The sequence below is a fragment of the Balaenoptera musculus genome, chromosome 7 (genome assembly GCF_009873245.2).
Source record: "Balaenoptera musculus isolate JJ_BM4_2016_0621 chromosome 7, mBalMus1.pri.v3, whole genome shotgun sequence".
Classification (NCBI taxonomy): domain Eukaryota; kingdom Metazoa; phylum Chordata; class Mammalia; order Artiodactyla; family Balaenopteridae; genus Balaenoptera; species Balaenoptera musculus.
Window position 1 is genome coordinate 26,755,251 of NC_045791.1, and position 144,179 is coordinate 26,899,429.

At 35.4% G+C, this 144,179-nt stretch overlaps 1 protein-coding gene across 2 annotated transcripts; it reads left to right on the forward strand.

The window, feature by feature from the left end:
• Window positions 1-1,676: 1,676 nt before the first annotated feature.
• On the forward strand, window positions 1,677-102,991 carry KYNU (kynureninase). Of its 2 annotated transcripts, XM_036859023.1 has the most exons (15): window positions 1,677-1,853; window positions 7,586-7,711; window positions 8,334-8,515; window positions 25,694-25,814; window positions 33,661-33,743; window positions 43,131-43,192; window positions 44,757-44,828; window positions 46,031-46,105; window positions 48,893-49,039; window positions 68,352-68,450; window positions 69,239-69,312; window positions 92,409-92,461; window positions 94,327-94,412; window positions 100,035-100,265; window positions 101,857-102,991. In XM_036859023.1, the coding sequence occupies exons 2-15, from the start codon at window positions 7,665-7,667 to the stop codon at window positions 102,010-102,012; spliced, it is 1,488 nt and encodes a 495-aa protein (XP_036714918.1). In that variant the 5' UTR covers window positions 1,677-1,853; window positions 7,586-7,664; the 3' UTR covers window positions 102,013-102,991. The 2 variants fall into 2 exon arrangements, with proteins under 2 accessions (XP_036714918.1, XP_036714919.1); XM_036859024.1 differs by lacking the exon at window positions 7,586-7,711 and having other exon boundaries at window positions 1,678-1,853.
• Window positions 102,992-144,179: the final 41,188 nt, after the last annotated feature.

Here is a 144,179-nt window from a genome sequence, read left to right on the forward strand (position 1 = left end):
TATAAAGATTTTATAATGGAAAACCATTATATCCCCAGGAACAAAGAATATTCTTAATACTTCTTAAAAAATGAATGAAGGTAACAAATTTAAAAAGACATATACAAAATATAAGAACTAGAATGACAGCTTAGACCTCCAAGCAAGTTCTTTAAAAGTGGCTATGTTAAACAATAGCTTTTAAGACAATATTTATATGGCATGGGCTTTAACATTATCAAAAGACTTTAGAATAAGTAGTGTGAAAGCAAGACACTTTATCTCTACTTCTATATGTATCTATATCTGTCTCCTGTAGTTAAAGGAGTATAATTCTCCTACCAAAAATGACACAGACTTCACCCTCAGGCTCACTTCCTGGATGTTAGAACTGGACAAATTGTCTAACACTCTTACAGCATAAGGAATAAGCAAAATAGAAAAAAAAAAAACCACAAAATTTGAGATACTCTGGATTCAAAGTTTTATTCTTCCAACTTAATAAAATTAAGACACTCTATAGTATTATTGTAATGATAAGATTCATGAGATGAAATACATTTTCTTTCCACTGTTCAATTACTTGTATGAAAGTGACTTCATGTCTTTTATCCCCATCTCTCATACACTGGAGGGTAATGTTTTTGGTCTGGTTAACTAAAAAAAAAAAGGGACGTGTTACTTATTAACTTATGTGTCTTGGTACACTGGCTCTCTATGTGCATTGTTTTATATCTCAGTAATCTTGACGCAAAGGTACTTTTATGTCTCCATCTGATAGATGGCATATGAGCCTCAGCACAGGTGAGGTAAATTGTCCAGAGTTACACAGCAAACATATGGTAGAGATGATTGAATCAAATAATGCTGTACCTGGTATGGTGTGGGGCTCAACAAGGGGTAGATGTACAAGTGAGTTAATTATTCAGGCCCAGTCTCTATCTTTGGTCTTCATTCTGAAACATTTTGCTCTTGGTTTTTGATACCTAAAAGGATATTCACTAAAAGACCCAAGCTCCGGAATAAGCGTAAAGAGATAATGAAGGTAGAACAATAGATAGCCCGCAGGCTTAAAGGAATAATTTCCATTTATGAAGTTTCCTAGGCTAGTTTCCACTTGATCTTCAAACTCTAACTCTTTCTTCCTTGATTGTTTTGTTAACTGTCTAGGTTTATGATTTAGGACTTCTAAAAATCCACCTATTGGGCAATAAAGTATATTCTAGAATTGAGGGCCAATATTAAACTTTCGACTAAAATGTTAATTCATTAAATATCAAACTCTACCTTCAGACTGGAAACTCACAATGCTTTTGACAGTGGGGTACTGCCTCAAAATCTAAGTTTTCCTTATCTCCCAGAGTTGGGAAAGAACTCTTCTCTAGTCCTTAGTGTATTCCATAGCCCAAAGCAAGGAAGGAATGCACATTTGGGGATTTAGTTCCTGGACAAACTCATTGGTTCAGTTCACACAAAAATGAGGATAATCTATTTACTCTATAGGATTATTATAGGATATAGCTCACATTCTCAAAGGTCTTAGTTGGAGGACAAAGAAGTGTTTACCTAAGTGTAAAGGGCAGAGCTCCTTAGGGAGCTGCCCTAAGCAGAGCCCCTAGTGTTTGAAATAGAAAGGAGGAGCAGCATTTTGTTTAGATGTTTGTCAGTGATTGGAGATTGACAATCAGCATACACAGAGTGGGAAGAACTAAAGTTGGCTCACAGAGTCCCCGAAGGGTGGAGTCTGAGCAGAAGCGCTTTCAATTTTTCACCCAGAAGTCTGGCCTATAAACCTGTAACGAACTCTTGAGAAGTTTTTTTTGTTGTTGAAGGAGAAACACTGGGAGCTGTGGACCCCACTGGAATCCTAGCCGGTAAGCCCTGAGACACTGATATATATACTCTGTACACAAATATACATTCAGTGATTTTCTAAAGGGATATTCTCTCTGCTAGAATTCTTGTCATAATGCTTTAGAGGTTTCTTCTGCCAGTTTCTTCTCTTTTTCTCCTCCAAATTATTTTCATAAAAACGGTGCAACACCCTAAAAGTGTTCTCACCTTTAAAACTGCGAGTTAAATGAAGAGATTTTTACCAATATAGTAAAAAAAGAATTGATGTCAATAGTATACTGCAATTCATCTACTGAAAGATAGTTATAGTTGAATAAGTTAATCTTGGTACTTGAGTTTAAATGGTAAGATTTGATCAAAATTCAGATTATTAAATAAGCTTTAGGTCCTTTGTTTTCTGGTAACTCTAGTTGTCTTTGGTGCTGTTAGTCATATTCAGTTTTTGTTTAGAGAAGTGAAAATGTCTATTTCTTGAGTAAGGTTTCTTCCCCTTTCACTCTGTGAAATGTTTGCCTAAGAATGGAAGGTTGATACACATTTTTTCTATATAGCTAAAAGAGTTTCTTTTTTCTTTCCTGCTTTTACTTTGAGGACGGAGGGGTGTTTTTTAGGTAGTAATATTGCAGCAAATGCATTGAACTTATTAATGTGAAACTCAGCATATAATTCATATAAGCTTAGATATGAAGTATGCAGCTATGTCAGTGATGTCACTCATTCCTCAAACAATGATATATTTAAAGAACACTGTTCTATGCACATATATTAAGTAATACTTTCTTTCTCAATGAAAAGCTACACACTTTCTTCATAATTTGCTTTACCAGGTTCTAATCTTTGGACTCAAGTGAATAATTTGCTCATTTCAGGCATGAAACCTGAAACTGTGTAAAGATTAACTACTGGGTACTCATTGTCATTTACTTAACTATTTAACCTTAGACCTGTGGGCAACTAGGAGATCCTGAATTCCATAATTCCATAAAAAAGTTTTTATGACTATAAGAGTTTCAGCTTTAAAGTTTTAGCTGTCTAAATAAAATTGAAAACACAATTTACGAAATTTCAAAAGCTAAATTGACAGTAAAATGGCAATTTCCATCACAAGGTATTAATATGAAAATATATTATGAGACTATCTTTTATCTCTTTAGAAAGGAATTTACTTAAATAATTTTATTTGATCCTAACGATGATCTTCTGAAGTAGAATTTAAGATAGTTTTATATAACATTGCAGCAGAGAAATGTTAGGTGACTCGCCTAAGACCATATGTGTACATGTCCACTTTTAAAATAAAATTAACACTAAATACATGAAGTATAAAATTCAGAATTTTTTAAAACTTGGGTTGAATTTCTTTATTCCAACATCAGAGCATGTCAATTTACCTGCAAATGGTAAACCTAAACAAGGCATAAAATTACAGTTTATTAAGCACTAATTGTCTTAGTGGCAGGGTGAGTGCAGAATTTAGCAGGAATTGTTATGAGTTAATAAACTGGTTTCTTGGAGTGAGGGCACTGTGTTGTCATGGGCACTAAGGATTTTATTTACTTCTGTCGGGAGCTGTGCCTGTTGGCAGGGTGGCACCCAGTTTGCTCTTCTGGAAAGACTATTTCACCAGCAGGTATCTTACTGTCAGTGCAGGTGAGGTTTTGACACCTGGGCTATGACAGGCCCAGAAGTAGGACCAGCACTTTAACCTTTGCCTGGCTGGGACTGAAAGGATTAAAAAGAGTAGATGGAGTTATAGCCTGTGGTGCTTTGCAGACTGAGTACAGGGCTGAAAAAAGAAATAAAGGGAGAGAAAGGGAATGAACCAAAGAAACATTGAAAGGAAAATCAGGAAACAAGATTGAAAGAAAAAGAAGTGAGAGGTTCAAGTCTTGGGTCAGGAATTCTTCTCTGCACATTCCACCCACATGCCCTGTCAAAGACAAGCACAATTTGACTCAGCTCCTCAGGCAAGTGCAGTGCCAAATTGTGAGCTCTATTATCCTTCTCTTTCATTTTTGTTTCTACTCTATTGATTCCAGAGTTTGGTCTCAAAATAGGGGAAAATGACTCTGATCCCTCAGAATTGTTACAGGGATTAAATAAGAAATAAATATGAAGAGGCTAATGAGTTAATACAAATATTTTTTTAAATGAAGTTGAATTTTATTGCTAATACGATGGTAGAAAATTAATTTGTGTATTGATTTAGATAACCCAGTTAGAGTTTAGAGTCAACCCTGATGAACTCTGAAAGTGCTGACTCTCCAAAGGAAGTCTCAAATATAAGGCAAGCTCTCTTGATTCTGAATACCATTGAAAATGTTCCTTTAATTATTTCCTCTGTGGTTGGAATGAGGAGGGTATTCCTCTAGTAACAGTCATTAATCCTGTCAAATAATTCACCAAGCTATTTTGTGAATCTTATTCAGTTGCCATTTGGGGGGGAACACTCTATCTGAAAGGCACTGCTCAGGAATGGGTTGGCTACAAAGATAAATTAAACAAGATTCAGGCGCCCAGGTAGATTACAGTTCAATAGCAACTCAATCAAGCTACCATAAGTAATGGGTTTATAGTAAAGACACACTTGATAGACAGAAAAACAGCTCATGGGATTCTTGGAACAGTCAAGCAGGCAGCCTCCCAGGCCTTGCACATAGTTTATTGCACAAAAAGATTCAATGACCCTCCTGACCGGCTTGTCTTGTCACCTTTTCAGGAGGCATAGCTGTTTTATCTCTTGCCATCATGTAATTAAGTGATTCTTACTTGCTGTTGGAATCATTTCATGTTTTAACAATCAGTGGTTTGGTCTGAGTCCGAAAAATGAGTCACTCATGACAATACTCCTTCTAGACCCTACCATTTTATTGCTCCTCTCTTTGACTCTTTTAAATTTTTGCTTCTGTTTCTAACTGAATAAATAGCTATATCTCACAGCTCAGATTCTTGGAAGAATTGGATTATATGTTCAGCTAAACACCATCATGACTGTTGGGCTAGAGCTTTTACAGCAAGGCATTCACAGACCACTGACAAAACAGTGCATTGTCTTTAGTGGGTCGAGTGTCCAGCAAAGGTCTGGTCTACTTACTGTGACCAGGCAATTGATAATGTCAAGCAGTGGAGACACATTCATTGCTATTTAAAAGGCAGGTTCCTTCATCAGAAAACTATAGGTAGAGACCCAGATAAAATCAAGTTGTAGGCATGGCAAGCATGTTTGGTTTTTCCCATACACATATGTATCTAAATAATTATAGTACCTAGCAGAATATATTATCATAAGAGGTGTGCTCATAAGTGTTATAGGTGTCCAGAAGAAAAGACTACTTTTAGCTCAGATAACATGACAAGCCTCATGAAAAACAACAGTATTTGAGCTAGGGCTTGAAGGGTGACTAGGATCTGAATATGTAAAAGGGAAAGTATAACATTTTAGGCAAAGGGACAGAAAAATCACAGAGATAGGAAATTTCATGAAGCGGACAAATAATTTAGTTTGGTCAGGTATTAAAAGAACCATCAACATCAATATCAAAAGCTTTGACATTGGTACAAAAGCATGAATCGGAGCAACTGGAAACTATTAACTAAAAAGAAGCTAAAAAACATACTCAGATAAAGCTCAGTAACCTTATCTGGGAATATAAAGAATGGCTCATCAGGGGAGACAATTGGCAATTGAGAAAGGAAGAGGTCAAATAAACAAGCAGGAGAATTTAAGTTCAGAATACAGGAAGTATGTCTATTGTAAAACACTCAGATATACAACTCTTAATTGCTTAACACTGTGTGTGTTGGTTGCGGGGGGGGGGGGGGGGGGGGGGGGGGGGGGGGGAGGAGAGAGCGGAGTGAGGGGTAGAAGAAAGATGACTGAACTGAGATTCTAGAACCTCATCTCTGTTAGTTTCAGTTGGTCCCTAAGAGTTCTAGACTTTATGTACAGTCTATGAGTTGAAAAATATCAAACTTCTACCTTGTGATGCAATTTTCTCATGAGCTACAGACTCAAACATTCAATCCCCAGCTTGATACTTCTACCTGGATGTTTAATACTCACCTCAAACTTAACATGTCCTAAACAGAACTCTGATTTTCCTCCTCAAAATTTTTCTTTCCTAGATATTTATTTTACCACTTTGAACATATTTGCTCATATCCCAAAGCTAAAAGTCACTCCCTTTCTTCTTCTCACCAGAGATAATTTATCTACTTTTTTCTCCAAAATATGTCATAAATCCACACATTTCTACTTTTCCCCTCACCGTATTTAGTCTACTATCATTTTTTCCCTGAACTACTAAAGTAGCCTTAATTTGCCTCTCTTTTTTTCACTCTTATAATTCATCAGAGAAAGCAGAAAAAATGACTTTTATTTAATGTAAAGTAACATCATATCACTCTCCTACTCAAGACCCTCCAGTGATTTCCCATTAAAGAGAAAAATAGCCAAACTCCCTTCTGGCTTTCAACGTTCTTTATGATAAACTTTTGCCTCTGCTTCTCTTACCTTATAGTCTTCCCTTCTCCTTGATTCGATGACTGCATTAGTTGAACAGCCCAAACCCATCTCCACCTCAGGACCTTTGCACTTTCTGTCATCTTCCTCCAGGTCCAGATCTTCACATGCCTAACTTTATAACATGATTCAGAAATGCTCCTATATCCCTGCCTCAGAGAGATGCACTTGACCCACCCCTCTAAGGTAGCAGTTCCATGCCCCAATGACTCTATCCCATTCTCTGCTCTCTCTACTCATAGCTCTTGAAACTATCTGAAGTTACATTATTTTATTTAATTATGTTTCCCTTCTTCCACTAAAAAGTGAACTCAACAAAAGTCACTATTTATATACTCTCTTAGATACTGCTGTTCTACCAGTGTTTGGAGCTACACTGCAGTTGCTCAATAAATATTTGTTGAAAGAGTAAATAAATGGAAGACTGTATATGTGGTGTCGACAATAGTACAAGTATGTAAGTAAAACTAGCCTGAGCAAATTTCTTGACACCCACCAGTCTCTGTTCCCAGAGAGTGTTCCAACGGGTTCTTAGATGTGTGTGTTAAATTAGATGCCCACCCCTCAGGCCGGAGTTTTAATATAAGCAGGTGAGCCTCCTTGACTGTAAGTCTAAGCACAATTGGCTGCCTCTGAGCCGGCCCCTGGGACAGGTGAGTCTGAGCACGTAAGCTCATTAAGAGCTATTACTCAGGTCCCTACTCTTTTGTGAGTCTTGGGACTCCAGCCCTATTGACTTTCCAAATTTTCTGTTTTGGGGGCTTGTCTCTTAAATGCATGTCTTAAAACTTGAGGTATCTGATGTGGGGTTTGAACCCTTTGCTTCTCAGGGAGAAGCTCCAGGTTTTGATTCCCTCCAGATTGTGGGTCACCACATGGGCAAGAGGGTGTTAAGCCCAGATTGTGTCCTAGCCTCTTCTACTCACTTCAGTGTGGTTTTCTCCTCGTTCTCCTGATGTGTAGTTGACGCTCAGCCAGCCTTTAGGTTTTTTCAGAGGAAACTGCTTCACATGTAGTTGTAGACTCAGTGTGTCTGCGGGGTCAAGTGAGTTCAGTATCTTCCTGCGCTGCCATCTTAAACAGGAAGCCTCTCCTATTCTTGCTCAATTTCAAAAAACTAAAACTTTGGGACATAAATACAAATATAAAAAATAAATACAAAATAAATATAAATATAAATCTCCATTGTCATTTATCCCTTTCCGAAATTTAAGTTTTCTTTCCAAAAAGGTGGGAAGTGTTAGAATGATGACTAAAGGAAGCAGGAAGTGCTTTCAAGAAACACCACAGGGTCCTGCTTTGTTCAAAGATGCTCTGTATGACTGTGAAAGAGAAGTTTCTCATTAGCAGCAGCAGGTAGATCTTTTTGGTCTTCATATGGCAAAAATTACTAACATTATTTAAGGTGTTTAAATACTTTTTCATCGATATTGTTTTTATTCACAATAAAGAATTTGTTAAGGTTCTATTGTATATATGTTCATATTTTTAAAACTATGATCCAAGAATCATTGGGGATGGGAGAGTGGAGGTGGGCTAGGGAGAAGGAGGATAAGCTAGGTGGGGCACTGCTCTTCTATACTTTTCACAAAAGCATCTTTACTGTTACCTCCTAGTAAGACACCTAAAGGAAAAAGTGCTGACATTATATATGTTTGAATGTCATTAATTTGGACCACTTCTCAGAAAATAAAAATGGAAAGAGCTAACACTTATTGAGAGCTTACTTTGTCTTGAGCACCATTACCTAATTCAGTCCTTTCAGCATCCCTAAGTTACTATTATTTTCATTATTATGTGCATGAGAAAAAGTCAGGCATGGGGTTTAATGCTGATTGTTAATTATATTATTCGTGAGGTTGGGAAGATGAGAAGCTTAGTTAAAACAAAAGGTGTTTTACCTAAAAGCTAATTTTCTACCAAAAAAAAAAATGATGGTGGCTAGATTATTTTTAATTTTTTTCAAATTAATTTTTAGAGGAGAACTTATAATGGAACCTTCATCTCTTGAGTTACCAGCTGACACAGTCCGACGCATCGCATCTGAACTTAGATGTCACCCAACAGATGAGAGGGTTGCCCTCCGCCTCGATGAGGAAGATAAGCTGAGGCACTTCAGGGAGTGTTTTTATATTCCCAAAATGCAGGATCTGCCTCCAAGTAAGAATACTGGAAAGGGTTTTACTTTTCTTAATCAATTTATTAACATATTTGCTACTGCATGTGTTCATCATAAATCTTTGAAAATCACTGTTCTGTTACATAATAGAGCCATTGCAATTGTGTCTGCAAAACAGCAGGCACCTGGTGGTATTAAATCAACCTGTCAGCCTACCTTAGTCTCAGATTCTATATGTTTCCTCTCCTCTTCTGAAGAAAATACTTACAGGGTTCTTATATTGTCATCTAGTTCTCTGAACAATAGAGTTACTGATTGAAAATTATAGCAGATGCATTTACTTGTTCTCTTAAGCACTCAGAGCTCAAAAAAATTCTTTTTCAATACAGTATTAGAATACCTTTTGTTTTGTGGCACCTAGTTCATGATAACATATTTGTCTAAGAGAGAATATTATTTTGGGACTTGGATGTATTAGGAAGGATGTTACATAAGTAGCCATCTTTGTGTGTTGTGGCATGTATGACTTACAAAAAATAATTAAATAAATAAAATCAATGCCTAAGAAATGCATATTGCATTTCAAAAAATTAATACAGTAAACTGACTTTGTTCTTGTTTTGGAGGATGTTCTGTTTCAAAAAAAATAGGTAGCACAGGTAAAAAAAAGAAACAATTTTTCATATTTGGCTTAGCTCCATTTTCCATCGATGAAAAAGTTTACAAGTTGAATAGAACTGATCCACCAAAATGGGTTTCACATACTTAATAATTCAGTCTAATTTCCTTTTTTCTTCAGATTAACTGTGGCAGGTACAATTTTGGATACTCATAATCCAAGAGCGTTAGCTAATAGGATTTTAAGATGAGATTGGGTCACATAACTGTCATATTTGGCTTATATTTTATTATGTAACACAGGATGGCACCTTGTAAAATTATGCAAGTGTAAAATAAAAGGAAGCCTTGTATCCAATTTAAAGTTGTTTACTATCCATTGAGGAAGACATTGATGAGACCAGATAAAATGGGGTTATAAGTGAAGTGATGTGGGATCACAGGAAAAAATTTTCTATGTCTTTCTGGAATCTAAAATGCAAGGGCATTTTGATTTGAAACTTAAGGGATAAAAAGAAATACTAACGTGTGAAATATGATGAAATTAAATCTAGGAATTTTCTATCAGTGATGGGAAGGAAGGGGCCTCGTAACATACAGAACACAGTGTGGAAGTCCTCAAAAATTCCCAGGACCCACTTAAGACAAGTTAGCTCTGGTGACCCTGCCCCTATGCGTTCTCCAGCCTCTGGGCTGCCTGGGGCTTTGATGAGCCCCTAGTTCAGGCGTGACAGCAGAACCCTGGAGTGCCACAGAGTTTAAGATTGCCTTCTCGGCACACAACAAAACTATAAATCGGGAATCAAGGCTCTAGAACTTTATGCCATTTATTGAAAGCTGTAATTTCCCCATGATTTAAAAAAATTTATTTTATTCCTTTTCATGAGTGATAAGAAAAACAGACACAACAAAGTAAGCAAATAAATACACTAACAAGACCTTTCTAGTGAGGGCAGAAGATAGTATCAGAGAGAAGGAAGAACTGAGGAGAGAAAATGGCCAGTGGTACATTGTAGCTGCAGCCTGGGCTGAGATTTCTTGGGAAATAATGCTAACTAATGGCCACATCTAGACACCCATCTATGAACAATGGCTACTTCCTCAACACTGGAGGTGATACATTAGGGAGTTTTGATTTCTTTGTCTGTCTTTCTTTTCTTAAGATGTCTTTCTTCTATGTACTACCATTAGGGATTTGACGTAGGACCCAACTCTGGATTTTCAGGTATAAAACCTATTGAAATAAATGGGTACACAGAAAGTTAAAATGCTATTTTGAATTTATCACTTTTTCTGTTACTGAACTTAAGCCTCATTAACTAACATAACTCTCATCCTCATGTTGAGTCACTTACATTCAACAAATATTTATTAGTTACCTTTATACATTCCCCCTCATGCCTTGAAACTTACTTTCTAATCCAACTCTCCCATTCCCAGCTCAATGGATTTGTAGTATAAACAACTAACAAAACTCACAGGGTATGTCCTGGGAGGCACTGTGGTCTGATTTTAATACCAGATCAACACAGGACTCTTCTACTAAGCTTTGAGATAATTTAATCAGAACCCAGATAAAGATAGTAATGTACATATAATCACTTCGTTATACTTAAGAGTTGACTCTAGTATCCTGATTATAGGTATCACATTTGTAATAGAAAATAACTTAAAAATCACAACCTTGGTTAAGTTATTGCTGATTCTTAAAGAAATATAAGGGGAAAGAAGATGAATTGATTCAATAAAAATTTAAACAATTCATTTGTTAAAAAAATACAGTTTTGAATGATACAAAAATTTACTTCATTAACCCCAGGAGTTTTTCTAAATTAGTTATTGTCAAAGTGTGTGGTCTCCTGACCAGCACATGAGGATCACCAGGGAATTTACCAGAACTATCAATTTCTTGGGTACCACCCCAGAATTACTAAATCAGAGACTCTGAGGAGAGCCCAGTCATCTGTACTTGGTCTCTTCGGACGGTGTCATAGATAGTTGGATTAATTAACTTCTATTCTCATTATTCTCACTCTAGGAGTTCCTTACTCTCTGAAGGTTCATCCTTTCAACAAATATTTATTAAGCACTTAATCTGTTCAAAACATTATTCTCAAAACAGTTTATCAGTGAACTAAAGAGCAAAGTTGTCACTTTCCTGAACTTTTATTCAAGTATGAGGAGACAGATAATAAACAAAATTACAAACAATGTAACGTGTACTCTATCTGGTAGTGTGCTAAGTGTTATAAGGGCCGGGAGGGTGGGAGGAGTGTCATTTTACTCAGGGTGGTCTTCGAAGGAAACACTGATGAGATGACACCTGAGCAGAGATAAGAATAAAGTGTGAAAGTGAGCCTTAAGGATACAGAGGTGAAGACAAGCCTGGTGGCTCTTTAAGTTTGCCCTGCCAACTGTCTTTAGTAAGTTAAATTTAAGCTATCCAAACAAGATCTACTATTATTCTGACTCCGTGATATTTAGCCTTGGTTAGATAAAGCTGACATAGAAAACTATCATGCTTGAGTTTGTATCCAGGGATTCTATATAACATAACAGAGCCTCTTCAGTTCAACTACTGTTAGTCTCAGAAGACAGTGACAAGTATGAGGTATCAGTAAACGAAATAAAGGAAAGTGTGCTTTTCAACATAAACTGGAATCCTTTATTTAATGATAGCTAATGCTGTGTTAAATAAAGGCTTTATCCAGCTATAAAAGACATCTATTTATGACTGTGATTTTAATAATGACTTAAATAATATCCATAAGAAAAACAATGGAGTATCTCTTACTTAAAAGCTAAATTTTCTAGACATTTTGAACTTCTCATGGCAGTTGTGTTCTGTAATTTAACGGACTTATTTGTATCCTTCTCTTTTCTTTTGTATTACTCTATCTGCTCCCTGAGAGTAGGGACTGTCTGATTTCTCTATGTCTGAGTGGGTGTCATCTAGGCAGACCCTAGTGGGGGAGGCAGCCAATAAGATCTTATCCCTCAGAGAGAAGAGCATGTGCAAAGACTCAAGCAAGAGAAAGCAAAGCTACAGACATGATCAAAAGATACTATGTAAATAGGTGGGTGTGGGTAAACAGTAAATAGTATATATACAATAGGGTAAATAGGATAAGAGGGTAATCGCTATAATAGCGTAAATAGAAAATAGGTGGGTGTGGGTAACTGGCAATAAACTAAATAATTCGAAAAAAAATTTTAACTATTAATACTTTGTAGTGTTTGGAATTTATGCTGAGTTTATACATACATAGCTGTGAAAAATGAGCTTGTGAGAACAAAATAGTATATTCATGTTATGGATATCATTTCATCAACAGTGTAGAATCATACTGAAAAGGGTGAAAATAGAATTAAAGAAATGATTTAGAATATCTTTGCAGAAATCCAAAAGGGATTGTGAAAATCGAAGTAAATGCATTGGAGGGGAAAAAAGGGAAGAGACTCAAGAAATGTTTGGAAGACTCATTGAATAAGCCTGAATCATTAGCCACTGAATAAACTATTAAGTAGGAGAAACATGTTTATTTAAAGAGAACCCAGGTTTGTTTTTTTTTCTTGTTGCTCTGCCCTTTGCGGCCTTCACCTCAGAGTCCAAGAAGTTGGTAACTGTGTTTCAAGCAGTAGAAGCAGGTAGGGTCAAAGAAGAGTGTGTGTGTGCTCTCCCTTGAAGAAGGTTCCCAGGAGTAGGCTTATTACATATCCACCTGCACACCATGCCATGACCCCATCTCTCTGCAAGGAAGACTGAGTGTAAAATATCATTTTTATGCTTGCGTTACCAAACCAGGTACATCTGCAGCAAGACAAACACTGAGATGCTGAGATTTGCAGCAAGAAAAGGGTTATTCATAAGGCAGTCAAGCAAGGAGACAGGAAAACAAATCTCAAATCCTCCTCCCTGGAGGTGAAGGGCTTTAGATATTTATGGGATAAAGAAGCAGGGTAGTCTGGGGCATGGGGGTCATGGAGAAAGGTGACTGGAGATAAGAAAAAGGTGAGGTAATTGTTATTCTGTGGCAGCTATATGCTTCTTCATGGGACACATGTTCACAAAATGGTGACCTCAGATGTTCTGAGGGTCGACTTTTTGGCCCTCTGACGTCAAAAGCTCACCATCAGATGCTGGCGCATGCCCAGTGGTCAGTGGTCTCAACCAGTCTTAACTGGTTTGAGCTCAAACTGGACTGAGTTGACTCCAAGTTCCTGAAAAAATGACTTGGGCAAACATCTTATTGTTTAGGTTACATGCTGCTTAGAGGATATGCAAATGTTTGTAAAAAACAATAACAGCCAGCTTAATCAGTGAAGGCAGATTGCAGCTTATTATTCATTAACCAAGTTATCACTTAATGGATCTAACTGATGACTACCCTCAGTTTCACTTGGAAGCCACATGCTTTTGTTTTGCTTTGTTTTGTTTTATTTTGTTTTGAATAAGAAGATTAGTCCCAGACCTTCTGAAATAACTACATAAGGAATTAGTTGGACAAATTTTAATAACATGCCTATACCTACATCTCACACCAGACCAATTTTTTTTGGCCGCAGCACGCAGCTTGCAGGATCTTAGTTCCCCAACTAGGGACTGAACCCATGCCCCCTGCAGTGGAAACGTGGAGTCTTAACCACTGGACCACTGGGAATTCCCCAGACGAATTAAATTGTAATCTCTGAGTCAAGCCCAGGTACCATATTTTTTTAAAGCTCCTGATGTGATGGACTAGTACATAAATTCAAATGAAATATATAAAGATCATGAGGATATATATATTATTTTTTAAAATTAACATTCATGAATAGATTATCATAACTAGTTTAAAAAGTATTATACCCACATATTTATAATTTTAAGATGATTGTTTATCTCTCTCAAAAACAGAAGACTATCTGGTACTGGTATCTAACAACATATTTGCAATTAGGATCATGTTTGGCCAACTTTGATAATACTAGTTGGATGCTCCAAACACACTGAGTGCTCTTTTTGTGGAAAGCATTAGAGTAGGAAATTTATATATGTTGAAGACATAAAACTCTACTCAAAGACTCTAAAATACTTACAACTCAAAATTTAAAATAGCTTCATTAGCATGCCAATAATTAATATATTAAGGGGGCACGTTTCCTTTCAGTTACCTGAACCTAGTGAAATGTAGCAGAATTTAAATCACTCCAAAAGCACCTGACCTGAGAGGGCTACTCATTGGGTTATTTTAACTACAGCAGAAAGGGTCTAGAAATATACTGTAAGAGTTGGCAGGCAGTGGTAATGGATAGGATCAAAAGACATCAGCAGAAGTATGCATTCACTACTTTAGGCAACTGGATGTGGGAAGTCTCCAATGAGGAGGGATTGCTAAAGAAAAAAGTACTAAAGCGTAACCCATAAAGGAAAGATCTACTAATATAAAGGCACTAAAGCCAGATTACAGTTTTCTTATCTTTATTTTCTCACTTCATTGAAGGAATTAAAAGCAGCAGCAGTGAGGAACAAGAAGAACAAACTACAATAGACATATTCCTCTGTTCCAAACTATAATTTTCTGAATTAGATCAACCCTGAGCTGGGGATGGGGAAAACCTTTGAATCTGAAGTGATGTTGAAATTTTTATTCATATTTAAGAAGCAAAAATGAAACTGGTTTCTGGGTTAGATTTAAAAACATATAAATGAACTAAAAGAATAAGCAAATAAGGTCCAGAGTGATGGACATTTTTGATGCACTGAAATTACTAAGAAGCAAACAAATGAGTTTCCAGAATCATGAACCCTAGAGCAATCATAGCACAACCTTTGTCAAGAGATGAGACTTCCAGACAAATGAGGTGAGGCCTGTTTGTAGAAAGCTGAAACTCTTCAGTTCTTAGACCATTTAAAGTCAAGTGAACCTTTAAGGAGGATGTTATAGGTTGAATTGTGTCCCCTAAAAATTTAAATGTCCTAACCACTAGTACCACAGAAAGTAACCTTATTTGGAGATGGAGTGTGTACATGTAATCAGATTAAAATGAACTCAATAAGATGGGTCTTAATACAATATGACTTATAAAAAGGGGATATCTGGAGACCAATGGGGAGATATGCAAGAGGACTACTGAGAAATTATAAAAGCTTATGCCCAAATCGACATCTCCTACTTCAAAGAAAAGTAATATGAATGCATCATTTCTAAAATACATATTCTGGCAGAACACTAAATCCTCAATATTCTAAAAAATTGTAAACAGACAGAAAATATCCTGAAGAACAAGAATGACTGGTTTAGGTCAAACCTGACTAGACTTTGGAAGAAAGAATAAATGCAATGAATGTTTTCAGAAAGGGAACTCTCCCCAGGCCATGAACATGGAAATATTAAACAAGCTGCCCAATAGACCCCACAAGATGTCGAAGTTGTGTAACAGTCAGACCACTGGCATTGAATGAATAGGAAATAAGTTCTAACCTGGAGCCCATCCATTCTCATGGATTTATTCCAGAAGACTCTAGACTCGGACTCAAGCTATAGGAAGCAGGAGATAATTATCAGCAATGATCAGTGTGACAGTCAAGAACTGACATGACAATTGACAATTTAAAGATGGGAACCAATGAGTCATGACTGACCCTGAGGTCCAGCAAATAATGGACATCCTAGCCAAGGAGCTTCTCTTGGCACAAATGCAGAACAACTCCAGACACTCAGGGAACACACAAAGAATATATAAAGTATCATGTCATCTACAAATAGTGACAATTTTCTCTCTTCCTTTCTAATTTGATTGTGATTTCTTTCTTTTTCATGTCAGATTGCTGTGGCTAGAATTTTCAATACTATGTTTAATAGAAGTGGTGAGAATGGACATCCTTTTCTTGTTCCTGAATTTAGAGGAAAGGCTTTCAGCTTCTCATTATTGAGTATGAGGTTGGCCATGGGTCTGTCGTAAATGGACTTTACTATGTTGAGATATGGTCCTCTATATCCACTTTGACGAGAGTTTTTATTATGAACGGATATTGAATTTTGTCAAAAGTTTTTGCTGTGTCTACTGAGATGATCAGGTGATTTTTATCCTTCCTGTTGTTAATGTGTTGCATCACACTAATTGATTTGTAAGTGCTGAACCATCCCTGTGACCATGGAATAAATCCAACTTGGTCATGGTATATGATCCTTTTTATATATTGTTGGATTCAGTTTGCTAATATTTTGTTGAGGGCTTTTGCATCTATAGTCACCAAAGATATTGGCCTATAATTTTCTTTCTTTGTAGTGGTTTTGTTTAGTTTTTATCTCGGGGTAATTGTGGCCTCATAGAATGAATTTGGGGGTGTTCATTTTTTTGAAATAGTTTGAGAAGGATAGGTATTAGTTCTTCTTTATATGTTTGATAGAATTCCCTTGTGAAGCCATCTGGTCCTGGACTTTTGTTTGCTGGGAGTTTTTGTTTGTTTGTTTTGTTTTTTATTACAAACTCAATTTCACTGATAGTGATTGGTCTCTTCAAGTTGTCTATTTATTCTTGAGTCAGTCTTGGCAGGTTGTATGTTTCTAGAAATTAGTCCATTTCTTCTAGGTTGTCCAATTTGTTGGCATATAACTGTTCATACTCTTCTCATGAGTTTTTGTATCTCTGCGGTACTGGTTGTTATATATCCTCTTTAATTTCTTATTTTGTTTATTTGGGTCTTCTCTCTTTTCTTCTTGGTAAGCCTGGCTAAAGGTTTATCAATTTTGTTTATCTTTTCAAAGAACAAGCTCTAGGTTTCATTGATCTTCTCTATTGTTTTTTTTGATCTGTATTTTATTTATTTCCTCTCTGATCTTTATTATTTCCTTTCTTTTGCTGACTTTGGGCTTTATTCTTCTTTTTCTAATTATTTTAGGTGGTAGTTTAGGTTATTTGAGATTTTTCTTATTTCTTGAAGAAGGCCTGTATCACTATAAACTTCCCACTTAGAACTGCTTTTGCTGCAACCCATAGAAGTTCTCACTCATAATTTTTTTTTGTATTTTATTTTTTTATACAGCAGGTTCTTATTAGTCATCCATTTTATACCCATCAGTGTATACATGTCAATCCCAATCACCCAATTCATCACACCACCACCCCCACCCACCGCTGCTTTCCCCCCTTGGTGTCCAAACGTTTGTTCTCTATATCTGTGTCTCTATTTCTGCCCTGCGACCTGGTTCATCTGTACCATTTTTCTAGGTTCCACATATATGCGTTAATTTTACAATATTTGTTTTTTTCTTTCTGACTTACTTCACTCTGTATGACAGTCTCTAGATTCATCCACATCTCTACAAATAACCCAATTTCGTTCCTTTTTATGGCTGAATAATATTCCGTTGCATATATGTACCACATCTTTATCCATTCATCCGTCAATGGGCATTTAGGTTGCTTCCATGACCTGGCTATTGTAAATAGTGCAGCAATGAACATTGGGGTGTATGTGTCTTTTTGAATTATGGTTTTCTCTGGGTATATGCCCAGTAGTGGGATTTCTGGGTCATATGGTAGTTCTATTTTTAGTTTTTTAAGAAGCCTCCATACTGTTCTCCATAGTGGCTGTATCAATTTACATTCCCGCCAACAGTGCAAGAGGATTCCCTTTTCTCCACACCCTCTCCAGCATTTGTTGTTTGTAGATTTTCTGATGATGCCCATTCTGACTCGTGTGAGGTGATACCTCATAGTAGTTTTGATTTGCATTTCTCTAATAATTAGTGATGCTGAGCAGCCTTTCATGTACTTCTTGGTCATCTGTATGTCCTCTTTGGAGAAATGTCTATTTAGGTCTTCTGCCCATTTTTGGATTGGGTTGTTTGTTTTTTTAATATTGAGCTTCATGAGCTGTTTATATATTTTGGAGATTAATCCTTTGTCCGTTGATTCGTTTGCAAATATTTTCTCCCATTCTGAGGGTTGTCTTTTCATCTTGTTTGTAGTTTGCTTTGCAAAAGCTTTTAAGTTTCATTAGGTCCCATTTGTTTATTTTTGTTTTTATTTCCATTACTGTAGGAGATGGATCAAAAAAGATCTTGCTGTGATTTATGTCAGAGAATGCCTTCCTATGTTTTCCTCTAGGGTTTTATAGTGTCCGGTCTTACATTTAGGTCTTTAATCCATTTTGAGTTTATTTTTGTGTATGGTGTTAGGGAGTGTTCTAATTTCATTCTTTTACATGTTGCTGTCCAGTTTTCCAAGCACCACTTATTGAAGAGACTGTCTTTTCTCCATTGTACATCCTTGCTTCCTTTATCATAGATTAGTTGACCATAGATGTGTGGGTTTATCTCTGGGTTTTCTATCCTGTTCCATTGATCTATATTTCTGTCTTTGTGGAGTACCATATTGTCTTGATTACTGTAGCTTTGTAGTATAGTCTTAAGTCAGGTAGTCTGATTCCTCCAGCTCCACTGTTTTCCCTCAAGACTGCTTTGGCTACTCGGGGTCTTCTGTGTCTCCATACAAATTTTAAGATTTTTTGTTCTAGTTCTCTAAAAAATGCCATTGGTAATTTGATAGGGATTGCACTGAATCTGTAGATTGCTTTGGGTAGTATAGTCATTTTCACAATACTGATTCTTCCAATCCAAGAATGTGGAATATCTCTCCAACTGTTAGTATCATCCTTAATTTCTTTCAACAGTGTCTTATACTTTTCTGCATACAGGTCTTTTGTCTCCTTAGGTAGGTTTATTCCTAGGTATTTTATTCTTTTTGTGGCAATGGTAAATGGGAGTGTTTCCATAATTTCTCTTTCAGATTTTTCATCATTAGTGTATAGGAATGCAAGAGATTTCTGTGCATTAATTTTGTATCCTGCAACTTTACCAAATTCATTGATTAGCTCTGGTAGTTTTCTGGTGGCATCTTTAGGATTCTCTATGTATAGTATCCTGTCATCTGCAAACAGTGACAGTTTTACTTCTTCTTTTCCAATTTGTATTCCTTTTATTTCTTTTTCTTCTCTGATTGCCGTGGCTGGGACTTCCAAAACTATGTTGAATAATAGTGGTGAGAGTGGACATCCTTGCCTTGTTCCTGATCTTAGAGGAAATGCTTTCAGTTTTTCACCATTGAGAATGATGCTTGCTGTGGGTTTGTTATATATGGCCTTTATTATGTTGAGGTAGGTTCTCTCTATGCCCACTTTCTGGAGAGTTTTTATCATAAATGGGTGTTGAATTTTGTCAAAAGCTTTGTCTGCATCTATTGAGATGATCATATGGTTTTCTTCTTCAATTTGTTAATATAGTGTATCACATTGATTGATTTGCATATATTGAAGAATACTTGCATCCCTGGGATAACTCCCGTTTGATCATGGTGTATGATCCTTTTAATGTGTTGCTGGATTCTGTTTGCTAGTATTTTGTTGAGGATTTTTCCATCTATATTCATCAGTGATATTGGTTTGTAATTTCCATTTTTGTAGTACCTTTTTCTGGTTTTGGTATCAGGGAGATGGTGGCCTCATAGAATGAGTTTGGGAATGTTCCTTCCTCTGCAATTTTTTGGAAGAGTTTGAGAAGGATGGGTGTTAGCTCTTCTCTAAATGTTTGATAGAATTCACCTGTGAAGCCATCTGGTCCTGGACTTTTGTTTGTTGGAAGATTTTTAATCACAGTTTCAATTTCATTACTTGTGATTGGTCTGTTCATATCTTCTATTTCTTCCTGGTTCATTCTTGGAAGGTTATACCTTTCTAAGAATTTGTTCATTTCTTCCAGGTTGCCCATTTTATTGGCATAGAGCTGCTTGTAGTAATCTCTTATAATCCTTTGGATTTCTGCAGTGTCAGTTGTGATTTCTCCTTTTTCATTTCTAATTTTATTGATTTGAGTCTTCTCCCTCTTTTTCTTGATGAGTCTGGCTAATGGTTTATCAATTTTGTTTATCTTCTCAAAGAACCAGCTTTTAGTTTTACTGATCTTTGCTATTGTTTTCGTTGTTTCTATTTCATTTATTTCTGCTCTAACCTTTATGATTTCTTTCCTTCTGCTAACTTTGGGTTTTGTTTGTTCTTTTTCCTCTAGTTCCTTTAGGTGTAATGTTAGATTGTTTATTTGGGATTTTTCTTGTTTCTTGAGGTAGGCTTGCATAGCTATAAACTTCCCTCTTAGAAATGCTTTGGCCACATCTCACAGGTTTTGGATCCTCGTGTTTTCATTGTCATTTGTCTCTAGGTATTTTTTGATTTCCTCTTTGATTTCTTCAGTGATCTCTTGGTTATTTAGTAACGTATTGTTTAGCCTACATGTGTTTGTGTTTTTAACGTTTTTTTCCCTGTAATTCATTTCTAATCTCATAGCATTGTGGTCAGAAAAGATGCTTGATATGATTTCAATTTTCTTAAATTTACTGTGGCTTGATTTGTGACCCAAGAGGTGATCTATCCTGGAGAATGTTCCATGCACACTTGAGAAGAAAGTGTATCTGCTGTTTCTGGATGGAATGTCCTATAAATATCAGTTAAATCTATCTGGTCTATTGTGTCATTTAAAGCTTGTGTTTCCTTATTAATTTTCTGTTTGGATGATCTGTCCATTGGTGTAAGTGAGGTGTTAAAGTCCCCCCCCCCATTATTGTGTTACTGTAGATTTACTCTTTTATAGCTGTTAGCAGTTGCCTTATGTATTGAGGTGCTCCTATGTTGGGTGCATATATATTTATAATTGTTATATCTTGTTCTTGGAGTGATCCCTTGATCATTATGTACTGTCCTTCCTTGTCTCTTGTAACGTTCTTTATTTTAAACTCTATTTTTCTGATATGAGTATTGCTACTCCAGCTTTCTTTTGATTTCCATTTGCATGGAGTATCTTTTTCCATCCCTTCACTTTCAGTCTGAATGTGTCCCTAGGTCTGAAGTGGGTCTCTTGTAGACAGCATATATATGGGTCTTGTTTTTGTATCCATTCAGCAAGCCTGTGTCTTTTGGTTGGAACATTTAATCCATTCACATTTAAGGTAGTTATCGATATGTATGTTCTTATTACCACTTTCTTAATTGTTTCGGGTTTGTTTTTGTAGGTCCTTTTCTTCTCTTGTGTTTCCCATTTAGAGAAGTTCCTTTAGCATTTGTTGTAGAGCTGGTTTGGTGGTGCTGAATTCTCTTAGCTTTTGATTGTCTGTAAAGCTTTTGATTTCTCTATCGAATTTGAATGAGATCCTTGCCAGGTAGAGTAATCTTGGTTGTAGGTTCTTCCCTTTCATCACTTTAAGTATATCATGCCACTCCCTTCTGGCTTGTAGACTTTCTGCTGAGAAATCAGCTGTTAACCTTATGGGAGTTCCCTTGTATGTTATTTGTCATTTTTCCCTTGTTGTTTTCAATAATGTTTCTTTGTCTTTAATTTTTGCCAAGTTGATTACTATGTGTCTTGGCATGTTTCTACTTGGGTTTATCCTGTATGGGACTCTCTGCGTTTCCCGGACTTGGGTGGCTATTTCCTTTCCCATTTTAGGGAAGTTTTCGTCTATAATCTCTTCAAATATTTTCTCGGGTCCTTTCTCTCTCTCTTCTCCTTCTGGGACCCCTCTAATGTGAATGTTGTTGCGTTTAATGTTGTCCCAGAGGTCTCTTAGGCTGTCTTCATTTCTTTTCATTCTTTTTTTTTTGGTCTGTTCCGCAGCAGTGAATTCCACCATTCTGTCTTCCAGGTCACTTATCTGTTCTTCTGCCTCTGTTATTCTGCTATTGATTCCTTCTAGTGTAGTTTTCATTTAAGTTATTGTGTTGTTCATCTCTGTTTGTTTGTTCTTTAATTTTTCTAGGTCTTTGTTAAACATTTCTTGCATCTTCTGGATCTTTGCCTCCATTCTTTTTCCGAGGTCCTGGATCATCTTCACTCTCGTTATTCTGAATTCTTTTTCTGGAAGGTTGCCTATCTCCACTTCATTTAGTTTTTTTTCTGCGGTTTTATCTTGTTCCTTCATCTGGTACATAGCCCTCTGCCTTTTCATCTTGTCTATCTTTCTGTGAATGTGGTTTTTGTTCCACAGGGTGCAGGATTGTATTCCTTCTTGATTCTGCTCTCTGCCCTCTGGTGGATGAGGCTATCTTAGAGGCTTGTGCAAGTTTCTTGATGGGAGGGACTGATGGTGGGTAGAGCTGGTTGTTGCTTTGGTGGGCAGAGCTCAGTAAAACTTTAATCCACTTGTCTGCTGATGGGTGGGGCTGAGTTCCCTCCCTGTTGGTTGTTTGGCCTGAGGCGACCCAACACTGGAGCCTATCCAGGCTCTTTGGTGGGGCTAATGGAAGACTCTGGGAGGGCTCACACCAAGGATTACTTTCCAGACCTTCTGCTGCCAGTGTCCTTGTCCTCATGGCAACACACAGCCACCCCCTGCCTCTGCAGGGGACCCTCCAACACTAGCAGGTAGGTCTAGTTCAGTCTCCTATGTGGTCACTGCTCCTTCCCCTGGGTCCCGTTGAGCACACTTTGTGTGTGCCCTCCAAGAGTGGAGTCTCTGTTTCCCCCAGTCCTGTCAAAGTCCTGCAATCAAATCCCACTAGCCTTCAAAGTCTGATTCTCTAGGAATTCCTCCTTCTGTTGCCAGACCCCCAGATTGGGAAGCCTGACATGGGGCTCAGAACCTTCACTCCAGTGGGTGGACTTCTGTGGTATAAGTGTTCTCCAGTTTGTGAGTCACCCACCCAGCAGTTATGGGATTTGATTTTATCGTGATTGTGCCCCTCCTACTGTCTCATTTTGGCTTCTCCTTTGGTTTGGATGTGGGATATCTTTTTTGGTGAGTTCCCATGTCTTCTTGTCGATGACTGTTCAGCAGTTAGTTGTGATTCTGGTGTTCTTGTAAGAGGGAGTGATAGCACGTCCTTCTACTCTGCCATCTTGAACCAATCCCTATAATTTCTTCAAATACATTTTTGATCCCCTTCTCTCTCTGTCTTCTAAAATCCCTATAATGTGAATATTGGAATGCTTAATGTTATCCTAGATATCTCTTAAATTGCTTTCACATTTTAAAAAATTTACTTTTCTTTCTGCTGTTCTGACTGGGTGATTTCCATTAGTGTATCTTTCAGATCACTTTTGCATTCTTCTGTATCACTTAGTCTGTTATTCATTCCTTCTAATGTGTTTATTTTAGCTACTGAATTATTTATTTTTGATTGGGTCTTTTTTATATTTTCTAGTTCCTTGTTAAAATATCAGTGTTTAGATCAATTATTTTTTTCTAATTCAGTTAACATTTTTATTATCAATGTTTTGAATTCTTTGGTAAATTGTTTATTTATGTTTTATTACTTTTTTCAATGGCTTTCTCTTGTTCTTTCAATTGTGGGTAGTTCTTCTGAATTTTCAGTTCACTTAACTTTGCCTCTATGAATTTACATGAAACAGTTACCTATTGTGGTCTTGAAGGGATGTTCTTAGGTGGGAGCATCTCTCTGCAGACTGTGTGTGCCCAATGCTTTTGGTGGGAGAACTGGATTTGATATGGATACTAGTCACATCTTCTCCCAGGGTGTGCTGGAAGCTTATGATGTGAGCATCTTATGACTTGGTTAGGTGAAGGTCAGAAAGTTCTTCCTACACTAGCCATTTCTCACATTCCTTCAGCTTAAAACATCCAATATGCCAAGGTGCCATATTTTTTTTAAATACTTTTACAAAAAATTAGTTTATTTATTTTTGGCTGCATTGGGTCTTCGTTGCTGCGCGCAGGCTTTCTCTAGTTGCATTGAGCAGGGGCTACTCTTCATTGTGGTGCGCAGGCTTCTCATTGTGGTGGCTTCTCTTGTTGCAGAGCATGGGCTCTAGGTGCACGGGCTTCAGTAGTTGTGGCACACAGGCTCACTAGTTGTGGCTTGTGGGCTCTAGAGCACAGGCTCAGTAGTTGTGGCACACGGGCTTAATTACTCTGCGGCATGTGGGATCTTCCTGGACCAGGGTCCATGTCCCCTGCATTGGCAGGCAGATTCTTAACCCCTGTGCCACCAGGGAAGTCCAAGGCGCCATATTTTGAGGTAGGCATGTCCTGAACCCCATGACTGCCAAGAGTACCAATTTTTAATATGAAATTTTCTTAACATTCTTCAGAGAAGAGAAGCCTAGGCCCCCACAGCTTAAATTCCTGTTTGTCTTTCATGTTGTAAAGATCTGATGGCATTAGGTTGGAGAGTGGTGTGTTATCTCTTCATTCTTGTGGGTAATTACCAAAGCACTTTCTTGATACTCTATTCTACCTCTTTACATAATGCCAACTGAATGCTCACATGGTGCCATTTGATATGCTTTGAGACAAAAAAAAAACCAAAAAACAAAACAAAACTCAACCAAGTAAAAGGAAAATATTTGAAGATGGGGAACCACACTTTGGGGAGGCATGAGATGAGATAATTCAGTTTACAATTCTGCTTTTTTTTCACACCAAACACCTTTTAAAAATGACTTTCTAAGTAAAAGTAACCCAATACTTATTTATCTGTAAAAGTGTCACCAATGAAAGAACAAGACAAAAAAAAATGGGAGCAGAGATCTGGGTGGTTGCCTCTTCTTCCTGGGTTGTTGATAGGGCTGACAAACACAGAACATGTTTAGTCTTTAAACTACTTATTTGAATGCTTAATTGAAATTTGAGCCATGGTACACCAATTAAAACCTCTGGATTCTAAATAAAATCCTTCAATATTTGTTCTCTAGATCGATGAAGAACTGTTAATTAATCCAATTTAAATGTGTGAACAGTATTTACACCTCTTTGATTGGGTCTGACTTAAGAAATGCCAATGAAAAAGTGACACAGGATCTATAAAAGTAGGTTGAATTAGATGGTATGCTTTTAAAAAGCCTGCAAAGATTTAAGTAGTCTAAATAAAGACAAGTATACTACCAAATGATTCAAATTTCAGTAAGAAGCTTAATCTTTCTTCCCATAGAATTAAGATAAAACTTAGTAGAACACAATTATAAACTTGTGCATTTCTAGAAAATACTTTAAGCATATAGATTGGTTTGCTAATGAAATTGCATTTATTGCAATCAAGGAAGAATTATAAAACAAATCACTAAAGTTCTGATTTATTTGAATAAAAAGTAGATATAGAGAACAATCTTTACCTACATAGGTATTAATATTATATGCATACAAAGAGAACAAAAATCTATAAATTCAATATATCTACTTCAGATATATAAATAATCATTTAGATTTTTTTAATTTGCCTGATCTATAACACCAGGATTATTACTTGTGTAAATTCTAGTAACCTTCTGCTATGACTAGATAGGCTGATATAAGTTTTGTAAAAATTCTGGTTTTAACTCTTTTCTATTGGCTATTTATGATTGGGAGTAGCTGTTAATCTAGATTTCCTCGTGGAGCATAATAAATATGACAGATCAACAAAAGCATCTATCTGTTTAAACTGTATTTTAAAATATAAATGTAAAAGATTATTTTTCAGAGAATCTGATGTTATCCTTGGGAGGAATTGTAAGATATGTATCATCTTTCTTGGAGTTAATTACATTCATTGTTTGTAGTGGATTAACAATGCCAAATGGAAGAATGTTAATTAGTTGAAGAAGCATTTTTTTCCTTTTCTTCTATTTCAGTTGATTTATCTTTAGTGAATAAGGATGAAGAAGCCATCTATTTCTTGGGAAATTCTCTTGGGCTTCAACCAAAAACGGTTAAAACATATCTGGAAGAAGAACTAGATAAGTGGGCCAAAATGTAAGTATTATTTCAAAAGCTATCAATCATTCAACATCTCATATAAGAATTTTAAAAATCACGCCAGGTTGTCTAATATTTGGAAAGGTGTATAGTAGAATCTTAGAATTTTAGAGCAGAGGGAACCTGAGGGATTGTGTCATTCAATACTGGATGAAGTAACTGAGGATCAGTAAATAAGGTATTATGGCAAGTTAGTGGCAGAATCAATAGTAAAACTTTTGAAATATTTAAAAATTTAAGTTCCTCCCTTGAATTGACACATCTACATCATATGCAATTATTTTATTTTATTTTCTAAATGGTTAACAAGGCAGTTAATATTTAGGATTCAATTCAGTGTTTTCATGATTAGTTCTTGGCTAAACTCTACCACACTAATTTTTATAAATAAGAAAATAAGAATTGTTGAGGTGGGGACAGGAGGTTGAGTGGAACAGAAGGTGCTTCCCTCCCCAAACTGAACATGTTTATTGAGAAGATGCTCCATTTGGGCTTAGCTAACCATGCAGGAATCTTAAATTAGGATTCATTTTTTTTCTCCTTCTTTTATGTTCTGCTTTTACTCTTCTGCTTATGAAACCCTTCATACTCTCTGCTTACCTCAGTGCTTACCCTCTTTAATATCAACCTTCTCAACCACTGATTAGCCCTCACTGAATGTCTATTGCATTAATAATCAGTGCTCTACAATACGCAGTTTAGAGGTATCTACTTTCATTAATTTCATATTCTTAGCTATATTGTAAATCCCTTAAGGAAAATAACCTAATCTTATGTACTTCTTATCCTTCCCCAGTGATTACTGATAAAGCTGAAACTGAAAATATTTTTAACTATTTAAACATTTTATATTTAAAATATTAAAAATAGTATAACTATTTTAAAAATATTTTTTGACTCAGAATCTGAAAAATAGATATGAAGGGGAAGCTAAACCTGAAGGACAGCAAAAAAAAAAAAAAAAAATTCAGGAAGATGAAACCAAACCAGATAAGAATTCTGAGCAAGATATTTGGTTCTTATAGAAACTCAGAATGTCTTTTCCAGCTTTCTATATTCTTCAGGCCAGTGGTCTTTTACATTGGGACCAAAACCTCTTCTATAAAGTTTAGTTTACACTGACTATGCCAATGATTACTACCATGGCTATTAGATAACACTGCAAAGTTTCTTAATTTAAGTGGTTAAGAATGTAAGTTCACAACTCAATGCAAGAATAATAGAGTTTTATATAGTTTATTAGGCCTATTATAACTTTATCTGCATAACATTTATGCATAAATTGAAAAATAAATATCACCACACTTGGAAGCATTTTGCACTAGCAGGCTTTAGTATTTAAAAAATGAGGGTCATAGTTAATAAAAATGGTTAATATTCATTTTTGGCCTTAACGTAAAAGATAGCAAAGAATTAGATTGAATTTGAACTTTGGAGAGTGTCCTTGACTCTTGGATATTCATTCAGCAAGACTGTACATTTTTATCCGTCAGGTATTTTAAAAAGATGCCGCTCTTCTATCCTATTCATATTCTTATGATTATCCTACTTTATTAAAAGACTGGTTGATTATTCTCAAGACTTGTATTCCAGTTATGTTCCAGGAAAGTGCCTCTCTGTCATAATGCCCTTCTATTGTTGTTACCTTTCAATTTTATATTTTACCTTGTGACAACAGAAAATTACATAATCTTAAACCCTTCTACCTATTTTTCATCAGACAGACAATTTAGCAAGGAGGTGCACTGTAATACTTCAAGCAATGTAAACTAAATTTTAAAAAGACTTCTTCTGAGAAAAAGATTAGGGGCTAGTTTGTTTTATTTAGTCTTTTTGCTGTAAACTGTGGTGGCCCAGTCAACATCATAGTCCTGCCAGCCCGATGTCAGTGGTGTTTGAGGTGCATGATCGCAATCCTGTTTTCCCCTATCCCACCCTTTATCTTTCATCTCAAATGGGTTTGTTCATTACTTTTTGCTCCTAAATATTTAGCTTAAAATTCCACTCTGGCCTTTTCCAGCTAAGGTTGTATTGGGAGGAAAACTTTTCCTCTACCCACTTACATTCTAGTGGCTGGGGGCCTGAGAATTAATTGACAACAGACAGATTAGCAGGAGAAAAGTTTATTTCACATGTGTGCAGAAGCACTCTACAAACAGTGATTCACTGATCAGCCAGAGTAAAGGTTTAAAACCAACTTAACAAAAGGGGCGAGTTTTAGGGCTTCAGTAGGAAAGTATGGAAGGTTCTGTTGGGCTTTTCCATCCTGATGATAATGGGCAGTATCTTTCCAGGCTGGAAGCCCCCCAAGAGGAAGATGGAGGGAAAGTAAATTTGTAACTCTTAGTGCTAAGCGTCATTTTTCTCTGACGGTGGGTGGGTCAATGGCAATGGCATTTTCAGGAGGCCTTCCTTAAGTCTAGATAATGTTTCTTTCTTAGGCTGCTGTTTGTCCACGTGCTTTTAGTTTAAAGTAATCTTCATGCCACTCTGGTGGCCTGTTGGTTCCTTCACCTCCCTTTCTGGCTATTGCTTTTGTTTTTGTACTAAATCTCCCCTGCATATATTTGATTTGCCTCTAGATCCAGGGCCTCCCATTACTGTGGTGAGTTTTATCTGATTATCTGTTCCTCTTCATCTCCTCCAACCCCACTTCTGCCCTACTTCTTAGCTGATACCCAAGCCAGGCCAGTGCCTCCCCCTCTTCTAGACCAGTGAGAGATTTTGAGAAGCACTGAGTCAAAGAGAGCTACACAGTCACTAAATACTCTAATGCACATTGAAATTAGTTGCTTAACGGAAAAAAAATAATATTAAAAATTTATAATCTTAACAGTAACATAGAAATTTGAGTGCTCTAAGCAAGATATTACTCTGGGATATTGATATCAAGTCTCTGGCCATCCATGACCTATAATGTAGGACATGCCATTTGGCTCATGGTTTTCATCTTCTTTGTCATCATGTTTTATGGCCTATTGTAGACATACTACCTACTTATCTACAAAATAAACCATCACTGGTCATAATGCCATCCAATCTTATAATTCATATGGCTACCATATTTGATTATTTATACTAAAGAAAAGTCAAGGATACAGGCACACTTAGAAATATATTAGGACCCAAATGATTTCTTCTAAAACTTCAAGTTACTTAAGGCAAAACTATGAAAATAAAATACTTACCTCTGTGTTTTTTATAAATGATTATCATTATTTTCCAAAGTCATTTTCAACTGTATGTGATTTCTAAAGTAGGTTAATAACACTTTACTTTGGAGAATATATTATTTGTTTGGTGAAATGATAATATTTAGATAATTTTAATATTCTGAAATAGAAAACTTTTAGGGTAATTTCACTCTTTGATATATAATAATTAGTTATCAGCAAGAAGCTACCATAAACAATAAGAAACAACAATATCATATGCTTGTTCATTGTGGGTCTGCTAGGATGGATAGGCAATAAACTTAAATAATTTTTGAGAACATTTTAAATTATGTATTTTACCAATGGCCCAGATTATTTAAAGGAGAATAACATGGGTTAATATTCATAGTGGTAAAGTTCGGCTAGAAGGGAAAGATACATCAGTCCTAAAGAGCACATTGTAAGTTGAGAAATGTATACTGTGTCCCTAAGATATAATCACTATATCTTAGGTCTTCTGGGTTGTCTTATCTGCTAGATAAATAAATTTCGTTCTTTTTCATAGGAGCAAAAACTTGCCACATTTGTGTTTTTATAGGGATTCTTCTAAGAACTGAGACATACTAGGTAGAATTATTTAAAGAGAAGAATAGCCCACTGAATTACATATTAGGAACAAAAGGCCTGGTTTGCAGACAGTGACTTAACTTACGTGGCAATGTGTGTACAGAAAAGGTACTGGTAAAGCACATGGGAGAGGTCTGCTCCTGTAGACCTGCAGTGGTTCAATTTATGGGTTTCTTTCTTTAAAAAAAAAAAAAAGTGTATTGTAAGGGAGGAAAGACTGTTCCCCTACTCTCCTAGATCCATTAGCTGGGTCTATGAAATAAACACAACAGGCAGATTAACAAGAGAAAAGGCATAAAAGTACATTTTTAACATTACGTGCATGAGGGCATCACAGGAAAAAAAAAAAAAAAGTGAATATCCAAAAAAGCAATGAGATTTGAGAGCTTATGTATTGTCTTAATAGGGACAGAGGAGGGGTATATAGGCTACTCTGGGGTAAGTAAATGATTTTTAGGAAAGATGAATGGAACTTTAGAAGAATAGATGGGAAGTGTGATAGCTTGTGACAAAGTTTGTCTGGCTGTGGTGCTGACTTCTAGTCTCCTCTCTTTTGACAAGAGTAAATCTTCTCTGGTTGATGAAACTCCTGTGGAGGGAACTTATGACAACTGAGTCCTTTTTGGAGGATATGTCTTCAGGCAGATAAGGGGAGTTCAGAGATATCCTCCCCATGCATTTGCTGTTTTTCAAGTGCATTCCTTTTTATTAATTAATTAATTTTATTTATTTGTTTTTGGCTGTGTTGGGTCTTTGTTGCTGCGCGCGGGCTTCCTCTGGTTGCGGCGAGAGCGGGCTGCTCTTCGTTGCGGTGCGCGGGCTTCTCATTGTGGTGGCTTCTCTTGTTGTGGAACACGGGCTCTAGGCACGCGGGCTTCAGTAGTTGCAGCATCCGAGCTCAACAGTTGTGGCTCGTGGGCTCTAGAGCACAGGCTCAGTAGTTGTGGCACACGGGCTTAATTGCTCCATGGCATATGGGATCTTCCCAGACCAGGGCTTGAACCCATGTCCCCTGCATTGGCAGGCGATTCTCAACCACTGCGCCACCAGGGAAGCCCTCAAGTGCATTCTTTGTGCTTTGTGCAAAATAATCCTTATGCCAAAGAGGCCAGTTTTAGTGTGGCATATTCTGCCACCCTTCAGTATGAATAAGAAAATACGTGGTATGACATGTGACAGAGCTTTTCCTGACATCTCTGTTGGCTAATCAACAATTGCGTCACAGAAAAAAAGTTGTGATATCATTAAGGAAGACTGAGAAGTCTTATTTATTCGCTTATTGTGGGGAGCTTTTAAAAGCAGGGCCACTTTTCATTTTGTAGGATGGTTAAAGCATAGTCGTATTTCAAAGAGGATCCACATTTCTATTAACGTCCTAATTAGATTTTATATTCTGAAATTTAATTTTCTGAGCAAATACTGCTCTGTAGACTTCTCTGAGAACAGCCCACTCAGGCAATGATTGATGCTATGGTAGTGAGTGAATGCTTTCCTATGCTCTCTTTTCCTTTCCAGCATTTGTAAAAGAAGACTGCAGCTACACTGCAACTATTTTAAGCAGTTTTGAATGAGAACAACATCATCTTTCTCTTAACTTGAATATGTACGTTTATGACTGCAGTGTGATCCACATCAGCTCTTTCTAATGACAGGCCACTTTACTTTGAGTTTATTTGGGTAAAACTTTCTAAATACATTTCACTATCTCAGGCTAGGAGACTGACAAAATGAAGAAGATGACTCTGCGTGTGATATTTTAAAGGGAGGAAGATGACAAAAGCATTGCAAGAAGAAAGTATCCTTAAAGATTATTATCATGGTGTCTACCAGAGTGAGAAGTAGGTGGCATCATATTCTGAGATATAAATTCTCTGAGGCAGAACAGAATTTTACTACCTAAATGTAATAAGATGTATTGTGCTATCAGCAAGGCCATGGAGCTCTATATGATTAAAATTAAAAAGTATCCAAGTATCTGCCTTTAAATACTATTTAATGATAATGATTTTTGTCTTTAGTATTTATATTGGAAGTCAAGAAAGAGGCAAGCTGCAGGCTATCTAATAATAATATGAATAATATGCACTAACAGTTGCCCTTCTTTTCCTCCTTAGTTCTTATAGTCTATGTTTATTCTCAAAGGAAGTCTTCTTCCTTCGTCTCAGTTTATATGGTAATTGAAATATTAGTTTAAAAGTTGTGTTTTACACTTCATGATGGTGAAGTGAGTTTTAACATTCGATTTTCATTAGGAAAGAAGACTCAGAAAAGGGGTACCATGTACCAATCTCTTTCACATGTTATTTGTTTTTCATAGCAATCCTTTAAGTTACATATTGTAACCCATTTACTTTTATGAAAGTAGAAAATTAGGCCCTATAAACCTCTAATAAATGTAGCCTCAGGCCCAGTATTGCCCTGGACCTGTCTCATCCCAGGTGATGGAGCCAACTGCTAAATATTCAAGATTTTTGTTGATACCAAATTGGCCACGTGAATGGGGGTAGTCATACCACAAAAAACAGCAAGGGCTAAAAAACAGGGCTCCTCCCTTCCAGTTCCCCACTGCTCCGTGGAGGAGAAAAAATATTTTCCTTTACCCTACTGAGTTTTTACCTGAGAGCTTGTAATAAAAGACTAACAAGATAAGAACAAACAGAAGTGTATTAACATGAATACCTCATGTATACATAGGAAATACCCAGGGAAAAATGAGTAACTCCCAAAAGTGGCTTAGAATTCAAGCTTAAATCCCATGTTAATAGGGTAAGAGGAGGAGAGATGAAGTCCTCTTAGAGGAGAGTAAAGGATTTCTATGAAGGATGGTCCTTGAAGAATAGATAAGAGGCATAGTCTGTGACAAAGTTTGTCTGGGGTGTCACTGACTTCTAATCTCTTCTGTGCTAAGAATCAATTTTCCCTGGTTGATGAAACTCCTGAGGAGGGGATTTATGACAACTGAATTCCTTTTGAAGGATCAGTCTTTAGGCAGATAGGGAAGTTCAGAGAAAGCTTCTCCATGCATTTTCTGTTTTTCAAGTGCCTACAGCTCAAGATGATCAATATACCACCATGCTACATTTTAGTGTGGTGTGTTCTGCTACCCTTCACCTCTGAGAGAAGGTTTACCAGCTCACCACTGCCAGCTTACTTAATTTCAGAGTATGTATTCATCACAATTAGCACTATACATAGAGCACATGCTCATTCTTTTCTTCCAAGTTTACATAGTCTTTGGATTCCAAAAGAATTAAGAACAATCTTAATCAAAGCTTCCTAAGATATGTTTGTAACAGCACACAAAGTCACTCCCTTCTTAATCCTTTGTTTTAATTTCTTCTCCTATATTTTTCAAATATTTTGCCTCCTCATTTGATAGAAACTACTAGAGAGTTGAAGTTCTCTTATGTATTTTGTGTTTTTTCCATTATGCCTACTGGGATACTTACTAGAATAATAAAATTGAGCTAGAATATGATAGATGAAATTGCTAGAAAATAGGTCAAGAAATAGTGTTGGCTTTGATTATTGCCACGTTTTACTATCTACTTAAAATGTTACCATGAGTATAGTCACATTTTATACACTTCTATTTAATTTACAGATTGTAATTATATTTTAAAATTTAATTAATAATCATTTTAATCTCTAGCCTCAAATAACAGTTAATATGTTTTAGTATAGGTACAACTATATGGTATGGTATACAAGTAAGGTATTCAAATAGTCTTGAAATTTTCAAAAGAAAAGAGAAAAAAATAACATCTTAGACTCCAAAATAGAGAAAAATAATGAAATATATGGGTAATCACCCCTACGCTCCCCAACAAAAAGGAAGTCAAAGAAATTTTTTAAAGTGACAAGTTAAAAAGCAGAGTTCTCAAGTATTACTTTTGGTTTTCAAAAAAGCATGCTTTTTATTAAAACACTACGAAGACTCATTCAGAAATGTCCAGTTGCTAATGCTGATATTTGAAAACTCACACACACACACACACTCACACAGATACACACAGACACACACATAAACTAAGATTGTTTATCTCCCTTTTCAATTTCAGGGGAGCCTATGGTCATGATGTAGGGAAACGTCCTTGGATTATAGGAGATGAGACTATTTTAGGACTTATGACTGACATTGTAGGTAAGTATAAAATGAATTTTTTCCAAAAGAATCATAAAGATATAATCATTTAGTTACACACATAGGTTATAAGGTAAAAATTTTATTGAAGAACATCCTGATTTTCTATTTTAATCCATAATACTAAGGCGTAAGCATGCCTTTAATTAAGACTTATTGCTAATGTTATTTTTTCTTATATATCCTAGGACTAGTATTTGCTCACCAATGAGAAACACACATATTTATAATTAAATAAGTTTCATAAAAATCAACTTAAATGAATTTTCTAAGGTTTCATTATATGGTAAAGTAAACATTAACCTTAACATGCTAAAGGTCTAAAACACCAGTATGTTTTGGTTCATTTCAACTTAACTCATGGTGATCTTTTAAAATTAGGCTGAGTGCTGTTGAAAATAATATAGTTGATGCTGTTTTTTGGTATATAATGTATTCCTTAAAGTGAATTCTATCTACTCTTGGTAAAACTATTCAAGATAGTTTTAGATGGTAAATGTGTTAACATTTCAAAAAAAGTTATCTGTTTAATTGGGTTGATTATTCAGCATTGCCTAAAATCCTATATGAAATTTAAGGTATTAAACAAACAAGAAATATAGCTCTGGTGACCAGAGACGAGTGTGCTTCTGGGCCCCATAGTAAGTCTCCTACATAGAGCCTCTTCTTTAAGATCAGGAAATGTAACAAACTTCCCTAAAACATACAAATAAACACAGAGAATCAGGTAAAGTGAGGTGACAGAGGAATATGTTCCAAACAAAGAACAACATGAAACTGAAGAACTAAGCGAAGTGTTGGTAAGTAATCTACTCAATAAAAAAATCAAGGTAGTGATTATAAAAATGCTCAATGAATTAGGAAGAATGGATGAAAACAGTGAGGAGTTAAACAAAGAGTTAGGAAATATAAAGAAGAACCAAACAGACCTGAAGAATACAATAACTGAAATAAAAATACACTAGATGGAATCAACAGTAAATTAGATGATACAGAGGAACATGTCAGTGAACTGGAAGACACAGTAGTGTAAATCACTCCAGCTAAGCAGAGAAAAGAATAAAGAATTGAAAAATAAGGACAGTTTAAGAGACCCCTGGGACAATATCAAGTGTACTATCATTCACATTATAGGGGTCCCAGAAGGAGAAGAGAGAAAGGGGCAGAGAAGTTATTTGAAGTGATAATAGCTGAAAACTTCCCTAACCTGGGAAAGGAAACAGACATCCAGGTCCAGAAATGACAGAGATAAGATCAAACCAAAGAGGTCCACACCAAGACACATTGTAATTAAAATGTCAAAAAATAAAGAGAAAGAGAAAATCTTAAGAGCAGCAAGGGAAAAGCAAGTAATTACATACAAGAGAACTCCCATAAAACAGTCAGCTGACTTTTCAGCAGGAACTCTGCAAGGCCAGAAGGGAGTGGTGTCACATATTTAAAGTGGTGAAGGAAAAAAAAAAAAAAAGCTATGACCAAGAATACTCTACCTGGCAAGACTATCATTCAAATTTGAAGGAGAGATAAAGAGTTTCACAAATAAGCAAAAGCTAGAAAATCTGCTTTACAAGAAATATGAAAGAAACTTCTGTAAGTGGAAAAGCAAAGGCCACCATAGAAATCTCTCTCTCTTTTTTAATGTTCTTATACAGTATTCATTTGCTCTGTAACAATTCACATTTTAAATAGTGCTTCCTGACAACATGCCAGCTGGCTCTTCTTGAAAAGGGGCAATAAGGATAGCAATTCACATTCAAGGTGGTGATATTACCAGACCACACTAGAAGGGTAAGCAGAGATCCTCTGGGGTTGGGGGTGGGGGTGCTGTGGTGGGGAGGATGTTGTCTAGGGTAGAGGGTTTGTAAGGGAAGGAAAGAGGAGAGGTTGGGAGAAGGAACACCCTTGAATTTGCAGAAGTCATTACTCTATCTAAGCAGTGGTTGTTTTGGCTTTGCTGGTAACCCCATGTAGGGAGAAGAGGAAGAAAGGAGCACTTCTTATCTTAGATGTTTGGTTGGGGGGTTGCCTGCGAGGAGAAGGAAGTTTAGGGACACATTTGACAAGAGACCAGCACCCACACCAATCAGGTGAAGCTTACTCAGTCTTCAGCCACCATTTGCATCCTCTGTACTGGCTGCAGGAGGGAGAGGAAACCTCAAGCTTTTGTACTGTGTTTAGCAAGGAGACATTCAAACTTATTATAGTCAAAGCAATCTAAGGCAGTTTGCAAACATACCACAAAGAATTTAGGGGCATTGTTTTTCTAGCTTCTTCTTATGTATTTCTGGGAGTCACCCCAGCATAAATATAGTCTTCTGCCCCAATCAACCCCCCCAAACCAGATCCTCAGTAAACAACTTTGCATTTTACTCCTGCCCAAAGTGGCTGGCTTCCCAGAAAGGCTCAACATGGTAGAGAACCAGGCCTAGATGGCCTGGCCCAGGTTGCAGGACTACTGCCCAAGTTCAGGTATTCAGTCAACTAAAAATTAGTCCTTAGAATTCTCTATTAGACTAAAATCTCACTGGTAAAGGCAGGGAGGACACAGTTCAGTCCATAACATATTCCCTGGTGAAAACAGAGTTAAATAAATGTTTATCCACCTCTACGCTAACTTAGCTTCCAGTATCTAGGCAGGAGACTGGAAAAGTCTTCTCTGCGATATTTGGGCAACCTGAAGGTTCTGACATGGGTTTTCATAGCACGACAAACCCCACCACATGCACAGTGGGGAACACAGCGGGTGCTTAACACACCCCAAACTACCAGACTTTAAGGAAAAGCTGTTTTTAGTTTATGAACTATATGAATGTGTAACCTGTTCCATTCAGCAAGTTAAAAAAAACAAACAAACAAAACACTCCATTGAAGGGTTGCAAGCAAAAGCAACAAGCTCTGTTTGCTGCTAGTTATTATTGAGTAATCATTACACTACACACATTTCTGTTTTATGTGGTTATATTATAGGATCAGAAGATTGGCTTCTAGTTTAAGATAATACATTAAGTACAAACTGAAAATGCTCCCTTCTATTCCAAAAACAGAGAAATGATAGAAAAAAATTTAGATTAACAAACATATAGCAACACTAAAAAAAATTAAATAGAAATTCCTACTGATCAGAAATATAGCAATTGCTGAAGAAAGAAGCAGTTGAAAGCCGGAAGCACAATATCTGGGGGGTAGTGCATGGAGCCCGGAGTGTGTAGGGCCTGAGTCCAGGACTCTCACAAGAAGCCCCAGGGAGAATCTGCAGAGCCCTGGATGCTTGGGGCTCAAACTCAAGGCCAGAACCTTGTCAGCCAGGGTGGGTAAAGGTGAAAACATAGCATCTCCTGCCAAACCAGTCAGGATCTTGGGAGCACAGAGCATTTGATCAGACTGCCAGCATTATCCAGAGGAGTGTATATTCTCATGGAGGGAATTCCCACCTGAACGATACTGGACTACATTTACAGATGTATTAATTAGTTGTTTGACAATGCTTTCATTTATGTTCATTTTTTAGATGCCTATTATATTCATTCAAATGCCTAACATGCAAATTTTTTAAAAAACTGAAAAAAATCCTGCATTAATTTGACCTGAGCATGTATGTTTTCCTTAGATGTGGACTGTTTCTTTCTTTGCTAGATTTGCTTTCAGAACATAAATTGCATTCTAATCCTATTATTTTGTGATTAGTATTTATCATCCTCTAAAGAGGAGTTCAGATGTTTATATACAGGCCAGGGAAGTGGTAAGGCTATCATTTAGTGAGATTTATTTATGAAGCCCATAAAACCTGCAAAAAGATTTCCTTTGATCGTTTAAAAGTTTATAGCTCTATTGCAACTTATTAAATGTGTGTGTGTTTTGTTGCCCAGCAAATACACATATGTCAGAATGATCACTGAAATTTCAAACCAGCCCACCTCTCATTATGATTACTAAGGAAATTAAAAAACAACAACAACAACTAAATATTCAGATTTATTTAGATAAGTAAGAAGATTGAGCTTACTAAAAATGTTTAAAGAATATTTATCAGTTCTAGCTTTAGGGATTTTTGTGTGCCTTTGAAATACCATACAAAGCTGTTAACGTATGGGACAAACTTCATTATGTTTTCTGTGATTTTTGTCCTTGAATGTTGTATAAATTAAATTACAGTCATTTGATCCTAATTACACGGGATATAAAAATAACAATTATGTCTTGAAATGGGCAAAGTCACATTTGTACATATGAAACTCAATAAACAGTATATGTATTGTTTATTTTATATATATATATATATATATATATATATATATATATACAGTATATATATATATTCTCAAAGTTTCAAGCCTTAATATGACAAATGCATTGTCATATTTTATTTGAAATATTGTCAGTGCATTAAACTAAATCTTTAGTTTAATGATTAGTTTATTAAATGTTTATTTTGTTCTCTACAATTTATGTTGTATCAGGAGAAATATTTCTACTTTTTTTTGTTTACAGTATCTGCAAAAGTATATTATGAGCAATATTTTAAAAGCTTGTTTTTGTTTTTAAATTTCAGTAGCTATTATCTATCCCCAAATTTCTTTACTTTTAAAATTGTATATATTAGTCCAAGAAACGGTTCTTAATTTAAGTTGAAAAATGAATGAGTTCACTTTGTTCGATTTAGTAGGAACTGATTCTTTTAGAAGGTATTGTGTGTCTGTTCATGTTTATTTTCTTTTCTGCAAATCCCATGCAGGTTCCCTTTTGCCTTGGTTACTAGTAAGTTCTGAGAAAATTTGGTAGAGTTTGAAGTAGCAAAAACATTTAATAGCTCCTAATTTGTTTCTCATCCGCATATATAGTACTGTTGCAATTTTTAAAAATCATTCTTTCTCACATGTAATACAAGAAACCTAAAATCCTCTTTGGAAGTAGATATTGTATAAATCACAAAATAAATTTTAATATTATGTGGTAACTACAGAAGAGAGCAGCAGAAGTCAAATTGATTTTTGCTACTTGTGGGCTAAATGTGTCATGAACAAACAGACAAGTTGTATAGTTTGGACTATGACTGAATCTTCCAGGTTCTTAAAACCACAACCTGTATTTTGCCATAAAATTTCTCAAAAAGAAGTAACAGGAGTATAATAAAAATTATTATGTGTACAAATTGATAGAGTGGATAGAGAAGCGGAAGAGACAGTGAGCAACCCTATTTATTCATAGACATAGAAAAGAATTTCTATTTCAGATGAGAAGAAAAACCATTAATAAAAAACATTTTATATGGAGCTAACAATTCTGCAAAACATGGAATAACTTTCCCTTATAGTTAATGTCTTATTATCAAGTTGATAGAAATAGAATTGCTGAAGAATATTATTAGTAATATTATTAAGCCTACTTCTCCCTGGGTACCTAAACATCACAAAGGGCTAGATACATACATTTCGGCTTATAAAAATGTTGTAATGTGAACATAAATTTGCTCTATGAAACTTGTGGTTGACCCTCAGAGAAGCAATAATCCCTGGGAGCTCTCTCCAAAGTCATAAATCCTCAACCACACACTAGCCACCTCTAAGGCCATAGGAATTTGCTATTTGAAAAACAGAGTGGAAAGTTCTCGGACTTAGTCTAACTACAAACCTTACAACAAAATCCACAATTAACATTTGCATCTGCTTAATAAAATATACAGAACATGGTATGGCAGTTATGAGATCCATCATTAACCTTCTTATCAAACACTAAGCAGCCTGGAACCCTGTCGACCTCACTTTGCAAAATATTTGAAATTAAATGAAGATTAGAAAGATGCAGAGGGATGTTGGTAATGAACTTGGGCTTCCTATATTTGACTTACAGGGAGTGGATAATGTAGACAACACTTCCAAATGTTACCTTGAACAAAGATTTTAATTAATATTTTTTTCTAAGAGAGGGTAAGATTTTGTCTCCTACTTCCTACCTGTGAGACCTTAAGCGAGTTAGTTCATTTCTGTGCACATCAGTTTCCTCATTGATAAATATGGAAATCAAAGTAGATACCTTATCAAGTTACTGTGAAGATAATACAAGTCACATTAGAAGTGTTGGCACATAATAAGGGCTCAATAAACGTTAGCATGCCAGGCATTGAGATAAGAAGGCAGTACTTGTACATAACTTTCACCTTCTGGTAAACAAAAAGTTATGTTCAATAAATAAGCAAGCAAGAAAGCACTCTCCAGATGAGAACCCTGGCTCACACCCATCTCAGATGAAGTAATTCAAATTTTTACATTTACTGCAGTGAGTTTTATATGATCTTCTAAAATAAAGACTCTTTCAAATCCTGATAAGTTTTCACGAAGTTTTTAAAAAAACCTTGGCCTCCAATAAATTTGCCCCCGATACGTGTAGTTCTTTCTTTTATTTTATTTTTTATTGAATTTTAATCAGATGAATGGATAAAGAAGATGTGGTGTACACATATATAATGGAATATTACTCAGCCATAAAGAAGCATGAAATAATGCCATTTGCAGGGATGTGGATGGACTTAGACCATATTATGCTTAGTGAAAGAAGTCATATAGAGAAAGACAAATACTGTATGATATCACCTATGTGAATCTAAAAAATAATACAAAAGAAGGTATATGCAAAACAGAAACAGTTACGGATGTAGAAAACAAACAAGTGGTTGCCAAATGGGAGAGGGAAGGGGGAGGAGCAAATTAGGGGAGTTACAAACTACTATGTATAAAATAGATAAGCAACAAGGATATATTGTATAGCACAGGGAATTACAGCTCATACTTGTAGTTATTAATGTTTCAACATTATTTCACAAAAAGTTCTTGGGAGAAAGAAAAGGTACAAAGAGAAGCAACTTGAAATAATTTCAGCTTGCTTTAAAAAAAAGATTTTTGTCTTATGGAATGCTGATAATATTGAAATATATTAAAACAACAAATGTTGATTTCCGAAATACATATTGGACCAAAAGAGGTAGGTCAATTAGGTAAATTTCCTTTGGAAAATAGGCTAAAAATCAGTCTGAATGGTGGCCCTTTCATGTTAACAACGCTTGATTCTTTAGTGCCTTTAGGTTATATTTGGAATAAACATTTCTGTTAATGTTCTGCAGCATTAATATTTGCACCATCCTTAGATATACATAGGTACGCACGCACACGTTAAGTACACCGAAACTCTCCTTGACAAAGTTCGTTAGCAGGTGAGGAGGGCATTTTGTGAAGAGCTTAATTGAATTTAAAGTGTGCCAAGGCGGGATAATTTTTGCGGGCAGACAAATTATTCAAGTCAGTGAGGGATTATTTACAAAGAATTGATCCAATGTTAGCATGCCACTGCGAGTGAGGGGAGGAAAGGCCACGTGTATGTCTAGATTAATTCAGCCTAGCACTTGTGGTTCATCACATTCCATGCAAGAAAAATTTTAGGTGATCCAAAATGAACACTATTATTTGAAGGACTAACATTCCTGAGGGATGAATAATTATTTTAATCAGAAGGTAATCATTAAGCAAAAATGGAATGCCTGACCTTGTATAGAAAGTCTCCCTCCCTTCCTGCCTCTTCCATTTCTTTGTTTTCATTTTGTGATAAAATTTATGAACTTTCTCCTCTTTTGTTTTCTTCCCACCACATTCTTTCAAATGCTTTTCTTTCTACTAATTCTGCTTTCTCAGTATGTTTGGGGTGTGGCTCCCCCACGGATACCAAAATAGGAGGATGCTCAAGTCCCTAATATAAAGTGAGTCGTGCCATGAATACAGTCCGTCCTCCATATCCGCAGGTTTCATATCCACAGATAAGGAGGGCCAAATGTATTATTTTTCCTTCCTTTTCTCCTTCCACGCTCCCTGCCAGAATATTTTTTACTAAAATGAATAGTGTTCAGAAAAGATGTGTGTAAAGAGCTAACAGGGAGTTAAGGGTTATATAAGATTGATATAATAGATAATGTTTTGTTTCAGAAATAACAGTAAAAATTCATACCATAATGCAAAGAAACAAACAAAATAAAGCTTGCAGCATTTCTTTCACCATATTTCAAAAAGACTTTTATACCGTAGGAGAAGACATACGCCCCTGTATACAAATTAAGCTTTCTAGTATGTTTGAGACATTTTATTTAGTGCTAGGAATGCAGAATGAGGTTGTCGTTATTGTCCCTTGACTTGAGACACTATTCACCTTACAATGACCAGAGATACATCTCTTAACAGCCACCATTTATTTACCAACCTTGCATTCAAATGGGGAAATCCATCCATCAAATGCAACAAAAAGTTTTTCTTGACTAAATGAAGACACAGGCCTTTCCTTAAATGGCTATGTTGAAATATAAATTCCTAAGTTATACACTTATTTCCAGTGGCCTCCCCTCAAGTGAACTTAACCTAAAATCTATCTATTAATTAGATTAATTATTCTACTTACTATTTTAGTAAAAATGGGACTCTATCAGAAGTATCCCATTGGATACAAAGTGCAAGACTTGTATGATGCATTTTCTCTAACACCTAGTACAGCCTTACAAACATTAAAGCTCACAGCCCATTTCTCTCAGTGATAGTAAAGAGAAATTATTCCTATTAAACAGGTCTAATTGCCTTTAAGAGACATCATAAGAACTAAAAATAGGGAAAGTATTATTATCTTTGTTATTGTGCTCTGAGTTCTTAAGTATTCAATGTATGGTTTGTCTCTGGGTCTGTTTCCAGTGGCAAAACCCTTGTTAACAGGAATTAGATCAGATTATGATTGTGTAGTGGATATCTTAATTTTGTGTGTTTTCTTCATCAGACAATACATATCTATTTTAATTATCTTATATCAGTGTGTATAAATAAACCCCAGAGCTATTTAGCTCTTTGTACTTCGCTCCTAGCTCTTTTGTCTTATGAACTACAGTATTGTATATCTCACTGTAATAACAGTGAATTATGTTTAGCAACATTGCCTTCTTTTATTAAAGGTGCATTTTAATTTGATGTTAGAAACAACCAGCTTTAAAAATGTGACAGCCTTTCATTTCTTTTTAGATTCCTTTTGGAGATACACTTACCACAAAAATGTGCTCTGTGGGAATTTGGCAACCTAGCTGATGATAGGATAAATCATTTTTAGTTTAGCAATTGCTTCACTATTATGTTATTATTATTTACTATGTCAAAAAGGAAATATAATTTTTAGCTAGCTATGTGCATGCATATGAGACCAGCTATCGTTTGATAAAATGAGTCAAGTGGGAAAACTTCCATTTCTTTGTGATGACACATCAAATGTGTCCTTATCTCTAAAAACATTAAGGATGAAGGAGTGATAGTTTGTTTTTCCAGGTAGCCTTAGAACTAATAGAAAAATCTAAATTATGATATATTTATTTTGCAGGAGCCAATGAGAAAGAAATAGCCCTAATGAATGGTTTGACTGTTAATTTACATCTTCTATTGGTAAGCTTCCTTTTCCACCAATGTTTAGTATACACTGTTTACAGAATCTGACATTTTTCAATCTTTAATTCTTGAGCATTTGGAGGTTTACTTATTTAAAAATAAGTTGTGAGGTTGTTTTCATTTCTACCAGGAAATGCTGGACCATGATAGAATGGCTTCCTCGTAACCATGGGAGAGTTGACTCTTGCAAAGAGCTTTAGAATAATGAATAGCTCTTATCTCAGAACATAAGGAATAAGAGTCACAGTGGGTAAAAAGCAAAACTGCTGCACACACACAAAACAATGATGTACGAATGGTAGCAAACAGTGAGCTTTTCAGAAAGACAGTTTTCCAATATGCTGGGCTTTAGCAGAGTGGGACTATGGATTAGTATGATTTTGTAGACTAATTTTGGGGGAGTAGATTAAAAAAGAATTAGAAAATAAAACTAAATTGGAGAAAAAGGACCTAGTACCTTAAATGAGTCACTGTGTTTAGTTGTTTCTTACATCCTAAGAACTTAATAATGTGTATGTCTTAGAATGTCAAATATATTATTGATTTGAAATATGGTACCTATAGTAATTGTTTGATGCTATGAAAAAATTTGTATTTCATTTTTAACTGAGATTCTGAAAACATGTCTACAGGACAAAGATGCACAATTAAGATATTGATATTTTATTTTGATAAAATATAGACATGATTATTAAATATGCCTGAAGGAAAGTACTTGTGGAGTATGTTAACTATGATGGTAAACAGCATAGTTTTCAGTTCAGACACCTCTGGCTTGCCTCCCAGCTAGGCTACTTAATACCTGTTTGACTTTGGACAAGGGTTTTGGCATTTCTAAATCTTAATTTTTTCCTCTGTAAAAATGAGGATGATAATACCTACCTTGTACATATGAAAAATGATAATATGTGAAAATTGCTTTAGCACCCTGGCCAGTGGTCAACATCCAATTAACATTAGTAATCATCCTCACTGTTATTACTGTCAGTCAGTATTGCTTCTCCAGGAACTGTGTGGAGAAATGAAAAGGCCCCACTGAACACACGAGCTACTTCTCCCTGGTGTCTCTAGAAATGCCAAATGTTTCATTAGGGCAAAGGTACTTTTAGTTGGACCTAAAATTATATTTCATAAAATCATAAAACTGTAGAAATCTTATGTACTAGAAACCAAATCTGCAGTGCTACATAAATCAATATAAATAAAATATACACAGAACATGATATTTGTCTCATAATAGAGAAATTGCCATTAAACGCATTGGGAAGTTAATTTTTCAATTAACATTTAAGTAAAGTTTGAGAATGTGTTTTTATCTGATTCACATTTTCTCCCAAATTTGCTTTCCTATTGATAAACATAATGAGCAAGTATCTTCTTCCGTTTTAGAATTTATTGGAAACAAGGCTAATCAGAGAAGGTACCTTTGACAGACATCTAGCTGTGTAATTAATTAATGCCTTTAAAATGCTGGAGATTATAAAATGAAAGTGTGGTATAAAATGAACAAATGTCTAAGTTGTGCATTAACGCGTTTCTCAATAAATCCATTTCATTGCAGTTATCGTTTTTCAAGCCTACGCCCAAACGGTATAAAATTCTCCTAGAAGCTAAAGCCTTCCCTTCAGATCATGTAAGGATTCTTCAAATAATATTTATATTCTTTCTACTCTTCCTAAAGGAGCATATCATTTGCCTGACTTGAATGTTTATTCACGAGTCTTTTCCAAGTAACCTTATAATAAAAAGATCTGTCAAATGCTTTTGATTTATGCATTTCTTTATAGATTGTAGCTTTATTTCTTTTGTTCAAGTAAAACATGTGTTAAAGGAGGAAAGCATTGAATGGGAACATTGATTTATTAGTCTTACTAGACATTGAGCAAACCGCTGGTCTAAATCAAGTGCAGTTATAAATGTTTTATTAATTCTTGTTGCTGTTTTATTTTATGGAATTAAATTGATACATATACCAGTACTTAACCTTTTAGGTACATAAAGTAGGAATATAAACATTTATTTGTCCATTTGTTTTCATAGCATACTAGCATAATTATTGGTGCTTTATAATTAAAAAAATGTATTAAGGACTGAAAGAATTTCTTGTGGTTCAAGAAAAAAAATCATACTACTTTTTCAGGAATCACAGTTGGTAAGAAATATGATTGTTCCAGACACAGACACAGATAAAAGTATATTGCAGTTTTAGTGCTGCATGTCAGTTTTAGTGTTGGAGAAACTTGATTTCTGTCTTTTCTAAGTATTCTAGCCCACACCTTGTAATTTTAAGGCACTTAATTAATGCAAATTAATAACCATGATCTTACTAAAAAGGATCAAACCCCTATCTTGAAAAACTTCAGGGTTCCTAAAATTTCTCGTTCCCATTTATATCTTGGGCTCTCAATGAAGGGAACTTCTTGATGTCCTTTTCTTTTACTAGCTTACTCTTTCTAGGACAAGCCATTTCTGTACTCTCTGTTGGAGCCTAGCAAGTCCCCACTGCTCACTTTGGTTATTTTGTAAACTCTGTTTTGACTTGCATTAGATGATTTAATATCTTATTCTAAAAATCTCTTGTACTCCTAAAGTCTAGATGACCCCTACATTTCCATCCATTTCTAATATTTTGTATTTCAAAGAATGTTCAGACTGTTGAATGTAAATTATGTTAAGCAATTCTTCTCTGATATATTCTGTTTAGTCACTTTTAACCTTGACCTTGAATTTAATATAATAATATGCTTTTATTGGTATTTTATTATTTTTTTCTGAGTTATTTCAATGTAATTCTGTACACTGGACTTGATTTAATAAATCATCTTTCTTTTCCAGTATGCTATTGAGTCACAGCTTCAACTTCATGGACTTAACATTGAGAAAAGTATGCGGCTTATAAAGCCAAGAGAGGTATATGAGAAAGATAAATAAATATTCATCATTCTTCTATTTGGTATTGATTTTTTTTCTTCATTTTCTTCAAAAGTTTATTATCTTCATTACTTTAATGGAAGTTTCAAGAAAGTATAAAAGGCCTATACTCTGTTACTGTTAGGTCATTTTGCTTAAAATAGAGAATTAACTCAGAAGTATATTTATTTTAATTTTTCAAGGGCTATTACAAGCAGACTACTTTCCTATTTATACCACTGGAGTCTGCCATATTCTTCAATGGGATGGGAGGAGATGACAAATTGCATACATCATTTTCAATTTTAAATGCCATTGCCTGTGGGTGCCATTGAAATCATGTTAAAAATTAGTGATACTTGTTGAAATTGAATGATGCCTATCTTTTATGCCCCTCTTAATCTAAGGATCAAATATTTTCCTCTGAGCTTGGCCTGGGGTATAGAAAGGGATGTGGTGTAGCAGAAAAAAACTAGGCTTAGAACCTCGCTATTACTCCCCAGGGAAATCCCAGACCCACCAACATATGGGGTATGTGACTTTCTGATAGTTACTTTATCTCTGAGATTCCTTTATATTTAAACAGACAACAGAGGAAATACCTAGTCAGGCTTGACCATATGTTCAAGGTCTAAAATACTGTGCACTTTACATTAATAAAGATATAAGGCTAAGTTGTACAGGTTTTGACCTATAAACCCAGCATCTTGTGTAATTTTGGCACCAAGAGATCCACACAGAATAAGCTTTAGGTTTCACATATGTACGATGCTCCCAGGCTGTTAAACCAGTGTTTGAACATTTATTTCTTTCAACCCAGAACTAATTTGAGAAATTAAAGGTCTACTCTATTCACTTCTATTTGCCAACATGCAATAAATTAATGGAATAGAAAGTTCTCACAGCTTTGGAACAGTATCTGTTTCATATGTTATACATAAATTGCTTATTTCCAGCAAAACTGAGCATAGCCACTAATATATCACAAGTTTTTACTTTAAAAGTGACAAGTGGGGACTTCCCTGGTGGTCCAGTGGTTTAGAATCTGCTTTCCAATGCAAGGGACGCGGGTTCGCTCCCTGGTCAGGGAACTAGGATCCCCCATGCTGCAGGGCAACTAAGCCCGCCCGCCGCCAACTAGAGAGAAGCCTGCACTCCATAACGATAGATCCTTCATGCCACAACGAGGATCCCGCGTGCCGCAACCAGGACCCGATGCAGCCAAATAAATAAATAAATAAATAAAACGAAATAGGGAACAAACTTACAGTTACCAATGGGGAAAGGCGGGGGGACAGGGCGGAGGAGAGGGATAAATTAGGAGTTTGGGGTTAACACACACACTACTATATATAAGGTAGATAACCAACAAGACCTACTGTATAGCACAGGGAAATATACTCAATATTTAAAAAAATAAAAAAAATAATAAAAGTGTCAAGTGTTGTATAGCTGTATGAGTTAATCATAATTTGGAGACCACTCTTTAGCATTACTGGATTAGAGCACATCAACATGAGAGAGGACCATATCTATCATTGAAAAATATATTTCTTATTTGCTTAATACTGATTCTTTAAAGAAATAAAGTATTAGTATATATAACACTTACTTTTTTTTTGAAATTATGGTAGACAAACTGTATTAGCTTCCTCTAAGGGAAAAAAAGAGTTTGGGGTTATGATATTATTAATTTTACTCTGAATTTTTTCTTAGAATCACTGAAATCCTTCTCTTTATGTATAAAGTATGCATCACTTAATAATTCAAAGATTTCATTGTCAATCCTATTTTTATAGATCATCATTTTGTAAACAAGTCTCAGACTATAAGCAGAAATTAGAGTATTATTATATTTGTGATACATATTATATATGCCTAATGTGGGATACAGTAACTGGCAAATAGTAAGTTACCAAAAATTAAAAATAATTGAAGGAAAATTCATTAATGCCTTAATGAGTTTTCCCCATATATTAATGTAGTTAATGATGCTTTGACTTCATAATCATGTCAGATTTAGCACTGTAGAAAATTCATGAAGGCTTCATAAAGAGATGAGAATTATCAGGATACAAATAGACGATGTGTATCTAGCTGAGTTATTTTCACTCAAGTTGTTTATAAGACCAAATCTAAATTCATTCACAATTTTCAGAAAGTCACTGATCATTATTAGTCTTAGGTGGGGAGTTGTGGGGGAAAAGTAACTTTGATAATATTGAGTTTTATTGATATTTTCTTCATGGTTGGATCTTGATCTTTAGATTGGTGTGGAGGAGATTTTACTCTTAAACTAATAGAAAATATTGGTTAAGTTACACTCAGATGAATGATGTATACGTGCCTTTTTTTTCTGGAAAAAAATGATATTAGATTGATAAGTAAAATACTAATTTCCAAGAAATTTGCCTTGACATTTAATATTTTATGGACATCCTGTACTTTCTGGTATTTTATTTGATGGGAATAAGAAGGAAACAATCTATAAGTATGTAAATAGTAAAGATTAAGTGAAAAACTGAAGAATAAAATCAAGCAGTAGGGTTTTGCAAAGATACTTTATAAACCTCTTTTTTTACTATTTTATTATCATTTCTTAATAACAAAAAGCATACTCAAATACATGCTCTTGCCCAACTTTTGAAGATTATTAATCTGAAAAAAAATTATCTTTGATTTTTCTTATGGTAGGAAAGATCTCAAGGTGAATTTTAGATTGGGAAATGTAAAGGGACAAATTTGTTATTGTGGATATAATGTAACTTGTACCTAACGTGACTTTAGGGGGAAGAAACACTGAGATTAGAGGATATCCTTGAAGTAATTGAGAATGAAGGTGACTCTATTGCAGTGATCCTGTTCAGTGGTCTGCATTTTTATACTGGCCAGCTCTTTAATATGCCTGCCATCACGAAAGCCGGACAAGCAAAGGTATGTACGTCATTTCCTCCTTTGCCCCTTGTCCAGAACCTCACTCTATAGGAGTATTCAACTGCACTTCTAGTAAAATACCTTTGTTTGTGTCTGTGTAAAATTATTTAAAGAGTTTAAAAAAAGAGTAAGATATATATATGTATGATATATGACATATATAATATATTAAATGTATCTTAAAAAATATATATATTTTGCTTTAGGCATCTCTATTTAAACCTCTTTTTGTCACTTCTGTGGTCTTACCTCCTTATTAGCATCTGCTCTCCCAATGTCTACCTCTAATCAGTAGTATAGGTGAGCTTCCTGTAAGTGATGTCATTGGTACAGAGCTGCTCAGTCAGCAGGAAGCAGACAATACTTAGGATAGTAACTATATACTAGGACTGTTAGAAGCTCAACTCTGGTGCTTTGTCATACTATAACTCATTCTATATATAATTCATACTCATTAACCCTATGTACCTGAAAAAGGGGAGATGGAGAATAAAAGTTTATCAGTAGATGGAGTTTTACCCAGTTTACTTTAGGAAGCCATTATACTGCCTATAACGAGCAATTTTCCCTCAATACTACTGAATAACACTTACATAGTTTACTATTGTGAAAGAGTAACTCTTTATATATAAGTGCTTGTAAGAAAGTGTTTTTAGTATTTGTTTGCCTGAAAAAAAAAAAAAAGAAATCAGAGGAACAACATTAAACAGTTACAATTTGTATTTAAAATCTTTAAATAACAGCTTTATGTGATTCAGCAATCAAATCATGTATTTAAAAAGGTGACAACTGATTATACTCTGAACATTAATAAGTTATGGGATTAATATACATGTGATATCTAGTTAATATACTCAGTTATTGAAGCGAATGAATGGAACTAATGAAAAGAAATTTAGCACCGTTATCAGCAGTCTCTAGGAATTTCCAACCAAGACTTCCAACTGGTTTAATGGGTAACTGTGAAAGTGGTGCATTACGAAAGATATAAAGATAATGTCTTCTTAATTTAGATATTAAATGTTAAGCACCAAAATAAAGGGAGGCCAATAAAATATCATATTTTAAAATGTTATGCAAGTAATCAGAAGTCCCTGATTGCCTTAGTATACATGCATGTCTCATTAAACTTCATAGAAATGAGGCAGGATGGTAAAGAAGAAAGATCATGGGTTTTGGAATCACTCAGTCTGAAATTCATATCTTGGCTAGGTCATTTAATTCTTACATGATCTCAAGCAAGCTAGTTATTTGACTTTTCTGAGTTTCTGTTTTCAAAACTGTTAATCTGGGATAACAGGACCCACTTTATAAATGCAGTGTTGATTATGAAGAGTATACAATATCTCTTGGATTGTACACATTCTACTGTTAAATGGTGGTTCCCTCCCGCCTTCCACTGTCCTCAACAAATATGAAGTTATAGAAAGTGGCTTAAATATACATTTTCTTTCATTTCCCATTAAAAAGCAAAATAAACTTGTTTAGTAGATGTTATACGTAATTCTTATTCTTAACTACTTTGCTTACTAAAACCATTTTTAGTATTTTGCACGCTTTCTTTCACGTAAAAAATATGGTAAGTGCCTAGCAGGTAAAACTCTCATTGAGTTTTCAGTCAAAGAAAGGAAGGTAGGAATGAGCAGTTCCATATAAATGTAACTGCAAAGGAGTGATGGATACTATGTGAGTGAAATGGCGATCTAGCAGACTTCAATTTATCCATTATCAAAATTATTTTAACAGACATTTATACTCTTGCTAGACAATCCCCTCCATTCTCAATGGAGATTTAGAAAAATTCTTTATAATGTAGACTTACATAGCTCTCTTGGGTGGTCTATGAAGATAAAGCTGAAGAGAGAGACAAAGAGAAAATTAAAGGTGTCAATCAAGAAGGAGTTGGGAAATTCGAGGGGAAAAAAAGCCATAAAAGAGCCACTGTTAGAAACAGCTAAGTGACATAAAAAAGACAAAAGTTTCCAGAAGTATGGTTGGAACCAAAAATGATGGATTAATAAAAGTCAACAAGAGTAGATTTTGAAGTAGAAACTTCATATGAAAGGGAAGTGGGGATAGGAATTTTGAAAAATATATTAAAGAAATACATGTATACCAAAAAGAGCACAAATCATAAGTGGCTTGATGAGTTATTTTGAACCCTTATAGCCATCACCCACATCAAGAAACTTCTAGAACATTTATAACACTCAGAATCCTCCTTCTCCCAAATACTGCCTATTACCTCCTCTCCAAAGGTGTACCACTCTCCTGACTTCTAACCATATATAAAAAATATATATGTATATAAAATATATATATATAAAATATATACATAAAATATATATAAGCTTTGCCCATCTTTGAACTGTATATGAATGGATTAACATATATTCTTTTGTGTCTTGCTTATTTGCTATTATATTTGTGAGGTTCATCCATATTGTATGTAGCAGTTTTGCCTGTTTTTCTTTTCACTTCAGTATATTATTATAGTGTATGAAATAGTTCACAATTTATTTTTTTCCATTCTAATCAGAATAGATATTTGAGTTTCATTTCCATTTGAGGGCCATTACAAAAAATTCTACTGTGAACATTCTTATAAATTTCTTTGGGTATGCCTTCATACCCATTTCTGTTAAATATATACCTAGAATAAGAATCCTTGGAACATAAAGTATGTATATGTTAAATCCTAATCAACAATGCCAACTTTCCAAAGGTTTGTATCAATTTGTCATATACTCCCACTAGCATGTATGAGTTTCTGTTGCTCTTCATTCTCACCAATAGCAAATCTGATTAGTTTGTAATAATAATTCACTGTAGTTTTAATATGCACTTCTCTGACTATTGATGAGGTTGAGGATCTTTCAAATGTGTACTAGCTGTCTCAGAATCTTCTTTTATGAAATGCTTATTCAAGTGTCTCACCCAATTTTGTATTTGGTTATCTGTCTTTTTGTTGTAAGTGGTATAGAAATTCACTCTGATGGAAAGAGAAAATACAAGATTTCTAGTGATCATCTACAGGGAAAAATAAATTAATTAATAAAAGAACAGTTGGTAGGATGGCTCTGACTCACATAATGAATTTAGAGAATGCTGAGACTTTTTTTAACTGAGGAGAAGCCCTGGGATGGTGACAAGTGTGAGAGGCCAAGGAAAATTAAGCATAAGATCAGGCTAGAGAGCCATATTATAAGGGAAGGCCAGCATGTGAAAAGAGACATCAGTTTGAAGACACACTTTCATATTTTGTCTTAGAAGCCATCTACTTAATTTTATATTATTGGCCAACCTACCATCTTGGAGCTCTGCCTTACTTCTATATTTATATATTTTTCATATACTATTACTTATTTCTACTAATAATTTCTTTTTGTCTACACTCACTGAATGTTCCCCATTGTCCTTTGAATTACTATCCCTAAAGATTTTTAACCACTGCCACGACTCAGCTCTCACTTTCAAGTAAAAGCTACAGGCTACTCACACACTTGACAACTGTTATTTATGAGCATCTGCCTATTACACCTGGAAGTTCTATACGCACCTTGAGATCAGTATGTTCCAGATTTGTCTCCCTCCAGAATATCCCTACTGTTTGTTTCATGCCACCATCCTTAGAGACCTTTAGACTCAACTCTGACATTTTCCTGTTCTTTACCTTTTCAACCAATCACTTCTTAATTCTACCCTCTCAGGGTTAGTCTTTCCTTTAGTATTCCTGAATCACTTATGAAGGTTTTCAGCTGCAAGAAACAAAATCCCAGAGAAAAATTAGCCAAAGATTAGGGATTTATTTTTCTCACCACAGAAGACCTGAGGCAGGAGGCTGCTAGGATGCACTCAGCAACTGAGTAGTGTTTGTGTGACATCTCCAGGGCTTTCTTAGATTTTCTTCAGTCTTTTCATGTCATGGTCACAAGGAGAGTTGTCCCAAATCCAGATATCACAATTCTATTTACAGCAGAGAGAAAGACGAAGGGAGAAGTAGCAGTACAGCTTTATCTGTCCCTTTCATCCAAAGTGCAAAGTCTTTCCCAGAAGAACCTAGCAGTTTCCTGTTTATGATTCATTGCCTTCTGAAGTAGTAGTTTCAAAGAAGCATGAGTAAAGGAGTTTTTAGCTTTTATGGCCCTATAGTAGAGACAGGCTGAGAAGAGGGGTTGGGGTTAACTTACCGACAGTACTTCTTGCATTTCCCAATTACACCCTCGTGGAGCATCACTGTTTCTACTCTGTTTCCCTCTTTCCTCTTCTAGCCCTCTTTAATATTTTTCCTATTTTTCTCCCTTCCTTCCTTCCTCCCTCCCTCCCTCCCTTCTTTTTTTCTTTCTTCTATTTTCTTTTTTGCCTCATTTCACAAAACATTTGAAAAAAATTCGTGGAAAATTGATTAGGCTCCATAATGAAATATAAAGAGAGCGAAATAAAGAGAAAATCTATATCATCTGGTGAAATGAATAGGCTCCCCACAAATTATAATTTCTCAAGTTGAATTATGATAAGAAATAGGTAATTAGAAATTATTGTCAATGGAAACTCTTGGTGTATAAGGTAGACTAAGTCTTGGTAACAATTAAATAGAGCCATAAATGCCTTCACTGTGATAGATGTTTTTTTCTTGCTCATGCAGCACTCAGGGATCAGCTTTCTCCAGTGCAATGATTCAGGTTACCAGTGGTTCAGGGTTGTATCCTATGGCTTTCATACCCTAGAGCTTCTGTCAATATTCAGCCAAAGAAATGGGATAAATGGATTTAAAGGGGAACACTAACATCTTAAAAAATTAGCTTAACAATGAAAAAATTTATTTCCACTTATATTCCCTCGACTAACACATGGTCATTTTTGGGAAATTAAGTATATTTGTGTGCTTAAGAAGAAGTTATAAGCCTTGCCACACCTGGAATTCAGGCATTTTTGGTTGCTGATGGAGTAGGATACTTATTCTGAAATGCAGTATAGCATTTGCATTAATGAAATGTTTAGATAGTAGAGACAGAGCCAGAACTGGCCTTGAACCCACATCTTTCCAGTAGTTTCTAGCATAGTTTAAATGGTTTAATTCATTTACCAATATGACTTCATTTCTCCACTTAACAAATGGGGAAGGTAATAGTGCCTACTTCATTGGTTTGTTCTACTGAGAAACAAGGAACTATTCCTAAAACACTTAGTACTTAGTGCATTGTAAGTAATCAGTAAACGTTATCAATATATAAAAAAATCACATTGGCATATCCAACCTACAAAAAAATAATGAATCCTTAGAAAGTGAAATATTCAGAACTTTAAACTAAAGACTCTCATTAGACACTTCTACTCTAGATTATAAAAGAAAACAATAATCTAAGCAGCATGGTTAGGACTCAATAGACTGGACTGAAAACTTTAAAGTCTGGGTAATGGACTGATAAAAATTTTAATAATCTTATCCCTAAAAAAACTCAGTGCTAACTGCTTGCATTCTACCTTCCCTCTCCAATGCCACATAAAATGGCCTACAGCACTCTGGAATTCATGGTGCCTGGCAGACAGTGGTGCCAAATAAATATTTTTTGAGTGAATGAATGATTGATTCCCTTATTTATCACATCTTTTATACTATATTACTCTACCTTATATGGATGCTGGCATGTTAGTTTTCTTTTAGCCTACTGAAAATTGAAATGCAAATGACAGCCAAAAAGAAGACTGAATTTTGCAAACCTGAGCTTTGCTTTATTAGCTTCTACCTTGTTATGTGCCACTCTCTACTGGGTATGAGTACAAACATCTCTTAGACCTAACTATAAGGTGCTTAAATTATAAATAAATAATAATCACAATTACAGCCCACACAATTTAAAAACAAAATGAATTAATTCTGGATCTAGAACATTAGACGAAAGCAGCAATATGAACAAAGACATCATTATAAAAAAGAAAGACATATTTTAGCTTTAATATCATTTAATAAAAACTGAGATATCTAAATAACACTCATATATAAATGGTCACCTCACTGATCCATCCATTTATCTTCAGGGAAAGTTTAAATTATTGTTAAAAATGTTTTCAGACTTTTGCAGGAGACAAATGATTGATCAAGCCTCAAAATTCAACATCATCTTGGCTGAGCTTCTTCTAGTACTGAAGATTGGGAGTCAAGTCTCATGGACTATTACAACAGAATAATATCAATAATACTTGCATGAGATATTAGGATTTGAGCAATCAATCAGTTAGGAAAAATCAGTACCCGATACTTTTGTATATAACTATAATATAAACTGGCATGTTGTATGAAATTTTTATGCATAATAAATTAACCTTTTCCAAAAAGGTTTAATATTGAGATGTTTAATATTAAGTAATCTTTACTAGAAATCATACTAATACAGCCATTCTTTCATTAAAGTCACTGCCAGTTCACCAAATAGGATCTTATCATTAGCGCATAAAAAGAATCTTGTCTCTATATTCTCTATAGTAGAGCGATACGCATTTGAATTTTTTATACATTCTTTCTATCAGTAAATATTTGAGTAGTAAATTATAATAACGGAATTCTAAATAAGAATGCCTAATTTAGCCTGGAGTGTCAGCCTGACCTTCTTAGGGAAGATGAGACAAGAGCCAATTCTAACATTATGAGTAGGAGTTAACTAGGTAAAATCCCCTCCAGGGCGCGGACAGTATGGTGGGGCCATTCTAGATAGTTTTAAAAAATGATGGAATTACAAGGAAGCAAATATTTCAGTATAATTTGATTGTAGAAAAGATTGTATAATTTGATAGTTAGAAAAGATATAACAAGAAATGAGTTTATAAAGCAGACAGAGGCTGAGTAAAGAAGGGCCCACTAAGCCATATTATACATCTTGAGCTTCTCTTTAGTGACACAGGTAGCCATTAAAAGCTTTTAGACAATGAAAGTACTAGGTTTTGTTTTAATTTTAAAAAGATATTCCCTGCCTACAGGAATGGGTAGGAATTAGATGAGTAGGCAAAAGTAAAGAGTCAGTTGCAGTCTCTATGCAAGAATTTTAAAACTCGCTATCACGATACAGTTCAAAAGATAGGGGTACCAGAGAGCAGATCCATTTCATACTACATGAAATATTTTTCTGATCTCCTAAGAGATTGTTCTTATTTAATCATATCATCCTATTGTTATTAAAGACAGATTTTGTATAACCATCAGAAATGAAGGATCTATACTGAGCTCTTGCTGTCCCACCCAGATTTGGTTCTAGCCACAGAATCCAAGGATTAAAAATATATATATATATATAGAGAGAGAGAGAGAGAGAGATAGAGAACAGAGACAGACAGAAACAGAGACAGAGAGAGAGAAGGGAAAAATGACCTAAAGTTTAGATGGAATGTCCCATTAACTATACGTCATTTACTCTGGGAATAGTGAAGGATTATTCTGTTTAGAAATATAAAGTAAACTATCCTGCTTATCCAAGCAGGAGCCTGGAGTCAATAAGTCAAAATATGTTGGTAAGGATCAGTGCCCAAGAATCTAAAAATTTTGAGCTGTCTCTAAGAAGTTTCCATCAGATGTTTTAATTTAAGCTTTTCATTAAATGGACCATGTGAGAAAGACTGATTAATTCTCAACAGAAGAGAAATTTGCACTCAAGATGTTTTAGAATTACAGATTTGAGAAAAGCAAGACTCCCAGTTGTCAATCAGGATTGTTGCTTTGGCAACCACTCTCATCAAAGCCATGGTGGACAATTATTTCTCCAGATCTAGCCTCATCTAAACCCAGGGTCCCCCAGGTGAAATATTATATTTATGGGTTTTTTTAGATGATATGCATTTTATAAAATACTTAAGTTGTCTTAGACCCAGGCTAAAGCCCATATTTTTCATGCCACTTAACCAACAAAAGGAAGGCTGATTTAAGTCTTTGTTAAGCTGAAAAATGAAAGTGTTCCAACATGAAATGTACACACCCGTTTTAATTTATTCACTAATCACCGTAAGAATGGAAAGGAAAAAGTGTGTCTCATGGCAATCAAGGTAGGTGGAATTTCAAAAGACCCCAGAAAAAAAAATCCCCAATAAAATGTGAGAGATTTCTCTTAATGGCCTTCTTCATGATTCCCTTCTTTAAGAAATGTTTTTTTAAATTAATTTATTTATTTATGGCTGTGCTGGGTCTTCGTTGCTGCATGCGGGCTTTCTCTAGTTGCAGCAAGTGGGGGCTACTCTTCATTGCGGTGCACCGGCTTCTTACTGCGGCGGCTTCTCTTGTGGAGTACGGGCTCTAGGCGCGCGGGCTTCAGTAGTTGTGGCTTGCGGGCTGTAGAGCGCAGGCTCAGTAACTGTGGCGCACGGGCTTAGTTGCTCCGCGGCATGTGGGATCCTCCCAGACCAGGGCTCAAACCCGTGTTCCCTGCATTGACAGGCGGATTCTTAACCACTGCGCCACCAGGGACTTCCCCCCTTCTTTAATCAGTCAAATTATTTATGCAAACAAGATTAGGGATATCAAAGTTGAGTTGAAGAGACAATGTTCATTTTCCTAGCAAATTAACTTAAGTAAGGTGGTAAACAAAGAAGATAACTATCACATTGTCTATAAAAAGTAGCTTTAAGGGAAGAAATTTGAGTGACATCTTCAGAAACTATCCCATAAGCTTCTTTGCAATATTATCAAGTTCAGTATGTAAGTAAACTTAATAATATAAGCAAATTTGGTTGAGAAATTGACCATTTAGATTGGCATAGTAATCACTAGAAAAATATCTTATGGAAGAGTGTACTTTCATTTCCTATCTAAATGGGGCTCTCTTTGATAAACAGTATCATTCTCATGTGATGGATAAATTAAATAGTTGCTTTAATGCCAGTTTATAACAGGATAGGTAGATAAAAGTAGATATGTAAAGGGTTAAAAGTCACCACCCATCCAAAAAGTAACTGCCCATTGTTGGGAAGGTTGTGATTAGGCCCATGTATCTCCTATTTGATCCCTTGCTTCATGTCTTTCCCAATTATGACCGTCATTCTTCTACCATTTGTGGAATAGAGGCAAAACCACTTCAGCCTTTTATGATTGTGCATATACCTAAGTTATCAGTATCGTATTTTCCTCTGCTCTCCTTCACATACTAATAGTTAAACTAAACCAAATGTGTTGAATGTTTTCTGTCCAGATGTCATACTTTCAGTCTCCAGGCCTTTATTCTTAGCTTTCCTTCCTCCTAGAATTCCCACATATGAAGATTCTGTTCCTCCAGCTCAGCTCAACCACTACCTGCTTCACAGGTTATGATCTGTCCACGGGATTTGCTTTGTTTGACCCTCTTTGTATATGCAAACATGGTACATTTAAAATTTTTTTAATCACATGCCAATAATGACATATCAAGTGATTTCATATAAAAACTCCTAGTTTCAAATTACGGGTTTGGCAACACTAGACCATCTTTCCTGTAGGATAACAAGTGGCAAGCCTGAATCATAGCTCTGCCCATTAGATGGGACTTCAGTTCTTCAACACAACTCCTATTTCTACCTACTGACCTCAGCACTGAAGCAGAATGACAGCTGGTGTATATATTTCTGCTTACATAGCAGCATTCTTACAAAAAACGGTAAAGTGGAGTATTTCTTATAGGCCCAACTCATATATTTCTTGACTAACTCCTGTAGAAACATGAGGGGGTGATCCTTGACCTTCATCATAAAATTTTTCTTGCTGCTCTGTGTCAGGCTAAATCTATCTTCCTGCTGTATTTCCATAGCATGATGGAAAATGTATTATTGGTCCTCTTTTGCAGTATCTTCTAATTATTTCTATGCCTATCTTAACAATGAAATTTAGGAAGCTTTTGTCAGTAGTGTATTCAATGACTGATTGAGGGTGGACGCTACAAACTTCACAGGCTTATACTAGTGCTTTACACATACATAGTCATTTATCATTAAATGCATACCTGTTTGGCCAGCGAATGGATAAATGTGTGTTATCAGCAAGAATGGATTAGGCTGATTTTATGGATCACACATTGCATAAAAGACATAACTGTGCTCCCATTTCATTAGAATCAGAAAATTCTGAAGAATTACTTATAATGGTCAATTGCTCTAAAAATCAAAATACTTGTAAAACTTGAGTTCTTTTTCAAACTCCATTTCTACTCTTTGACACACTTAGGGCATGCAGACTGCTCCATTAAGTTATTAAATATTAAATGAACTAAATTAAGCTTGAAAAATTACCTTGAGCTATTTTTCCCATCTTGAGTATCTGAAATAAATCAAACAAACTATATTTTGTGTGAGATCCTTGCCAGCTGGAGAAAGACTCCAGAAGAGAACAGTGTTACTTGATTTGTTTTATTTTTCTTCTTTGGTTTTGTACTTACTTCTGACAATAAATAGAGGAGACAATTGCTGTTTTTTCCTGGTAAAAGAAATAGCTGAAATTTACTCTGGAAAGCACACTCTATTAGATAGTAAGACATTTCTACCTGTAAATTACACAACACTTTAGGGTCTCAAGTTTTTTTTTTTTTTTTTGCTTTTCCTCTCTCTCAAATCCTTTACTCTTTCTCCCCATGTAGCCGTTAGCTCTTAGCTCTGTCTCAAACCTTCTTAACTGATACCTCCTTCCTTAAATTTCACTAGCAAAATGCTCCTAATGCTCCCCACTTTCTATTTCTCATCTCTGGATTTGCCAGTCTCATCAATATTTACGTTTAAAAAGCCAGGCTAAAAGGATGAATATAGTTTCTGCAATAGTGCTTTGTACAAATGTGAATAATACTAGGTGCTGCTGATGACCTACTGTGCTTCAGGCACTTGGCATGTAGTATTTACAATATTCTCAGCTACCCTAATAGGGAGCTTATCCCATGGCTCAGTTGAGGAAACTGAGTCCAAGAGAAGTTAAGCACTTGCTCAAGCTGACTTAGCCAGCCAGTAAAGGTTAGACTTGGAGTCTGGCGCCGATACCATACCTCTCTTTCCACTATATTTTCTCCTTTTATATTTGTAGACTGATTGTGTAATGGCAAAGAGGTCTCAACATTTGGAAAGTCAAAGAAAATATATATAGCCCTCTTTCTTGGTTATTTTTTTCCATGGGAGCCTGAAACCTTTGTCTCTATGGTTGATATAACTGTCTCTTCAGTTTAGAGAATATTGAAAACCACAATTTTTACTTTGCCCCTAGATGTCAAGTATAAAGAACAGAATTATTGCTGAATAAGATTCTATTCAGTGCCAGCATTCAATAGTGGCCCAGCTCAGAACCTCTAACCCACTCCTCCCAACCGCTCTCTTTAAGAGATGCCGCAAGACACTGGTGGGTCTTCTTCTGATGGGTCTCTTAGGTAGTTCTATTGGCAATAGCTCCCACCAATGATGGCCCCATTGTCATTCCTGTTAGCAGCTCTTCAGGGCCTTTAGATGTATTTGCAGGTGCCCTCCCTCTAATTAAGAGCTTACAAATTCCTATATGACTGGGAAGCTAATCTACATGACAATAGGGAGAATTTCAACAGGAAGTCCACTGAACCTTCTAATGGTAGTTGAGTTGCAGAGTACTCTCAAGAAATTTCATTGTTTCACAGGTATATTGACCCCTCACTTAATATCAGTTTCCAGGATTTAAGAGGGGGAAAGAGAGAGAGAGACAGAGAGAGCGAGGGAGACAGAGAGAGAATAGATTAAGAAAAACCCCACTGTGTCTGTCTTTAAAGAATCATATGGGACATAGAGACATATAAATAGAAAACTGCTTTAGACTGTACTGTATTAATGCTTGACAAGGGTAAAAACAAATCCATGAAAGTGTCTTAGAAAATCAATCCAGTCTAATACCACAAAAAACAGAGTTATACATGCTCCAATTCATTTTACCTTACGATTGGGTCAAAACCACATATTGCAAATTGACTCAAGAGGAAGTCAGATAGTGTGGGGAAAAATTCCCACTCAAGTTCGGAAGCTATCATTTTCCTCCAGGCATCTGTTGATAGAACTAGGGGACATAGCTATTAGGACATAGCTAGTATTCCAGACTCTGGTTGCCAGTGTTCCCCATGGGCTACCTGGCCTGCTGTGTAAGTTCCACAGCTAAAACACTTCTGGAATTTAAACGAAGGGCACCTTGAGTTATATATTAATTTCAAAAAACATACAGCTTCCATTTCCTGTGACATAAATAGAGCCCAGAAAGGCCTCCAAAAATGCACTAGGTTGGCCATCTTCAGCACCTGATTAGAGTTCTACCACCCCTTTCAGGACTCCAAGGTTTCCATCCAAAGACAAGCTCCTTAGTTTTCCTGTGTCCATCATCTTCTTCCCAAATTTCCACCCCTTGTCACTTTACTTTTCCAACAGGACACTTCCTTCATATTTTCTTTTGGGTAACTATAGCTACAAGCTACTATATTTTCTGAAAATATGGAAGTATGGCTTGATATAAGTGGGTAATAATATCCTAATACTGTATTAGTCTAATTTGCACAGGTTGACAAATAAATGAATATTTCAGAATGGATTCCACTTTCACTTTTTAGCTTACGCTTGAATCCAAACCAGCGTTTTTAAGTCACGGAATGAAAGCATTCATTCTGATTTCATTTTGATTTCAAGTTAAAGGTACTCATTTTTAATTTAATTAATTCCCTGATATCTATGCACAGCCTTTGTCATGAAAGACTCTTTCTTGATTCAAAACTCTCCCTTATTGGATATCTTATCTTTTTCAAAATTAAGCTCTCTGGAAACTGAGAAGCATAGTCATGGCTCCCCAAATCCCTAGCAATAGCCCACAATGAGAGGCACAGAACAATGTTCACTTTATCAGGGCTTGTTGTCTCCTCTGTATACACATTTTGGCATAAATACCATCAATCAATAGCTCTAGGACAATGGGGGTGCTTTCTTACTCAAATTATTATGTAGGCTAAGGGTTATTTGTGATATCATCCTTCTCTGTACACTTGCATTTTAAAATAATATTTTAATAGAAGATACATTTGAAATTATTAGACCTTAACCTTGGAGTAATTCATCATATGTCTAGGGTAGAATCTTGTCTACCCTCCTAATTTTTCCTGTTTCTGTTCCTGTTTGCTGCTGAACTTAATATGAACATTTAGAATTATCAAGTCACTAGCTTCCTGGATGGAATATTGTATTTTTTTTCTCCTGCAGTACATATGCTGATTACCTATGTTTTTCTGGTATCATATATTATCTATAAGAGCCTCAGGACTAAAATAACTTCTAGTAGCATTCAGGTTCTGCCTTACAGAAAATTTTAAGTTTTGGTTCTAGTTGCCAAGCTACTTGATTTCTAAAATATTCCCTGCAGTTCCACTTGGAAGATTGTGTTTTGTCCCTTTTAACTTGTGAAAGTTCATTCTCATTTTGTATTGCTTTATGTTTTAATAGTGAGGAACAGTTACTCCCATCAAACTATTGGTATAAATAAGTGAAAGCTTAACATAATACTTCAAAAAATAGTAGACAGCTGTATTAAATAATTTGGGGAAGGAAATTGTAATACAAATTACATATTGACTTTAAGTGCAGAGTAAACACAATATAAGAAATAATGCATAGTTCCTGCTTATAACCAGAGTTGGATGAAAAGAAAAAAAAAAAAAAGAGAAGGATATTTGAAGACAATAAATTTTAGGATGAAAGGAAAGACTTTCACAATAAAAATTCACTCTGAAATGATATACTATGTTTACAGAGATGGTAGAGGCCCCTCTTACAGAGATCTTTACTGGGTATTACTTTTTTTTTAAATTTAGTATCTGTGGATTATTTTAAATCATAGCACTCGAATGAATTTTACAAATTTTAGTGCTTCAAGACTATGGCAAGAAACTCTACCATCTTTCATCTGCTTCTTCTTCATTTTCACCCTCCCCAGTACAATTCAACACCTCCCTAACTGTGAGCTTCCTTGGGAAATCCCAGGATCAAAGCTAACTAGCCAACCTGTTGTTATTAATCCACCATTTGTCCATATCATCTATGTAGAGTTGAACAACAACACACACATACACACACACTCCTATCATTTTTTAAAATTTTTGTTCACTGTCCTCAAATTTTCCCATCAGTGTTTCTATTTAAGGTAATATTGTTCAAATTTATAGCAATGTACTCTTCAGTTGTTTCCTGTGACTTTATATCAAAATAGGAGTGATATTTAGAATACATAAAGATCTCTTTAGTATGGTGTGGAAACTGTAGTTCCCATAAACAGCCACGAAAGAAGTCACACACCTATTACTAGTATCCAATTACTAGCCTTGAAGGGACTTGTAGGCCCCTGTAATTTACCCACCATGGTGCTAATGCCACTGCCAAGGGCATCCACTGAAGTCTGGACATGCACCCAGCTGGTATGTATGAATGACCACAGGCTGTGTGACAGGCATCTCTTGCAGGTACCTCCTAAGTAACCTGGGTGCTTACTCAAGTGGCTCAAAGACAAAGGCTACTTACCTATCTTAAGTATTTTATTATTTTAACAATTATTTGAACACACAAATGCATACAAGCTGACTTTCAGTTCTGTGTATAGCTACAAATATCTTATATAATTATCCCTTTTCCCACCAAATTTGCTACTTATTGATGGTCTTCATAATTTACAGGATTCTTTTTTTTTTTTTGGTGAAGAAAGAACAAAGTAATGATATCTGTCCAAAGCCAATCTGTTATAGAATAAATCAATAAAGTTATCAGGACTTTAATGGTACAAGGGATAAAATTAAACTGTACTATTCCATATTTCATTTTAATTAATAAACAAATAATAAACTAAATTTGAGAGACAGTGATCTAGCTCTTTACCTGGAAATCTCAGCACAGACCCTGTGTATTATTCCACTGGTTAGAAAAATTTTTAGTATTGTGCTAGTAAAGATGGCAAAGACAAAAAGTCATGATATTCCTTGTTTTATTGAAAGGGATTTTAAATATATTTTAAACTACTTTTGACTGTCCAAGAAACTTCATTTTAAAAGATGCCAAGCCTGAATAAATGGTTTATGCAATAAAATTGAAACAGAAATAAAGGATATCAAATAATATTTTAACATTTAGCTTCAGTTTACAAAATATTTATTGACAATTTTATGACTTTGTTTTTTTACTTATTTATTCAACAATTGAATTATTTGAGTTCATATTATATAAAAATAGAAGACAGTTTAAGATTGGAAAATTGCTACAAGAGATTTATGCAACCAGGGCTGTAAGATGAGAGAAGTGAGAAGGTTTGGCAAAGGTATCTTCCTATGGAAGTTATCTTGTGATCAAAATCTGAGCTACCCAGGCAAATGAGGAGGGAAAGAATACCCCAGAGACAGAGAACGGTTTATGCAAATAAATGATAGTAGGTGTAGGGCACCCGGGACAGGAAAGCTGGAAAGAACCAGATCATAAAGGTCTTTAAAAGCCATACCAAGGAAAATGAGTTACATTCTGAAGTTAATGGGGAGATCTTTGAAGGGACACAGGAAGTCTTATAACCAAATGTATGATTTAGAAAGTTCATTGGAAGAAGGCAGGCTGGAAGTAGTCCGAATGGTTAGAAGACTACTGCCATAGTTTGGGGACTGACTGTAAAGCCAGGTGACACGGTGGCTGAACACCGCTGCTGCGCTTGTATCAATGAGAGTCTGAGCAATTGTGGGTAATTTTAATAAACATCTGTTGAAAAATATTTGATTTCTAGTGTTAAAATTACATAAAGTATGCACTCAAGGGTGCGGTCTATTTTCACACATTCATATTGTTTTACCTACTCTTATTTGTAAAATAATGAAAATGTTAACTGCATGGCTATACAGAGGTTTTGGAGAACTATTAGTTTTTTCTTTATTTTTAAGATGCTGCCATCTAGTGAAACTTTTGTAAGATCCCTTTGTGATCTCATGCAAGTTTGTATCTTACGGTCATTTCCTAAAAACAGTCACATTTTAATAATTTATGTTCTCTGCCACCCATGGGGAAAGAATTGTACATGCATTAAAACATACTGTAGGAGCCACAAGTGATTATTTTATATCGTGCCACAGATGTGACCACAGGGCTTTTAATAACAGGATATGGCAGGTGAAGTTTCATAGTTTCTTCATTGTGCCACTCTTTATAAATAATTGATAATAAAATAAAAGTGCTGCCTTTTTATTCCTTGAGTTTTCTAAGAAAAGTTGTGTTGTAAAAACTTGTCTAAGAGAAGTTAAGTTGTAAAAATTTCTTCATAAAAAAACACTTTAATTGGAGGTGTTGGTGAGAAAAAAGAGAATTTTAAATTCAGAATTTTTTCCCCCAAATTTAATTTCAATATTAAAAGTGTATCTTAAAATACAAACTAATTGCATATATGTATGTGTCTGTATATATATCTATTGAACCTAGTCTGCAAATCTAAGTTTTGATGACCTCTAAATCTTGATGGAGATTAACTGTATTTCTTTCCTATTGCTCCAAAAATTTGTGTTAGCATGAAGCATCTGTCATATTTTTATGACATGTATTGCTCATTTTTTGTGTTTTAGAAACAAAATACCTGTAAGAACTTTTTCTTTTATGATGTTCTAGCTCTGGCCACATTACAGTGAGTAAGGTTTCTAATTAACTGACTCTCCAATATATTGAGTTTTCTCTATGGAAACCAATGCTATAGGGCAGGTGTCAGCAAATCTTTTCTGTAATGGGCAAAACAGCAAATGTTTCAGACTTTTTCGTTCATATGGTCTCTGTTGCAGTGATTCATTTGTGCTTGCAAAAGCAGCCATAGACAATATCTAAACAAATGAGATTGTTGTGCTCAAATACAACTTTATTCATTAAGAACAGGTCATGGTTTGTATCCCTCTGTTCTGGGGAAAGTACCTGTAATAGCAGTTTGGGGTTATTTATTCTTAAGAGGTGTTAGAACAATAAAAAATTGGTCCCTCTGCAATTATTTACTTCAAAAACTTCAGTCGATAGATGTGTTTCTTCGAAGTTGCAGGAAGTCTACAAGTTTTAAGAATGTGATTATTATGTTTGCTCTTACTAAGCTAACAACAGAAGAACTCAGAGGTAAGACATGTTTGCAAAGTGAACTATCACCCCCGTTTAACGATCAGCATTTTAAAAATTTTATGTCATTAACTGAGACAGAACAGAGTCAGATAGTAAGAGACTGTTAGGGTCTCAAGTCAATGTACAGGAAGAACACAGTATAGAGTCAAAAACAGCATCATTTTTATGGGTCACCTTTGTGTCAACTGATCTAGACAGGACTTGGTTGCAGGGATCCTGCTAATCTCAGCTGAGGTGACTCATGCATCTCTGGCCAACTAAGAGAATGTGGGAGAGTAGAATCCAGGCTGAGCCCAGGGGAGGATGACTCTGATCCACAATTTTTTCATCTTCCATCTGGGCCAGTAGGTTGGCCGAAGCAAGTCCTTCTCATATAGGTGGTAGAGGGCAAGAGAGAGCAAGCCTCATCACTCAAGTGATTAGGAGACTCTCTTTGTATTGTATGTGCTGATGTCCCTTTGCTCAAAACAAGTCACCTGACTGATCCCAGTGGCGGAGAACTGCACCCTGTTCGCAGTGAAGGAACTGAAAAGTTACGTGGCAAAGGACATGGATACAGGAAGGGACGTAGAATGGGAACCACTAAGGCAATTTACTACAGCATGAATATACTTGATCAAATTAAATGACATGATGTGGGATTAAGTGATAAACTGAAAATTTTATTAACTCCTTCAGGTTAACAGGATATACTAAAGCAGCAGTTCTCAAACTTTTTAGTAATGCAAACCTTTTACATTCTTAAAAATCACTGATCACCTCAAAGAGGTTTTAATATTGTTTATATATATGTCTATCTATATTTACTGTATTTGTAATTAAAACAGAATTTTAAAATACATTTACTTATTTATTTTAGGACAAAAGTGGTAAACCCATTACAATTGACATAAATAATATATTGTTAGGGAAGCAAAACTGTAGTTTCTAAAAGAAACAATGAAAGGAATGTTTTATATTTGGCAGATATTTTATATAGAGAGATCTTTACTGTTTGGCTTCATAGATGGCAACTGGTTTTATATATCTTCTGCATTCAATCTCTTGATTTTTTTTTTCCTTTGTGAAGCATAGGAATAAAATTGGACCTTGTACAGATATATATTTAGAAAAAGTAAAAGTAGTTTAATAGCTTTTTCAGTTAATTGTGAATATTCTTTGATACTACACCAGAATTTGACAAGTGAGAACTTCTTGGGAGTTGTGGTATGAAATGTGAAACCAAATCACTGATCTTTCTATGCTTTGCTACATTAAAATCCATTGGCTGATTTTTCATTTTGAATAGATCTTTTATCCATGCATGATATATAACAATAAGCGTTGGTCATTTGGAAAATATTGGTTCATTGTTATGCATATTTTACAAATATTGATATTTACATATTTCAGTATATGTTCTTTTTAAGATTATATATTACTTCTAAACTCATTAGAAATATCTTTAAATACTGGGAAATGGTCATATTCATAAAAGTGGATACAAGTTTTCCAAAATTCTGCTTTATCTTGGTAACTACTTTTTTTCCTTGGCAACAAATCCTGTGAGTTATTTTCCTTAAATTGACAGACTCAATTTTCCAAAATATGTCTGTCAAATACCTAAGTATGACTTACTATTGTTTGTATATAAGTTGCTCTTTCATGCAAAAACGGTTTTCCAGTAAGCTAAAGTGGCTAATTCAGCTTGCAACTCAAATAACTGCATAAGTGCATTACTTTGAGACAACCATCCTACTTCAGGATATGGTCAAATGTCTTATGCATAATTCCCACATTAAACTTAAAAATAGGAAAATTAAGATATTGAGATTTAATATAAATGTATTAGTTTTATACTTTTATCAAGGAGATATATAAGTGAAATTAACTTTTTCATGCTGTAACTGAATGGCTTTGACACACAATGACAGTACAAGCTTCCACTACCTTGATTTGTGCTGAGGTGCCAGCAATTTCACCCATCATTGCTTTTGCATTATCAGTGCAGATGTCAACACAGTGAAGAAGGCAAAGAATGTCTTCTTCATGGTATGAAAATTGTTTTGACCTGAAAGGGTCTTGGGAATGCCTCGGATTTTGTGACTCACTTCGTGAGTCACTGTACCAAAGGATGAACTATATTTATGGTACAGCAGTGTGTCAAAGATTTTCTTAAATATACTGTCTTTACTATTTCAAATCATTAAGCGAATTCAAAATTTATTATGTTCTTCCCCAGGGTTGTTTGGTTGGCTTTGATCTGGCACATGCAGTTGGAAATGTTGAACTCCACTTACATGAGTGGGGAGTTGATTTTGCCTGCTGGTGCTCCTACAAGGTATCAACAAACTAGTTAATATATTTTTATTCTTTTATTCCACATTGACATTAATCTAAATGTAAAACTGGATCAGTGGCCAATTTTAAGTATTTGAATTACTTACCTCCATTTCTTTCATTACTGTATTTTCTGACTTTAGTTAACTGTAGAGTCACATGATAGAATAGTATAGGTTATTAAATTTTGATATTTCCATCCTCTAATAGAATACTATTCCTTCAATTCCCTGGCTGCTCTGTAAAAGTCAGGAGGTTCTGGAAAAAAAGCTCCACACTTAGAACTTAATTCAAATTGATCTGAGTTTTTTGTTGATATGTTGTGAAATTTCTACATAAGTAAAGATAATTCTTATGGAATCAACTTTGTATTGACATTTGAAGACAAGTTAATTGACAGGGAGCATGGAAATAAAACCAATTTTATTTTAATTTAGGTGTTTTAAAAATATAATCTTTTATTATTATTTAAATATCTTGTGACAAAATAACTGAAATGAATGAGCTCTGAAATGAGATAAATGTCACTGGAACTGTTATCTACTAGTTGGGACAAAATTTGTCTAAAAAAGTAATAGCTATTTATTCTCAATTAATAATGCTATGTTTCATTTTTTTTCTTTAAACAAGGTAACTCCAAATTCTGTTTTATTATAAAAGTTCAAATAGTCACACATTCTGATCTTGTCAAAAGTTGGTTTCATAACAAAAAAGTCAAATTATTACATTGTTTATTTTTGTCATACATATTTAGGTAAACCCAAACAGTTTAATTTATTCTCAATCCAGTATTTAAATACAGGAGCAGGAGGTCTTGCTGGTGCCTTTGTCCATGAAAAGCATGCCTATACAATTAAACCTGCGTGAGTACTATCTTTAGATTCTTCTTTGGTGATGAATAAATGAATTTGCATTAATAATGTGCTAAATTTACATAAGCTCTTTAAGATGCTATCCAATAAGAATCTGGACTGATTATAATTATTTTACTACTCTATGAACAATGATATGCTTTATCGGAAATAAATGGTTTCCAAAGAGTTCACTTGGTTGAACAAGAAATTTAATCACAAAAGGGAAGCTTCAAGGCTAAAAATGAGTCCCTGTAATCATGCAGAGCAGATGGTTTAATGCGAAGAGACTACTTAATTTTTTTTCAAAAATTAGACTTTAGAAAATTTCAGGTTTCTCACATTGATGAATAAATCAAAGGCAACTAGAGCTGTGCCTAATAGAGCTTAAAAGTGGTATGTGATTATTAAAATTACATCTACCTTTAAAGCTGGAAACTTATAAGATGGTCTTGTAAGGAGTATCTTCTGTCCTAAAAAATTTTATAATCCATGAAAACTGAAGAAGCTGAACACTGAACAACAGACTGACTACATAAAAAGAAATACTTTTCAATTTTTATATAGCACTCCATTTTTTTAGAGCAAGTATAAATGCAAATGTGATACACCAACAAATTTACACATTTTTATTTGACTGGGGAACTCTTAAGTGTTTCAATTTTTTTTATCTGGTATGGAGATAAAGAAATAATATTCTGTAAAAAAAATCCTTTCAAAGTTGTATCAGAGTGTATGTGATGAGGAGACTGTCTAGACTCCTAATAGGTAATATAATAACATTTGATTAGTTCTCTGAATCTTCTCAGTCACTGGCTGAGTAGTATAATCGTTATAAGAATTGAAACTGAATTAGTAATAAAGCTTGGAGCACCTCACATTTTTGAGATTCTGTGCATATAAATCTTACAAATTTAAGATGAGTTTCTATAGCTCATTTAATTATGTCTAAAATTTCCACAAGATTTTAAAGGTTTAAAATTAAATAGAGCATTTTTTAGGCAAGTATTTTGTTAGGCAGACATCTTCCTTGAGTATATTGTCAGTACATTAGATTTCTCCCCTTGTCCCAAATTCTCTGAAAAGAATATAAAGCGTATATTATATTATAGGAATACCATACATGTTTTAAAAGCTCTCTTTTTCATTTTTAGCTAACCACATTGACAACATTTTACCTAGCGTAAGTGTTTTCCATATAGACAGTATATAAGGTATTGCTTGCCTTTGTGTGAAGACTCACTACCTTGAGCATTTCCAACTCTCCACTTATTTAAATTGCAATAGAGGAATCAGCAAAGGGAAGGGAGGGTGTAGTAAGTAATCTACAAAATTCTAGAGAATGCAAGTGTTAGCAGTTTAACTGATTTTACAGCATCTCTATTGCACTTCAGATTTCTTTCACCGTTATTTGCCCTTCATGGATGAGGAACAGGAGAGGGTGGAGGGGTTGTAGTGTGTTCGCATGTGCCTCATCTTGTAGAATCCCAACATCCTCTAGACCCAGTAAGCAATGGTTAAGTCTATGCTCCCAGGAGAAAGACCATGCAGACAGACCAGATTTACATTCCAGCTTGATCACTCACTTGCCGGTCCATAACCTGAAGAATGTCCTTGACTTCATAGTATTCTAGCCTCTATATAAAGATAACATCAGCATCTACCTCATAGGCAATTACTGTGAGATTAAAATGGGATGATGCATGTAAAGCACTTAGCATAGCCACTGAAGCATGATAGGTGATCCATACATGTAGGCTAAGTATTTTGTTGCCTCAATGTGAAGTTGCATGTTAACTTGTAGAATTTTGCCTAGTAGAGATCATTTCTCTCAAGCAGGAAACATAGCCTTAAAGGTTACGGCTTGTGACCTTTGGGACATTAAACCATTTTGTACCTATTGCCAAGCTCAGACTGACCCTGTAAGTCTCTATTCCTTGAATTCTCTCTCATACTGGCCTCACCATCTTAATTGGCTCCCTTGCTAATTAATGAGTTGATTGAGATCTTTATATGTGTTCATTTTATACTTGTATGAGAGCCATGCTATTAACTTTTTTGAAAATTATACATTATTAACTATTGCTGCATTTTAACTATCTGGCTTTGGAGACTGATGACTCAATTCAGTCTGACTCATGTAGCCCTTCTTACAGGAAAGCCTGTTTGTTGCTGTTTCTTCGTTTGTTTGTTGTTAAAGCTTCTTTTTATGTGATATCAGAGGGACTAATTCCAATGGTACCAACTTCTACCCTATAGTGGAATGTAACTGCTGTTTATGTTGTAAACTTTGTCAAGTAAACTTTGTCGCTTAAAAAAGGGTGACATCTAGTGGCTAAACACATTATTTCAAATAAAGAGTACATATAACTTTTCCTGGTCCATTCGTCCTTTATCAAGTATTTTTTAAGTATATATATTTAAATCATTTTTTATTTTATATCATTTGACCCCATATTTATAGTGCAATGACTGTGTAGTCAAAGCCTTCGATAAAGAGGTAGGACAGGACGAAGGTGGAAGTTAGTGAGGGGCATTCTAGGTGCATGGTTAAACATAATGCATAAATGTTTATCAAGGCTGAGAAGAAGGGCATTATGGGAGCGGCTGGCCTACCTGCTGTAGTGAGTGGATCCCGGAACATGTAATCCTGAATTCTAAAAGTGTAATATTCATTATATAATTTCAAAGTATCTTTTATATGATGTTCCCATTAGCGACTGGTAAATTACATCTGTACCAAGAAATTTCACTTCCTTTTGTTTGAATAGGCATTTTGGCCATTGTTCAAAACTGATGGTGACCTAAGACTTTTTCCAAGAACCTTTGCCAATAAAAAGAATGAGTAGAGGCCAGAGGCAGTCCACTGCATTAAGCATTATAACTCAAGCTATTATTCTCAACTAGAATTTGACCTTTTCCTAGTTTATCATCACTTTTTCTCATTCCAGTGTCATATTCTAAACCTTGTCTGTAGCTAAGAATTATACAAAATTAGAAATGGTTTTGAGTAAATGTCATCTTGTGTCTTTTTCCTTCAGGGTTGACTTCAATTTAGTCTACACAGTTAAATTTTGCTCTGAAATATGAAGGGAAATATTTTAATTATAAGAATTTGACAATCAGAAATATATCACTTTAAAAAAAGTACTTCAATATCTTGAATTTTTCTTTTTAACTTTATAAGTGTTGACCTTTCTGATAGACTTTAGATCAATAGTTAACCTTTTGGTTTTAGGGAATTCAAACATATCTGAGGACCGTAAAAAGATTCTTCTGTTGAGAGCCCATAGACTGCAATTCAAGACACCACCACCCACCTCTTCTTTTTTTTTAGAGAGACTCTAGCATGAAAACAGGAGTGGATTATGTGAGCTATTAAGATTCCTTCTATGGCTTACTTTTTCACCCTGTCCAGTGAAATAACACATACAAGAAAACTGCTGTTCCTCACTTTCCATGCTGGTATAAAAAACCTCCAAATGGTCTCATATAGTAAATCTCTTGAAATGCTAGTTTCCCCTACAATTTTTTTTTTTTTTAAGTTTTCTGAGTGGCCAAGAATGGGGCCTACTGATAATTTTTTTTAAATGCCGGAATTTCAAATCATGCCAACACATTTCCATAAACAGCTAGAGGTATTTGATTGAAGACTTTAAGTAGAGATAACATTTTTAAGGCTTTATTGAGAAATTGACTCATCTCCTTTATTATAATAAGTCATTTGCAGGTTAAAAAGAATCAATAGAAGAGGCTGGCTGACATCAGTGCATGGTTAAGGCATATTTTAGAACTCAGAAATGTAGGTTATTATTATTATTAGGGAACTTAAAAAAAGAGGAACAATATAGGAAAACAACATTGTTTCCTATAAAACAATATAGGGAAGTCTAAGAAAGGATAATAATAAGCATCAAGAAAATTTAGAAAAAAAGACAAAAAATTATAAGCATGTACCATGCTTGCTTGACCCAACTGTATTAATGTTATATGGAGAGATCATCTAATGCACATTTGTTCTGGGGAGTGCTGACTTGATATATGTGATTCTACATACTTCTCCAGGCAATACTGGAGAATGCCATAGCCCAAAACTCATCTATAATTTAAACTTTGTTTTGGTTTCTGTGATTCTTTCTGACTTACTACTTATCACATCCTTGTCTACTACCTGCATAAGGTCTTGTTGTTAAATGCTGAGAGAAAAAGGAAGTGTAGGTGTGTGAATTCACAAGACTCCAAATGCTTTCAAATGGAACAGGCCAGTATCAATAGATTTCTCAGTGAGAGTTTCCACAGAATCCCTAGTTGATCTATGACCTAGACCTCCCAGGGCATCTGTTCTACCTATTTAGCATGTTTCTGGAGTTAGATGTTCAGTATGAATTAACATGGATGACTTCTCAGCCACAACTTCCCGCCCTATAAGACAGCCATATTAAATGTACTTGGCCATCCCCTTTGTCCTTAATGTGTACCTCCCACAGCCCTAATCTTCCAGTGTACCACTTTCTCTTGCTTCTGCTCCAATGTATGTGATTACTCTTCTATATTTTATAAGGTTTTCTCTTTCACTTTTTCATTGATTCTCTCAATGCCTCAACCCTTGGTCCTCTTGCCCAGGAGTTTCTCATCCACAGTCATTATGTCAACAACAGACATTTGTAGAAGACACCAATTTGCATTTCCAGCTTTACCACTTGCTTACTTTCTAGCCCTTACTTTCATCTGATTGCAAACTGCAAGAGTTCCTGATTACCAAAGCATTATTCCAGTCCCCAAAGATATATGACAATGTAGGAAAGCAAAAACTGTCATAGTAGGAAATTTTCACTAATGAACTACCCACTTATAAAATTAGCCTTTTCTAAACACCCTTTCCCAATTAGTATTAGCATTTATCTCTATGTTATTATAAAAAAGTTTGGACTCTTGCTGATTATAGAATGTTATAAGCATAACACAATAAAAACTTAATGCAAATGAATTGTAAAGTAAAATTTTTCAAGAGATTCAGGATTTCATGATGCAAGTGATACTGAAGAACTGCTGAATCACAAAATCATGGACAATGAGAATATGTCAGAGTCAGAACCATTAACAGATGAAGTAGACGAAATTAGACACGGTACTTCAAAAGCAAATGACTAGAATATCAGGGATTAAAAGGAAATGATGAATGCTTCAAAAATTTTGTGGAAATGATCATCTTTATGTTCATGCTAAACAAGTTAAATACAGGGCTTCCCTGGTGGCGCAGTGGTTGAGAATCTGCCTGCTAATGCAGGGGACATGGGTTCGAGCCCTGGTCTGGGAAGGTCCCACATGCCGCGGAGCAATTAAGCCCGTGAGCCACAACTACTGAGCCTGCGCGTCTGGAGCCTGTGCTCCGCAACAAGAGAGGCCGCGACAGTGAGAGGCCCGCCCACGCACCGCGATGAAGAGTGGCCCCTGCTCGCCGCAGCTGGAGAAAGACCTCGCACAGAAACGAAGACCCAACACAGCCAAAAATAAATAAATTTATAAAAAAAAAAAAAAAGTTAAATGTAATACAAAAAAGAAGGGCTTCCCTGGTGGCGCAGTGGTTGAGAATCTGCCTGCCAATGCAGGGGACACGGGTTCGAGCCCTGGTCTGGGAAGATCCCACATGCCGCGGAGCAACTAGGCCCGTGAGCCACAACTAGTGAGCCTGCGCGTCTGGAGCCTGTGCTCCGCAACAAGAGAGGCCGCGATAGTGAGAGGCCCACGCACCGCGATGAAGAGTGGTCCCCACTTGCCACAACTAGAGAGAGCCCTCGCACAGAAACGAAGACCCAACACAGCCAAAAATAAATAAATTAATTAATTTAATAAAAAAAAAAAAGATTGTAGTTTGCTCTCACATTTGTTAAAATACACACAAAAACCCCACAATTTATTATTCTTTTTAATAATTAGCATATTATAATTTTAATGTAAGTTTTGTCAAATTATAAATTAAATTTGTTTTACAATTTAAAATTTTATTTTTCAAGAGCATCTCAATCAAATCTTTTATTATGTTTTCCTCCATTATTTACTAAAAAAAGTATGGTTTACTGTTTTAAAATAGATGTATTTTAAATGGCCTTTTCCCAGTATTCCATTTGTAATCAAATAATGAGGACTTCCAGTATATCCATACATCTTTCCAATCTTAGGAATTAAACATGATGAACCTTCCATTTTATCCTACTCCAAAACGAGTGTCCTTTCTAAGGTGCTCACTGCTTTACCAAGTAAAGAGAAAGCTCCTGAGTCAATAGAGGAGGCACGAGCAAATATAACCAACATATATTTTTGTACAAGAAACTTTAATAGATAGAAATAAATATAGGATATTGCATATGATTTTTAAATCATACAATCTATTTGGAGAGATGCCATTTCAATAGCTGAATAAACAATTTAAATGACAAGTAACACAGGGATAGAATATGTGCCACAAGGCAATTTCTTAATAATTGCTGGGTGAATTTTCAGATATTGCCATAGGAACAGTGAAGGAATAGATAACTTTAACCCAGAGCTGCTTTGGAAAAGCTTGAAGAAGTTGGTGGTGAAACTTACAGATACAATTCCTCTGCAAAATGGAATGCTATGTTAACTAAGTGAGTAAATTTTCTCTCTGTTACTTTGAAAGCTGAAATTGTTGCCTATGAGGGAGATTTCACTTGATTAGTCTCATAAATTTAAGGAAGTATAAAGAAGAAAGAATTACTTAAATGACATTTCTTTAAGGGATACGTCAAGTGATCTTTTTCTTTTTATACTCTTTACTAGAATTTTTACGGAATCTGAGTTATTGACTTAACATTTAAAAATCTGCCGATTATCATAAAATTGCTCTTTATCTCTATTCTACAATATTTTAGAAATTATAAACAGTGGTAAAATCAAGTATGCTTCATACTCTTAGTTCCAGAGCCATGCTCACGAGTGGGTTATACCTATTGTAAATCCTAGTCCCCAAAGCCTCATTGTAAGGGATCCAAAAGAAGACAATTTGATTGAAGAAAACTCATTTATGGATTCATGGCATATAACCTATACCTGTCTTCATTCAGAAACCATTTTAGATCAATAACTCTAAAAGGATCCCTCATCTTCTTGGCTTGACACTTTTTTACTGTGCAAAATCATCTAGATAATTTTCGCGTGTGAATTTAAGCTGGGATCATAAAAATAACGTTTATGCACTGAGGCATGATCACAGTTAAAAATAATTTCAGTAAATAATCTGATTTTCTCAATTTAAGAGATAAAGGAATCCTGGCTCTTAAAAGAAAACCAAAATAGTAATCATCAGTATAAAAATATACATTAAAGCCATTGTTGCTTGCAAATCACTATTCTCAGATAATGATGACATAAAGATTAATTTGAGAAAACTGAAGTCCTTTGAAAACTCAAAATTTATTTTCTCTTTGAAAATTGCAGACTAGTGTCCCTGGAGATATATGAGGTCAGTGAACCTTTTAAACACAAAAAGTAAAACTTGTCAAAGAGCTTCAGCTCTTGTTTTAATTACTTCAAGTTTTGTCCCTAAAGTAACCTTCAGAATCTGCAAGGGTTTTTAATATAAACTATGAAGAGCTATTGCTAAACTCTTATTTGTTCTTGTTGAGAAAACACATGTATCCATCTGACTCTTTACAACTGTCAAAACAACCACGGTGCAATGATACATGTTGTGTGGGGCAGCCTGGGAAACTGCTCATCACACACAGACCCACTGGGTCCTGGTGCTTCCAAGACTGAGCTGTGCCAACTTCACAGGCCCCAGGAATACTTGGAATGCATTACTCAGAACGGAGGTCTGAATTCCTATGATCCATTTTCTCTTTGGTCACTTGTTTTTAACTCCATCCCAGAGGAGAGGGTTTGATTGAGTGGGAGTTATCCTTTTCTCTAGAATTGAGGTTTGTCTACATCATGGTAAGGTCTTGTAGAGATAGCTTGCCTTCGTTCTCTTATAAATCCTTGCTCCAATCAGATGTGGTCAGAGTCTCAGAAGATTTGGCACAGGCATGGAAACCTAGGCAGAAAATGCCCATTTGATTCTTTTTTTTTTTTTAAGGGGGCCTGTGATCCTTGTGAGAATTCATCTTAGTATGTCCAATGTGATTGTTTGAAAAATTGACTAAATTAATTCTAAATGTTTAAGTACAAGGACATTGTCCATTTGATTTTCCTTTACTTTCATAATCCACAATGCCCAAGAAAATATTTTTAAAATTTTGTTGTTGGATATATAGCTCTTTCTTTACTCTCAGCATAACAGACAAACCATCTTCTAGCATATGGAAGCATTTCTACTTTGCAAGGTATTCTGAAGTGGGTATGATTTGCAAAATACTGTCAAATTAAATATGCATTTCCATATGCTTCTACAAAGACCAAATATATCCATGAAAACCAGCTATATACAACTTCAAAAGTCCTTCATGAGTATTTTAATCAACATTGCAAATAGTTCTTTCTAAAGTCGTAAATTCAGACATCTTCTTGATGTGTTTTGTGCTTTTAGCATCAATACTACCACAGATTATAAACCAATATTTTATAGTAATAATACATTTCAATAAATCATATGCAGAAATTTTTTCTTAATGAAGCTTTCACACCAAGAAAATATTGATTTAGCTCTTATAAGGACAGCATATTATTCTGAATCTTCAGGAAACAACTTTCATTAATCAAAACTTACAATAACAGGAAGTACTTTCTTATAACTATGCTTATCATACTGCTAGCTCACTGAACATATTTTAACAAGCCTCCTTTTGAGTAAGATTTGAAGATGTAACTGAATATGTAACAGAACCAAGTAAAGCACTCTATCTTAACGATATTTACATTATGATTGGGCAAATGAGTGGAGAAAAAGGAATTGAACCCCCATACATCCACAACTCCTTTCCAAACAGCGTTAAATCAGCTGACTTAGAACAGAGCAGAGCAATTGTGAATAGATGAATTTTTTTAGAAAATAGGAACTGATAAAGATCTTCTTTACTAAGAGTGAGTTGGTAATATTTTACCTGTCTAACGTCATGGCCATATTGAGCCTTATAATAGTCATGCTTAGGGACTAGTTACTGACATCAAGGGATGAATGCACAATTCACGGGCTGAAACATCCTGTTTTGTCAAGATTTTTATTGTCACTAGCACCTTTGAATCTGCTTCTATCACTTAGCCATAAGTTTACTTTTCCTTCAAATATGCTGTTCACCAACTGCCTGGATTTAGGTTTTCCTTGCTCCTTCTCTCATTTTTAGCTGAGCTTTTGTTTTTGTTTTTTTGCCTTTTGTTATAGTTTATATCTGTTTTCTCTGATCCTTATTCCTATGCTGTAGCTCCACCTTTCCTATATGTGCCTGAACTACTGTTATTTTTGAATTTCAATATCAACTTGAACTTTAGCAATTGTGTTCCTGTTTCCCAAGCCTTTCTTCTCACTCTGCATGGTAGTTTAGCAATATTAATGCCTCATTGTGAGAGATGGCCTAAAAACTTACTGGGATACTTATGTACCCACGCAACCATGCCCATATCCTACCCAACTGATCTTACTTCCCTGAAGGCAGTGTTTTAGTATGCTCAAACTCCCCCTTGTTTGCATTTGGTCATCCTATTGGATTGCTTGCTTAGAAAAGACTGTCAGTAGAGGCTTGAAGAAAGACCTTGGCTGACTATAGACGAATAAAGCTTGGAGTAACCAAAAAGAAAGAGGAAAAAAGTATATAATTGTTCATGAAAAGAAGTTAATATTGTCACTGAACATTGTGGAAGAATTTTGACTTATAATCTTTTAAGGCACAGCTGCATAATGTCCTTGTACCACATTTACATTCATTAAAGAAATATTTATTGAGCATCTACTATATTCCAGGCATTTTTTTTTTTTTTTAAGTGTCTGGGATATATGGACAAATAAAGCAAAGATTCCTCCCCTTATAGAGCTTACATTCCAGTAAGGACAGACAGATTATACACATAATAAAGAGCAAATTGTATGATATGTTTGAAGTTAATAAGTCCTATAGACAATTGGAAAAACAGGACATTAAAAGGAGGTATAAGAATACTCTGTGGGGCTTCCCTGGTGGTGCAGTGGTTAAGAATCTGCCTGCCAATGCAGGGGACACAGGTTCAAGCCCTGGTCCGGGAAGATCCCACATGCTGCACAGCAACTAAGTCCATGAGCCACAACTACTGAGCCTGCGCTCTAGAGCCCGCAAGCCACAACTACTGAGCCCACGTGCCGCAACTACTGAAGCCCGCATGCCTACAGCCCATGCTCCACAACAGGAGAGGCCACCGCGATGAGAAGCCCACACACCGCAACAAAGAGTAGCCCCCGCTCAATGCAACTAGAGAAAGCCCACGCATGGACATGAAGACCCAACGCAGCCAAAAGAAAAAAAGAAAAAGAATACTCTGTGGAATCCTTGGCATTGCACAGTATTAAAAAGGCATTCAGGAAAGCTCACCATTGGGAAAATATCATGTGGATGAAGAGGTGAATGAGGTAGAGACTGGGCCAAATAATTATTTGGTGAAGAGGGTTCCAGGCAGTGGGAGTATTTTATCAAAAGCTCAAAGACAAGAGTGTGTTGAGAAAGTCAGCATGGCTGGAACAGAATGAATAAGCTGGAGATCAGTGAGACAAAGTGGTCCAGAAAATGCAGGCCCTTATAAGGCAATATAAAGACCTGGGACACATTGCCCATTTTGCTGAAAAGTGACATGACATAGCAAATTTAAAATGATCATTCTGGTGGCTTTCTTGGGAATAGGTTGTAGGAGGGTAAGGGTAGACTTTGGGAGACCTGCTGGGGAACCATTAAGGAATGAAGACAAGAGGTGACAACAATTCAAAGCAGGGGAGCAGCAAAGGAGGTGATGAGAAGTTGTAGGCTTCTAGATCTATTATAAAAGATAGGTGGCAGCACTCTGAAGGAGGTCAAAAACAGAAATGTGGACGTCAGTTAAGGGATGTTTGCAATCACACAGAAGTGAGCCACTCACTATCTAAAATACAGTAATGGCAAGTGGGATAAAGAAAGCAGGACAGAGTTTAAAGTTATTAGGAAATTAGAGGACATAGAGAAAAGTTTGGCTAAAGGGACAAGAATGAGGGGAGAATCAGACTGATGTCTGTCCAAATGATGCTAAATTACTCAAATGTCATAGTTATTTCAACTATCAACTAAAAAAATATTTCTTGAGCATCTACTACAGGCAAAGCAGTATGCAAACACTGGGGATACAGACAAGAATAAGCCTGTTTTCTTGGGATTTATCATTCAGTGTGACAGGGAAAAGAAAGAGAGACGTTGGAGAAACCTTTGCTGAGGAGGTGATATTTGAACTGACTGGAGAAATCCTCCTAACTCTTAGTCAGACTGAAAGGGAACAGGCAGTGGTGGGGTGTTCCAGGCAGGATCATTGAGGTCCTTGTGTTTCAAGTTAAGGAGTTTTGATTTTTATCTTAAAAACAAAGGGGTGCCATTGACGGCTCATATGGAACAAGACTGCAAATTCAAGCCTCATCACCTCTCCAGGTATTGGTTTGATTATGGGAAAAATAAATAGTTAGGCCTGGGCAGCTTTAAGATTCCCTTCCAGTTTTTATAACAAACTTTACTGTAACTTTCTCATCTTTTTCATTTTCTCAAGTATGAAAGAGTACCATGTTCACATTTCCTAAGTTCAGCTACCAAATTTTTTATTATGAAAATTAAGACTGTATAAAAGCTATTTGAATGATAAATTTCTCATTACATCCTCAATAAAACAACCTTTGTGGAACTTTTGATTCTGTGAAACCTGATTATTTGATGAGGATTTTAAGTAATATACTTTCACTTGAGGTTCGGTTATAGAGGACATTAGGATATGAGATGACAGACAAACTTATTCACAATTGCTATTACAGATTTTGTTTAAAAATAAACAATTATGCTGTACCCCAAATGTTCCATTTTTTTTGTAATGCTATAACAGTTTTGTTGATTCAACACATTTTCTGAAACCATGAAAGCAATAAGACAATTGTATTTAGTTCTAAGTTGTGCCCGAGAGAGAGAGAGAGAGAGAGAGAGAGAGAGAAATAAGAGAAGAGGGGTGGGGAGGGGAGGGAAGAAGAAAGGAAAAAGGAAGAGGGAAAAGAAGAGGAAAAGGAAAAGGAAAAACAAAAAAGAAACTTACTCCCAGTCAGGTTTATATTCCTAAGCACAGACTTAAATTATTAAATGTGTGGTGATAAATTGCCAAATTAAAGGACATCATGAAAGCAGTTTTTAATGCAAATGTACTTCCTTAGAAAAGATTGTGATCTTTTTCTTTATATGTGGGATTTTGCTCCAGTGAATAATTGCACTTCTAACATAAGCTAAGAAAACCAGGATAAGTTGTTTTGTTTAGTTTTGGTGAGGTATGGGGTGAGGAGAGGTAAGGGGTTTGCAGAATAAGTTAAATTAATTCAGTGCATGAAATATTTAGGGATTCATACTGGAGATTCTGCCATTAAAGGCTTGCTAAGGAGATCAAGGAGCATTTTGATATTTCATTTCATAACTCTTAGCATCCAAAATCATACTGATTGGATCCCTAGTGGCTTCCTCTTACTCAATCTGAATATCATGGCTCAAAGATGCCTTTATTTTAAGTGATGCTTTCCATTTGATAATACTTATTTGAAACTCCTTTTAGGAAATTTATGATGTTCAAAGAACAAAAAGCATATTAAAATCTTTACTTTTTATTATTTATTGGATCTCTTCCAACACCTTCTCTCAAAATTCTGTTAATATCCTCATTTTAAGTAAATTTACTCACTGCTTGATTTTTAATTTTTGATGGCAAAAGATTCAAATTTCTATCCAAGTATGATGAGATTGCATCTTAATTGTTATTGTTCATATTCAATTTGTAGATATGATTTATGAGCTTGTTGTGATAATAGCTACTTATAAGCTAATTTAATGGCTTTTAATTTTACTGCATTAGCTTTAGAATGTTTATTAGAATTCATGCCACGATTTCATTTATATTACATTTCTTTTGTATTTTGATTTTACCTTTCCTGCATTCCAAGTGGTGGAGTCTTAAAATGAATTTAATTTTCCCCTAGGTTCTTAGAAATGTATTTTGAGTTTGAATAAATATTCTTTGAAATAATTGTTTCTTTATTTGACTTTAAACAGCCCCCATTCCATCTGTCAATACTTCAAGGTGTAATATATGATCGATACACTTACTCAGATTCATTATATTAGATACCTAGGTCCATGCATTTTGAAGAAGAGAAACTGACTACAGTGATTATGAAAGGACAGAGTCAAAAAACCATTTTTTTTGAGGAAGGGAAAACATTGTATATAAAAAAAATGTGGCTGTCATCTAGCCTGGCATTTTGCCAGGTCAGAACCTTAAGCATAGTGTTTAAGTAATCTAAGGAATATTGGGGTTTTTTTAGACTCTTTGATGAATTAAAAAAAAAGACTGCCCAGGCGATTTTGCATGTGTTTGTGAATATACTTGGTCATGATGGTCTATATCTGTATTTGGGCTTCAAGGATTAATAACTGTATTATCTTCAACCAATTTTTTTTTTAAATTAATTTTTTTGGCCACCAACGTGAGGCATGTGGGATCTTAGTTCCCCGACCAGGGATGGAACACACGCCCCCAACAGTCGAAGTGGAGTCTTAACCGCTGGACCGCCAGAGAATTCCCCTGTCTTTGACTATTTATCCAAAGTCTTGGAACCTCAATTTTCTCATCTGTTTAATGAGGATGATAATAGTATCTTCATCACAGGATTCTTTTGAAGATTGATTGTTTAGAACAATGTCTGATTCATAATGAAATCTGTTAACATTTGTTTTTGTTGCTCTCAAAATTAATAAAACAACTACAAGAACCTAAATCAGGATGAACCCGCAAAATCAAATCAAATTCTTTTGAGTATTTTTACAAGATCTTTGCTTGATGTTTGAGGAGTCAGTCACCTGGTTTCACGTTGTTCACTTTCCAGCATTGGAAAATAATACGGGGAAAAGACTTTATCTTTCGAACATACTATTTTAATAAACAGAATTCTTTTCCCTTTTCTTATTTAAATTAACAATGATTTTCAAAATTTTAATCTGGTTATGGTAAAAGGTATATTAGTATGGGCTCTTATATTAAACATGTATCACTGATGTTATTTATCATGAAAATATTCAGGATAACCTGAAAAATGTCAGAAGTTAAAGAAGAGATTCTAAGATTCTTTTACTTTACAAGGAATTACGGGTAAAAATAAATTTTAATAAGATAAAAATGTCATTCTCTTGTTGTAACACCCCATTTAAATTATTAATTTTTATCAAGTGAAAGTATAGAGCAATTAATTTTAGAAAGTTGTAATTATTTCCAGAAGAAATAATATTTAGAACTTCATTAAGATTATAGATACCACAAATGATTAAAAGAATATGGTAATTATTAATATTTTATATCAGAATAAAGATATAGAGGAAGAAAAGCATCACATGAAAATCAGTGACAGTTTGGGACAATTAACCACTACTGGCTTCAGGACTTTGAAGCACATACAACATGGAATAGCTCTCCATCCTCTTTTTTCATAACTGTAAGAGTGTTTGTACTATGATTTGTTGAGTTGTTTTGATGAAAGTTTTCAAGTAATTGCTTTGGTAACAGAATTCAGTGATGTCACTGTCACATCTAGATATTAGACTTTACTGCCATATATATTATCCTCCTGCTCCGGAGCACTCTCACCCAATTTACTACTGATTGTTAGGGAATTATGGTATAAATAGCCTCTATGAAGAGCCGTGTTTTCTTTCTTCTGTTTCTCTTACTCTACTTTCCTTCTCTTAATGAGTTCAATATTCACGTTGATGAAACTGAAACTTCTTACCTTTTGAGTCTCTAATTTCATTTCTTTCAGGGTTTCAATCCACTCAATGTCTCACTCCTAACAGAATCTGTCAGCAATTCTGTCTTCCTTAGCTCTTGTTTAATATCAGACATCTAGGTTTGAGTCCATTTTCCCTCTCTCAATTCTTTCTACTTTGCTATGTCACCTGAATCCATTCTTCTTGAGGAAGAGACACAGGTCCCACCCACAATTCTTAATTGTGAGCCACATAAAGGCATGAACACCAGGCTTCAGAGATGGGGGGCTACCCACCCACCCTTTGTTGAATTAATATTTGTTTAATTAGTTTCTACCCTGAGTCACACCCACACCCAATAGACTTTAAGCTCTTCGTGGGCAGGAACCATTTCTTTTTATTTTTTTTATTTTTTTTATTTTTTAAAATTTTTAATTTTTTTTAAAGTTTTCTTTTTTTAAAATTAATTAATTAATTTATTTATCTTTGGCTGTGTTGGGTCTTCGTTTCTGTGCGAGGGCTCTCTCTAGTTGCGGCAAGCGGGGGCCACTCTTCATCGCGGTGCGCGGGCCTCCCACCATCGCGGCCTCTCTCGTTGCGGAGCACAGGCTCCAGACGCGCAGGCTCAGCAGTTGTGGCACACGGGCCCAGCTGCTCCGCGGCATGTGGGAACCTCCCAGACCAGGGCTCGAACCCGCGTCCCCTGCGTTAGCAGGCAGACTCCAAACCACTGCGCCACCAGGGAAGCCCCAGGAACCATTTCTAGTACAGCTCACTGTACTATTTCTATCTCTTGCTTCTATCAAGGTGTCTCATTAACTATTTTTGAAGAATTAATGAGTGAAATATAGGAAAACTCTAATAAGCCTGATAAAAGAAAGGTAATTTAATTAGTCACATAAATGATAGAAATAGAGTCCCTTATAACAAGCATCAACTCTAACTTCACACTAATTTCCATTAAACTATTTTACTTTACCTGAGTCTACTTTGAGCATCTGCCCTTCTACTCAGCTTGCAGGGACTGACCATCTCAGCTTCTATTTGCTTATTGGTTTGTTAAGGTACTTGCTTTGAACCCCCTCCTTCAGCTTCCTTCTGATGACACTGTATCAACCACAGCTTCTCTCTGTGGGTCAGTGTTCCTGCTCACTTACTGGGCAGGATATGGGCTTAACTAGCTACGTTCCTTTAGATGATCACTCAAACTCTGTAAGCCTTACTTTTCTCAAATATAAAATGATGGAAACAATACCTACTTCAGAGTGTTGTTGCAAAGATTAATAAGTAAGATGACATGAAACGATCTTGCCCATTTTCCAGCAAACATGTCTTTGTTTCTGCCCTTTTTTTTCCTTAGCAGTTCACTATGCAAAAGCTTTGCCCATCCATGCCTTTTGAATAGGATTTCCTGTTGGCATGAGAACAAGCAATTTGATTTGATAGATGACTCTGAAATGTTCTATAGGACTATATAATTTCCATCCAGAAGTGACACAGATGTGGTGGCTAAGGGTGATGGATGGCAAACAATTAGAATCTCCAATGCGGCTGGCCCAGAGGTTAGTCTCCCAGTATCTTTTGTACTAAGCCATTGGATAGCAAAATATAATCTCTTTAGTGAATAAATTCAAAAGAGGCATATTATCATCAAATAATGAGGCAACTCAGAAAAAATTACAATATCATATTTGTACTTTTTCAGATAAAAAGTTAAAGTACTTTTATGGATTCAGTAAATAAAGCATAAAAAATGATGCCTTGACCTCAGTTATAGACTCAGGTCCAAGTATTTTTTCCTCTAAAGAAGAAAACATTTTCCCTCCGTGTATTTACTTGTTCCTTTCATATTTGGGCTATGAACATGCCATCAGTACTTTTAAGCATGAACTATAATTTCCTCCTATGATACCACATTCATATCTAGGTCTTTGATGGTATCTTTGGATACCATGTATCTAAGTCTTTGATGTTTCTGTCAGATATGCCCAGCAATCATAACTCATACTCTTGAATTTTTAATAGCACTCCACAAACAGAAATGACAAATACTTAGTCTTTTAAATGAATACACAAAAATGAAAGAAAAGTCCTAAATAAGAAAAAAAGTATTGAAGTACTCTCCCAATTTTTACTTTAAACCCATTGAAAAAAAATGGAAAAAAAAATTCCCAGTTTTCCATTACCCTGTCTCATAGCCACTGTATTTGCCTCAGGTTTTTAAAAAAGAAAATGCCAAGAGGAAAATTTTGAATCTGTTTCCAAAGAAAGCATTACGTACAAAAGGGCTCATACATTATTTTTTTGATTTGTAACTACAGAAGAAATCATTCTCTTTAACAAACTGTAGTATTTTTCTTCTCTTTCAAAAGATAGAAATAACATAAAACAATAGTCAATGCCTCTGTATTAAATGACAGTGAATGAATCTAATTCATTCAGGCTAGAACTCCTTTCTTTATTCCTCTTTTTTTATGCAAACATAATCTTAGCCTCAATAGAAAAGGTGATACTGAGTTCCCCTCAGTACCCAGCACAGTTCTATGCCTGCTGAAAGAATGGGTTTTCAATAAATATACATCATGATAAATATAAGTACCTCAAATAAACAATTACATTGTACAGTGATTTGTTTTCCCACTCAATTTAACTCATCCATATAGCTCAGTTATGTGTTCAGATTAACTAAACATAGGTTCTGATTCTGGATATTTAATACAAAAACATATGAGAATTTTGATAAACATACTTTTCATTTTATAATTGATTTCAGTTGTCATCAGAAATTTAATAATTTTTTTAGTAAGTTACATATGTAAATGTCACCAGACCATAAACTTAGGGGGACAAATAATTTTATTTTCTTTATTTTTGTCTATCAACTCATTTGATTCAGGAAATTCAGTCTTACAACTTTGAGGTATACTTAGTGACTTTTCTCAGTAAATTCAGAATTTAAGCTCTGTCAGTTCAGAGTTCTTTTCTTGTCCTTCTCTCCTTAGGATGGCATCTAAGGTTGCACGATGGGTGACGTACAGAGTGCCCAGACATAGATAAAGGAGAGGCATCTTGTCTACAGCCATCTCCTGGAATCCATTAAAATGTACCTGGCACTCCCTTGGTCATCTGCTCCCATTACTGCTACATCCTCCAAGATGTCTGTGGAGCTACCATGACCCTATGCCCTTTATCTCAAGCTCCACTGGGGATGCTGACTTTCTCAGTCACTTCAATTTCCTTCTCTGGGGAAACAGGAATTTCAGGATACTCTCTTGGGTCTCTTGGGTTAGTATGATCCTAGATTATAAATGGAGGTGCTATCACAGGCCCTTCTGCTAACCATTTTTGTATGAAGATTATGGCACCAACCTGGCATGGAGGGATTCTTACAAACCCTTTGGATTGCCTCGTAGGGCTGAGGGAACATGGCTCAGGAATTTCGTATCATTAGATCCTCCCAAACATATCTGGAATTCCCACTGACCTCTCAACCATCCCAACTCCCATCTCCTAGAACTTAACTGGGCGTAGGGAGTGCAGCCAGCTCTGTATTAGGAATATGAATCCAGTCTTTCTATTTCCCTTTCTGAAGCTTCTCATTCCTCAGCACTCACAAATGTCATTTGATTCATGGGTTAGATTTATTATTCTCTTTTCTTTTTGCTGTTTACAGCATGAACTTTATGCTAGGCTATTATATGAGACACTTGATAATTAGAATTCCAAAATGTCTATCTACTGCAAGTCAAAAGCCTTGGCTTTTAAAGACTACTGACTCTGCTATAAGTTTCAATAGCTTGCTTTGGAACTCAAAGCTAAAAAGAGTATACATCTTTTGGTGCTCTCCACTTAACAAATGACCCTGAAGCAATAAAATTTATTGATTCACTGTGGAGAAGAAAGTTTTAGAAAATTATTTGCAAATAATGAGAAAATTTTTAATTAATACCTTCAAAGTTTTTTTTTTTACCACCTCAAACATTTTTTTCCAAACAATATTATGTCAGTAGTTGTCCCTGAAGCCATAGATTTTTCAAGTCAAGAGAAATTGGCAATTAATATGTGACTAAAAATATCATACATAGCAGGAGCAGAACCCAAACTGGATCATCAGTTTTCTAATAAGTTTTAGAGCTTTATTCTGGAAAAATCATTTGAAAACAATTCTAAAGTTGAATATTAAGTCTACACCTAGAAATTTAGTAAACTCAATAAAAACAGCAGAATTCATTTAAAGTCAAACAGTATAACACGCACAAAAATATAAAAGTTGAAAAGGGAGGTGGTGGGAAATTTGCCCTCATAGTCTTCATATGTGCTGGGCCTTTGAATATACTATTTGACTATCTGGAACACTTTTTCCTTCCTCCTTTGCTGAAATATACTCATTCTTCTGCTCAGCTTCCTTGTCAGAGCCTCCCCTGACCATCACCACACTAGTCAGTTGCCCTAACTCATGCTTCTCCTAACAATCTTTTACCATTCATCACACATCCACATTACAAACACTCTTCTACAAACACTAAGAGACAAGTCCCTGATCTCATGAGCTTACATTCTAGTTGGGGGAGAAAAATGAAGATAAGGAAGATAATTACCAAGTTCATAAAAGATACTACATGTTCTGTTGCATATCTTTATTTTTTGGTTTCTTATCTCTCGCAATCATTCCCTTTCAGGACCCAGAACTCATTCTCATTCACTTTTGATATAAGGACTATGTGATATTTTATAATATAAATTTAGCATAATTTATAAAATTAGCCTTTTATTGAAGGAAGTTTAGGTTATTTTCAATCTTGGACTATTATTAAAAGGGATGCAATGGCTATACTTATACATAATTCACTTCATACTTGTACAAGTTCTACTGGAGAATAAACTCCCAGAAGTGAATTTGCCAGGTCAAAGAATACATGTATTTGTAAATTTTATAGCTGTTACTCATTTGTTTTCTAGAGGGGTGCATCAATAATACATATTCCCACAATAATTCATGAGAGTTACTTATAAAACATGTTAATACTAACAGAGTCCTTAATAAAACTTTTGAATTTTTTCTAATCTAAGAGGAGAGCAAATGTATCTCAATGTAGCTTTCATTTGTATTTTTCTTATCATTAGTTAAGTGGAGAGCTCTTTTTAAAAAAAATTTTTTTTAAAGAGCCATTTGCCTTTTCTATATATGTTGGTCATTTTTCTTGGGTTGTTATTTTTGCTTTATTGCTCTCTAGATACTTTTATACTACAAAAATTAACCACTTGTGACGTAAGTTGCAAATATCACTTGATAGAACTTTCTCTTATGACTCATTGGTCTATGGAGATGATTCTATAACTTTCTCTTCAGCTTTATTAATATGATGAATGGTATATTAATTGATTTATTAACATAGTTCCACATTGTTTTCATTTTGAATTTTTATAATATAGTAATATTTTGTCAGAGCTGTTATGTCATAGCTGTTATTTTTTAGGGATTTTTAAATATTATTTATTTGTTTTTCCATATGGCATTAGAATCAGCTTGCAAGTACCAAATGAAAATAAAATGTTTGTATATTCTACTGGGGTTATATAAATTTATACATCAATTTGAGGAGAATTGACTTTTTCTTTAATAAATTTATTTATTTATTTATTTATGCCTGCGTTGGGTCTTCTTTGCTGCACACAAGGCTTTCTCTAGTTGGGGGGCGATGAGGGGCCACTCTTCATTGCGGTGCGTGAGTTTCTCATTGCAGTGGCTTCTCCTGTTGTGGAGGACGGGTTCTACGCACATGGGCTTCAGTAGTTGTGGCTCACAGGCTCAATAGTTGTGGTGCACAGGCTTAGTTGTTCCGCGGCACGTGGGATCTTACCGGACCAGGGCTCAAACCCGTGTCCCCTGCATTGGCAGGCAGATTCTTAACCACTGCGCCACCAGGGAAGTCCTGACTTTTTTCTTGATGTTGAAAATTATTCAAGTCTTTTTGCTCTTGTTGTTCAGATTCAGAAGTATTTAAACTTTTTTTATGTAGGTCTGGAATATTTCTTATTAATATATCAGCTTGTTGAAATTTTAAACTTCAGATATTTAGTTCTCATATTAATTTTGTACCAGATTACCACACTAAATTATCTTTTTGTTCATACCAGGTACAAAATTGTATAATTTGAAAGTAGTGATAATTTACTACCTCTTTTTTCAGTTATTATAGCTGTAAAATCTTAGTACTAATGAAAGTACCTTTGGTGTTTCTCCATTACGTCTAAGTTTGACTTGGATGTGAATAAAGAAAAAATTAAACATTTTGGCCATAATTACGTATAAATGCATGCAATATATTTTATCCTAAAATTGGAAACATAGTTTAAATATTGTTATCTCCATTTTATTCTTTTTGAATATACATTCTTTCAAATATGATTTTTATAATGGCTACATAATATTCCATCATAAAAAAGTTGTATATTTATTTTATTGTTTCTGTTACAAGATATTGGGGTTGCTGTGACACTGTAAATACTATTGTGTTCATTGTCCTAGCACACACATCTTAGTGTACTCCAAATGGTGTAATCCAAATAGTCCTTTGGATAAACTGGAACAAGTAAAAGTACTGGGACAGAAAACTATACATATATTTAATTTATATTTTCAAACTGTACTCCATAAAGGCTTTATTACTTATATATTCATTATTAAAGAGCTTATTTCCTTTTTACTAAATCCTTGATGAAAATAGACATAAATTTTAAATGACTTTGCCAATTTGATATGTGAAGCATGGTCTGAGCTTCATGTTTTTTCATATTTTTAATTATTACTGAGATTGAGTTTTCACCCCCCGCCCCCCCCCAGAATTCATGGGGCATATGCATTTCTCCTTTTATAAATGCCTTGACCATGCTTCGTGGCTGTGTAGTTTTGGGGGCACTGCCCTTTCTCTGATGAAAAAACTCTTGGTGAAAACTCTTTTAAATGTGGCAAACAGCTTCCTTCTCCCCATCATTGGTTTTTCTTTTGGTTTTTCATTTGTTTTTTCTTTGTAATACAGAAATTTAAATGTGTCTGAATATATACATATGTTCCTTTATATTTTCTTTGGTTTTCATAGTTAGAAATTTTTCTTTTAAAAATCATATAAATATATGAACATATTTTCTTCATCATTGCATTTTTTGGAATGTTACAATTATCACTTATTAAATTGTTGTATGATCTGAGGACTGTTTTTTATATTTTCTGCCATGTTCCATTTGTCTCCCTGATGCTTCTTTTCATAGTATTGTGCTCATTCATTTAACGAACTTCGTAATATGCTATATAATATACGGCATATTCACCTTTATACTCTTCTATTTCAAAATTTATTATTTTCACTCATATATTCTATATAAACTTAACAACATTTTGCCAAATCCAAAAACAACATACTTGGAATTTTTAATTTTGGCAGTATTAAAACTAGCAATTTATTTAGGAAGAATTGATTATCAGGAATATTGTATTTCTCTTTCTCAAATTTTATATTTTTCTTTAGATATTTTGTAATTTTTTTCATCTAATAAGCACACACACATACATATGATTTTTCGTATATATATTGTATTTTATATCTGGCTAATTAACATTCTTATTAAAATCTGAAAGTAAAAATTTCTTTAGAAAATTATTTAAAATTTTCCAAAAATTATATAGGTTATATTTTTGCCATTTCTCTTTAGAGAGCTTACTGCAAGAAAAATACATTATTGTATTAATCACTTTTTTTTGAGCTTTCACCTTTGTTTTAAAATCTAAAAAAAACATTTTTGTTCATTTTATTTAATTTTAAATAAGAACAAGGTCATTAAGTACAGGTCTCCAGATGATTTAACTTTGCAAAGGTAATACAACTAGTAACAAGAATAAATTGATTTTATACTCAATCTCAAGAAGGTTATAAATATTAATTGCCTTATGATATCATATAGTATTTATATGCTTAAGTATTTGATGACTCGTATCATACATGATTTTAAAACGCAGGCCCTAGAGTCCTATATTAATTGTGACTATTTTTATAGACCAAAATATCAAATGTTATTATTTATGTTTTAGCTTAGTGGGATGGTTTGGCCTATATTAATTGTGACTATTTTTATAGACCAAAATATCAAATGTTATTATTTATGTTTCAGGTTAGTGGGATGGTTTGGCCACGAATTAAGCACCAGATTTAAGATGGATAACAGTAAGTGTATTCAATTTTACTTCACAAGTCACTTTGTCTTAACTTTATTTCAATTTTCATCTGTCTTTGTATGATATATAATATACATGCCTCATGGAGAGTGCACTTTGAAAATGCCAATGAGAATTCTTAAAATAAGAAATGACATTTCTTCAGTGTAAGACTAAGTGTTCATAGATTTTAGCATGATTTTGAGTCTATCCTTTTGTAGGGAAATAAGAAGAAGTGAAATCTAAAGTACTCAGATCTCATCAATATGGAGTACCTAAAACATCAGGCAGGGAAAACAGGAAGGAATTGTTGGCTTGGAGTCAGACCCAGAGAGACTTAGGTATCAAACCCACTTTGCTGCTTAATAGTTTTGTGATGTTGCACATATTTATCATTTTGGATTTTTTGGTTTTTTTTCTCACATATCTAATGTGAATAATAATAACTATTTCAGGGTTTGGTTTGAGAGCAGGACACATTCTAAGCTATAAACCAAGTAGCATACTATTTAATAAATGTTCATTTTTATCCCTCTATTTTCCCTAATTTTCCTTCGTTTGTGGCTTTCACCACATACCAAATAGTAACCCCAATGGGTAGAAATGAAAGTACACCATGCGCAGGGAGTTCTCAAATTGCCCTATTTCTTTTTCCTGAGTGACTTATTCTTCCATCACATGGGATACAGAGAACTTCCTAAATGTTGTGAGAATTAAACTTAAACTTGATCCTTCAGACTGCTTCCAACCTTGAGATATGATTTTAAATATATTCACATCTGCACCAACCAAGATGCAAAGAATAAAGATGGGCTCTTCAGTCATATCAGGAAAGCTGTGTTTTATGTTGGCTGCTGAAATAATGAACTCTGTTATTATGCCAGTTATTTAAATTGTTTGTAGTGGGTTTTCTTATCTGTAAATGAGGGAGCTGGATTAGATCAGGGGTGGACAAAGGTTTTCTGTGAAGGGTCAGACTGGAGATATGCTAAGCTTTTGGGGCTATGCTGTTTCTGTGGCAAATACACAACTCTGCCATTGTGGTGCTAAAGCAGCCACAAAAATACATAAATGAATGAATGTGGCTACATTCCAATAAAACTTTATTTACAAAAACAAGTGGTGGGCCAGATTTGACCCACAGGATATAGTTTGACTAGCCTTAATTAGATGCATCTCTAAAGACCCAGAAAATTCTCTCACTCTTAGTATTAGTTTTTAACTTTATCTCTAACTAGCAGTTTTAACTCTTGGATTTAACTTGCAACTATTCAATCTAATTAATTATAATTAGGATAATGTCTGCTATTAATTTACCTTTTTAATATATCATACTTAGGCAGATCATTTTTTTTTAAAGCCTTTTTTTTTCTTCTTTCCTAAGAGAAGCTACTTGACCTAGTAATCCTAATGTTAAAAGTCACCTTCCTAAGTCATTTCATTTATATTTCTGCCTTTGGGTGACATTACAATTACAAGCCATTCGAACCTTGATATCTTCCCCTTGTTGACATGGTTTCATAATAGAAAGGCAAAGCATGGAGCAGAACAAGGAATGCTGGCTTGGGGATGAGAGGGCAGAGGATGGGGTCCTGAAAATCTTCTAGATGACATTATGTTTGTCTTGTGTCTAAGGGCTCTAATTTTTCGTAGGCTGCTATGAAGGTGGGGGCAGAGGAGATGGAAGTTGTAGGTGAAGGAGAAATATGCCGGTATTTTAGGTCCATGGCATTTCTCTTAAATATCTCAGAAATCTCAGGAAGAAAAGTTTTTAAGTCTTATATTTTTCCTCTCTACTTTACTGTCATAAAAAAATCGATAAAGGACACCTTTTTAGGCACATTCTATAAAAATGACACGATATTAATTTTTCAGAACTGCAGTTAATCCCTGGGGTCAATGGATTCCGAATTTCAAATCCTCCCATTCTATTGGTCTGTTCCTTACATGCTAGTTTAGAGGTAAGTGATCTATGCTTCAACCTTCCCACATCTTTACCTTTCTCTTTACCATAAACAACGGAGGAAGGGCAGGGTTCTCCATTAGGACAGTGACTGTGTGCTAATGTCACTTTTTATTTATATCTTCAGCCCCCAACCCAAGGCTTGGCACACTGCTGGCACTTAATAAATGTTCAATGAAACTTACCTAGGGTGACATATTTTTAGTTCCACTTAGAATTTGTGTGAACCTGAATAAGTTATTTAATCTTCTACTGGTCTCTCTATATACAAAACAAACATGCAATATTTAAGTCTTGATTAATTCACTCCTTCAAACACTTACTTATTAAGAAATTATTGTGTGCTGGATGATGTTGTGATTACTGGGGACTCTGTTTCTTCTAGTTCTGTGAGTCAATGAACTGACAAACTGCCATGTGACAAAACTATAGGAAGACTTTAGGGGGTTGGGGAGAGTATAAATAGTCAGAGTAAACCAAAGATGAGTAAGGTTGTCCCATGAAGTAGGGTGGATTTTCTTTTTCCCCATTGGTGTTTCTATAACATTATATCCATGTTTAATTTCTACTATTACTGGCTCAATATTTTTCTTTAAGTTCATTCATGCTTCTACTTAAAATTAGTCTCACCCTAAATAATAGGGTACTTACCTATATCTATTCATTTTTACTCACATATAATGCATATATATGTATATATATGTGTGTATATATATATATATATATATATATATATATACACACACACACACATATATATGTCTCCTAATTAATTATTTGGATATTGGATATTCATTAATTTCAGATTAAGACTAAATTTATCTAAGTAAGTATATATTGTTAATAATTATATCTATATAATAATAGTATTAATACATGTATTAAGGCAATGTATATTTTATATACATATATTTAAGTAAAATATATTTTAAGTAAATATACATGTTTCTAATAGAGATTTTAAATATATAGTTATTCAAATAAAATTTTGATTTTTTGTTTTTTTTAAAATTGAAAGCCTCCTAAAATCATCTAGTTTAGGAAATCCTATTGTGGAGTATTCTGGCATGAGTGACCGGATAAAGACTTCCAAAATCTCTTCCAAACTTAAAATTCTAGAATTCTGTGAACTTTCACAGCAGCGTCTCATTTTGGCCACTGGACAGCAGCGTCAAGTTCCTCTGTTTTTATACAACTTCACCACTAGATAGTAGTAATCAACTCATTTCATTTCATCCCAATTTAAAGAGCACGTACTCGGTATGACCACTAGATGGAGCTTGTGCTGTTTTCACTTTTTGGCAGGTTTTTTTTTTTTTTTTTTTTTTTTAAGTTAAAATAGACCCAGTAACAAGATTTCGCAGGCAGTGATACATATTTAAAAAAATTTTTTTCAGGGGGGTGATGAAATCTACTCGGCAAATCAAATAATTATATTTGATTTGCTTTCAAAATATCCAATCTGAGGAACACTTCCGTTAAACATTTTTATTTTATTTTATTCTATTCTATTTTATTTTATTTTATTGGCTGCAGTGGGTGTTTGTTGCTGCGAGCAGACTTTTCTCTAGTTGCAGCGAGCCAGGGCTACTCTTCGATGCAGCGCGCAGGCTTCTCATTGCGGTGGCTTCCCTGGTTGCGGAGCACGGGCTCTAGGCGTGCGGGCTTCAGTAGTCGCAGCACGCGGGCTCAGTTGTTGCAGTGCATGGGTTCAGCAGTTGTGGCGCGAGGGCTCAGTAGTTGTCGCTTGTGGCGCGAGGGCTCAGTAGTTGTGGCACACAGGCTTAGCTGCTCTGCAGCATGTGGGATCTTCCCGGACCAGGGATCGAACCCGTTTCCCCTGCATTGGCAGGAGGATTCTTAACCACTGAGCACCAGGGATGTCCCCCGTTAAACATTTTAAAAGAAGATAACGTTTTGCTTATTTTGAAAGTTTATATCAGGGAGAAGATGAGTTACAGTAAGAAAAAACAAGGCACTAAGGAATACCTTAGGAAAAACTAGTACTTAAAGTTTCCTCTGATTTTATCTTTGCAAATGGCTTCCTAGCCATATCTAGAAAATGTCTTTTAGACACTATCACTTTGGTATTCTCTGCAGTGAACTGACTGTTCTTCGGTATCCACCTCTTCTGCCACAGGAAGAGTCTTATTCCTATTTTCCCTACCAATAGTTTTCTTCCACACTGTATTATAGTCACCTAGACATGGTTTCTATTCTCAGCTGGAATCTGAAGACTGATTTATCTTCTCCTTTAATATCTAAACTTAAACCTGAGAAAAAGACTCTAAATGCCACAGAAGAGGTATGTACACTGCTCTGGAGCTTCTTATCACTTAAGTATTTCTCTGCATCCTCTTGGAAATATCTTATTAAATCATTCACTGTCGAGGCTATGTTCTAACCAAAATTATCTTTAAGTAATCAAACCTTGTGTTAAAGAAGGTGTTTTCGAAATTCTTGCTCCCTATTATAAATTGCAAAATTCTGAAATTACAAAATAATACGTTTCATTGTTTCCCATTCTCTACTTAACTGTTAAAACACTGTACTTTCTAGATGTTTCTGAGTTTGCCATATGAGTGTCAGTGAATTAACCGATTCAGTACTTACCTTATTTATTTAAAAGTTACGCCTATAGGAGATAGGTAGCTGAAGTTTGAGTAAATGAAAGAAATAAATACATGAATCAAGCTACCTTTCTTTGTTATCTCTACTTCCCTTTCGAAAAATATTCTCACACAGTCAAATGCCAACAGAAGAAGAGATTCTATACTTAAGAATCAATGTACATGGATATGATTTCAGATTTGCAATACAGAGAATTTTTTAAAAAGATTAATTATGGCTTTGTTCACAATTAATGTGTATTTGATTGATTGATGGATACCATGAAAAACAGCACCTTATAATCAGTTTCAAACTGTTTCTTCATACTGCTGCCTATTTAATCTTTTGTACAATAATTTAAAAAATATTGTGGATCAAGAGAAAGAGCAATAAGGTAGGAAGCAGGAGGCAAATACTCTATCCCTCACTGGGACACTAAGTGTGACCTTCAACAAGTGACAACTACTCTTGAATTCATTTGCCTCAATTTTTTAATGAAGATGTTTGGACCAGATTACTTTGGAGGTCACCTCAATCTTCTAATTACTAACTTGAAATTAAACAATACTTATATTGTATTTTGAAGGGTCATATTTCTATGTAGCGATAGGTAGACAATTTTAGACTTTTTCAGTACATAAATATATAATTAAATAAATAGCTTAAATATACAAAATTAGAGCATTCAATTAAAATACGGGGCAAGTCAGAAGAAATGTACCCTGTCTTTCCTCAGAGTTATTAGGGAGCCAATTTTAAGAATTTAAGAATTGAAAACATCATGCTATACTTATTTTTCCTATTTAAATATATCTAACTTTTCTAGCTTTGCATTTATTTTAGTTAGCAAGAAAACTCACCCAAGTAGTGGAAACTCTGCCAAGAATTCTGTTATAAGCTGAATATTTTCAAACTACACATTTCATTTTTCCTAATTAAAAAAAAAAAAATTATTCCACTGTACTGAAAGCATGAAAATAATGAGAAGCAAAAAAAAAAAAAAAAAAAGGACATTTATTCTACTTCACTGTTAACTCCTATTATCCCCTCTTGGTATTTTTATCTGAGGCCTCAGTAGAAACTTTTACACTCTGAGAAGAATTTAAGACCGCCTCAGAATGCAGCTTCTCTTGTTGTGGTTGTAATGTGGAAACTAGTTTTACATTTAAAAGTTATTTTATTATTAACAAAGAGTCATGATATGTTAAAATTGAGATATTTGTCATGAAAAAAATTGGTTCCTTGTTATCAAATCTGCAAGAGCAAAAAACTTCATTAAAAAAAACCCCCTATAAACTTAATATTCCCCAAAGTCTTACTAACCTATGAATACAAATGAAATGCCATTAAAAGTACTACTTTACACATTGTCCCCATCTGCATCTTACGGGGCCCAAAGCAGATCCAGAAAGCGTACTAGAATTATTTAAATAATTAAAATGTCCTCAAAATTATTATTAATCTCCAAAGAGAAACTTGTACAGATTCCTGTCACATTTTTTTAAAAATTCCAAACCTGACAGCCAAACCACTGGTGGGCTACACCTTACCTGTCCCTGCTCCTGCCCTCTGTAAGAATGCTGATTCTTGGATCAGGCTCTCTTGATCCAAAACTTGGAAGTGTTCCCTTGAGTCTTCATTGTGCCAAATCTATGGACATTTTGTTTTACAAAGGAAATGAAGAGATGCCTCTTACCAAACTCCATGTAACTGGGGTTACCTAAGCCCTAAAGCAGCATTTTTTTGCACTGAATATGTCAGATGCCTTTTGACATGGACCTCAAAGACCTCAGCTTCTATTTGCAGCTGAACTCTTCCCAGGCTGCAGACACAGTCCATGAGGTCTGGTTGGGAAGAGAGGCAGATAGCTTTCTATCCTCTGATTTTCCTCTCTTCCTTCAGTACATTACCTTACATACAACTCCCATCCTCTCCTTCAGCCACATCCATAGCCTCCATGCAACAGGTCAAGAAAATCTATGCCTGAATGGCTGAGTTCTAGTAGAATGCCTGCCCACACATGCCATGTGTATATACAGAAAAAACTATTTTCATAGACTTCATAAAGTATAGATATCACCAAATGACCCTATGTTTGTTCAGTGGCATAACATGATACAGAAAAGGGACATTAAGTGGCTTGGAGTGCATCATTCTCTGTTTGCAGTTATTTCAGTTCTTATATGTAGAATATATTTTTAAACTCTACTTGACCTTAAGAGATAAGCTAGAAAAGCATGTCTGTTCTGACCCCTAATGTTCCAATACCAGTTATTTTGTGCCCTTTTGTCACTCATCTTAATATAAGACACCTCAGGCGGCAACTGGCAGTATTTTCACACCAGTGTTAGAGTTTAGCAGGGGAGAAAATGATGAAAGAAGAAAAAGAGAAAGACCAAATGCTTCAGTAATAATACATGCATTATCTAACATTATTTGCTTTTCTGACAAAACTTAGCATCACTATTTAACTACTTGTTTTCTTACTGTTAAACTGAAGGAGATTTAGGAATTGGTAAAACGATTATAAATAATATTGGTAACATTGCCTTCCACATAAGCGTTTAGCTCTTACTGCACTTTTTTGTGGATTAAACAAACTTTATATGGAAATAGAAAAAAATCTTGATTATGATTGTATAAAATGTTTGGAGGAAATTTTTTGACATTTATAACAGTTAAATGCATTTATTAAGGTATGTTTTACTTATACTAATTACATGAAGCTAATTTAAAATAACTCTGAAGGAACATTATGTTCGCTTTTTTCTGCTTTTGCAAGTATTGTTTAAATGACATTTGTACAGCTTTTCTGTCATGGACACTTTGTGTTTAATTTTTAATGGCAAAGCACTTACAAGAGGACATGTTTTCACAAAAAGATTAAAACAGGATGTTTTATTGGAAAGGTCAAAAGTAGGCATTTCCTTTTATGCGTGATTTACAGTTAAATTTTGCTTCTTTATAAATCAACAAGAAACTGTGAACCTGATTGTTTCTCATTCTGCAGATCTTCAGGCAAGCAACTATGAAAGCACTGAGGAGAAAATCTGTTTTGCTAACTGGTTATCTGGAATACATGATCAAGCATCACTTCAGCCAGGATAAAGCAGAAACCAAGAAAACAGTTGTGAACATAATTACTCCATCCCGTATAGAGGATCGCGGCTGCCAGCTAACCCTAACATTTTCTATTCCAATTAAATATATTTTCCAAGAACTAGAAAAAAGAGGAGTGGTTGTAAGTATATCTCTTGCTTTGCTACCAGGTTTTTCTCTATGGGTTACATGTTGAGGATAAAATTTGGATTTTTTAGTTTATTCATTTTTCCATGTTATTTCACATCAGTCAGTGAGGATAAGTTAAGTGCCAACTAAGTATTCAGCACTATGCTAACTGAAGGGCATGGAGATCTGTCATTTCTGATAAAAGGGAAGAAACCACAAACTTTGGTTGCAGGAAAGAGTTTTATGTAATTTATCCATTATTTTCATTATAGTTTGGGCAGAAAAAAATTTAGTGAAAACCCTAATATATTATATATTTATTGAATAAGTGGAATTAAAGAACATACAATATAGTAGAGGGAGAAAAAGGAAATCAGTCTTATTTAGTTTGATTGAACTAAATTATTTTCAACTTTTTCACTTCAGTCAAGAAAGATATGTAGACACATCTAAGAGTATTAATGTTGTATGGAATTTTTTTTTTTAATTTATTTTTGGCTGTGTTGGGTCTTTGTTTCTGTGCGAGGGCTTTCTTCAGTTGCGGCAAGCGGGGGCCACTCTTCATCGCGATGCGCGGGCCTCTCACTATCGCGGCCTCTCTGTTGCAGAGCACAGGCTCCAGATGCGCAGGCTCAGTAGCTGTGGCTCACGGGCCTAGTTGCTCCACGGCATGTGGGATCTTCCCAGACCACGGCTCGAACCCGTGTCCCCTGCATTGGCAGGCAGATTCTCAACGACTGCGCCACCAGGGAAGCCCTGGAATTTTTTTTTAACTGTTGGGCCTAAGTAGCCCTCTTAGTCTCTTGAAAAGAACTAATAAGTATTTAATGAGTAATTTCAGGAAAAATGGTGATAACATATCTATTTCCAGTGATAATGTAATTTAGAAACTGCTGCAATCAGTCTTCCAAACCTTTAGGAGAGGTATCCCCAGATTCTGAAGACACAAATCAGAATATCAGCATTCCAAATCACACTCTACCATTTACAAGCCATGGGCTCCTGGGAAAGTTAGTAAACAACTATCGACTTCAGATCCTTCATCTGTATTTTCTCTGCAAAAATACTTACCTCAAAAGTTGTTATGGAATAAAATATGCCAGCACACATAAACCATTTATTATATTGTCTAGCCTATAGGGTGTGTTTCTTAAAGATAGTCATAGTGATCTTCAGACTAGGCTGAATTATCTGAGCCCAATTCATGAGATTAGGGATTACTGAATTTAATGGAAATATAACTAAAACTCTCCAGATCTCAGTGAGGTTCTCAATCATTGAAATGTGTGCAAGGGTTCCAGTCTCTCCACAGATAAACTGTATACTCGATCCACTGGTTGCTTAAAAAGGATCATTGCTGACTGGACTTCAGGAAAGTACTTAGGATATTCATGTACCAACCCACTAATATTTTAATTATTATTAAGAGGGGAGTTTCAAGTAACATAGAAACACTATGTTTTACTTAAAGTGAAAAAAATTGCTTATATTAAGTTTTAGGGAAATCAGTATGAATGTTTTATGTAAGTTTCTCTTGAATGTGGATTTCCATTATATGAATGATGCTAACATTATTGTGGTTTTACTTTTTGTTTCCCCTACAGTGTGACAAACGGGATCCAAATGGGATTCGAGTGGCTCCAGTTCCTCTCTACAATTCTTTCCATGATGTTTATAAATTTATCAATCTGCTCATTTCTGCACTTGACTCTGCAGAAACAAAAAGTAGCCGAGTTTTCCATAGCAACTTAAGCAAATAATATGGAAAGCCTGTCGTTATTTTATTACTATTATTCAAGTTTTAATTATTTCAAAACTGATTACACATAACTGGCAGTCAATTGTATACTTTACAGAAAAACAAGACAATTTTTTTAAGGGTCTGTGGCCTTGAGATATCTGCATGGCTGTCCAATTTCTTGGTGTTTGGTGGATCAAAGTCTTTACTGGTGCAAGTATTATGTACACAGTCTTGATTAGCTGTTATATTTCATTGTTAATGAAATGTTTTTTGTTGGTTTAATTTATAATTTGACTGACAACTTCACAATGTATGTGGAAATTTTTGTGTCAATTTTAGAAATATTACTTTAATTTTAATTTACCAAAGAGTTTCTTATAGGCACTGTAGTTGAACAGTCTGATGTATGTATGCTTTTTACAATGTTCCATCTAACTTCAATCTGAGGAACAGAAAATGCATTTTCTAGGGCAGTGGATTTCAAATATTTTGGTCACAATCCACACTAAGGAATACATTTAACATCAGAGTTTAATTTGTGTACAAGCCTTATTTTATTGATTCTAATACACAATTTTTTAAATCGTATGTTAACATCTGGTAAAGAAGAAATGTCTTTCAATTTTCATTCAGCAGCTTACAATTGCCATTGGCCATTCTTTCATGTTACCATCCCTGACATTACCATGATTTTCATAGTGAGTAGATATCATCCTAGATCTGGTTTTAAAAACGGTATATACAGCAAAAACAAAAGTTGCATAAATTATTTGCTTGTGCTTTCATATTTATTATTTTATCTCATTACAACTAATGTTGGTTGAAGCTCATTAAATTGATTTCTTTACTCACTCTTAGGTCCTAATCCATTTTTCAAGGATGTCCCTTTATTTAATGTTATCATAATCTCTTGGTTTTGTTTAATGGGAATTTCTCCTGATAAAAGACTTTAGATGCTACTATGTCTCTAAAATAGTGAAATAAATCACTCTAAGATACTTGTGATTGAGGATTAAAGTTAGGAAATAAGTGCTTCATCACTCAACCTCTATCCCAAATCTATGGACCTTTGTTAATCACTACGAAAACACTACAGTTACATTCAGCCCTGTAAGATTCCCCTAGTTCTCAGCTGTTGATGCCATAACCACTATTCATGAATTGGCAAAATATTCTACATTTGTATACATAAGCAGCAAGAAAGAGTGACTATGATGATATTAGCTTAGCCAACCACTTTGAGTGATAGAGTTAAATAAGAAGTTGCAGAGATCTGACACCAACACCAGCAACTACTGATATTTATTGAGTACTTCCCATGTACCATGTATTGTGCTATTCTATTTACACGTTATCTCACTTAATTGACTGGTTGCATAATTGCTTTAGAAAACCTTCCCACCTCCACTTTTGGCAAAACTCATCTTTCATAGATGGAAAAATTCTCAAAACCTTAAAATCTGACCATACATGACTTCATCTAGAAGAAACTGTTTTTGAACCTCACAGTGGTAAATAAAAAAGACATAATTTCAGCTCTCAGGGAACAGGTAGCTTAGTGGGGAAACAGATAGTAAACCTATAAACATCCAAGTAAATATATAATTACAAACTGTAACTTCTTCTATGAAACATAAACAGTGATACTATGAGAGAAAAATCTTACGGGTATTAACTAGATGGTTGAGTAAAGGAAGGTATATGAAGGTGCTTATCAGTTAAAGTTCTAAAATATTTCATGTTAATCACACTAAAATTACATCAAAATATGTATATAAACAACTCAAAGCATAATCAGTACTCTGTCCTCATCACCCAGGTGAAGAAAGAGCATTAGAAACTCACTTTCTCACAGACTCTGGGAGGGCTCATGCCAAGGACTACTTCCCAGAACTTCTGCTGCCAGTGTCCTTGTCCCCATGGTGAGCCACAGCCACCCCCCGCCTCGGCACGAGACCCTCCAACACTAGCAGATTCACAGAAAGAGAGACAAGATGAAAAGGCAGAGGGCTATGTACCAGATGAAGGAACAAGATAAAACCCCAGAAAAACAACTAAATGAAGTAGAGATAGGCAAACTTCCAGAAAAAGAATTCAGAATAATGATAGTGAAGATGATCCAGGACCTCAGAAAAAGAATGGAGGCAAAGATCTAGAAAATGCAAGAAATTTTTAACAAAGACCTAGAAGAATTAAACAAACAGAGATGAACAATACAATAACTGAAATGAAAACTACACTAGAAGGAAACAATAGCAGAATAACTGAGGCAGAAGAACGGATAAGTGACCTGGAAGACAGAATGGTGGAATTCACTGCTGCAGAATAGAATAAAGAAAAAAGAATGAAAAGAAATGAAGACAGCCTAAGAGACCTCTGGGACAACATTAAACGCAATAACATTCACATCATAGGGGTCCCAGAAGGAGAAGAGAGAGAGAAAGGACCCGGGAAAATATTTGAAGAGATTATAGTCAAAAATTTCCCTAACATGGGAAAGGAAATAGCCACCCAAGTCCAGGAAGCGCAGAGAGTCCCATACAGGATAAACCCAAAGAGAAACACGCTGAGACACATAGTAATCAAACTGGCAAAAATTAAAGACAAAGAAAAATTATTGAAAGCAGCAAGGGAAAAACGACAAATAACATACAAGGGAACTCCCATAGGGTTAACAGCTGATTTCTCAGCAGAAACTCTACAAGCCAGAAGGGAGTGGCATGATATACTTAAAGTCATGAAAGGGAAGAACCTACAACCAAGATTACTCTACCCGGAAAGGATCTCATTCAGATTCAATAGAGAAATCAAAAGCTTTACAGACAAGCAAAAGCTAAGAGAATTCAGCACCACCAAACCAGCTCTACAACAAATGCTAAAGGAATTTCTCTAAGTGGGAAACACACGAGAAGAAAAGGACCTACAAAAACAAACCCAAAACAATTAAGAAAATGGTCATAGGAACATACATATTGATAATTACCTTAAACGTGAATGGATTAAATGCTCCAACCAAAAGACACAGGCTTGCTGAATGGATACAAAAACAAGACTCATCTATATGCTGTCTACAACAGACCCACTTCAGACCTAGGGACACATACAGACTGAAAGTGAGGGGATGGAAAAAGATATTCCATGCAAATGGAAATCAAAAGAAAGCTGGAGTAGCAATACTCATATCAGATAAAATAAACTTTAAAATAAAGAATGTTACAAGAGACAAGGAAGGACACTACATAATGATCAAGGGATCAATCCAAGAAGAAGATATAACAATTATAAATATATATGCACCCAACATAGGAGCACCTCAATACAGAAGGCAACTGCTAACAGCTGTAAAAAAGGAAATTGACAGTAACACAATAATAGTGGGGGACTTTAACACCTCACTTACACCAGTGGACAGATCATCCAAAATGAAAATAAATAAGGAAACAGAAGCTTTAAATGACACAATAGACCAGATAGATTTAATTGATATATATAGGACATTCCATCCAAAAACAGCAGATTACACGTTCTTCTCAAGTGTGCACAGAACATTCTCCAGGATGGATCATATCTTGGGCCACAAATCAAGCCTCAGTAAATTTAAGAACATTGAAATCATATCAAGCATCTTTTCTGACCATAACGCTGTGAGATTAGAAATGAATTACAGGGAAAAAAACGTAAAAACACAAACACATGGAGGCCAAACAACACATTACTAAATAACCAAGAGCTCACTGAAGAAATCAAAGAGGAAATCAAAAAATACCTAGAGACAAATGACAATGAAAACACGATGATCCAAAACCTATGGGATGCAGCAAAAGCAGTTCTAAGAGGGAAGTTTATAGCTATACAAGCCTACCTCAAGAAACAAGAAAAATCTCAAGTAAACAATCTAACCTTATACCTAATGGAACTAGAGAAAGAAGAACAAACAAAACCCAAAGTTAGCAGAAGGAAAGAAATCATAAAGATCAGAGCAGAAATAAATGAAATAGAAACAAAGAAAACAATAGCAAAGATCAATAAAACTAAAAGCTGGTTCTTTGAGAAGATAAACAAAATTGATAAGCCATTAGCCAGACTCATCAAGAAAAAGAGGGAGAGGACTCAAATCAATAAAATTAGAAATGAAAAAGAAGAAGTTACAACAGATACCGCAGAAATACAAAGCATCCTAAGAGACTACTACAAGCAACTCTATGCCAATAAAATGGACAACCTGGAAGAAATGGACAAATTCTTAGAAAGGTATAACCTTCCAAGACTGAACCAGGAAGAAATAGAAAATGTGAACAGACCAATCACAAGTAATGAAATTGAAACTGTGATGAAAAATCTTCCAACAAACAAAAGCCCAGGACCAGATGGCTTCACAGGTGAATTCTATCAAACATTTAGAGAAGAGCTAACACCCATCCTTCTCAAACTCTTCCAAAAAACTGCAGAGGAAGGAACACTCCCAAACTCATTCTAGGAGGCCACCATCACCCTGATACCAAAACCAGACAAAGATACTACAAAAAAAGAAAAGTACAGACCAATATCACTGATGAATATTGATGCAAAAATCCTCAACAAAATACTACCAAACAGAATCCAACAACACATTAAAAGGATAATACACCATGATCAAGTGGGATTTATCCCAGGGATGCAAGGATTCTTCAATATACGTAAATCAGTCAATGTGATAAACCATATTAACAAATTGAAGAATAAAATCCGTATGATCATCTCAATAGATGCATAAAAAGCTTTTGACAAAATTCAACACCCATTTATGATAAAAAACCTCCAGAAAGTGGGTATAGAGGGAACCTACCTCAACATAATAAAGGCCATATACGACACATCCACAGCAAACATCATTCTCAATGGTGAAAAACTGAAAGCATTTCCTCCAAGATCAGGAACAAGACAAGGATGCAAGGATGTCCACTCTCACCACTGTTATTCAACATAGCTTTGGAAGTCCTAGCCACGGCAATCAGAGAAGAAAAAGAAATAAAAGGAACACAAATTGGAAAAGAAGAAGTAAAACTGTTACTGTTTGCAAATGACATGATACTATATAGAGAGAATCCTAAAGATGCCACCAGAGAACTACTAGAGCTAATCAATGAATTTGGTAAAGTTGCAGGATACAAAATTAATGCACAGAAATCTCTTGCATTCCTACACACTAATGATGAAATATCTGAAAGAGAAATTAAGGAAACACTCCCATTTACCATTGCAACAAAAAGAATCAAATACCTAGGAATAAATCTACCTAGGGAGACAAAAGACCTGTATGCAGAAACCTATAAGACACTGATGAAAGAAATTAAAGATGATACCAACAGATGGAGAGATATACCATGTTCTTGGTTTGGAAGAATCAATATTGTGAAAATGACTATACTACCCAAAGCAATCTACAGATTCAATGCAATCCTTATCAAATTACAAATGGCATTTTTTATAGAACTAGAACAAAAAATCTTAAAATTTGTATGGAGACACAAAAGACCCTGAATAGCCAAAGCAGTCTTGAGGGAAAAAAACGGAGCTGGAGGAATCAGACTCCCTGACTTCAGACTATACTACAAAGCTACAGTAGTCAAGACAATATGGTACTGGCACAAAAACAGAAACATAGATCAATGCAACAAGATAGAAAGCCCAGAGATAAACCCACGCACCTGTGGTCAACTAAACTATGACAAAGGAGGCAAGGATATACAATGGAGAAAAGACAGTCTCTTCAATAAGTGGTGCTGGGAAAACTGGACAGCTACATGTAAAAGAATGAAATTAGAACACTCCCTAACACCATACACAAAAATAAACTCAAAATGGATTAGAGACCTAAATGTAAGACCGGACACTATAAAACTCTCAGAGGAAAACATAGGAAGAACACTCTTTGACATAAATCACAGCCAAGATCTTTTTTGATCCACCTCCTAGAGTAATGGAAATAAAAACAAAAATAAACAAATGGGGCCTAATGAAACTTCAAAGCTTTTGCACAGCAAAGGAAACCATAAACAAGACGAAAAGACAACCCTCAGAATGGGAGAAAATATTTGCAAATGAATCAACAGACAAAGGATTAATCTCCAAAATATATAAACACCTCATGCAGCTCAATATTAAAAAAACAAACAACCCAGTCCAAAAATGGGCAGAAGACCTAAATAGACATTTCTCCAAAGAAGACATACAGACGGCCACGAAGTACATGAAAAGATGCTCAACATCACTAATTATTAGAGAAATGCAAATCAAAACTACAGTGAGGTACACCAGTTAGAATGGCATCATCAGAAAATGTACAAACAACAAATGCTGGAGAGGGTGTGGAGAAAAGGGAAACTTCTTGCAGTGTTGGTGGGAATGTAAATTGATACAGCCACTATGGAGAGCAGTATGGAGGTTCCTTATAAAACTAAAAATAGAATTACTATATGATCCAGCAATCCCACCACTGGGCATATACCCAGAGAAAACCATAATTCAAAAATACACATGCACCCCAATGTTCATTGCAGCACTATTTACAGTAGCCAGGTCATGGAAGCAACCTAAATGCCCATTGACAGATGAATGGATACAGAAGATGTGGTACATATATACAATGGAATATTACTCAGCCATAAAAAGGAACGAAACTGGGTCATTTGTTGAGACGTGGATGGATCTAGAGACTGTCATACAGAGTGAAGTTAAGTCAGAAAGAGAAAAACAAATATTGTATATTAACACATATATGTGGAACCTAGAAAAATGGTACTGATGAACCGGTTTGCAGGGCAGAAATTGAGACACAGATGTAGGGAACAAACGTATGGACACCAAGGGGGGAAAGCGGTGGGGGGCGGTGGGGGTGGTGGTGTGATGAATTGGGCGATTGGCATTGACATGTATACACTGATGTGTATAAAATTGATGACTAATAAGGATCTGCTGTATAAAAAATAAGTAAAATAAAAAAAAAAAAAAAAAAAGAAACTCACTTTCTCCCACTTGCACCCCTCTCCTTCCCCAAACCCAGAGATAATCATCGAACTAAATTTGGTGTTAATCATTCCCTTACTTTCTTTAAAATTTTATAACTATGCATGTACCCATAAAAATATATTAGCTAAATTTGCCTGTGTGTGAACTTTATATAAATGTAATCATACTGTATATATTCTTCTACTTCTTTTGCTCAGCATCCTGTTTTTTGAGATTCATTTATATGTTACCATAGCTTTCCATTCATTTTCATTGCTGCTCAGTATTATATTTGATAATTAGAATTATTAATTCATTCTACTACTGATGAAGATGTGAGTTGTTCCAAATATTTGTAATATTGCAACAATGCTGCTATTAACATTCTTAGTGCACACGTTCAAAAGTTTGTCCAGGACATATAATTGTGAAAGTGCTGGGTCATAGGCCACACACACGTTCAACTTCACTATGTACTGTCAAACTTTTCTAAAGTGGTTGTACCAGTTTCCATGCCAAACCAGTAGGGCATGAGGGTTCCCTTGCTCCTTATCCTTGCCAGTAGTATACATGTAAAAATAGCCAAGGTGATTATTAAAATAACAGAGAAAAAATGTTTAAATGTTGCTTTTCACATGCTTTCCTTGTATATATTGTAATTATTTATTTATTTATTTATTTATTTTTGGCTGTGTTGGGTCTTCGTTTCTGTGCGAGGGCCTTCTCTAGTTGCGGCAAGTGGGGGCTACTCTTCATCGCGGTGCGTGGGCCTCTCACTATCGCGGCCTCTCTTGTTGTGGAGCACAGGCTCCAGTTGCGCAGGCTCAGTAGTTGTGGCTCACGGGGCTAGTTGCTCCGCGGCATGTGGGATCTTCCCAGACCAGGGCTCGAACCCGTGTCCCCTGCATTGGCAGGCAGATTCTCAACCACTGCACCAGCAGGGAAGCCCTATATTGTAATTCTTAACTTTAAAGTGCTTGTTTATCTTGACCCTGTGGAATTCTTTGAGAACCGGGTTAAAATGTGTTATTTGAAAGGTATTCACATTTGCTTCTGCCAGTTGCCAAGGGTCACTTCTGACTTGTTTTCAGGTTTTTCAAATCACATGAACAGCATGCAACTGGATATATTAATCCATGTGAGGACCAATTAATAGTTACAAATCTTCACAAGTTATTAATTTTTCTTGCTGATCCTTTACATAGTCTTTGGTTGTCAACATTATGCCAGGCTCTCCTATCAGTTACTTACCTTGGCCAATCCTAGGCTTGTCTCATGTCCTATTTAGTTATCAACACTGAAGCTCAGTGACTCCGGGATTTGGCAGAAACTCTGAGGATGAAAGCCATGCCTTGATCCTAAGCTTACTTTGATCTTTGCTTACTTCCCAGGTTCCTGCTTTTATTTCATTTTGGGGTTCTGAGAATTTCTCACTTTTGTGCCATCTCATTTAAAAAGGCTTTTTTGTTGTTGTTGTTCTTTTTTTTTTTTTCTTTCTGGTATCTAATTCCCTACAACATGCTGAACTGTCAAGAAGTGGTTTATGACTGAAAACAAAAAATATATATATACTAACTGTTTTCTTAAGTAGAATGTGTGAAAAATGAATTGCACTTTCTCAATAACTCATGCACATCTATATAAATATCAATTATTTTATAGCGATGCCCTTAGGTGCTATTGTAATACACAGGTCTGTTTGTGTAACATGAAATTATTAAACAAAACTTACTGGAGAAAAGGCTGGATGTGAAGTCAATAACTTATTTTCAAATTAAAGAAATAAACTTTTTCTACAGCTATTTTCTGCATAATAACTTTCTATTTACTCTTGAGTTCAAAACTATACGGGTTTATATTCAAATTTTGTTATGTCTTTGTTTCACAAATTGAAGTTGCTAGAGCATTGATTTTTAAGTAAATGGATTTTGGCATAATCTTAAGAAAGAAACCTGCAAACACCCTGAAAGCACACCATAAAGCACAACATGGTAATCACTGGATTAGGGCACCCTATTACTGAGATGATGGATTTGATGCTTGTGTGGGCCATTAGCATCTGCACTATGTGTTTGAGAAAGGTACAGGATATGTACCCGGCCCTCTAGTAGTAGTATTTTTAATCTCAGCAAGATGTATTCTCAAAGAACAAAATGATAAAGAGGATCATTATAATGGATTTAAACATTTCTGATGTGGTTTTGCCTTATTGCAATTATTCTTTTTATTAATGATCTAGTATTCTGATTTTTGACTCTTTAAAGTGGCTCCTGAGTCCTTTTGACATCACCTCAGCTATTTTTTGATAGCTTCATTGCTTTTGGTCTGACAAGATGTAGGCTTACTTTGTGTATTTTCTACCTCAAACTTGACATCACTCATTTCTTTAAGAATATTCAATTTCTTTTGGAGAAAAGTGGCATTTAGAAACCATAATCTTAACAGTAAGAGTGCTCATTATAATTAGGTTGATCATTATTTCCACGATTTTCAGTAAAAGCATTAGGAAATATACAGTTTTATGAGAAATTGTATCTTTATTTCATATTCATCTTTTCAATTTAATTTAGGATAACAGAGTTTTTATTTAACTTAATCTATTTTATATTTTTATCTCTTGTGCTGAAAATCTTTGTTCTAATAATATTAATTTTATCATATATAATATACACTATCATCTATATGCATATATATTATACATATAGTTTTAGAATTAGTAATACTAAAGCTATCATAAACAATATGATGAAAACAGTTTAAGATCTTTTGGAAACTTCTTTTTGTCCTTAGAATACATCTCACTAGGAATAGTAAGTCAGATTACTGTGTTTTAAAGGCACTTGTAGTCACTCTTCTCTGTATGGTTCCATCACCAATTGTATACATATTTAGGTTCAGTACTTTGGAATTATTTTTTCAATCTTTACAAATTTCCTTTTAAATATAAAAATTATTTCAGAATTGTGTAATATACTTGGACAATTTCAACTTCAAATCTGCAAGCCAGGTATACTCAGAAAACTCTATAGATTCTGTCCCTATTCCCTTCACCCTATTTCCTTCCACTATTTATACATTTTTTTTCATGCTTTGGTTTATCCTTTCTTTTACTTTACATATAGATAGAGAGATATAGATATAAATATAGGTAAATATAGGTATATTTCTCTCCTTCCTTATATAATATATAATAAATATAGTAGCATGTTACAAATACTTGCTTCCACTTTGGAAAAACATTCCTTTATAGAAAATTATAGTTAATACTTAAGGACTAATAGAATTAAAAAATAATTCATTTTCAATTCTTATTAGAATAATTGGTTCAGGCAAAGATCAAACATTATAGGAAAAGTTGATGAGAAAGTACATAGTGGAGGCATTGGATTGTTACCACCTAAACTCAATGATCATCACTAATACCAGTAAAAATGAAGCAACTTGTAACTATGTGCCTGTGATGCAGGCTATTTACTAAGGATATAGTAAACCTGAATCCAATAAAACTTTAGGGCTATTTTCCAGTTTATAACAATGTGAGGAATGGAAGAACAAGCTAAATGACCCCACAGACCCCACAGAGAAGCAAATATGGGCCATTCTACATGGCAACTGGTTGGGTTTCTTCAACAAGTCAATAGCATGAATAAGATAGGGAAGAGGTGAGGGAGAAGGAACTATTCTGGATTATGAGACTGAAGAGATAGCAAGCAAATGCAACGTGTGGACTTAGTTTGGATCTTGATTCAAAGACCAACTATAAAAATAAATTGCTGAGAGAACTGAGGACATTTGAATGAGAAAAGAATTTTTATTCAATTTGTTAGCTGTGATAGCTACTGTGGATGTAAGAAGATGTTAGTATATCTAGGTATATATACCAAGTACATAGGAATAAAATGATGAAGTCTGGAATTTGCTTTAAAATTCCTTTGTCCCTTCCCTCTCCCCCCCCACCCCCCAAAAAATAGAAAGAGTTTCTTATTGTATCATGTATATAATATTTCCCACCACATATTCTTATGATGGAAACAATCCCTCTGCCTCCACGTGTCAAAAAGTTGTTTCCATAATTTCCTTATGATGGATTTTGAAAGGAACATTATATCCTACACTTATTTGCATATTTGTCTTTTCTTCCTACTTTAATATCCTAAATCAAATGAGAATAGTGTTTTAAAGCATGACTTCTTATGAAAAACAAAGAAACTAACTAACATTGGATTCCTGGGACTCAGTTGCAGTTTCAATCACATATAATATTATTTTAGGTGAAAAGAACTGCATTTGGGTGCCAATATTTACTAAACAGAGGTCTTAATTTACTCTTTCCCAGTATGTGGGAGCTTCATTTCATGCAGCTCTCCTTGCACTCTATTGTGCTAAAACAGCAAGCTTGTCAAGAATGGAGACATTGCAATGATATATGCAGAGTCTATGGGAGACATTTTCTCTATGGGTTAAAGTAAGTAGTTGGATCAAAGTCAGGACGTAGATGCTACAGCTGGTCTGGGAAAAAATGGCAATTAAGAGGAAAAAAAAGAACAGAAAGAGAGAATCACAGACAGTCTTTTTTTAGGTGGCAACAACAGAACCAGACTGTTTGAAACTGGTAACTGACTCCAAATGTCACATTTTTCACTGAATTCTAAGTAATATTGCCATTTCATAACTGTTATTTGGTTGTATTGATGGCCATATTAACTTACTTTGTTACAAACTTGTTATATATATTTTTATATACTATATTTGTTATCTTTCTCTTTCTTATGTATCTTTCTCTCAACAATACTTAGGAGGATTGAAGAAAAGCATATTAAAGCTTAGAGAACACTTCCTTTGAATGACTTTCAATCCAGCCAAACCTGACACGTTTATTGTGATCAACTCATGCACTTCTGTGCAGTTCAATATCCAGTACCTGTGTGATTACCTCTCCATCAGAAAATTTCATCTTCCTTAAATATTTCAATGTGTATTTGTGTCAGAAACATAAAAATAAAATAAGACTAAAAGAAAACTAAATGTTTTAAATTAATTTCTCTGGGAAAGTTGGGAACTTACAATCATTTAAGGGGAGCAAATTTACTGTATACTAATCTATATTTCCAAGTAATATTAGTCACCTCACAAAAAATGATAGTAAATGAATAAATGTGGCATAAACATAGAAATACCCCCAAAATGACAAGAGTCAAGGGTGCATGGAAGATGTCAATACACTTTCAAAACTGGAAAGTAAACTGACTTAGCAGGACAAAGAAAACTTAAATACAACTGCCAACATGAGAGGGGAAGCTATCAAAGAGTATTAATCTAATTCAGGTCAAAGCCATTGAAATGTTTAGGAATTGGAGGTACCTGTTATTTCTGAAGATCAGGATGCACAGTGGGACGGGAAATAAATGGTTGAAAGTCTATCTAATTCACAGCTGGACCACAGATCCTTTCCTCAGCCTGTGCAACTGGAATGTTACACCTTCCCCACACCCACAAAGACAAGAGTTCACTTTCTAGAAAGGATGAACTTGTGTAGTTCTAGACGTAGAGCCATGAGGACAGCTGAGGAGATGGATGAGCCATTTGACTAAATGATGAGTGATTTAGCAAAATTTTGCATTATAAGCGGTGAAAGCCCTTATTCCTTTCCCCTACTTGTCTCCCAAGAAATTATGCATGTGCCTAGGGCCATGTCCACCTCCCCTCCAGACCACCCCAGGAATATGATTATAGAGTTCTCTCTGGGAAAACTGTCTAGTCCAATTGATACGAACTACAAATCTTTACATGGGTCTCATTGTGGTATAGTGCCACCCACCAATCAAAAAGTTCCACCCCTGCACAAAATACTCACACTTGATTTTTAGAGTTCCAAGTTTAAAATGAATAGACATGGAGTATCACCATACGTTGAACAATATCATTTAAAATGCAGGATATAATCCAAAAGAACAAACAGGAAACAAGTAATACAATGAAAAAGGAAGAAAAAGAGGAGAAAAAGGAAAAAGAAGCTACAGCTAAAAATCTTCCAAGAGAAAAGAAAAATCTTGGAACAAGAATACTATACAATTAAACAGGGTTCAGAGAACAAGAAAAAGCTCTTGAAAATGAAAACAAGTATGATATCAGAAATAATTCAAAGGAAAATTTGGAATATAAAATTGAAGAACTGTCTCAAAAGGAGAACAAATAGATTAGATAATTAGAAGGTTAATACTAGAGGTCAACACCCATCTAACAGGGGCTACAAAATAAAAGAGCAGAGAAAATATTCGGTTGGCCAAAGAGTTCGTTCGGGTTTTTCTATGTTACATTTTGGCCAACCCAATAGAAAAATTATCAAAAAAGAAAACTCCTCCCAAGAACTTTTCCCAAAACAAAGATGTGCTTTCAGAAGAAAGAGGCTTAGTAAGTACTAAACATAATCGACTTGTTTTGTTTTTTAAAATATAAATCACATTATGGGAAAAAAATGTAAGACACTGGGGATATAAAGAAGATTCTAAAAACTTTTTATAGAAAAAATTGTTACATTAAAATCAGCAACCATAATGATGCAGAAATTCTTACTACAAAATCTGAAAGACAGAGAACAATGGAGGATACTTTTGTTATTCAGATGGGAAATTATCTCCATTTAAGACTTTGACTGCAAGTCAAACTATCAATTAAATGTGAAGATAAAGATGTTTTCAGGTGAGCAAGGTTTTAGAATGTTTACTTTCCATGTATTACTTCTCAGAAGCTGCTGGAAAAGACTGAGGCAATAGGATTCCCAAAGAGAGCATGAAGAGAGGTCTCATGCCAACAGCCCTAGAGCAGAACCACTCCAGACTGGAATAAATCCTCAGAGGGCTCCAGGAGGTGGATATTTACTTCCTCTCTCTGTCCCTCCACCACACACACAAACTGATAAAATACCTAATGCCTCATATTTTTCATTATTCTGATAAGAGTTTTAAATTCTGTCAGAGCTAATTTGAGAATTCAAATTAGTAAACAGACAACAATATTGAGCAAATGTAAAAGAAGGCAATTATTAACTCTAAAACATAAGATTGTACAATAAAAGAAACATTATTAGAGTAAAACATGCGGTGTAGAAGACATACCCTCTATTTCTCAGTTTAATATTACAAAAATGCTATGTTCTCAATATATTTTAACATATGTCCTGATTCTTTCATATGCACACAACACCAGCTGTAAATAATACTTATGTGGTTATAAACATGCAAACAATGAATACTGAGGCAATCTAAATAATGATTTCACTATATGTGGAGGATAGGGGAAGAGAATATGTATTTGTTTGTATGTATGTGTCTGTGGGCCATGGGGGAGAGGGAGATCTATGATAACTAAATCCTCAATTTTCACAGTAGGAAAAAATAATGTTGCAAATTTGAAGATAAAGAAATAGCTATAAACTCATATTATTTAAAAATATGTAACTAAATATAGATAGAAATAGCTAAAAAAGTTGAGAGCTGTCACCTTTTGGTTAGCAGGAATTAAAGGTAGGTGTGGGTGGGTCAGAGGACTACTGTTTTGGGCATAAAAGTTGAAACATGCAGAGAAGTATGCTGTAGGAGTTACGTTCACAGACTCTGAAACCAAGATACAGGGCTCAAATATTGGGTCTACCACCTACTAGTTATATGATCTTGTGACATAGATGCTCAGTGTCTCCATTTCCCTTTTGTAAAATTAGATAATAATGGTGTTACCTCACAGGGTTGTCTTACAGATTAAGTAGTTTAATACACAAAATCATTTAAATAGTATGTGGCACACATTACTAGTGCTGGCAGTCCTAGGTAACTGTTAAGTATTTACATGAGTTACTTTGGTAAAAAAAAAAATTAAAATGAAAACACAACACATTGTGCAATACATAGAAATTAGTCAAGAAATAAGAATCATTATATTTAAAAACTAAAAACTGATGAATTGCCATCAATGGAATAAAGCTATCTTAAAGTACTAAAGTATGTTTCTTACTGTTTAATATCTAAACAAGAGCATTTCATTAATTATGCTTCATATGAAAGATTAATTTGTGTCTATTGTAACTATCAGTATATGAATATATTGCATAAGATATGAATTGAAATTGGCTTCTAAAAATCAGAAGCTCATTCACTGAAAGAAATGAAGATAGTAAAATTGATAATAATATTCATTGGACTTCCCTGGTGATGCAGTGGTTAAGAATCTGCCTGCCAATGCAGGGGGCATGGGTTTGATCCCTGGTCAGGGAAGATCCCACATGTCACGGAGCAACTAAGCCCACAAGCCACAACTACTGAGCCCACACACCACAACTACTGAGCCCATGTGCCACAACTACTGAAGCCTGTGCATTCTAGGGCCCATGTGCCGCAACTACTGAAGCCCGCGCACCTAGAGCCTGTGCTCCACAACAAGGGAAGCCCCCACTCGCTGCAACTAGAGAAAGCCCGTGAGTAGCAACGAAGACCCAATGCAGCCAAAAAAGAAAATAAAATAAATAAAATAAAATAAAAACTTGTCAGAAGGCTAATTAATACTTATACGAATATTTCTTCTTTTTGACTGAACACTGGTCCTATATCTGCTTTGATATTTTCACATAATATCAGGTATGCCCTCTATGCTTCAACTTAATATTCAGAAAATCCTAAATTCTCAATATATTTTAAGATATGTTGCTACTCTTTCATATACACTTAGTGAGTCCAAAATTTCAACAAAACTGATACTGATTTTTTTTTTCTCCTCAGTAGAGATTAAGGACACATTTTTTTTTTTTTCAAAAACCAAATGTGTTTAAAGAGATGCTATTAAGTGGGGAAACAACAGGTAATGTGTTGACTGCGGTGGTTTTATTAATTGTAACATATAGTAAACCATGTTTTTGTTTTTATTTATATTTTCAACATGCGATGTAAATTAGAATACCTCCAGATATTCTTTTGGCAAGCACAAAAGCTGTTTATCCCATAGATGATATAGACAATAATGTATGGCTCATAATTTGGAAGAAAGCTGTAACTTAAGAAGTTCCGATGACATTCAAACAGTTTGTGTGTAACTAAATGAAGGCTGTTAGTGAATGGCAGCTTTAAAACATTTTAAACATGTGGACAAAAAATTGAATTTTTATTATTGTAAACGAAAAAGGAAGGTTCCTGGAGAAGCTAGACAACATACTGTAATCCAGGCTTGAGCAAGTTGAGGAGGTATGGTGTCGTATAAATAGAAACCTACTCTTCCCTTTATGTGTTTAACATACATAATCTGAAAAAGAGGAGAGATATGGAATGATAATGTACAATATCATACATCTAGCACAGGAATAGAAATGTTTTTATTCTGAATATCAGAAACTCAAGGAAGAATCACAATGAGACATATTTATCTCTGCAAATCTAGGTACATCCTGAAAATTTTGAATAATATACATTTTATGAAAAAGATTAAATTGAGTGAGTTTGTATATAAGTGTATGTGATGACTGAAAGAGAGAAGTGACTGAAGGACAAAACTTAATCCAGTCATTGCTATCAAACGTATGACAACATTTAATGACATTTCTACTAAGGAAAGTTTGAGTACAGGAAAACTGTTATGATAAAAAAAAATCTTTATAGTCTTCTGTTCATTCAACTCATAGTGTATTTAGTTATTTATAGCTTAGGGAATATTTTAAAATCATATTCATAGTTTTATTACATAGAGAAAGTGAAGAAAGAAAAGAATAATATAGGAAAAAAGAAAGGAAGATGGATTAAAAGGACTGAGAAAGTAAACTGCTTCTTTTCTTTTGAAACATTTGTCATAAAGAAAGTTCAATTCATTTTACTTAGGATTTTTAGGAATTTAGTAGAGAACCATTTCTTAATATAGAATCCTGCATACTGTAGGTATTTTTATAATATCCACTATATACTGAATACCTAAGCTGTGTAACCTATGTTAATGCAAAAATATGTACAAAATGGCTAAAATTTAAAAAATAGAGATAATATCAACTGCTGGTGAGGCTGCAGAGAAACTTAATCACCTGTACATTGCTGGTTAAGATGTAAAATGATATATCTACTTCTGCAAAATAGTTTAGCAGTTTCTTCTGAAACTGAAAATGTGCTTACAATACAACCCAGGAATGGTACTTTGGGAAATTTATACCAGAGAAATTAAAACCTATGTTACTGCAAAGACATGGACAAAAATATTTATAACAACTTTATTTATAGTAGAGAAAAATTGAAAACAACTCAAATGTCTTTCAATGGATGAATGGTTAAACAAACTGTGGTATATCCATACCTTGGAATACTGTTCTTTTACCTTTATCTCTTTAGTTAACTTCAATTCACTTTCACCAATCAATAGAGACTTTATTTTGCCTGGAAGATTCTCCTTCTAGGCCAAGTTGAGTATCATCCACAATATAGTCATTCACTTGGGAATGACTTAACACAGAGCTTAAATATTGAATGAATGAATGAGTGGATCACAGTAGGACAAATGATCAATCTCTGAGATATGGAGACTATCTGAAAAAATGAGAATTCCATTAGTGAAAATAAACTCTTGTCCAACCAAGAATTACTTTTGTTTCTTTCTTATTCATTTCGGTTGAGGTCTTACAAGTTAAAAACTTCCAGTTTTTTTTTATAATAGGTTTCATTATTTAGTCTAATAGGTATCTAATGGATATCATGATAAATAATAGTTCAATAAAGGCTAGAGTTAATTGTTCTCTTAACGTATGCCAGACTTTTGTCTTAACACTTTATATTTAATCCCTATTCCAACCCTATGAGATAAATACTATTATTTTGTTCATATTCTAGATAAAGCAGGAAAGGATAAGTATTGTGTTAAGATCAAACAACTAGAAAGTGGTAGAGTTGGGACCCAAACCTGGCAGTCAGTATCTAGGGCTCACGTTCTTAACTAACATTCAATATTTCCTCTCTTGAAGCACACTGATAATTTGGTTTATTTTAATTGCTCACAGCTTTCTCACCTTTCATAATATGCACGGTAAACTCATAAAATACTAACTTTGTAAGTCCATTTCCTTAGATGTAAACCAAGATAAAATAACTACTTACTCCATTCACTTCTCAAAAAAATAAACAGAGGAGGAGAGAAGATGGCGGAAGAGTAAGACGCGGAGATCACCTTCCTTCCCACAGATACAGTAGAAATACATCTACACGTGGAACTGCTCCTACAGAACACCCACTGAACGCTGGCAGAAAACGTCAGACCTCCCAAAAGGCAAGAAACTCCCCCCGTACTTGGGTAGGGCAAAAGAAAAAAGAAATAACAGAGACAAAAGAATAGGGACGGCACCTGCACCAGTGGGAGGGAGCTGTGAAGGAGGAAAGATTTCCACGCACTAGGAAGCCCCTTCGCGGGCAGAGACTGCGGGTGGCAGAGGGGGGGAGCTTCGGAGCCACGGAGGAGAGCGCAGCCACAGGGGTGTGGAGGGCAAAGCGGAGAGATTCCCGCACTTCCCGCACGGAGGCTCGGCGCTGACCAGCACTCACCAGCCCGAGAGGCTTGTCTGCTCAGCTGCTGGGGCGGGCGGGGCTGGGAGCTGAGGCTCGGGCTTCGGTCGGATCGCAGGGAGAGGACTGGGGTTGGCGGCGTGAACACAGCCTGAAGGGGTTAGCGCACCACAGCTGGCTGCGAGGGAGACCGGGAAAAAGTCTGCAGCTGCCGAAGAGGCAAGAGACTTTTTCTTGCCTCTTTGTTTCGCGGCGCGCAAGGAGAGGGGATTCAGAGCGCTGCCTAAACGAACTCCAGAGACGGGCGCGAGCCGCGGCCATCAGCGCGGACCCCAGAGACGGGCGTGAGACGCTGGGGCTGCTGCTGCCGCCTCCAAAAAGCCTGTGTGCGAGCACAGGTCACTCTCCACACCGCCCCTCCCGGGAGCCCGTGCAGCCCGCCACTGCCAGCGTCCCGTGATCCAGGGACAACTTCCCCGGGAGAACGCACTGCGCACCTCAGGCTGGTGCAACGTCACGCCGGCCTCTGACGCCGCAGGCTCGCCCCGCCTCCACCGTGCCCCTCCCTCCCCGCGGCCTGGGTGAGCCAGAGCCCCGGAAGCAGCTGCTCCTTTAACCCCGTCCTGTCTGGGCGGGGAACAGACACCCTCAGGCGACCTACACGCAGAGGCGGGTCCAAATCCAAAGCTGATCCCCAGGAGCTGTGCGAACAGAGACGAGGAGGGGAAATCTCTCCCAGCAGCCTCAGAAGCAGCGGATTAAAACTCCACAAACAACTTGATGTGCCTGCATCTGTTGAATACCTGAATAGACAACGAATCATCCCAAATTCAGGAGGTGGACTTTGGGAGCAGGATATATTAATTTTTCCCCTTTTCCTTTTTTTTTGTGAGTGTTTATGTATATGCTTCTGGGGGAGATTTTGTCTGTATAGCTTTGCTTTATAATAGCTTTATTTTACTTCACTATATTATAGCCTCTTTCTTTCTTTCTTTCTTTCTATTTTTTCTCCCTTTTACTCTGAGCCGGGTGGACGAAAGGCTCTTGGTGCTTCAGCCAGGCATCAGGGCCGTACCTCGGAGGTGGGAGAGCCAACTTCAGGACACTGGTCCAAAAGAGACCTCCCAGCTCCACGTAATACCAAACGGCAAAAATCTCTCAGAGATCTCCATCTCAACATCAAGACCCAGCATCACTCAATGACCAGCAAGCTACAGTGTTGAACACCCTATGCCAAACAACTAGCAAGACAGGAACACAGCCCCATCCATTAGCAGAGAGGCTGCCTAAAATCATAATAAGGCCACAGACACCCCAAAATACACCACCAGACGTGGACGTGCCCACCAGAAAGACAAGATCCAGCCTCATCCACCAGAGCTCAGGCACTAGTTCCCTCCACCAGGAAGCCTACACAACCCACTGAACCAACCTTAGCCACTGGGGACAGATACCAAAAACAACGGGAACTACGAACCTGCAACCTGTGATAAGGAGACCCCAAACACAGTAAGATAAGCAAAATGAGACGACAGAAAAACACACAGCAGATGAAGGGGCAGGGTCAAAACACACTAGACTTAACAAATGAAGAGGAAATAGGTAGTCTACCTGAAAAAGAATTCAGAATAATGATAGTAAGGATGATCCAAAATCTTGGAAATAGAATAGACAAAATGCAAGAAACATTTAACAAGGACGTAGAAGAACTAAAGAGGAACCAAGCAATGATGAAAAACACAATAAATGAAATTAAAAATACTCTAGATGGGATCAATAGCAGAATAACTGAGGCAGAAGAAAGGATAAGTGACCTGGAAGATAAAATGGTGGAAATAACTACTGCAGAGCAGGATAAAGAAAAAAGAATGAAAAGAACTGAGGACAGTCTCAGAGACCTCTGGGACAACATTAAACGCACCAACATTCGAATTATAGGGGTCCCAGAAGAAGAAGAGAAAAAGAAAGGGACTGAGAAAATATTTGAAGAGATTATAGTTGAAAACTTCCCTAATATGGGAAAGGAAATAGTTAATCAAGTCCTGGAAGAACAGAGAGTCCCATACAGGATAAACCCAAGGAGAAACACGCCAAGACACATAATTAATCAAACTGTCAAAAATTAAATATAAGGAAAACATATTAAAGGCAGCAAGGGAAAAACAACAAATAACACACAAGGGAATCCCCATAAGGTTAACATCTGATCTTTCAGCAGAAACTCTGCAAGCCAGAAGGGAGTGGCAGGATATACTTAAAGTGATGAAGGAGAAAAACCTACAACCAAGATTACTCTACCTAGCAAGGATCTCATTCAGATGTGATGGAGAAATTAAAACCTTTACAGACAAGCAAAAGCTGAGAGAGTTCAGCACCACCAAACCAGCTTTACAACAAATGCTAAAGGAACTTCTCTAGGCAAGAAACACAAGAGAAGGAAAACACCTACAATAACAAACCCAAAACATTTAAGAAAATGGGAATAGGAACATACATATCGATAATTACCTTGAATGTAAATGGATTAAATGCTCCCACCAAAAGACAAAGGCTGGCTGAATGGATACAAAAACAAGACCCATATATATGCTGTCTACAAGAGACCCACTTCAGACCTAGAGACACATACAGACTGAAAGTGAGGGGATGGAAAAAGATATTCCATGCAAATGGAAATCAAAAGAAAGCTGGAGTAGCAATTCTCATATCAGACAAAATAGACTTTAAAATAAAGACTATTACAAGAGACAAAGAAGGACACTATATAATGATCAAGGGATCGATCCAAGAGGAAGGTATAACAATTGTAAATATTTATGCACCCAACATAGGAGCACCTCAATACATAAGGCAAATACTAACAGCCATAAAAGGGGAAATCGACAGCAACACAATCATAGTAGGGGACTTTAACACCCCACTTTCACCAATGGACAGATCATCCAAAATGAAAATAAATAAGGAAACACAAGCTTTAAATGATACATTAAACAAGATGGACTTAATTGATATTTATAGGACATTCCACCCAAAAACAACAGAATACACATTTTTCTCAAGTGCTCATGGAACATTCTCCAGGATAGATCATATCTTGGGTCACAAATCAAGCCTTGGTAAATTTAAGAAAATTGAAATCGTATCAAGTATCTTTTCCGACCACAACGCTATGAGACTAGATATCAATTACAGGGAAAGATCTGTAAAAAATACAAACACATGGAGGCTACACAATACACTACTTAATAACGAAGTGATCACTGAAGAAATCAAAGGGGAAATCAAAAAATACCTAGAAACAAATGACAATGGAGATACGACGACCCAAAACCTATGGGACGCAGCAAAAGCAGTGCTAAGAGGGAAGTTTATAGCAATACAAGCCTACCTCAAGAAACAGGAAACATCTCGAATAAACAACCTAACCTTGCACCTAAAGCAATTAGAGAAAGAAGAACAAAAAAACCCCAAAGCTAGCAGAAGGAAAGAAATCATAAAGATCAGGTCAGAAATAAATGAAAAAGAAATGAAGGAAACAATAGCAAAAATCAATGAAACTAAAAGCTGGTTCTTTGAGAAGATAAACAAAATTGATAAACCATTAGCCAGACTCATCAAGAGAAAAAGGGAGAAGACTCAAATCAATAGAATTAGAAATGAAAAAGGAGAAGTAACCACTGACACTGCAGAAATACAAAAGATAATGAGAGATTACTACAAGCAACTCTATGCCAATAAAATGGACAACCTGGAAGAAATGGACACATTCTTAGAAATGCACAAACTGCCGAGACTGAACCAGGAAGAAATAGAAAATATGAACAGACCAATCACAAGCACTGAAATTGAAACTGTGATTAAAAACCTTCCAACAAACAAAAGCCCAGGACCAGATGGCTTCACAGGTGAATTCTATCAAACATTTAGAGAAGAGCTAACACCTATCCTTCTCAAACTCTTCCAAAATATTGCAGAGGGAGGAACACTCCCAAACTCATTCTACGAGGCCACCATCACCCTGATACCAAAACCAGACAAAGATGTCACAAAGAAAGAAAACTACAGGCCAATATCACTGATGAACATAGATGCAAAAATCCTCAACAAAATACTCGCAAACAGAATCCAACAGCACATTAAAAGGATCATACACCATGATCAAGTGGGGTTTATCCCAGGAATGCAAGGATTCTTCAATATACGCAAATCAATCAATGTGATACACCATATTAACAAATTGAAGGAGAAAAACCATATGATCATCTCAATAGATGCAGAGAAAGCTTTCGACAAAATTCAACACCCATTTATGATAAAAGCCCTGCAGAAAGTAGGCATAGAGGGAACTTTCCTCAACATAATAAAGGCCATATATGACAAACCCACAGCCAACATTGTCCTCAATGGTGAAAAACTGAAACCATTTCCACTAAGATCAGGAACAAGACAAGGTTGCCCACTCTCACCACTATTATTCAACATAGTTTTGGAAGTGTTAGCCACAGCAATCAGAGAAGAAAAAGAAATAAAAGGAATCCAAATCGGAAAAGAAGAAGTAAAGCTGTCACTATTTGCAGATGACATGATACTATACATAGAGAATCCTAAAGATGCTACCAGAAAACTCCTAGAGCTAATCAATGAATTTGGTAAAGTAGCAGGATACAAATTAATGCACAGAAATCTCTTGCATTTCTATACACTAATGACGAAAAATCTGAAAGTGAAATTAAGAAAACACTCCCGTTTACCATTGCAACAAAAAGAATAAAATATCTAGGAATAAACCTACCTAAGGAGACAAAAGACCTGTATGCAGAAAATTATAAGACACTGATGAAAGAAATTAAAGATGATACAAATAGATGGAGAGATATACCATGTTCTTGGATTGGAAGAATCAACATTGTGAAAATGACTCTACTACCCAAAGCAATCTACAGATTCAATGCAATCCCTATCAAACTACCACTGGCATTTTTCACAGAACTAGAACAAAAAATTTCACAATTTGTATGGAAACACAAAAGACCCCGAATAGCCAAAGCAATCTTGAGAACGAAAAATGGAGCTGGGGGAATCAGGCTCCCTGACTTCAGACTATATTACAAAGCTTCAGTAATCAAGACAGTTTGGTACTGGCACAAAAACAGAAATATAGATCAATGGAACAGGATAGAAAGCCCAGAGATAAACCCACACACATATGGTCACCTTATCTTTGATAAAGGAGGCAAGCATATACAGTGGAGAAAAGACAGCCTCTTCAATAAGTGGTGCTGGGAAAATTGGACAGGTACATGTAAAAGTATGAAATTAGAACACTCCCTGACACCATGCACAAAAATAAACTCAAAATGGATTAAAGACCTAAGTGTAAGGGCAGACACTATCAAACTCTTAGAGGAAAACATAGGCAGAACACTCTATGACATACATCACAGCAAGATTCTTTTTGACCCAGCTCCCAGAGAAATGGAAATAAGAACACAAATAAACAAATGGGACCTAATGAAACTTAAAAGCTTTTGCACAGTAAAGGAAACCATAAACAAGACCAAAAGACAACCATCAGAATGGGAGAAAATATTTGCAAATGAAGCAACTGACAAAGGATTAATCTCCAAGATTTACAAGCAGCTCATGCAGCTCAATAACAAAAAAACGAACAACCCAATCCAAAAATGGGCAGAAGACCTAAATAGACATTTCTCCAAAGAAGATATACAGATGGCCTACAGACACATGAAAGAATGCTCAACATCATTAATCATTAGAGAAATGCAAATCAAAACTACAATGAGATATCATCTCACACCGGTCAGAATGGCCATCATCAAAAAATCTAGAAACAATAAATGCTGGAGAGGGTGTGGAGGAAAGGGAACACTCTTGCACTGTTGGTGGGAATGTAAATTGATACAGCCACTACGGAGAACAGTATGGAGGTTCCTTAAAAAACTACAAATAGAACTACCATACGACCCAGCAATCCCACTACTGGGCATATACCCTGAGAAAACCATAGGTCAAAAAGAGTCATGTACCAAAATGTTCATTGCAGCTCTATTTACAATAGCCAGGACATGGAAGCAACCTAAATGTCCATCGACAGATGAATGGATAAAGAAGATGTGGCACATATATACAATGGAATATTACTCAGCCATAAAAAGAAATGAAATGGAGGTATTTGTAATGAGGTGGATGGAGTTAGAGTCTGTCATACAGAGTGAAGTAAGTCAGAAAGAGAAAAACAAATACAGTATGCTAACACATATATACGGAATCTAAGGAAAAAAAAAAAAAAGGCCATGAAGAACCTAGTGGCAAGACGGGAATAAAGACACAGACCTACTAGAGAATGGACTTGAGGATATGGGGAGGGGGTGGGGTGAGATGTGACAGGGTAAGAGAGTGTCATGGACATATATACACTACCAAATGTAAAATAGATAGCTAGTGGGAAGCAGCCGCATAGCACAGGGAGATCAGCTCGGTGCTTTGTGACCACCTAGAGGGGTGGGATGGGGAGGGTGGGAGGGAGGGAGATGCAAGAGGGAAGAGAAATGGGAACATATTGTATATGTATAACTGATTCACTTTGTTATAAAGCAGAAGCTAACACACCATTGTAAGGCAATTATACTTCAATAAAGATGTTTAAAAAAATAAAAAAATAAACAAGGAAGCATTTTGTAAACTCTGAAGTTCTATCATAAGGCTTTTGTCACAGGCAGTGATATCCACTGGTTTCTTTTCTGTATTAAAGTCATCTTGTCATGTCCCTGCCTTATACCTTTTCAACTGTCATCTTTTTATTTCTTAATGTAGTCCTAATTATATTAAGTTTCCAGACTTCACCTCCCTAAAAAGGTGCACTTCAATCAAAGACAATATGATTTGGTCTGATTCACATACTCATCCTTCAGAAGTACAGGCATACCTTGTTCTATTGTGCTTTGCTTTATTGTGCTTTGCAAATATTGCAATTTTTTACAAATTGATGTTTTGCGGCAACCCTGCATCGAGCAAGTCTATCAATGCCATTTTTCCAACAGTTTTTGCTCACTTTGTGTCTGATTACATGTTGTTAATCTTCACAGTCTTTCGAACCTTTTCATTGTTATCGTATTTACTATGGTGATCTGTGATCAGTGATCCTCGATGTTACTACTATGATTCACTGAAGGTTCAGATGATGGTTAGCATTTCTTTAGCAATAAAATACTTTAAAATTAAAATATGTACTTTTTCAAAGACATAATGCTATTGCACACTGAATAGGCTACACTATAGTGTAAACATAACTTTTATATGCACTGGGAAACCAAAAAATTCATGTGACTCACTTTATTGCAATATTTACTTTATTGCACTGGTCTGGAACTGAACCTACAATATCTCCAAGTTACGCCTCTGTTAACTGAGCCCTGACTACAGACATTTCCTCATGCTAGGCTCAGAGATTAGAAAAAGGGCAGTCATCCCAGCCAAGGGAGCTCAGAGTCTGGGGAGATAGCCACCATAATGTAGACACACTCCAGATAGTAAAGGAGTAGAGTTCTGGTAAGGGTTGTAAAGAAAAAGGACAGAGTGTGCAATGGAAGACTGACCAAGGGAAAATTTTCACCTATAGGTTGGTCAGGGAAGGCTTCCATTGAGGAAGTGATTAAATGAGACCTGGAGGATGAGAAACAGGAATGCAGGGCGGAGAAAGAGTATTCTAAACAAAGTCCATGAGGTTAGAAAGGGCTTCATGTAGAAACGAGCTTCAGTCTTTTGAGAAACATATTTAATAGGCAAGATTTCCTATTTAAAAGTTCAAAAATTTTTTCTAAGTTTTAAAAGATTTTTTCCAGTTTTCTTATTATATAGTTTGATGAAACAAAAATGAAAAAACACATTAATTTGTGAATGTAGTTTTAAAAATGAGTTTGAGTGTTCCTGTGGCTAACCCAGTGACTATAAAATAGCCTACAGGGCAACATCAATCTGAGGTGAGTAGCAATTATTTTGAACCAAAACATCTATTGGATCTTTGAATGTTCCTTTTATTTAATCAGTTCTCACCCTAAAGGGAGAGAAGTGTTTCTCTATTTTGTCCTACACTGACAATTCAACTACAAGTCATATACCAGGGTCAGCAAACTATGGTCCATGGTCCAAATCCCATCCAACATCTCTTTTTGTTCAGTGTGTGAGCTAAGAATGGTTTTTATATTTCCAAATGGCTAAAAAAATTTTAAAGAATAATATTTCAAAACATATGATAATTACATAAAATTCAAATTTCATTGCCAACTATTTTTTCTTGAGGGGGGGAGAACTCAGTCATGCACATTTGTTCATGTATTATCTATGGCTTCTACTCTCTAAGGTCAGAGTTGTGTAGTTGGGACAGAGACCTTATCATCCACAAAACCATTTAGACCATCCTCCACAAATATTTACTCTCTGGTCCTTTACAGAAAAAGTTTACTGACCTCTGCATTAAAACATTAGTTTGTTGAGGTGTTATTGGTAACGCATTCATGCCACTAATCTTCAGTTCAGTTGTGTGCCCATGGCTTTATCATAGCTTTAAATGTATATGAGCTGTTTTTTCTACCTTTAATTTTCTGAACGGTATCTCATTAGCACACTAGACAGTCAAATGATTTTATTTTGAAAAACTATATGATTTTTTGTTTAATCTTAATTTTTGGTAGCTTTCTAAATTCTATTTTAGGATACTGAAATTTTTTCTGACATTATAATACATAAAGTTAACATTAGGTGTCAGTATTTTACATATTATTTAGTAAGTGTGTGTATATGAAAAAGCATTGGATTATTACAGACAGCATTTTCACTGGAAAATTTCAACTTTGTTATAATGCTTGCTCTATTGTTTTTGTTTTTTTGGTTTCTGTATTATGGAAATATTCTTTATGATATCTACTAAGAAATCTCTTTAAAATGTGGCCCATCTACACCAGTCCATTTGCCAGCTGAATATAACTGTATCCTCAATTGAAACCACAAAGAATAGAAGCTCTACCAAATTCTGGACCAAAACATTCATGAGGTGTATTAATTTTAGCCTCTAAATTTTGAGGTGATTTGTTAAACACCAAGAGATAATTAGAACAATTGGGACAATCCTCAATGTTGTAGACAACAGATGCGGTAGAGTGAAAGAGTAAGAATTTAAACATTATTACTCAATCGAGCAAAAAAAATATAACACTCTTAGCCCCCACTCCCAAAAAGTCTATTGCTCGAAAGCCCTATGAAGCAACTGGGAGTAGGTTTGGGAGGGGACTCAAGCCTGCTAATTAAGGGTGTTAACTTATTTGACGGCAAAACCTGATCTGGTCCCAACTCATTTGATCAGCATTTCCATAAGGCTATATACTGCTTTTATTTATTACACTTAGTGTGAATATTCATATATTTGGTTACAGTTATATTAATGCACTTAAGTGATACTGTCCTAGACCCCACTGGAAGTATTATGTATTATATGATGTATATATTATATTACTTTATAAACTCAGAAAAATTCTAAATTCTAAATCATAAGTGGACCCAAAAGTTTCAAATAAAGTTTAGAGAGCCTGTATTATGTGGCAGTTGAACATGTCATTTTTAGGAGTCATAGTATTGGGTTCAATTTTCAAGTCTGTACGCAATCATGGGAAAGTTACTTGGTCTCTCTGCACCTTAATTTCCCCACAATCAAACGCAGATGTGTTCACAAAACATATCTTCAGGAAAGCTTATCCAAATATTATTTATAAATATAGAAAAATAGAATCAACTTAAATGAAGAACTATAAGGGACTAATTTAATTATGCCATCGTTAAAAATTCTGTTTTAGAATTTTAAAATATTTTAAAATGCAGTACATTCAACACTGTAAATAGATACTGGAATAGTGAAAACATTATTGCTATTCCACAAAAGTAAAAAGCAGAAATAGACATTAATATGATTAAATCTAAGCCAGAAAGAGCTAAACAGAAGTGCATTTACTGTACCAAGTTTTATGAATGTGAAGAGGAAGGAGAGTTTTAATCCCACCTAAGGGGAATAAATGAAGACTTCCTCTCTTTTATAGTAGCTTGAAATTCTCCAAAAGTCCCAACGTCATGGGTTATCATTAATGCAAGGAGCAAGTAAGTCAGGGAGGAAACAGTGTCATGTAAGTACAGTGGTGCTGCATATACTAGGGTTCACTGTCAAAAACTCAACTAAATTATGCTCAATCAAAAAAGATTAAACATAAAAAACAGTCTAAATTGTTTGGGTGACTGATGCAGCACTACAGAATGAGGTGAGGACCCAGATAGAATGTGACAAGGTTGACAGCAATTCCTCCTCACTTTCTAGATGCCTCTCAGGACATAAGCATGACCCACACCAGATGTGATTCTAGTGTTGAAGACTAGATGAAGTCTATTTTTAATAAATATTTCCAAGTATTTATTTTTCCAAAACATAAGCCATAAACTTTATCTAGAAATCAACCAAAGCATCTCATTTTCCAATAATGGAGGAAAAACTATTCACACTGGACTTAATTAAAGAATACTGGTCTCCAAGATGTTGCCTTCTTTGAAGATCTGCAGTTTGCTTAGGGGTCACTTACATCCATCCTACATACCCACATCTTACAGATGTAGAAACTCATGACCAGCACAGTCAAGCACTAGAACCCTGAAGTTTTCACTCTATGCATGTTACTTTTTCCTCCTTTTTCTATACTATTTCTGTGAGGATTCCACAATTCTCAGTTGCTACACAACCCTCTCCGTGGGGATAACAAATGGGGCTTGCTGATGATTCTGTTTGCTGCTTAAGTGTCCCCATAAACCTGCTTCTCTACTGTTGGAAAACAGAATAGCACCTCAGAGGATTCTCTGGCTTCAGTTACTACACACATTTCAAATATGGGAGATTCAGCATGGACAGCAAGATCTATCCATTGATTTGTAGACAGTGCACGAGCAACCCTTTCCATACACGGACCTCCATCTCAGCCAGGAAGGGGTGTACCACCTGCAGGAGTTCTTGTTTGTTCTCTCCTATACCTGTTTGTTCTCTCCCATACCTGTTTCCACTGCTCTCACACTAACTTGGAGGAGAAGTAAACAATAATTCTAACATTTTGCCATTCAAAATACTAGATACTAACTTAGCCCCACCTCCTGAAACCTATGGAGAAGGGGAGACATTCTCTGAGTACCAGTACCCCCTTGTACCTTAGTTCTCCAGGTCAAAACCCCTCAACCCTTAGGAATACACTGGACAGTTTTTTCTTGTAGCCCACCAAGTTCTGAATGAACGTAAAAACAGGAAGTTAGGGGAAACAGAGTAATCACACTCTACCCACCAACTTCCATCTAATCTATAATAAATTATTAATCTAATTAATATTAGATGTTCAAAAAACAATGCCTTCTCCCATAACCATTACCTGACATTCTCACAGGAGTAACTTGTCTAATTTATCCCAAATAGTACTTCCTTCTCAATAGCTACATACTTTCTAGATTTCATAATTAACAAAACTAAAAGTAACTTTTAAAAAGGGTCATCTGTATGGTATAAGATAGTGGTCCAGTTTCATTCTTTCAAATACGGCTGTCCAATTTTCCCAATACCGTTTATTGAAGAGACACTTCTTCCATGGTATATTCTTGGCCCCTTTGTTGTAAATTAATTGATACATATGCATGGGTTTATGTCTGGGATTTCTATTCTGATCCACTAATTGATGTGTCTGTTTTTATGCCAATACCATTCCAATTACCATAGCTTTGTAATATAGTTTAAAATCAGGGCGCATGATGCCCACAGCTTTGTTCTTCTTTCTTCTTAAATTTTAGGATTGTTTGTTCTATTTCTCTGAAAAATGCCATTGTAATTTTGATAGGGATTACATTGAATCCATGTATTGCTTTGAGTAGTATGGACATTTGAACAATATTAGTTCTTCCAAATATGAGCACAAAATATCTTTCCATTTACTTGTGTCTTCTTCAATTTCTTTCATTTCTTTCTTAAATTTATTATATTTTGTAGTTTTCAATATACAGGTCTTTCACATCCTTGGCTAAATTTATTCCTAGGTATTTTATTCGTTTTGATGCAATTGCAAATGGGATTTTTTTTTAAGCTTCTCTTTCTGACAGTTAGTGTATAGAAAAGCAACAGATTTTTGTGTATTAATTTTGCATCCTGCACAGTCCCTTTGTCATGTAAGGCACCGTATTTATAGTTCCTGGGGATTAGGGCATGAACATCTTTAAGGGTTATTATATTGCTCACCACCATTGGTTTCTGAGCATTTCCCTTTCTCTCCTACTTTTGCTTTGCTCCCATGTAGAATCCCTGAAGCCTTTTTACCCTAAAATGCTTTGCCTCCATCTTCTACAACCTTTCAGTAACCAAAGGCAGATATTTCCTTGGATGGTAGGCTTCTAGAGCATTCCTCTATGTTCTCTTTGAAGTTGTTAGTTGCAGGAAGCAAACTCAGATGGAGATTTATGTGCAGGAGTTTTACTGGAAATGCTCTTGGGATGAACATGTGTATGTGGGGATGGCGTTGGGGGACAGTGAAGGAAGCAGGACTGTGCTGATGGGAGAAAATGAACTTTAATGCAGTTACAACAAAGTTCTCAACCAATACCACAGGGAGTCTGGACCAAGATGACCCTTGAGAATTGCCCTCCAATTGAGGTCCCTTGTATGGGGCGCCAACATCCTTGTCATAGATGCAAGAAACTAGGGCATGGAGAAGTGAAGGAGGGGCAGGCATGACCTCAGGCTAGGCACAGAAATTCACCAAGAGAGGTCTGTCCCCAACAATCTCAGTAATAATTGTTTTGAGGAATGAGTGTTTTGCAGCTAAAGAGTAAGAAATTGGCCTTGAAGTAGGAGAACAAAGGTGACACTTGGGTCAGGAAAATAAGATCAAAGATTTGGGATCAAATGGAGGTGGGATAGTCTAGTATTTCCTATACCAATCACTTCTACTTCTTGTATCTTGTATACACAGGTGTATGGGAGATGTGGGGCTCAGCTATCAGGAAAAGAAAAGGGGTAATGATCTCATTCCTGCCACCTGCCACATTGATCCCCACTCTCCCTGAATGACTCCTGATCTTTTATCTTTAACTAATAAGCCTGGGTACATGTTTATATATGTGTATTTTATGATAAGCCATCAAAACTTCATATTTAATGTAGAAATGTTATCAAATATAAATGAACCATTATTTTTATGTGCATACATACGCATATATATGTATTTACACATATGTGTGAGTGTATACATATATATACACAGGTATACACACACATGGAAACACACATATATTCAGAAATCTGTGTAAACAGCTAACCTTGCTTGATAAGTGTGTATGGTTTTTTGGGGTGTGGAGTATCCTTGAAGGTGGTTTTGGGGTAACTAAAAGTCTAATCTGATGTTGCTTTTGTTTAAAAAAAAAGAAAAGAAAAAAACCCAGTTCTTTTGTAACTACTAGAATCAGCTCACAAAATTTATTTTTTATGTGTGTCCATAAAATTTAATAAATTTAATAATTTAAAAGATTTATAAAGGGAAAATTGTCCCTAACATGGTCTGGGACAGACTTTTTAATTCACAACCTTCTTCTGGGAAGAAATTAGCATTCTTGATAAACTGCTAAAGCAATTTGCAGATAAACTTTTAATGGTATTAAAACCTCTTCTGGGAAGCCAGTTGTCATCCCACTCAGCCGAATGATAGTCAAAGAGTTCAATGATCTTTCACCAGACACCTTTTTTTCCCTTTTTGTGTACGACACCTTACCACTCTTTCATATATGTTTGTGTGTATGTGTATGTGCGTGTGCACGTGTATGTGTGTGTATGAAGAGAGAAAGCTTAAAGTTGTCCAATTTAGAATTTGTAATAATTTTAAAATAAAATTTGATTAGCACACATAACTAAATTTTCTGGGGAAAAAAGTTTCAGACAGGAAGTATTTCATTAACATTTGGTCCCATTTAGAAACATAAGAGCCCCTAAACATTTTAAACTACAGTTGTGAATTTAATACTTGATTTCATTTTTAAAATATTTACATTTAAGTACCTTTAAATATTTACATTGTCGGAAAAAAATTTTAAGTACTTACATAATTCTGTAAAATTTACTAAATTAAATTTCAACATAGAATAAACCTATGCCAACAGGCATTCTAATACTGTATATAACTTACTGAGATTTTAAGTTAAGATCTCAAGTTGAAATTGATTTCACAATTGCATATTTTAAACTGGAATCACAAGTCTGACCCATTCTAATACACTAAATTCTCCACAACATTTCAGATATTTAAAATACCAAATGTGCACAATTTACTTAACAAAGATGGCAAAATAATAATAATATCATAGATGTGATTTTCTAAAACATTTTAATACTAATTTTAAACCTTCCCAACTTTAAAAAAATGCTGCACATCATGAAACAATTATGTCACCCAACCCATTTTTGGTGGTTACCTTCCCATGAAATTTTTGGAAATGCTTTCACTTTCCTGGTTCTTAGAGACCAGAATATATTGACCAAAAAGCAATGGATCCTTATCTGGGATTCTGATGGATTTCCCATGTATATAAAGAGGATCCAACAGTCTTCCTAACTTAAAACGTGTAGACATTTGGACCATTTTCTTAGACTTAAGTCTCATTATTACCAAATTTTCAAATGAAACAAGGTCTGTAATCCACACCAAGGAATTAAATTTGACTGCATTTCTTGCTATGGAAACGTGTCTCCATTCAAGGTCTAAAGACCCATGAGCTTGAAGGATTTCACATTATCTTAGTACTCTATAACCTTAGCAGATATGAAAATTATATCAAACTAATTCCATATGTCTCTCCTGGCTGTGTGTTATTATCCAACCGTAATTTCCAAGGTCATTCTGTGAATGCTATCCTTTCCCCTAAGCTCTTCAACTTCTTGCTTCCCTTCTCTGAGAACAATTTCATCAAACCTTATTTTCCTCACTACAAAAATAAGAATAATAATATACAACTCACAAGTTTGTTGTGAACACTAAATTAGATAATATTTGCAAAATTTCTTTGTAATAAAATTAGTGTTGCTGTGAATTTTTTTTTTTTTTTTTAAACCACAACTACTAAAACCTTGTATTGAGTTTTCACTATAGGGCAGATCCCACAAGAGGGATTTAGTATTATCTCTTTAAACCTCTAAACAATGCTAGGTGATGATTAATAGTAATCTCCACTTCAGAACCAGGGCTTCAAGATCACAAGTTATTACTTAATTATATAACCTATTGCTAAATTATGTCCATAGTTATGTTGCTAATGCTTGTGGAACTAGAATTTAAAGCCAGATATGATGGACTACAAGGGTGGTTTTTTAAACCTCTATTCTAAATACTCTAGGCAACCAAGAAAGAGGTGATCATTGTAAAGTGTACGATCCAGATCTTGTTACACAGGTGGTCCACTATTTCTTTCACCATCCTTTTTTTATCTCCACCAATGACATTTTATTTCTGTTTTACTATTTCATCTTTGCAGAGTTTATATTACCAAGTATACAATAAGCTGTTCCAAGCACTGTTTGGAGTTCCTTGGTAAATGCCACATCACTCTTTATATGTGGAAGGCGCTACAAACATAGTTGTTGAATGAATGGGGCAAAGCGTTGAAAAAAAAAAGGAACACAGGTTTGTTATTTAGTATAATACTTAGAAGAGATATTTTCTTGGGGGGGGGGAGAAGAAAATGAACCCTTTAGAAATGTATACTTTTTAGTTCTTCTATGCATTAGGCATTAGTTCTGTAATACACTAGAAGTAAAGTAACACATACTTTATTTCATTCAAGCTTTTCACTAACCTGCCAAGATTTGTTGCACTACCGCTATCTATTACTATTGTTGTGGAGACACTAAAGAAGTTAAGGAACTTGTCAAAGGATAAAGATCAAGCGTTAGGACCAGACTTTGGAGCCTAGTGGGTCTGATTTCAGTAATAAAAGGAAAGAGCCTTTCTTTTGATCATAAAGTGAGTACTGAAAGCTGCTTATTGTTGAAATTATTTCCTATCAAAATGCTGAGCATTCTTAGTAGAACCTTTTAAACAAATTTCCTGTATTCTTCAACTAAATTGATTTAAAGGTAATACTCCTCATATTGGGCCAGTCATTTAAGAAAATGTAAATAAATGCCAAATTGATCTCCATGTCCTCCCACCCCACTTCTTAAAATATTTTTATTGAAGCGTAGTTGATTAACAATGCTGTGCCAATCTCTGCTGTACAGCAAAGTGACTCAGTTATACACATATAGACAATCATTTTTTAATATTCTTTTCCATGATGGTTTATCCCAGGAGATTGGATATAGTTCCCTGTGCTGTACAGTAGGACCTTGTTGCTTATCCATTCTAAATGTAATAGTTTGCATCTACTAACCCCAAACTCCCAGTCCATCCCTCTCCCTCCCTTCCTCCCCCTTGGCAACCACAAGTCTGTTCTCTGTGTCTGTGAGTCTGTTTCTGTTTTGTAGATAAGTTCATTTGTGCCATATTTTAGATTCCACATATAAGTGATATCATATGACATTTGTCTTTCTCTGTCTGACTTACTTCACTTAGTATGATAATCTCTGGTTGCATCCATGTTGTCGAAAATGGCATTATTTCATTCTTTTTTGTGGTTGATTAGTATTTCATTGTGTATATGTACCACATCTTCTTTATCCATTCCTCTGTCAATGGACATTTAGGTTTCCACCCCACTTTTTTATACACTCCTTACCTTCCAAACACCTAAGGGCTTTTTATCACCCAGTGCATCCTCACAACTTTCCTGTGCTACCTCTCCTATCCTTACACAAGTCTACAGTGAAACTCTGACATCTCGTTCTCAACATGGTTGAAATTAAGTTTACTGTCTTTCCAACTGCCCCAAATAAACCTTGTCTCTGCTCTTCCTCTTATGTCCTCTATGTCATATAATAGCATTACCAGCTATTCATTTGACTGTTCCTCAAGCCTCAAGTTCCCACATCTAATCAATCACCAAATTTTACTGATACTATCTCCTACTACCTCTAGAATTCTTTTTTCATTTTATTCCACTTCCATTGTCAGCATCACAGTTTAGTAGATATCTTTTTTTTTTTTGCCTTGGATTCATGAAAACGAACCTCTTATATATTTCTCCATCTTGAGGCATATCCTACCTTTTGAGTTCTCTACACTATGGCCAAAAATATAACAGGCAAATAGGTTCTATTTAGATCCCTTTTTAAAACGTCACTATTTCCAGGAATTTGGGGACAGAATACATATCTGGTTCTGAAATCCTTTCAGGCCTCATATTTCATCAATCATTTGTTCTTCCAAACTGCTCTTCCAGAATTAACTGTGCTTTCTCTTGATTTGTGTTATCTGCCATTCTCTGCTTAGAAGACATTCCTTATGCCTTGTCCCCTGATTACATTCTACTCTTCCTTCAAGCCTCGGCTGAGTCTTACTTAACTTGCTAGTGAAATTGTTGCTGATGGGTATCATCCTTACATCCCATAGCAGGGAAACATGAGCTATCTAAATATTCTCATAGCAAAATTAAGTTCTTCTTTATTTGTGTTTCCATTGCAGTTTTGTACTTGCCTGTTTTCATCCCTATCTATTGTATTGGTCCTCATGTACTAAGCATTGGACAGAGATCTGGAACATAGTAGGCATTCACAGAACCCTTGTTAACTTGAAATATTAGATATACTCATAATATTTATTATTAATTTAATGTAGGAAACTTCATATAACTGAGACACAAATTTTTAATGGGTCCTTCTTATATTAGAAATTATATATGTAAAGCAAAAATAAGAAAATAAATCATGCTAACTAAAAGTAGAACGTTGTACTTCCATAAGATGAATGTGGAAATGTTTTTAATAAAAATGTGCTAAATTAATGGAAGAATATTTAATAAAACATATTTATAACATTCTTATGACATAATGCTATATATTTTAGTTTTCTTCTATTTTGAGCTCTTTTTAGAACACAGCTGAGCATTCTATTGGATGACTCTGGGTCAATTTTATTAATTTAATTAATTAAGTGGGATACTGAAATTTAGATTAAAAAGGAAATATTAAAGTTAATGATAACAGAGATAGAGTTATAAAACAATGAAGTTTGTACAAGTGAAGGAACATAAAATGCTCAGTCAGATTAAAAAAATAAAAAGTTCAATTTTTTGATATTGTGGCATGTGTCTTTCACTGAATTTAACATCTTTTCTAAGAAAACAAAAGTCACGTTAAGTTCACTGAATTTGTATTGACTGGTTGGGATACATTTGATAAAAAACATAAATATTCTGCAAGACTTCTGGTGGGTAACATAGGTTTAGGTACTGTTTTGACCAGTTAAGTAATAAGAGGGGTTTTGTTTTTTGTTTTTTGGGGTTTTTTGCTTTTGTTTTGTTTTGTTTTTATCATGCACCAAACTTTCACTCAATATTGGTGACACATTTTATTTACATGCCCCACAATCTGCACAAATGACTCAGTTATAGATCAGTAATTCATGTTTTTTTATTCTTCAATTTTATTACCTAAACTTACTCTTCTAAGCATCGTTTTATGTTTCTAGTTAAATATAAGTGAAAATTGATTGGAGTATTTCTCAATGGAATTTTATCTTTATTTCATCATAATTGCTTCATATTTGAATAATGACAGATGAACTGCCTCATTCAATTGCAGTTTTAAGTCTTTGAAGTCACAATAACAGCATAGGATTTAAATCCTCAAGCCATTATTATAGCAGAAAAGACACTGGAGAAAATGAAAACTTATGATGTTATAATTTGATGGGGAAAAAAGACTCCAATAGTTAAAACATATTATTTCCTGGACAATTTCTAACCTAAGACATTATGACACAAGAGTGAACTGGACAGTTACACGGTGGTACCACCTTCCTAAATTACTTCTACAGCAATATTTTATAATTATTGAGCAAAAATTCACATAGCAAGTAAATGGCACTAAAATTATTTTCCTTTAGGATGAAACATTATCTCAGTGGCATTTATAATTCTATTCAGCAACAATTCAGTATTTCACCAATAGAGAGTTCATCAGATCTTTTTCTTTTTTTCTCTGACATTTACATCAAGAGCTGAGTACTTGTTAATACTCCAAGGTATGCATTTCAAAGTTCTCTTTGGCTTTGTATTCAGTTTTAAGTAATGAATCAAATACTATGCAAAGGCTAAAAGTAAAAAAAAAAAAAGATCCTGCATTTAAAATTTCATTAAATATGGCTAATATGTTTTGCAGTGGCTGATTTATACATACAACACTTTCATTTTTTGACTAAGACACTATATTTCTACCAATGTGGCATCAAAAGATTTTCAGGACCTCAGTAAGCAAAGTAAATAGAATAAATAAAACCTATGTAACACATACTTAACATAATTCAGAGTACATAAAATTACACACATAAGAGGGAATATTTGTAAATGATTACAGTGAATAACATGAACATGAAAATGGCTCCCATTTGAAATTACAGAAAGACCCCTTTTTACTGGGGATTTTCTTCGGCCATTTATCAAAGCAAGTTGATACTCCTAGTAAGTCAATACCTTTCTTTAAGAATGAAATTACATAGAATAAAATTAACTATGTGTTATAAAAATTATATTTTATACTAACACTAAATTTTGTGAAGTTACAAAACCCAGTAAATATCAGCTTCATGTGCAATAGGAAGAACATCATTAGATATTTCTTCTATAAAAGATCATAGAACACTATGAATGAAGCACCTCAGAGTCAGGTAAAACCCTGCTATTTCTCTAATTGCATAGATGTTTTCCGTGCTAGTAGAATCTGTGTAAATTTTAAAACTCTGCTTGTTTACATTTTAATACTGTTTAACTACTGGGATGTCCTATGTCATTTGAGCTCTAGGGGAAAAGTGAGATTGAATGTTCTATCTATGCACCCAAATTCTCCTTATGTTGCAGACTATTAAATAGATCACCAAGGACTTTTGGATCTTAAGGATGAGTCTACAATTTAAGAAAAAGATATTTTATAGGATACCATAACAAAACCTATATGCATAAAAACTTCACTGACTACTAGTTATTTTCAGAAATTACTTTTACAGTTCATTTCATCCTTTCCCTTCCTGTCCCTCTTCAATAGTTTTAGATTCCTGCCTGCCTTGAGGAGAGCTTATTTTGGTACATTATCTTTGAACTGAGTTTGATCTAGCTTCTTCAAATTGATCAATTAATTCTAATCACCTATCTCGATTTACTGTGATTCAGATCTCCATGTGCCAACTTATCTGAGTTTCTTTCTTTAAAAAATATCAGGCATTTAGGAGTAAATGTTGGCAGCAAATGTTAGGGTCTAGAGATGGCAAGAGGGAAGGTGAAGAATTGTATGGAAACATTCGAAAGCTCATTTGCCTCTCTGTGCCTTAATGCACACGAGGATCTGGTTTCACAGATCTAGGAAAATGTTATAAAGAAAACTATTCCCGGGACTTCCTTGGTGGCGCAGTGGTTAAGAATCTGCCTGCCACTGCAGAGGACACGGGTTCGAGCCCTGGTCCGAGAAGATCCCACATGTCGCAGAGCAACTAAGCCCGTGTGCCACAACTACTGAGCCTGCGCTCTAGAGCCTGCGAGCCACAACTACTGAGCCTGCGTGCCACAACTAATGAATCCTGCATGCCTAGAGCCTGTGCTCCACAAAAAGAGAAGCCCTCTCTCTCTGTGACTGGAGGAAGCCTGCGTGCAGCAACAAAGACCCAATGCAGCCACAAATAAATGAATAAATTTATTTAAAAAAAAAAACAAAAAAACTATCCCCACGGCACATTCACAACTTACTTTCTGAACCCAACTCAGATTCTGGACACTTTGTCTCCTGTCTTTCAACTCTGGTGCATATGCCTTTATATTTCTAAAACCCTTCACTGAAAAACCTCCTTAAGTCAGGGCTCCAGAACTAAAATAATACTCCTTTTCCCCACTCCCCCCTAGATCTGCCCCTAACATTTGCAGAACCCAGGGCAGGATGACAAATAGCAACTAAATATTTCAAAGTTGCAAAATATATTGTTAATAAGCTGTGAAATAAAACCAAGTTCTATCTTTCTACCTTTCTATCTTTCTACCTTGACATATATTCCCTTACAATGTCCTGGAAAACCAGATTTGAAGTTAGAATTCTTGTGCTCCTTAGCGTTCCCCCTGAAATGAGGGTGCAAGGAAGCCAACCCCCTGCCCTTAGTCATCAGTTTGAGCCCTGTTCTCACTTCCCACCCTGGGCTCCAGCCTGAAGCTGAAGGAACTTTACTCCCATGCATGTGTGGTTTCATCTAAATCCTCCCCCAAAACAGCTCTTCCTTAGCCAAGCCTGAGGGTTAGTGGTGCACACAACTGGCCGTGTGGCCTATTCTTGGGTAAATGGAAGCAGGGAAGAGGCTTTCATAAGGTCTGGAAGCAGGCTCAGAGCTCTTTGGGCAGGAAATACCACCCTGATTTTTGATATCTATAGATATCCAGGTGTTCAGAGACACTGATTCAAGCTGGGTACATGCCTCTGGTCCTATGGATTTCCTCACTCGTGGGGAGGAACTGCTGGAAGAGAACCAGAGTAGGGGCCTCTGAAATGTGGATCTCATCTCAAGGCAGGGGCTCTCTCGTCTCAGTCACATGTTAGAGAAGAAGCAAACTAAGGTCATTCATATCATTATGAGAGTGGTCAATGATACTAATCTTTAAGTAAGGCTGAAATGGCCCCCTAATTCTGAAACCAATGAGGTCACCAACTTTGAATTTTAAAGATCCATTTGCAATGTGGTTGTTTGAAACTTGGACTTCTGTTGTCAGATGGGTCAGCCAAAGCCTACTTAGATTACAATATAGTTGAAATGCTATTGAAAAAAAATGAGAGATAACACTAATCTTGCAACACTGGTTAATTAAATTACATATAAAAACATAAAACAAAGGAAAATAAACCCCGAAGTCTTTGTTTCTTGTAATTCTTCATACAATTTGAAATCTCTCAGTAATAACTTTTTATCATATCTGTAGTTGCCAATATCCTGGGACCATTTATAGCAGAGTCTCCTTAACTCAACTAACATTGAGATTCAAGAAGAGAACTTAAAGAGCACAGTTGTAGCCTTATATTGTTCTGTCAGTTTGAACCTGGAGCACTGCCTTTGGTTATGGCTGGCATCCAGCCAGTATGGATGTAAGGTTATATGTGAGATTTATGGGCAATAGTCATCTAGTCAGTGTCTATGCCTACTATTGTTTAAATATTTTATATATTATCCTTGTTTTTTGGCTCTGTTCCTTGTCTTTGGGGCAAATTAAGTAAATAAATTACCTGAAATGTAATCTCAAACAAGCTGTATGCCAGAAATTAGGAAATGTATTTTAAACACAGTAAAACCTTGCAATAAGTCAGAATCAGATATAATAAGAATGCTATTGGCCCTCCATTATTCAACGTTTCATTAGAAAGTGAGCTTTTTTTCATCTTTTGAGGAGAGTAGGCAGAGAGCACACAGAGGCAGCCCTGACTCAGGAGACAAGATGTATTCTACATTTCCAGTAATTTTTCTGCCCAAATCTTACCAGATTTGTCTGACTGAATTAAAGCGGCCTCCAACTAACTAGAGAACTATGTGACTGTGAGATTTCTGAATTTACTGTCTCCATACAAAAGTCCCAGGCAGCCACAAAACTCAGAACGGTCCTCAGTTATATTTAAAGTAAACAGGTGCCACAAGGTGGCACCAAACCATGGATGAAACCAATACCAATCAGCTGGCTGGATGACAGGCTAGCCCCTGTCATTTAATTAACCTCATAACAGTGCAATCCTAGGTTTTACATGATTTATTATTCCTTGGATTTTTTTTATTATTGTTTGGCTCCCATTTATCTTGACTTAAAGGGATTTTACTCTATAGGTAAATAAAACAAAGAGAGGAGATAGAGACATCAGTCAATCTGTAAAGACAAACAGGAAAGTTTTCCATAATAAGAGTTGGGAGAGACATAGGAACTTTGAGTTTGGATAGCAGAATGTCTACCAACTGTGAAGGATGCCTATATGCAATTCTACAAACTGGAGAAGGACTCAGTTACATCTTCCCACATCGGCAGCATTTTCTCACTGTGTGACATTGTCCTGTATCAGCCAGTATCCCAAGAAGTATTTCCCTGAATTAAGTGGCATAATAAAAGTAGCTACAATCTATTCACCAGAATGTTTGTTAGTACAGATTGTATAACAAACTTTTGATGGCTCCCCTCTGATTTAAGAATACAGGATGAGCAAACTGGACCCTGGCCTTCCTTTGATTCCTTGATATGTGTATGTGTGTGTCTACACACACACACACACACACACACACACGCTCTAGCTAGACCCACAGAACTATTTTTCATTAATTATGTAGTATATACTTGTTTATAGCTGAAGATAGAGTATCCTGTTAGATTTTGTATCTTGCTAAATTTTGTGACCTGTATAGTAAAAAATAAAAGCAATCATATTAATCATTTAAAACACACTTTAGCTAAACTCTGATTTTAA

Bases quoted from the DNA above. Each gene is read 5' to 3' on its own strand.
- KYNU (XM_036859023.1), top strand. From the start codon at position 7,665: ATGCTCTGTATGACTGTGAAAGAGAAGTTTCTCATTAGCAGCAGCAG. The intron at 68,451-69,238 runs GTATCAACAAAC...TTCTCAATCCAG, and splicing joins CCTGCTGGTGCTCCTACAAG to TATTTAAATACAGGAGCAGG. The intron at 92,462-94,326 runs GTAAGTGTATTC...TTAATTTTTCAG, and splicing joins CAGATTTAAGATGGATAACA to AACTGCAGTTAATCCCTGGG.